The sequence below is a fragment of the Sorex araneus genome, chromosome 5 (assembly GCF_027595985.1).
Source record: "Sorex araneus isolate mSorAra2 chromosome 5, mSorAra2.pri, whole genome shotgun sequence".
Taxonomy (NCBI): Eukaryota; Metazoa; Chordata; class Mammalia; order Eulipotyphla; family Soricidae; genus Sorex; species Sorex araneus.
The window spans coordinates 52,642,895-52,784,333 of NC_073306.1; the positions used below are offsets into that span (position 1 = coordinate 52,642,895).

General features: G+C 51.2%; 2 protein-coding genes across 11 annotated transcripts in view; both read left to right on the forward strand.

Annotated features, from left to right (window-relative positions):
• Nucleotides 1–18,378: 18,378 nt before the first annotated feature.
• On the forward strand, nt 18,379–87,245 carry USP48 (ubiquitin specific peptidase 48). 4 transcript variants are annotated; one of them, XM_055138743.1, is made up of 27 exons: nt 18,379–18,735; nt 33,003–33,123; nt 34,686–34,842; nt 37,553–37,680; nt 38,311–38,435; nt 40,117–40,225; nt 40,646–40,779; nt 41,364–41,446; nt 46,744–46,923; nt 49,940–50,068; nt 52,316–52,465; nt 56,687–56,884; nt 58,218–58,332; nt 59,948–60,078; nt 61,824–61,895; nt 64,655–64,779; nt 64,893–65,015; nt 65,290–65,351; nt 65,573–65,683; nt 66,046–66,176; nt 66,950–67,056; nt 69,808–69,912; nt 75,553–75,708; nt 79,313–79,438; nt 83,114–83,162; nt 85,500–85,526; nt 86,689–87,245. In XM_055138743.1, the coding sequence occupies exons 1-27, from the start codon at nt 18,602–18,604 to the stop codon at nt 86,709–86,711; spliced, it is 3,111 nt and encodes a 1,036-aa protein (XP_054994718.1). In that variant the 5' UTR covers nt 18,379–18,601; the 3' UTR covers nt 86,712–87,245. The 4 variants fall into 4 exon arrangements, with proteins under 4 accessions (XP_054994718.1, XP_054994719.1, XP_054994721.1 ...); XM_055138744.1 differs by having other exon boundaries at nt 49,943–50,068; XM_055138746.1 differs by lacking the exon at nt 18,379–18,735 and having other exon boundaries at nt 33,000–33,123; nt 34,647–34,842.
• A 9,335-nt stretch (nt 87,246–96,580) lies between these two features.
• The window catches only part of RAP1GAP (RAP1 GTPase activating protein), a 68,818-nt gene continuing 23,959 nt past the window's right edge, over nt 96,581–141,439 (forward strand). For 2 of the 7 annotated variants that reach the window (XR_008630176.1, XR_008630177.1), the window contains exons 1-3: nt 112,587–112,603; nt 114,984–115,019; nt 137,798–137,891. The gene's annotated coding sequence lies outside the window, so the exon portion shown is untranslated. Of the gene's footprint in view, nt 96,715–112,586; nt 112,604–114,983; nt 115,020–137,797; nt 137,892–141,439 lie in introns of those variants that run through there. The other 5 variants (XR_008630179.1, XM_055138098.1, XM_055138099.1 and 2 more) reach the window with 5 other exon arrangements.

Here is a 141,439-nt window from a genome sequence, read left to right on the forward strand (position 1 = left end):
TTGGCCATAGCTGGTTAGAACTGGTTATAGTGTCAGTTGGAGTCTGGTGCTTTGAATATCTTCACTCCAAAGGCCCTGAGGCCTATAAATCTGTCATAGAGGATGAAGCCAAAGTTCAGAGAGATTGGGGGACTTGTTCAAAATAGCCCAGAAAGGGGCCGGAGTGATAGCACAGCGGGTAGGGCGTTTGCTTTGCACGCGGCCAACCTGGGTTCAATCCCCGGCATCCCATATGGTCCCCCAAGCACTGCCAAAGTCAGGAATAACCCCTGAGCATCGCTGGGTGTGACCCAAAAAGCAAAAAAAAAAAAAAAAATAGCCCAGAAAACTGGAGACAGAGTTAGGACTGCCCAGAGGAGCGATGGCAACCATGGGTCTGTGGGGCCCCAGACCCTTTCCTTTTCCTATGGCTTACCGTAGTAAGGGGAATTCTGAACTCTGAGTCAGGGAACAGGGAAATTCAGGGTTGTGGAAGCAGAGAGCAGGGGACCCAGCTCCTCTAGCAGAGAAGCCAGTGGAAAACCAGACCAACAAGCATTATCTGAGCCCCCTGAATATTACTTGGGAGCCCACTCTCCCAAACAGAAACAGATCCTTCCTTCACCAGCAGACACCACCAGATCAGGAGCTAGTACCTTGTTAACGGCAGTTCAGCCCCTCCCAAAGGAAGTCCTGAAGCTGTGGGGTAGGGAGTCTCACAGCAACTCTCTTCCCCTAAGGCAGGAGCTTCCCCCCAGAAAGTTCTTTCCTTTACCTGAATTAACCTCCTAGTATCACCCTCTTCCACCTAACAGAAACATTGCGTCTTGTTCCTGCGAGGCCCTTTAATGATCTAGGTGGAATAGCATGCTACTCGTGGAAAAATAAAGCCAATTAGATCTTCATGTTTGCTGGGTTGAATTTGGTCTTTAACAAGGGCAGCATTTTACATAAATATGTATATAATTTTGTGTATATATAAATGATGTATATAATTACATATATGATTTATGTTACATAGTGCTATATAACACATAAGTGTGTTATATAGCACTGTAGCACTGTAGTCCCATTGTTCATCGATTTGCTCGAGCGGCACTAGTAACGTCTCCATTGTGAGATTTGTTGTTACTGTTTTTGGCATATCGAATATGCAACAGGTAGCTTGCCAGGCTCTGCCATGCGGGCAGGATACTCTCGGTAGCTTGCTGGGCTCTCTGAGAGGGACGGAGGACTCAAACCCAGGTCAGCCTCGTGCAAGGCAAACACCCTACCTGCTGTGCTATCGCTCCAGTCCATTTTGCTTTTTGGGTCACACCCGGCGATGCACAGGGGTTACTCCTGGTTCATGCTCTCAGGAATTACTCCTGGCAGTTCTTGGGGGACCTTATAGGATGCTGGGAATCAAACGTGGGTCGGCCGCGTGCAAGGCAAATGCCCTACCCACTGTGCTATCGCTCCAGCCCCAATTGTGTGTATATAAATATAATATTTTGTTTGGGGGTCATACCTGTTGGTGCTCAGGGTCTACTCCCAGGGCATTTAGGGGCCATGTAGTGCCAGACTGCATGCAAAGCATAAGCTTAGTCCATTGCTCTTTGTCTGGCCCTCTCTACAAATTTATTTTTGTCGTGTTCAGGATTCAGCCCAGATCCCATGCATATAAGACCTGCGCTTGACCTCAGAGTCACATGTAGATATATTTCTAGGTATCAAACCCAGCCCCATGAGTGTGGTATAGAGAGGACGTCTGGCCAGGGATACCCATGTGGTGTGTGTGATGCAGTCCCTGGGCCCGGTCAGCTCAGTGTGGGAGAGACGCTACTGTCTGGAGTGCACTTGCCTTGCATAAGGCTGATTCGGATTCAAAGCCCAGCACCCCATTTGGTTCCCTGAGCACTGCCAGGAGTAATTCCTGAGTGTAGAGCCAGGAGTAACCCTTGAGCATTGCTAGGTATGGTGTTAAAAAAAAAAAAGCCTCACATGCATCCTCTGGAGCCAGAGTCTGGCCTCTTTATTCTGTACATTATCTGTACAGAGGAGGACTGGGCTTGAGTGGGTCAAGAAAGAGAAGATAAGGGGCTGGAGCGATAGCACAGCAGGTAGGCCATTTGCCTTGCACGCGGCTGACCCGGGTTTGATCCCCGGCATCCCATATGGTCCCCCAAGCACCGCCAGGAGTAACTCTTGAGTGCAAAGCCAGGAGTAACCCCTGAGCATCGCTGGGTGTGACCCAAAAAAGAAAAAAAAAGAAAGAAAGAGAAGATAAAATTGCCTTGGAAAGGGCCGGAGCAATAATACCGGGCAGGGCATTTGCCTTGCACACAGCTGACATGAGTTCAATTCCCAGCATCCCATATGGTCCTCTGAGCACCACCAGGAGTAACTCCTGAGTGCAGAGCCAGGAGTAACCCCTGAGCATCGCTGGGTGTGACCCAAAAAGAAAAAAAAACTGCCTTGGAAAGTTCTGGAAGGACATAGCCTGTTCAACCCAGCCTGTTAGGATGTGAATGATTATGGAGAGGTATTTGGGGGCTGGGGTGGTTTGGAATGAGAGTGAGAACATGTTTTAGATCTATAAAGTGTAACACAGCTATTACACACAGGAAAATGTCAAGGATGCAGCAAGAAAGAGAAAAGTTGGTATTTTGGGAGCAAGGTCAGGTTTGGAGATAGGGATTCACGAGTCCGCAGCAGACAGCTCTTGCGTTTCTATTTCTGTGGTTGTGAGAATCAAGCCCCGCGTTCACGTCAGGCAAGTGTTTTACTGATGAGTAACACCCCTGGCTTCTATATGCTGGCCTCCCTTTGAGGGGGTTTGTGCCATACCTCAGGGCTACTCTTGGCTCTGCTCAGAAGTCACTTCTGGCAGTGCTCAAGGGATCATACACCATGGATCAAACTCGAGTTGGCTCCATGCAAGCCAAGTGTCTTCCCTCATGTACTATCTCTCTGGCCCTCTTTATTTATTATTGATAAAATTTTCTTTTTCTGGGGCTGGATAGTACAGCAGCTAGGGTGCTTGCCCTACATATTGGCTGACCCAGGTTCGATCCCCAACATTCCATATGGTCCCCCGAGCACCACCAGAGGTAATTCCTGAGCACAGAGCCAGGAGAATTCCTGAGCATCGCTGGGCAGTTGTGACCCAAAAAGCAAAATAATAATAATAATAGTAATAATAATAATAAAATTCTATGTTCTATTTATTTGTTTTGGGCACCACAGTGGGGATCTGGATTACTCCCAGGGCTGCTGGTGGGGCTGGAATTGTGTTTATTAGCTTGGGGACCACATCCAGCAGTATTCAGGCACTACCCCTGACTCTGTATTTAGGGTCACCCTTGGCAATGTTAGGGGGCCATACGTACATGGGGATTGAAAGTAGGCTGCACTGGAGTGATAGTACAGCAGGTAGGGAATTTGCCTTGCATTCAGCCAACCCGGGTTCTAATCCCAGCATCCCATATGGTCCCCTGAGCACCGCCAGGAGTAATTCCTGAGTGCATGAGCCAGGAGTAACCCCTGTGCATCGCCGGGTGTGACCCAAAAAGAAAAAAAGAAAGAAAGAAAGAAAGTAGGCTGCAAGCAAGGCAAACACCTTAATCCTTGTACTATCTCTCTAGTCCACCACTAATTGTATTCAAAAGATCCATCACCTAAAGATATGAACTATTTTTTGTTTGTTTTGGGTCACACCCGGCCATGATCAGGAATTACTCCTGGCTCTGCACTCAGGTATTACTCCTGGCAGTGCTCAGGGACCTTGTGGGATGCCTGCAATCAAACCCAGTTCCTGGGCTGCATGCAAGAAAAGCACCTACCAACTGGACAAGCTTTATAGCCCCCAAGGTCAATTCTTTATCTCAATTTTAAGAGAGTAGAGATTGAATCAGCCAAGGATATTGAAGACTAGCCAGGCATGGGACATAGCCTGAAGAATTTAAAGTCAAAGAGCATGCTTGGGGTCAATCCTGGCACTGTCTGGTCCCCGGAGCACCTCCAAGAGTGACTCCTGAACAGCGTGAGATGTGTCTCAAACCCTCATACCAATCCCCCCACGCCCCCACTGAACAAGGCTGGGTAGGTTGGTCAACAGGCTGGGGCACATACTGAGCATGCAGGAAGCTGGCTCAATCCCTAGCACCAGAGACCCCCAGGCAATGCTGAGCATGACCCCAAACTTAGAGCTGGGACGTAGCCCCTAAGCACTATGAGGTATGGGGCAAAAACAGAGAAAGAAGGAAATGGGGAGGGGGCAAAGAGATGATACGGGGGCTTTTGTCCTTCACATGGCTGACTGGAGAGTGTGTGTGGGGGGGTTGATCCCTTGAGTGTTATACAGTCCTATGAGCCCACCAGGAGTGATTCCTAAGTGCAAAGCCAGGATGAAACCCTGAGCATTGTTGGGTGTGCCCCTCTATCAAAGAGAGAGAGAGAGAGAGAAGAAAAGAAAGGAAAGAAAAAGAGAGAAAGCCAAGCCAATCAGACCAGAGTGATGGGGAGACCAGGAGCATGTAATCCTCAAGGCAGAGAGAAGAAATAGTCTCCAAGAGGAGGGAGTGGGCCATCTGGTTCACAAGCTGCTGCGCGTGGGGTGGGGTGGGGTGGAAGTGGAGAGTGCTGGGAACTAAGGGAATTGCCTAGTCCTGGAGAAGTAGCCCAGATATGGAGGCTGTGGCTCTCTGAAATGCAAATATGGGGCCAGAACAATCATACAGCTAGTAGGGTGTTAGCCTTGCACGGGGCCAACCCTGTTGGATCCGGGCATCCCAGATGGTCCCCTGAGCACCCCCAGGAGAAATAGTAATTCATGAGTGCAGAGCCAGGAATAATCCCTCTGAGTATCTTTCTTTCTTCTTTATTTCTGTTTGTGGCTTTCTGTTTCTGTTTGTGGCATTAGACATCGTTCTCATAACGCCAAACATTAGCCAAGCAGCACAAATGCTGGCCGACTTCAACCACGAGTGTGGAAAGGTCGGATTGCAGCTGAATCTCAACAAGATGATGCTCATGAAAAACGAACTAGTCCCTGATGCTCCATTTGCTCTCAATGGAATGAACATCTCTGAATGCAGCAGCTATGTGTACCTGGGTCGAGAACTCAACATGAGGAACAACTTGGCACCAGAACTGCGCAGGAGGAAGAGAGCAGCGTGGAATGCCTTCAAGAGCGTCAAAGAAATGGTTAAGAGGACGAAAAACCTCCGACTCCGGGCACATCTTTTCGATTCCACCGTTCTTTCTGCACTAACATATGCCTCAGAGACCTGGGCTCTATGCAAACAGGATGAGAACGCTATTCGGGTATCCCAAAGAGGAATTGAAAGAGCTATGCTAGGAGTATCACATCTCACTTGAGAGAAGGAATCGGAGTTCTGACCTCCGTCAACAGTTAAGAATCAGGGACACTATCTCGTTTGCCAAGGCATCAAAAATCAGATGGCCCGGTCATGTAATACGATTCAGAGACGACTGCTGGACTAGAGCTGTTACGGACTAGATTCCACAGAAGGTCAGAAGACCGCGTGGCCGCCCACCAACTAGATGGTCAGATTTCTTTGTCAAATCCCTGAATGAACGATTTGAGGCTCTTCCTGTTCCTGGAGCAAGCAGATATCATTAGGCTGCACTAGCACACAACAGGGACAAATGGCGACATTACTGGCGCCCGCTCGAGCAAATCAAAGATCAACGGGACGACAAGTGATACAAGTGATTCTTTATTTCTATCTTTATTTTCTCTCTCATTCTCATATTCTCATTCTCATTCTCATTCTCTCTCTCTCTTTCTCTCTCTCTCTCTCTCTTCCTCTCTCTCTCTCTCTCTCTCTCTCTCTCTTTCTCTCTCTCTCTCTCTCTCTCTCTCTCTCATTGTTGGAGGGGCACACCCAACAATGCTCAGGAATTCTTCCTGCAAAAAAGAAGAAAATACTGAGCTCTTGGGAGATGCAGAAAATGAGACTCCACCCAAATGCAGAAACTGCTGGCACCACCCTGAGAAAGGTGGACCCTCAGAAAAGGAGAAGCTGCAAGATAATCTAAAGATCCTGATAAGAGAGCTGGAGCGATAGCACAGCAGGTAGGGCATTTGCCTTGCACGCAGCTGACCCGGGTTCGGATTCCCAGTATCCCATATGGTCCCCCAAGACCCACCAGGAGTTATTCCTGATTGCATGAGCCACGAGTAACCCTCGTGCATCACCTTGTGTGACCCAAAAAGGAAACAAAAAGAAAAGATCCTGATAAGAATCTTAATAAAAAAGGTAAACTGGAGAGATAAGATAGTACAGAAATCATGTGCTTGCCTTGCCCTCCAATTCCATGTTTTTGTCTTTTTCTTTTTGAGTCATACCCAGTGAAGCTCAGGGGTTACTCCTGACTGCACTCAGGAATCGTTCCTGGCAGTGCTGGGGGACCATATGGGATGCCGGGGTTCGAACCCGGGTCGACCTCCTACAAGGCTAACGCCCTGCCTGCTGTACTCTCACTCTGGTCCCTTCAATCCCAGATTTAATCCCAAACACCACTATCGGTTCCCCAGCACTCTCAGGAGTGATCGCTGAGCACAGAGCCCAAAGTAACCCCCCACTACGGTCAGGTGTGGCCCCAAAACAGAATACGAAAAAGATCATCACAGGGCTAGAGCAAATAGTACAATGAGTAGGGCATTTGCCTTACATGCAGCTGACTGGAGTTTGATCCCTGGACCCCATATTGGTCCCTTGAGCCCAGCTAGGAGTGATCCCTGAGTGCAGAGCCTAGAGTCAGCCCAGAGTACCACACCCAGTACCACACTGTCACTGTCACTGTCATCCCATTGCTCATCGATTTGTTCAAGCGGGCACCAGTAACGTCTCTCATTGAGAGACTTATTGTTACTGTTTTTGGCATATCCAGTACGCACAGGTAGCTTGCCAGGCTCTGCCGTGCTGGCTCCATACTCTCGGTAGCTTGCCGGGCTCTCAGAGAGGGGCGGAAGAAGAAAGGCTAAACCGCTGTGCTATCCCTCCAGCCAGAGTACCACCCCCAAACAAACAAAAGCGCCAAAGCGTGTAAACACAAAAAAAGGGCAAAAAAAAAAAAGGGGGGGGGCTGGAATGATAGCATAGCGGGTAGGGCGTTTGCCTTGCACGCATCCGACCCGGGTTCAAATCCCAGCATCCCATATGGTCCCCTGAGCACCGCCAGGAGTGGTTCCTGAGTGCAGAGCCAGGAATAACCCCTGTGCATCACCAGGTGTGACCCAAAAACCAAAAAAAAAAAAAAAAAAAAAAAAAAAAGGGCAGCTGCACTCTATCTCTCCCGCCACCGCTGCCGCCCGCCTGTGTGAGTTTGGTAGTCTCACACAGCTTCCCCCACCCCGGGGAGGTTGATGGCGATGGGCAGGCTGGTCGGTCTCAGTTGCAGTTTATTCTATTCCCATCTCCATTCTCCTCTGATTCTCCTCCTGCTTCTTCCTCCCCCATGCTACTTCATTCTCCTCCCTCTGGATCTGGATCTGGATCCCCCGGATCTTTTTTTTTTTTTTTTGCTTTTTGGGTCACACCTGGCTCTGCACTCAGGAATTACCCCTGGCGGTGCTCAGGGGACCATATGGGACCACATGGGACCATATGGGACCATATGGGATGCTGGGAATCGAACCCGGGTCGGCCGTGTGCAAGCCCCGATCCCCCGAATCTTGATCCCCCAGCCCACTCTTACAGCCTAGTTAAATCCCCCAGCGTGAGGAGTTGGGGCTTACACATAGGTGTGGTCACAATCAATAGGGTTAAAGTTCTTCCCTCAGGGGAAACTGCTTCTAAGACGATTCTCTTATAGCAAGATGACTCGCCTAAGGGCGAAATACCATCTAGGGGTGCCTTTCTCCTCTCCTTAGTCCAACAAGCATACATTTATAATATTAGTAATTTTGTATGGACACAGTAAGAAATACATTAAACTTACAGAATTGCTCTCCTGGGGCCATCTCGATCTCAGACTACAGTGCTCAGGCCAGATTAGTCTTTCCTATCCCTAGCAGGGTCCTAGTCTTATTGTTACTTTTATTTATTTATTTATTTATTTATTTATTTATTTTTGCTTTTTGGGTCACACCCAGCGATGCTCAGGGGTTACTCCTGGCTTTGCACTCAGGAATTACTCCTGGCGGTGCTTGGAGGACCATATGGGATGCCGGGGATTGAACCTGGGTCGGCCGCATGCAAGGCAAGCGCCCTACCCGCTGTGCTATTTCTCCGGCCCTTTATTGTTACTTTTAGATCATGACAGCATTTGTCCATGATCAAGCTCTTAACTTATAATTAAGAATCGGGCGCTTTGGGGGCTGGAGTGATAGCACAGTGGGTAAAGGGCATTTGCCTTGCACGCAGCCAACCCGGGTTCGATTCCCAGCATCCCACATGGTCCCCTGAGCATTGCCAGGAGTAATTCCTGAGTGCATGAGCCAGGAGTAACCCCTGTGCATCACCAGGTGTGACCCAAAAAAACAAAAAAAAAAAAAAGAATTGGGCGCTTTGGCCTGGCCCATATCGATGCCAGAATAGCTCACAGCTTGCCCTGTGTCCTTTCAGTCCCTCCTCGGGACCTTGCTTTTGGGGTGCTAGGAACTAAGGCCAACTCAGGCTTAAGTTAAGAAAGCAGATAAAAAAAAAGGGGGGGCTGGAGTGATAGCACAGCGGGTAGGGCATTTGCCTTGCACGTGACCGACCCAGGTTTGAACCCGGCATCCCATATGGGCATCCCATATGGTCCCCCAATCACGGCCAGGAGTAATTCCTGAGTGCAGAGCCAGGAGTAACCTCTGAACATCGCTGGGTGTGACCCAAAAAGCAAAAAAAAAAAAAAAAAAAAAAAAAGAAAGAAAGAAAGAAAGAAAGCAAATGCCCAGGAGGGAATATTATTCAAAGCCAATTAAATCCCAAGTTATAAAACCATAATATTAACTGTCTTGCTGTGTCTATACTGTTAGGGTTCGGTGTCGATAATAAACTTCCCCCTCTCTGAATGAGCACAGAGTTCAGCCAGCAATGTAATACACAAGCAAAGGGTTTTTTTTTTTTTTTTTTGGGGTCACACCCGGCAATGCACAGGGGTCACCACTCCTGGCTCTTCACTCAGGAATTACCCCCAGCGGTGCTCAGCAGACCATATGGGATGCTGGGAATCAAACCCGGGTCGGCCGCGTGCAAGGCAAACACCCTACACTCTGTGCTATCACTCCAGCCCCCACAAGCGAAGTTTATTAAGTCAGCTAGCTGGGGCCAAGCTTCTAGGCATGCAGGCCCAAGCAAGACCCTGAGCAAGGGAAAAGCTGCTAGTTTCATAGTTCTTGCTTACATCATAGCCCACGCTTACAAATTCAAACAAAAACGTAAGCAAAAATGGCAAGTCTCATTCCTCATCTCCAACAGTACAAACAGGCAGTTACAGACGGGTCACTATGACGTGCTTCAGGCCACTCTGGCCGTTGTTTGTCCTGCCTGCGTCTGGGTGGCTTCTGTAGATAGCAGCTAGCGGTTATGAAACTATTCACCAAGGCCGAGTTTCCAGCCCAGTTGTCCTTCCCTCACAGATGGCCAGGGGGGAGAATGGGGTTTTAAGAAAAACAAAAAGGTTTAAGTAAAACAAAATGTGAAGCAGGAACCAGGCATGATGGAGTCGCTCCTGCCCCACTCCGTGTCCAACAATACAGAAAGGACATTGCTTTAAAGTAAACTATCCCAAAGACATAAAGAGAAGAGAAAGGCAGTATTTCACTCATACATATAAAAATCATAGATTTCTTTTTTTTTTTGGGGGGGGTCACATCCGGCGATGCACAGGGGTTATTCCTGGCTCATGCACTCAGGAATTACTCCTGGCAGTACTCGGGGAACCATAATGGGATGCTGGGGATCGAACCCAGGTCAGCTGTGTGCAAGGTAAATGCTCTACCCACTGTGCTATCACTCCAGCCCATAAAAATCATAGATTTCTGAGGAATCTGACCTTACAAGTTAACAGAGTCTGATTAGGGGAAAATGGTGATAGACCTTAGACCGGTTGGGGAAGAAAGCACAGAGAAGAGGTTATAGATAAACAAAGGAATGGGAGTGACTTGGGAGCACTGTGATGGGTGTAACCCGATAAACCTAAACTCCTGTGGCAAGAGAGAAAGGACAAAGCAATGTCATCCTACACCAAAGACCTTCAAGATTCCAAGGCTCTTTTCCTAGACAATGCTCTAGCAAGAGACCAACCCAGGTGGGCACAGTTAGCGAAACCCACTCTGAAACCGAACTTAGCTTGGTTTTGACAAGGCTCAAGGTGATGTCAGTGGGCCCTGTGGTTGGCTTATGTGTGTTGGGGAGGAGAGAGATGTCACTTTCTCCAGATCCACCTCTGACACCCAAGACCCACCTGGGATGGCAGGGACTGATCAAGTCTGGGATGAGCTCCTGCTTGGCACGGGCCAGAGCCCCGACAGCCCCACAGGTTGGCCGTCAAGTCACACCTGACATCCACTTGGTCTTCTTGGCATAAGTGCTGATCCCTGCCACCCGATTTCTCGGGGAGCCATGGACTCAGGTTGGAGGTAGAAATTGCTCTTTGCAGGAAAAGGAAAGTCCGTCCCAGACCTTACCCAGGGTGGCCAGGTTCTTGTCTCACCTCGCAGAAAAGAATTTCAGGAGTAGACGAGCAGTGAAGCAAAACAGATTTTACTTGGAGGGTTTTGAAGGTGAGGAGGAAAGGAAAGTGCGAGTAACGTGCTCAGGGGAAAACGTGAATTCTCCCAGGGCGGAGAGAGCTCCTACACACACACCCTCGTTAGACATGAAAATACCAAAGTGCACATCGGACGACACCTGTGCTCAGGCTCCATATGTGCTTGGACACGTGGGCAGAAGCAGCACATGGGTTTGGGCAGCATATGCGAACCCTCCCTTTGTTCAAGGTGGCTTTGATAGGGTGTTCCCAAGTAGCCCCCAAGTGGGGCTTCCTAGCTAGAGTCCATTGTTAGGGTTGTTGCTAAGTGGGTAGAGTTCAGAGTGGTCTTCTTTGAAATTACTTTTCTTTCTTCTTTTTCTTCTTCTTCTTCTTTTTTTTTTTTTTTTTTGGGTCATACCCCGTGATGCTCAGGGATTACTCCTGGCTTTGCACTCAGGAATTACTGCTGGCGGCGCTTGGGGGACCATATGGGATGCTGGGAATCAAACCCAGGTCAGCAAGGTGAACGCCCTATCAGCTGTGCTATCACTCCAGCCCCTGAAATTCCTTTTCTTGACCTTTGCTCCTGCTGGATCTTCCCTTGGAGGGTGGGTTCAACTTTCTCTGCTCTGGACTAGTTGAAGGTTGACTGGATTAAAGGAAGGCATCAAGGGCCCTTTCAGTAGGGAGGGGTCCAGTCTCCTCTGGATCTGCTGGAGATCTTATCAGGTCTTGCTTTCTGTAGCTACAAGGTGGGTCAGACTTAGGACTGGTGGCTTTATTAATTCCCAGAAATTTCATTGCCATCATGTGCTGGGGGCCTTCCAGTGGATAAGCCACATGCACGCAAGTGCCCTGCGTGTGTACAATCCCCAAACTATGTTCAGTCTTTTTTGGAGGGGGCCATACTGGATGGTGCTCAGAGGTCACTCCTGGCTCTGAACTCAGGCTTGGGGACCACACAGGATGCCAGGGAATCAAACCCTAGGTTAGCTTCTTGCAAGACAGGTGCCTTACCCTCAGCACTATCTCTCCAGGCAGTAAATTTAGCCTCAAAAGCTCTCAATTTGAGCCAGATGAGAGCTAATCAGGGTCAATAGAATACAATGGGGAGAAGTAACCCTCCAAAATAGAAGCCTCAGACACATGCACATCTGTTTTAGCTTTGCCCCAGAATCCTTCTTAGCTTACTGGGAAAGAGAAGGGATGCAGTTGAAAAAAACAAAGGCCCTCCAAACCTTGACCGTCACAAGGCCTTTGTCCCTATACTGTACTATCTCCCCATCCACTTTAAGAAATTTTAAATGGGGGCTGGAGCGATAGTACAGCGGGTAGGGCGTTTACCTTGCACGTGGCCGACCAGGGTTCGAGGAGTCCCAGGATCCCACATGGTCCCCTAGCACTGCCAGGAGGAATTCCTGAGTGTATGAGCCAGGAGTAACCCCTGTGCAGTGCCGGTGTGATCCAAAAAGCAAAAATTAAAAAAAAAAAAAAGAAAATTTAAATGATGGTAAATTTGAATGCTGAGAATGCTCCAGTAGCTTGAAACATTTGTGATGCAGAAGCAATGCATGCCTGAGATGCAGGTTCCTTTCTCTGTCCTTGTTTGGATATTCCTGATGCACTGAAAATACAGTGAAAACTGACATCGCCTCTCTTGTCTGTGCTCTGGGGTCTGGGATTGAAGCCAGGACTTCACACTCATGCAGCAGGTACTCTGCCACAGAGCCCCCTCCTGGCCTCGCTGCCTTCAGAATCTGCCTTCTGTAGTTCCTGCTTCACTGGGGGGATACTCGACCATTTTTGAAACTGGTGGAAAGAAATGAAGCAGTGCAAACTCCTAGGCAAGGGCACTGCTCCTTGCTTTACTCTAGCCCAGGAATGGTCTAAAGTTCTTAGGATAAGAACAATCTTTATCACTTTGACCTCCTGCCAAGCTCTAACCAACCCTAACCTGACCTTAATTTAAATTTGCAGATGAAACAGAGCCTGCCCCAGAGGACCAGCCCCTGAGGGAATTTTGTTTTTTGGATCTCACCCAGAGAGTACATCAGAGCTACTCCTTTTTCCTAAACGGTCACGCCTACTGGTTCTCAGGGACTGTGTGGTACCAGGAACCAAACCCAGGCTCCCTGCATGCAAGGCCTGCGCTCCAGCCTGCTGAGCTGTCACTCCCATGGGGGTTATATTTATTCTGATCAACTGCTCACTGGTCTGCAACCTGCTCTTTCTAAAAACTTTCCTCATTGGGGTCGGAGCGGTAGCACAGCGGGTCAGGCTGACTGGGTTTAATAGCCAGCATCCCATATAGTCCCCTGAGCACCACCCGGAGTAATCTCTGAGTGCAGAGCCAGGAGTAACTCCTGAACATCACCAGGTTCGACCCAAAAAGCCATTAAATAAATAAATAAATAAATAAATAAATAAATAAAAACTCTCCTCTTTTTTTCCCCCTCTACTATAACCACTTGGGGCTAGAGTGGGCAGGGCGTTTGCCTTGCACGCAGCCGACCCAGGTTCGATTCCTCTGTCCCTCTTGGAGATCCCGGCAAGCTACCAAGAGTATCCCGCCAGCACGGCGCAGCCTCGCAAGCTACCCGTTGAGTATTTGATAATGCCAAAAACAGTAACAAGTCTCACAATGGAGATGTTACTGGTGCCCGCTCAAGCAAATCGATGAACAACGGGATGACTGACAGTGAAAAGTAAGCAGACAGAATTAAAATAAACAAGATTGTGGACCATGTGGGACAATCGAACCCAGATAACCTGCATGCAAGGTAAACACCCTACTTGCTGTACTCTTTCCAACCATATTTTTATTTATTTATTTATTTATTTATTTTTGCTTTTTTTTTTTTTTGCTTTTTGGGTCACACCCAGCGATGCTCAGGGGTTACTCCTGGCTTTGCACTCAGGAATTACTCCTGGCGGTGCTTGGGGGACCATATGGGATGCCGGGGATCGAACCCGGGTTGGCCGCGTGCAAGGCAAACGCCCTACCCGCTGTGCTATCGCTCCGGCCCCCCTATTTTATTTTTGCTTCTTGGGTCACAGTTAGAGATCTCAGGTATGACTCCTGGCTCTGTGCACAGAGATCATTCCTGGCAAGGTGCGGGGACCATATAGAGTGCTGAGATAGAGTCCCAGTCAGCATGGTGAGCACCTTATACCATTACTTGCTGTACCCTCTTTGGCTCTCCTTTCATACACACATATACCGATAAATTACATATATATTGTTTTGGGACCACACCTGGCAATGCTCAGGGGCTACTCTAGGCTCTGCTCTCAGGAATCTCTCCTGGCGGTATTTGGGGGACCATATGGGATGTTGGGTTTGGATCCATGGTGGCTTGGTGGAAGGCAAGTCCTAGCCCAATACTACCAGCATTATCCCTCCAGCACCTCCCTTTATTCTAGTCTAGATCTTTAGAATTGCCTGCAGCTTCTCCTTTTCCAGGGGGTCCACCCACCTCTGGGTGGTGCTTCAGTTTCTGCATCTCCAAAGAGCTCAGGGTTTGCATCTCAAAAAGATTTTGGCCTCAGGCCTTTGGGCTACTTCAAACCAATTTCTTAGTTTTCTTTTTTCCTAAAAAGCTCTTTGCAGCCCCCCTCCCCCAATCTGCCAGTTTGCAGGAGTTACATATACATTCTATATACTCATTTACATTTTATTTATATTTTGGTGGGCCACACCTGGCAGTGCTCTAGAGCCATATGGGATGCCAGAAATTGAACTTGGGGTTCCCTTGTGCAAGACAAGCACCTTCCCCATATTTATTAAATTCTTTTTAAAAAAAAATTTTTTTTTTTGGGCTGGAGTGATAGCACAGCGGGTAGGGCGTTTGCCTTGCATGCAGCCGACCCGGGTTCGAATCCCAGCATCCCATATGGTCCCCTGAGCACCGCCAAGAGTAATTCCTGAGTGCAGAGCCAGGAGTAACCCCTGTGCATCGCCAGGCGTGACCCAAAAAGCAAAAAAAAAAAAAAAAAATTTTTTTTTTTGTCCCTGGGCCATACCTGGCAATGCTCAGGGGTTACTCCTGGCTCTGCACTCAGGAATCACTCTTGGGAGGGTGCTCAGGGATTGTACAGGATGCTGGGATCGAACTGGGGTCCATAGCATGGAAGGCAAGTGCCTTAACTGCTGTACTATCTTTCCAGACCTTATTTAAAAAAAAAAACAACAAACCTTTTATTGAATCACTATGAGACACAGTTACAAAGTTGTCCTGGACTTGAGTTTCAGTGATAGAATGTTACAATACCCTGTTGTAACATTTCACCACCGATGTCCAGTTTTCCTTCACCACACCTAAGCCCCCACATCACCACGTGTGTACGCAGGCAACTTTCTTCTTTCTCTTTCTTCCTCTTTGTTTCTGGGCATTATGGTTTGCAATACAGGTACCGAGAAATGATCTTGTATATACCCTTACCTACTTTCAGGACTCAGTTCTTGTCCAGCATGATCATTTCCAACTATCATGGTCACGGCGGTCCCTTCTCTATCCTAACTGCCCTCCACTTGTGGTAAGCTTCCATCAGTGGGCAGGTCCTCCTGGCCCTTGTTCCTACTATCCATGGGTTTGTGTCATATTACATATATATATATATGTATATATATACATATATACACACACACACACACACACACATATATATATATATATGAATGCAGTCATTCTGTGCCTCTCTCCTTTTGACTCATTTCACTCAGCATGATACTCTCAATGTCCATTCATTTATAAGCATATTTCATGACTTTATTTTTCCTGGATCTCTGGCAACACCCTCCACCCCACCTTTTTTTGGCCACACCCAGTGATACTCAGGGATTACTCCTGGCTCTGCACTCAGGAATTACTCTTGGCATGCACGGGAGACCATGAGGGATATATGGGATGGTGGGGATCAAACCCAGGCAGGCCCCATGCAAGGCAGATGCCCTCCCTGTTGTACTATCACTTTAGCCCTTCTTCAGCCCCTTCTAAAAAATATTTATATTTTAAATTTACTGCATGTTTACATATTTTGTACATAAGCATATAACATCTATGCTAAACACTGCATTACAGCCACATATAGGTATTTTATATATGATAAATGTATATTTTAATAAATATACTCAGAGGTAGGGATCAAACAATAGTCTTATATCAGGTGGGTAGATAGGGTAAGCCCCATGGAAATGTCTTCTTGGAAAGTAATAAAACCAATATAGAACTTAAAGAGTTACTCTAGCTTTGAAGGATCACTAGCCCTACAATGTAGCAAGACATGACATGGCTGGACCCACAATGGAATTGGGATCTAATGAGATTCTAACTGGTGCCAGCATAGGCCCAGAGTAGGCTGGCTCCCATCACGAGAGAAACTCCAGCAGGATCAAAGTGTTGTGATAAGGACATGAAGAGCTAGTTTCAAGCTCTTCCCTTTGACAATGCCATAGCATTGCGCTCTTCTCTAGGTAGAAGCCCAAGTCGGGGGGCAGCTTTGGAGATAACCAATAAAATCAATTCTACAAAGGCAAGCAGCATGCCTCCCCACTCTGGGGGTGGCCTGCATCTCCACTAAGATGTGCACTCTTGAGCCTCCCTGCCTCGGGAGAAGCTCTCTCTCTCTCTCCTTCCTTCTTCATAATCTCTCTCTCTCTCTCTGTATATATTTTTCTTTTTGGGTCATACCCAGCAATGCTCAGGGATTACTCCTGGCTCTGCACTCAGGAATTACTCCTGGTGGTGCTTGGGGGACCACATGGGAGCCTGAGGACCCAACCCAGGTGGGTCGTGTGCAAGACAAATGCCCTACCCACTGTACTATCACTCCGGCCCCGAAATAAAATTGTTTTTACTTCACTAATTGTCTCTTCCTGAAGTTCTTTTCTTGATGTGGTAGGGCCATGGACCTGGAAAGCTTGGGTAAGAATGTAGAACTTTTCTTTCCTACAAAGAGCAACGCCTCGCGCCAGTCTGGGCTCTACAGCTCCCCAAGCAATTGGGTGGTAGGGCTCATTTCCCACACAGATCAGAACAAGTAGAACCCAGGTGCGGTTTGACAGCAGCCTCCTGTAGCTTCTGAGCCATAAATTCTGCGTGCTGCAGGTGCTAACAGAAGACTCATCAGTCCTAGATTTCCCCAGGCACTTCCACTGGTGACCCAGGTGGATATCAGAAGAGGAAGACACCCTTCTTTTTTTTTTTTTCTTTTTGGGTCACACCCAGCAATGCACAGGGGTTACTCCTGGCTCATGCACTCAGGAATTACTCCTGGCGGTGTTTGGGGGACCATATGGGATGCTGAGAATCCAACTCGGGTTGGCCACCTGCAAGGCAAACGCCCTACCCGCTGTGCTATCACTCCAGCCCCCCAAGACGCCCTTCTTAAGGCTGCAGCCTCCTGCCTATTTCACGAGTCACCTGCAGCAGTCTCACATTTGCTGGGCAAGTTCTCTACTCACTAGCTCCAGAATGTCTCAGTTAAAGGCAAAACCTTTGCCTGCTTTTCAAAATTTTGCCTCTCATCTCTTCTAGTTTCAGAATTTGTGGCCGCGAAGGAAGATTATTTTTTTTCTGTGTTTTTTCTTCTGTGGTTCTTTGGTGTGGAGTTACTACTCTACGAAGCCATACCCGAAGCCTTCCTAACATTCCCAGGTGGAGAGGGACTTTATAGCACACGTTCAGCATCCAGCCCGGGGCTAAGCGTTGGCAAATTCAGAAATGAATGCCGAGGATCAGAAGGATGGTAAGGAGGGTAAGGCACTTGCCTTTAATGCTCCTGACCCGGGGCAGATCCCCAGCATCCCCAGATAGTCCCTCAAGCAGAGCCAGGAATAAGCCCTTAGCACTGCAGGCGTGGCCCAAACACCATTAAAAAATGAAAATTCGTCCTAAGAGTCCCTTCCCCATGGCTTTCAAAAGTGAATCCTCGCTCTAATCGTGCCCTTTATAGTTTTCAAAATATTTTAATGAGGTTAATATTTAACATCCTGGAGCATGCGTTGCAAAGAAGGAAATGTTCTTAAATCGTCGCAGTTGAGAGGAGCTTCTGGAAAGAACTAAAGAACTATCCAAGAATTCTGTGGATGGCCAGCGAGTTGCAAGGAGGACTCTGCCCGCCAGGGAAGTCCGCCCGGCACGCGCCAGCACCGCCCACCACGAGGACTACAAGTCCCAGCATGCCCCGCACCCAGGGAGAGGCAGCATGTAGTGCATGCCGGGACACGTAGTCTGGTCCCGATTCGGGAAGTCCAGAGCGGCCCCCCAGACTTCTGGAGGGCTCGGGAAAGGAGTCGGAAGCGAGTCAGGCTTAAGTTCAGCCTCCTCCAGAGACCCGACCTTTGTTTCTGGGGCGCTCCTGTTCCAGACCCCACCCCGTAGCCCAGCAGACCTATGGTGTGCGTTGAGTAGCCTCTCGCGCGAATTGTTCACGGTTAAAGGGAAAGTGTCGGAGGGGGGGCGTGAGGAGACGGCTTTCGACACGCCGGCTAGCGCAGGGCCACGCAGGACGCTGCCCGAGACAGGAGCTGCGAGGCCGCGCCCCCGCAGGAGCGGTGAGCAGGCGGCCGCCTCCTCCGCCCGTCGGGCCGGAGGCGCAGGGGCGGGGATGGGGGGGCGCAAAGGCTGCTGGGAGCGCGCATGCGCGCGGCGCTGCGGGGTGGCTGCCTTCAACGTCCGCGGGCGCGGGGGCTGCCGGGAGCCGACGGCGGTGCTTTGCGGCCGGTCGTGCGGGCCGGGCGCGGGCGGGCGGGCGCGGCGCGGCGGCTGTGGCGCGCACAGGTGATTGACTGGCCGGCTGGCTCAGGCGGCGCCCGGTCCTCCTCGCTGGCAGGTGGCGGAGCCCGTTTGGGCGGCGGCGGCAGCGGCAGCGGCAGCAGCAGCAGCAGCAGCGGGGGCTCGGCTCGGGAGGCGCGCCTGGGGCCAAGGCCATGGCCCCGCGGCTGCAGCTGGAGAAGGCGGCCTGGCGCTGGGCGGAGACGGTGCGGCCCGAGGAGGTGTCGCAGGAGCACATCGAGACCGCCTACCGCATCTGGCTGGAGCCCTGCATCCGCGGCGTGTGCAGGTGAGGCCGAGCGGGGCCTGGGCGGCGTGCCACGGAGCCGGCGTGGGGGCGGAGGCCGCGGGAGGCGCTTCCTCCCCGCCGCCGGCCCGGAGAGCCCGGAGGCGTCGCTGGGCCGGCGCCCTGCGCGGCGCCGATGCCGCCCGCGGCCCTGCGGGGAGCGTTCTGGGTTCTGTTCTTAGAAGATGGCGGGGGAGGTGGTCGGGCCAGGGGCTTCGCAAACGCCGGCTGCGGCGGCCGCTTGGACTCGGCTCGGCACTTCAGTTGTCGTGTGTTTTTTTTCCCTCCCCCTCCCCTCCTCCGCCCCCCCCCCCCCCACTCCCGACACGCACACACCCCGGGTTATGCTCAAGGCTTACTCGCATTATTCCTGCCGGTGCTCAGGGAACCTGGGGGTCGAACCCAGGCAAGGCAAAGGCCCTGCCCGCAGTTTTAGCTCCTGGCCCTTGAGTTTGTGAAAAGGGAACTTGCATCAGTTTACCCTGCGTTAGTGTTGACGCAGTTCGAAAGCGTGTGGTTAGCTTGCGTCATAGGTATCCTTCACCCCACAGTTGCCCCCCTACCACTCGCTTGCTAATCTAATTTCGAGTCTCCGCCCTGGTCCTTTTTTTTTTTTTTTCACTCCCGCTTAGTGGCTTTTTTTGGGTCACACCCGGCGATGCTCAGCGGGGTTTCTCCTGGCTCTGCACTCAGGAATTATTTCTGGCTGTTCAGGGGACCATATGGGATGCCGGTGTTCGAACCCGGGTGGGCCGCGTGCAAGGCAAACTCCCTCCCCGCTCCAGCCCCATTCCCTGGTCCTTGTGACTCTACCCAGTTTGAGCCCTGGAGGTGCTGACCTTCACTCCCGCTTAGTCCTTGAACCTTGCCTTGACTTTAAATCCTTAGGCATCCTGCTCCACAACACCTTTTAACGCGGGAACGATAGTTTTTGTATCACAGTGAATTGATTGGACCCACCGGACATACTGAGTGGTAGCTTTTCAGCAGGCATCAGTCAGGGCTCCCCGAATTCCCACTTTGAGAGGACGATGGGATAGGGATGACTGTCCACATCCCACCATTGGAGGTTTGGAAATAAAGCTTGTTTTCCTTTCTTCTGGGTTTGGAAATGAAGCAGGCTAGGGAGTTTCTGCAAAACACCCAGCAAATAATTACAACCTCTGAATTTACTACTCATGAATGTGGCTTCAGCACTAAATAGTAGAATTTTTTTTCTTTGTTTTTGGGTCACACCGGATGATGCTCAGGTGTTACTTTTGGTTCTGCACTCAGGAATTAGTGCAGTGGTGGTGTGGTGCTTGGGACCATGTGGGGTGCCAAGGGTCAAACCCAGGTTGGCCAGGTGCAAGGCTAGCGTGCTGCCTGGCAAACTGTTTGTCCAGCCTCAGTAATAATGTATTAAAGCAGATTCTCAACATAAGTAGGTCCCAGGGTAACCAAAAAATATTTTACGCAGTTTTTGTAATTTTGGTTTTCGTTGTTTTTTGAGGGGTCACACTCTGGAAAGCTGGGGGACTACTCTGAGTTGAATGTGGTTTCAAATCATAGGAGGGGGTGACCTGCAGTCACATCTTGATACTCCATGTGCAAAGCGTTTGCTCTAGCCCTTAGGGCACCCCCCTGGGCTAATACTTCTGGTTTGATTTTTTTTTTTGGGATATACCCAGCTGTACTCAGTACTTTAGGCTCTGCTCAGGGATCACTCCTGGTGGGGCTGCTGGATCAATGGGATCATCATAGGGATTCGGGGTGGGGTGGGGTGGGGTAGATCAAACTCCGTTTGGCCACATGCAAGGCAAATATCCTACCCACTGTGCTATCCCTCTGACCTCTATAGGTGGTTTTAAGCCATTGCAAGCCTTTTATCCAAGCAATTTGTATTATGTTTGTTTTGATTTTGGGGCCGCACCCTCTCATGCTCATACCCTCAGGAATCACTTCTGGCCATGCTCAAAGCACCCTGTGTCGTGTGTCCAGCATAGATCCTGGGTGGAGTGCAAGGCAAGAGCCTTAGCCACTATATTTTTTCTTTTTTTTTTCTTTTTGGGTCACACCCAGCGATGCACAGGGCCACACCTGGCTCTGCACTCAGGAATTAGCCCTGGCAGTGTTCAGGGGACCATATAGGATGCTGGGATTCGAACCGGGTCGGCCACATGTAAGGCAAACGCCCTTCCCGCTGTGTTATCACTCCAGCCCCGCCACTATTTTTTCTTGAGTCTAGTATTTTGTGTGTGGGTGCATGGAGTGGGGGACAGAAGGGATGTTTCAGTGCTCACCTGGTGGTTCTTGGTGCAGGCTGTTCTCACACCTAGTGGTGGTGGTGGGGGTTGTGCTCTGCATTCTTCTGGGGTCGTCCCTGACAGTGCTCTGGGGATCACGTGATGTTGAGGATCAAATTACTTTCATTAACTGTACTACCAGTCCTTGCCCCAGTAATTATTTTTTAACTAATTTGGGAGGGGGTGACTTGGGCCACACCTGGCAGTGCTCAGTGCTTCTGGCTCTGCTCAGGGATCACACCTGTTGGGGCTCTGGAATCAGTGGCAGGGCAGTCCAGGACCCAAACTGGGACTAAGCCTCCCCACCCACCTCTCCAGCCCCCAGGCTTAGACTTAAAACTGTTTTCAAAATAGGGACCACACCCATCCATACAGGTGGGGCCTGGGGCTGTTCCTGGTGCAGTGAGGAAGGGCTTCTTGCCCCACTAGGGATTGTTTTACAAGTGCAAAATTACCTCCCTAGCCCCTACTTTGCAAGTGAGTGAGTTTTTTTTTTTTTGGCCTCACCCAGTGAAGCTCAGGGGTAATTCTGATTCTGGTCTGTGGTCACCTCTGGTGGTGCTGGGGATCAACTTCAGTTGGCTTCAGGCAAGGCAAAAGCCCTACCTGCTGTACTGTCACTCTGGCCTCTAGCTTGCAAGTTTTCAAAGGTTAATTGATTCTGTAGGATGTGTCACCACTTAGTCCCTTTTTATTGCTGCCTAATTGTTCTTGTGTGGATATGCATCCTACCATTAATTTGTACACCTGTTGGTGGACTTAAAGGTTTTTTTTGTCTCCCTTCAGGTCAGTGGTAAGGCTTGTGTAGAAGGCCCTGGTTCATTCTTTGGCATCAAAAACTTGTTCAACTTCAGGGTCTGAGGTAGTACTGTGGTTAGAGTGCTTGCCTTATAAGTGACCCACCGGGGTCAGTCTCCAGCATCGAACATGGTTCCCCAAGTGCTGCCAAGAGTAAGCCCTGAGCCACGAAAACAAACAAACATTGCCCAACTTTGGCTTTTTTTTTCTTACCACACCTGGTGATGCTTGGAGGCCCCTCCTGTCCTGATGTTGGAGTGGGGGGTGCTTCCTGCCAGTGCTGAAAAGGCCCTTGTGCTGACTGAGCTCAGGCATCATTGTTGGCAGGGCTGGGGCGGAGGGCCATATGGGGTGCCCAGGGTAACCCAGGGCCGCTGTGTGTAAGACAGATCCCTACCCATTGAGCTATCCAGCTCCCCATTGAATATACGTAAAACGCAACAAAGCTTTGTACACATGTTGGAAGGATAACAAGATCAAGGTAATTAATGCGTGTCACCTTTGTCACCTTACATTGTTAACCTGACAGGCCAAGGAATTTTGTTTTGCATCTTTTGGCTGTTGTGAGCACCTGTGTTCAAGTTTTTCTTAGACTTCTGTTTTATTTCTTTTCTTTTTTTTTTTTTTTTTGAGCGGGGGCACACCCAGCGCTTGGTGATGCACAGGGATTACTCCTGGCTCTGCACTCAGGAGTTAGCCCTAGTGCTGCTCAGGGGACCGTTGGGATGCCGGAAATCGAACCTGGGTCAGCCGTGTGCAAGGCAAATGCCCTACCTGCTGTGCTATCTCTTCAGCCCCAAGACTCCTCTTTTCAATTTCTTATTGATATAAGTAGGAGTGTTCTGCCGGCACCTCCTCTGCTGTCCTCGCTTGGCCTCGTTCCCGCCCCCCCCCCCCCTTGCCACTCCTTAGGACTTTGGGCATACCCATTGCTGCTCAGGGGTTACTCCTGGCTCTGCTCAGGAATTACACCTGGGAGTGCTTGGGGGATCATATGAGATGCCAGGGATTGAACCAGACAAGATAAGAACTCTATCATGGAGTTACATCCTTGTTCCTCATCAGTTTAATCCTTGGCCACAACAGACTTAGGGGATGCCTGAACTGAATTGGTGGGGAGAGGTATTCAGAAACTAGCTGATTCCGAAGTAGCTAAGACAATCACAGGGTGAAACTATATACTGGGCCCCCCTCCCCGACAATTCTCTGGATACAATTCTGGGTACAAAAAAGCATTCTTTTCTTTTCTTTTCTTTTCTTTTCTTTTCTTTTCTTTTCTTTTCTTTTCTTTTCTTTTTCTTTTCTTTTCTTTTCTTGTCACAGCCGGTGATGCACAGGGGTTACTCCTGGCTCCATTCAGGGGTACTCCTGGCGGTGCTCAGGGGACCATATGGGATGCTGGGAATTGAACCCAGGTCAGCTGCGTGCAAGGCAGACGCCCTACCCGCTGTGCCCTACCTGCTGTGCTATCGCTCCGGCCCCTGAGACCAGTTTTGATGAGATCAGGTGATAGATAGAATAAGTGCCTGAATTCAAAACTCAAGTTACTGCATCTGCTACTCAATTCTGAGTCATTGTCATTGTGACAAGAGGGTCAGTGTGGGCCAGAGCAGTAGTACAGCAGATAAGGCACTGGCCTTACATGAGACCAGCCCAGCTCGTCCCTGGCACTCCGTATGGTCTCCTGAGCCCCACCAGATTGTTTTCTGAGTGTCTCCAGGTGTGGCACAAAAAAGAGTTTGCATTTGGAGTTTCAGAGAAACAATTTACAAGGTTTTTTATTTTTATTTTTATTTATTTATTTATTTTTATTTTTTGTTTAAAAAAATTTTTGTTTTTGGTTTTTGGGTCACACCTGGCGATGCACAGGGGTTACTCCTGGCTCTGCACTCAGGAGTCACCCCTGGCGGTGCTCAGGGGACCATATGGGATGCTGGGAATTGAACCCGGGTCGGCCGCGTGCAGGCAAACGCCCTACCCGCTGTGCTATTGCTCCAGCCCTTATTTTGTTTTTTGGATCATACCTGGCAACGATCAGGGGTTATTCTTGGCTCTGAACTCAAGAGTCACTCCTGGTAGTGCTTAGGGGACCATATGGGATGCCTGGGATTGAACCCAGATCTGGCTGCCTGCAAAACAATCAGTCACCTTACCTGTTGTACTAACTCTCAGGCCCTGACAGTTTGCATTAGAAAAAATTAGGGGGGATGGGAATCCACACCCAGCCATACTCAGGGGTTATTCTGGCTCAGCACTTGAATCACTCCTGGTAGGCTCTGGGGATGATATAGAGGGACAATATGGGATCCCAGGGAGTTTGGGTCATTTGCAAGGCAAGTGTCCTCCCCACTTTACTATCACTTTCACTGCTTTAAAGGACTATTGAGGCTAATAGCTCATTGAGAGGAATGGTTAAGCTTGAAACTATTTCATTGGTTAAATGTTTCAGTTTGGGTTTGGTTTTATTTGTTTTAGTTTGGGACCTTGGAGTTCTGAGGGCTGTTCTCAGATCAGCTGTGGGTGACTCCTGGTGGACCTGGGGACACAGGATATGGTGTGGAGATTGAACTGGGGTCAGCTGCATATTGAACTGGGGTCAGCTGCATACAAGGCAGGAACCTTAACTCTTCTGCTGTCCATCTGAGCCCTGAGTTACTTTTTTTTTTTTTTGCTTCTTTTGGGGTCACACCTGGTAATGCACAGGGGTTACTCCTGGCTCATGCACAAAGGAATAACTCCTGGCAGTGCTCAGAGGACCATACGGGATGCTGGGAATCGAACCCGGGTCGGCTGTGTGCAAGGCAAACACTCTACCCGCTGTGCTATGGCTCCAGCCCCGCCCTCAGTTACTTTTAAGCCATAAATTATGACTAGGTACTTATCTTTTTTTGGGGGGGTACTTCATATAAATCTGTAGACTTTACCTAGACAACTCAACTAGCTGACGTTGGTGCTAATTCTTTTTTTTTTTTTTTTTTTTGCTTTTTGAGTCACATCCAGAGATGCTAAGGGGTTACTCCTGGCTTTGCACTCAGGAATTACTCCTGGTAGTGCTTGGGGGATTATATGGGATGCCGGGGATCGAACCCAGGTCAGCCGCGTGCAAGGCAAACGCCCTAACCGCTGTGCCGACCCCGATTGTTGCAAATTCTTGTAGCTCAACTCTTGAGTGGGAAGCAGCAGGAGTCCCAGTTGAGGATGTAATGACCCTCCATAGTGAACTTGAGACCCAAAGGATCCCCAAACCAAAGGGATTTGTTGGAAAGGAGATGACCAGTGAACACGGCACTGGCCGCTCCATCAACCTCTGGCTAATAGTCAATCAAATATTTAAATACTGCAGGAAAGAAGCCCTAGTTTGAGCTATGAGTCATGGGTTTATATATTAGTGGGGAGCTTTATTTTTTTTGCCCCCCAAGTTGAGGCCACACTGGTGCTCGGGGTTTCCTCCTGGCTCCTTTTTCGGGGTCACTCCTGGCATGGCTGTGGGGAACTGCAGGGACCCAGTATGGGTTGGGCATCATCTGCAAGGCAGGCATCCTACATGCTGTGCTATATCGTCCAGCAGGAGTTTATTCTTCTGTGAAACGAGGTCGTTTTTACTGAGTGAGACTAAGAAGAGTGTGAGGAGTGGAGGAGGAGTGTGTGCTCGAGAACACAGGTGTTTCCGAGTGGAAGCAGGCAAGCAGAGAGGGGCTGGAGCGATAGCATAGTGGGTAGGGCATTTGCCTTGCACGCGGCTGACCCAGGTTCGATTCCCAGCATCCCATATGGTCCCCTCAGCACCGCCAGGAGTGATTCCTGAGTACAGAGCCAGGAGTAACCCCTGTGCATTGCCAGGTGTGACCCAAAAAGCAAGCAAGCAGAGAGACATGGAGACAGGCAGACACGTGCTCCCGGGAGAACACAGACTGGGAGAGCAAGCCCAGAGTTTTTCTCTTCCAGCTGTTGGGCCACACCCTGCCGTGGTCACGGGTAACTCCTTGGCTCTGCTCCAAGAATTACTTCTTTCTAGTGGTGCTCAGGGGACCATGTAGGATGCCAGGGATTGATTAGATCAGCTGTGTGCAAGGCCAGCGCCCTACCTGCTGTACTATGTCTCAGACCCATGGGTTTATTTTGCTCTTTCTAGTGCCGGGGAACCTGGGGATGACCTCAGCATGTTTGGCCCATTTGTGCTGGCCTGACAGGAGGTACGGTATAGAGACTCCATTTCTCCGAGCTGTCTGCCCCACTCTGTTAGTGTTATTTTGGGGAGCTCCAAAGGAGTGCTTGGGGGCCTGCAGGTATTCTTGGACATGCAGTCATGTGTTTGAGTGCTGCTGCCCAAGTATGGTGCTCCTCAGCTCCCCAGTGCCAGAGATCACGAGGGCCACCGCGGATAAACCCAGTTCTGTCCCTGATAACACATGGTCCCCCTGAGCATCACCAGGGGTCACTATAGCACAGAGCAAATACAGTCCCTGAGCACCGCTTGATGTGCTGCCCCCACCCCTGCCACCCCACACAAAATACATATATAGAAAAGGCCCAGCGATGTAGTTCAGGTCGAGTGTGCCCTGCCATGTGTGAGGTTTGGTGTTTGATCCTTGGCACCACAAAATTCATACTAAAAATCATATCGGGTCCAGAGTGATAGTACAGAGGTAGGGCCCTTTGTCTTGCACCATTAACCTGGGTTCAATTCTTGCATCCTATATGGTCCTCTGAGCACCACCAGGAATGATTTCTGAGTGCAGAGCCAGGAGTAAGCCCTGAGCATCTCTGGGTGTGGCCTCAAACCTCCCCGCTCCCACACCTCCCACTTCAATCCGAGAGAGAGCTCAAGAGGCTGGGTGTACGCTTTACCTGCTAGAGGCCCTGTTCAGTTCCCAGCACTGCGGTGTTCCCCCGAGTTGCCGTCAGCATGCCTGGTGTGGTCGCCAAAGGCCCAGAAAGACCTCCAGTCTTATTTTCAGATTCATTACACATTTCAGGAACACTGATCAAATGTTGATTTTGTTTATTTTCTGGGAGCGGGCCCTGGGGCTACTCACTGGTGCTCAGCGGGCACTCACAGTTCTGTCCTCCGGGTGCTTGGTGGATACTCGTGTGCTTTGGGGTAGAACAGGGCTTCCCGCATGTGCACCCAGTCTCCAGCGCCCGTCACTGTCATCCCGTTGCTCATCGATTTGCTCGAGTGGGCACCCGTAACATCTCCATTGTGAGACTTGGATAGCCCCAGTAGTTTACTTTTTATGGTAGTTCACAGGTAGCAGGTACCAAAAGAAGATTATGAACCTCCGTGATAGTTTGAGTTTGGGCTTGTGTGACCTAGTAAAACGATGTTAAATGAGCAATTCAGGGGCTGCAGAGATGGGTGAGAACTCACCTGGCTTTGCATGGAGGAGGCCTGGGATTGATCCCAGACATACTATACAGTCTGTTAGCTCGCTTGGTGTGGCACAAAGACAATACATTTATTTATTTATTTATTTTTGGTTTTTGGGTCACACCCGGCGATGCACAGGGGTTACTCCTGACTCTTCACTCAGGAATTACCCCTGGCGGTGCTCAGGGGACCATATGGGATGCTGGGATTAGAACCCGGGTCGGCCGCGTGCAAGGCAAACGCCCTACTTGCTGTGCTATCGCTACAGCCCCCAGACAGTAAATTTATTGGACTCAGGGGATAGTTCCAAGGGTTGGAGCAACTGCTGGGCATGCAGAAACTATGAGCTGCAGGGAGAAGTCCGAGACACCCTGAGCAATGCTTAGGAGCCTGCCTTCCACCCCCTCCCACCCCCCCACCACCACCCCCCATACTTAATTTATTGCAGGAATGCCCTGCTGAACACTTTGAATATTTAAAACATCTGGCCTGGAGCTATAGTACTGCAGTTAGGGTACTTGCCTTGCACCTGGCCAACCTGGGTTCAACCCCCCACATCTATATGATCCACCGAGCCCTGCCAGGGATGACCCCTGAGTGTGGAGCCAGGAATAAGCCCTGGATCACCATTGGGTTTAACACCCCCACCCACTCTGCTCAGGGATCACTCCTTGACAGTGTTGGGGATCAAATCCAGGTAGAGGGGTTGGAACAATAGCACAGTGGGTAGGGCGTTTGCCTAGCACATGGCCGACCCGGGTTCGATTCCCAGCATCCCATATGGTCCCCTGAGCACCGCCAGGGGTAATTCCTGAGTGCAGAGCCAGGAGTAACCCCTGTGCATTGCTTGGTGTGACCCAAAAACCAAAACAACAACAACAACAACAACCCAGGTAGACTGTGTGCAAGGCAGGCACCCTGCTCACTGTGTTAACACTCAGGCCCTGGGTGAGCTTTTTATTGTTGTCCAGCCCTGTTTGGGGGAGGTTTGTTCTGTTTTGTTTGGGGCCACATCCGGTTGTGCTTAGGGTTACTCCAGGTGGTGCCCCGTGAACCATATGTAGTGCCGGGGTTGAACTGGGGTTGGCTGAGTGGAAGGTCATCCTCTCACGTGTATTGTCTCTCCAGTCCTGTTTTGTTTTGGTTTGGGTCTACAGCTGGCATTGCTCAGGAGCTACTTTGGGTTCTGCTTTGGAATCACTTCTGTTGGTGGTTGAGGAACCAAGCATGTTGCATCAGGAATCGAACCCAGGCCTCCTGCAGGCTAAGCCTGTGCTCAGCTGTTGAGCTACCTCTATGGCCCCTATCACAAAATTTTTTTGGTTGGGGGGGTCCCCAGTGGGTGATAACAGGTGCTAGTCCTAACTGCTGGGGATTGCTTCTGGTGGTGCTCTGAAAACTGAATGGTAGTGCCAGGGATCAAATCCAGGCTTTCTGCTTGCAAAAACTTGTGCTCCAATGTTTTGAGCTATTTCTCTGCCCCAGGACTTTGTTGGTTTTGGGGCCACACTCAGTAATGCTCAGGGATTACTCTGGGCTGTGTTCAGGGGCCATATGGGATGCTAAGCACTGATAAACAGGTTGACCATGTGCAAGGCAAATGCCCTACCTGATGTACTATCACACTGGCACCCCAAAACTTCTTTTGCGGATAAGGGGCTGGAGCGATAGCACAGCGGGTAGGGTGCTTGCCTTGCACGCGCCCGACCCGGGTTCAAATCCCAGCATCCCATATGGTCCCCTGAGCACTGCCAGGAGTAATTCCTGAGTGTAGAGCCAGGAGTAACCCCTGTGCATCGCCAGGTGTGACCCCCCAAAAAAGAGCAAAAAATAAAGTGTTCTAAAATTAAAAAAAAAAAAAAACTTCTTTTGCGGGTGGTGGGAGTGATTTGGACCACAGCTGGCAATACTCAGGGGCTATTCCCAGCTCTGTCCTCAGAGGTCACTTCAGACCATATGAGGTTCTGGGGATTGAACCTGCATTGGCTTTATGCAAGGCAAGCACCCACCCCATGCACTGTGCTCTCTCCACAACACACACATATTTAAATTCCTGGTTAAGTATTTATTTTGGGGTTAGAGAGATAGTATAGTGGGTTAGGTGCTTGTCTTGCATGTAGCCAAGCCAGGTTCGATCCCCACACCTCATATAGTCCTGAGATCCACCAGGTGTGGCCCCCCAAAATAAAAATGTATTTGAATGTATTTGGAGTGCTTGGGGAGATAGCTCAACGGGTTGAGGACATGCTTTGCAAACCGGAGGCCCCAGAAACTGCCATCACGTGGTAAGTGCAGGGAAAAATCCCTGATGACCGAGCCAGGAGCCATCCCAGAGCATTGCTGGGGAGGCCCAACCCTCCACACAGCACGAGTGTATTGAGAATTGGGGATTGAGTGATAGATAGCATAGCGGGTAGGGTGTTTGCTTTGCGCATGGCCGACCTGGGTTTGACTCCTGGCATCCCATATGGTCCCCGGAGCATCGCTGGTGTGACCAAAAAGGAAAAAAAAAAAGTATTGAGAATCTTGGTGTTGGGCAAGCCCGGGGGTTACTGCTGGGCTCAGTGTTGGGGGCCCAGCTCTGCTAGGGGATCCTTAGGTGGCGGCAGTGAGGCATCCTTCAGCTTGTGTGGGGAGAGAAAAGTACAAGTCATGAGATGAAAATTCATCCCAAGATACTTTGTTAGAGCTGAAAGGCCCTGTAAGTAAGCTTGTGTCTCCTACTGACCTCTCAGCTAAGAGGTTAGAAGCAATTAGGTGGGAACTCATCTCTTGGGCTGTTTTTTAGTCAGAAGTTCCCCGTTTGTCTTTATCCATGACTGAAAGAAAAGGCCTTCTTGAAATTTTACCTTCCGGTCAAATTTTATTACACAGAAAATTTTCTGAGACCTGTGGGAAGGGAGTCAGGGTAGTTAGAAGAAGCAGAAATATGTACTGCAAGGAAATAGGCATAACCATGATGATAGGGTATTTTTCACCTGTGCCCGCTCTCCTAGTGGGTGGAAATGGATATGGTACCAGAGGTTGAGTGTGAGGGTTGCTTGTGCAGGGGAGGCCCAGCTTGCTCTGTGGTGCTGTTTGGGTTGGCTTGTAAATAATGCCTTACAATTACTTTTTTCTTTTTAAATGCTTCATTTTTTTGGTAGGGGCTTTCTGCAGTGGTGCTGGGGACCACCAGTGCTCCACTCAGTGATGCTAGGAAGACCATGTGGTGTTGAGGATGAAACTGGGGCCCTGTGCATGTCAGGCTTGCTCCCCAGCCTCTGAGCAAGCACCTTAGCTCAATTATTTATTTTTTTGCTTTTTGGGTCACCCAGCAATGTTCAGGGGTTACTCCTGGCTCTTCCCTGGTAATGCTCAGGGGACCATATGGGATGCTGGGGATGGACCCTGGGTCCGCCACGTGCAAGGCAAAATGCCCTACCCTGTACTGTCACTCTGGCCCAGCTTAATTTTTTAAGTTTTGCATCACTTTTTCAAGGAAAAAAAGCACCAGGGCTCTTCCAACCTCCTCCCTCAATTTATTGCCCCGTCTTCCACGTCTTGGTTCCCACCTGAAGTGTAGTTTGTTAGTTTGCTACAACAGGAATTAAGAAGCCTTAGAGTTTGCTTGGGAGGAGTTGTGCTTTTTCTTTTTCTGTTTTGGGGCCACTCCAGGACACACCTGGGCCTCACTCCTGGCTCTGCTCAGGGGTCACAGCTGGTGGATCCCTTTAATTAATACTGGCATTCTAGAGCCAAGTAATGCACATTGCTCCCATAACATCTTTGAGAAGCCTCCTAAAAATCAAATTTGTCTTGCTCTATTTCTTTCTGTTCATAGTAAGTGTCATTTGCTTTAGTGTAAAGGAGCAGTGCTTGCTCAATAAAGATTTGAGACGATGAAAGTAGAAAATAGCAACAAAATTGTACACCATCCTGAACGAACACACACACACACACACACAGACACATACACACACACGAAGTCAAGCTTATTGGTGGCTGCTGGGGAGATTCTTTGACCGGCTGGAGTGAATGCTTATAGTGTGAGTCTGGAGTTGATCCCAGCACACCCAGGAATGGTCTCAGGGCACCCTGCACTGCTCACAGATAGTTATGTCCCCCAAATGTTAAATCTGTTGCACGGTTTTCTTGTTTTGACAGACACCTGGTGCTAAACTCCCAGCAAGATGCTTAGGGAGGATCCTTCATGGGCACACACATCTCCCTGGCCACATTGTCATTTTTAGGCTATAACTGCCTGTTACTTATTTTTTGGTAAGGGTCACATCCTAAGGTGCTGTGTTTGTGTATATTTTGTGAGTGTGTGGTGGGGGGAGGGCGGGAAATGTGTGTACAGTGCGTGCACTCCTTTTCACTCCATGACCACTGGGGGTCATGAGATGCTTGGAATTGAGCTCCGGGCAGGGACTCATCCCCTCATTCTCCAGAACGCCTGTTTCCTCTCTGAATACAACTTTGGAGCCAGTTGAATGCACGTTTCTTTCCTTTTGTTGTGGGGAGGGGTTTGGGCCATACCCAGGGGTACTCAGTCAGGGACCACTCCTGGCCGTGCTGGGGGTGGGACCATATATGCCAGGGATTGATCCCAGGTGAGCCATGTGCAAGGCAAGCACCCTCTGCTGTACTGGCATCTCTCCAGCCCCACGAAGCAGACACAAAGCTGACAAGACTATTTCCGCATGTCAGGGATCAAACCCAGGGCAACACATGCATAGCTACTAGTGACCTGCTGATGATCCTTGACCTCATCAAAACTGTTCTAAAGCTGACCAAACTTGTTTCCTATTGGTGAAAGCCAGAAAGATATTGGACCACACCCAATAGTGCTTAGGGCTTACTCCTTCCTCTGTGCTGGGGGTCAGTGGGACCAGGATCTACCACATGCTGGGCAAGCTGGACTCTCTGGTCCCAGACACATGTATTTTATTTCCTTCCTTCCCTGTCTTTCCAAAAATAAAGCATGCTGGAGATTATCTTTTGTCCATTTTTGTTTTATATTTGCATAACGTTGCAACCTGTGGATGACACCATATGTCTTTTAGAGTTTGGATTATTTCAAATTAGTTTTAAATATTTTTAATGCCCCCCCTGCCCGTCCTTTTGTTGTTGTTACAGTGATGGGTGTTGTATGGTGCTTTCACATTTATTTAGGTTTTTGAAACATGCCTGGCAGTGCTCAGGGGTTAGTCTTGGCTTTGTGCTTGGGGGGGACACTCTTAGCTGTGCTGCGGGACTGTGTGTTACTGAGAATCGAACCCTGGTGTCACGCCTAAAGCATGCACTCAGCTGTGGAGCGCTCTTCGCCCATCACAAATGATTTGTAATTATATACAGTGCAGTAAAAAATAGCCCACCTCAACAACATTTGAGATGTACCTGTGGAGAGGATTTATAGAAATGAAATTACTAGGTTTAAAGATATATTTAATTTTATTGGAGATTGCAAAAAATTTTCCCTGTGGAAATCTCTACCAATTAGAATTCCAATCAGTAGTGTATGATTGCCTGTCCCCACAAGTTTACAGGAAGTATGGTGAAAAATAGGTGAGATAGACAAAAAATGATTAGTAGAATTTCAGTTTGCATATTAGCTTGGGACTATAGTAGCTTAAAAATGAGCCTTGGGGCTGGGTGTTAGTACAGCAGGTGGGGCATTTGCTTTGGATGCAGCCCTCTCAGGTCCAATCCCGGGCATTATCTGTGGTCCCCTGCGCACCACCAAGCCTGAGTGTTGAACCAGGACTAAGCCCTGAGCCTCCCCAAACAAAAAGCAAAACAAACAAAAAAATTAAGCTGTCTTTTTCTTACAGGCGAAACTGCAAAGGAAATCCAAATTGCTTGGTTGGGATTGGTGAGCATATTTGGTTGGGAGAAATAGATGAAAATAGTTTCCATAACATCGATGATCCCAACTGTGAGAGAAGAAAAAAGGTAAGCAGTATTTGTTAACTAATGGCTATGTGATATTTCAGTGTTTGTGTTTTGTGCTTATGGTCAGAAGCTGATTAATACTGATTTCGGGTAACCTTTGCACCTTTTGGGGGGCTGGGATGGGATTTTGGGCCACACCCAGCTGTGCTCAGGATTGATTCCTGGTTCTGCTCACTCGTGTTGGTGTTCAGGGACCATGTGTGGTGCTTGGGTTAGAACAAGAATCTGTCAAGAGGCTCCCCACTCTCCCTGCCCCCGACCTGGCAGCTTTCTTTTTTTTTGCTTTTTGGGTCACACCTGGCAATGCACAGGGGTTATTTCTGACTCAGGAATTATCTCCTGGCGCTGCTCAGGGGACCATGTGGGAAGCTGGGAATCAAACCTGGGTCGGCCGAGTGCAGGGCAAATGCCCTACGGGCTGTGCTATCGCTCCAGCCCCACCAGCCTGGCAACTTTAAGGAGTGAAATTTAAAACGTTGCTGCTTAAACTGAAACAGTTCTTAATGGTATATTCTAAAGTTATGTTTAATATAGTAAGCCCTTAATTACTCATGCTGTTTTTGCCTTAACTTTTTGTCTTTCGTTTTGAATTTTTCTGAAAAGTCACTTTAAATCCTGGGAACAAGCTCCCACGATACTACTTAGCTTTCTTTTTTTCTTCTTTTTTTCTAATGTGCTGTGAGTTTCAATATTCATGATAGGGTTTCATGCATGCACATTTCCCAGCACCCTCCCCTCCCCCAGAATGTCACGTTCCACCACCATTGCATTATCCTGCCCATCTCCTGCCCGGGACTTGGGAAATACAGTTTGCTTTGCTTTCTTGGGCTTGTATTTTTATTTGATTTTTGGCTTTTGGTCACAGCCCGCAATGCTCAAGGGTTACTTCTTGGCTCTGTGCTCAGAACTTACTCCTGGTAGGGCTCTGGGGACCTTGTGAGATGCCAGGGGTGCGAATCTGGATTGGCTACTTGCAAGACAAATGCCTCACTCACTGTACTGTTGCTCTGGCCCCAGATCTTCAGATTAAGGGAATTTTTTTGTTAGTAACTCAGCAATTTAGAAACGGTCACTAAACCTGTGTACACAGATCTAATACTGGTCTTACTAGGACTCGCCGCTCTTTTTGTTTGATTTTTGGCACGCTTGGTAGGCTTCAGGGCTTTCTCCTGGCTCTGTGCTCAGGGATCACTCCTGGCGGGGTTTGGGAGACCATAGATGGTGCTGACATTGAAGCTGGGCCTGCCGTTGCACAGCCAGCACCTGCCACGGTGATGATGCTCCATCTAAGCCACCATTCTGCAGCCAGATTGAGGTGTCTGGAGAAGACTGGCGAGGATCAGGGGATAGAAAATTGCTGTAGACCGTCTTTACTGCTCCATATTCAGCCCCACTTGGGGCTTTTGTTCAAACCAAGGACACATGTTCTGGTTACGCAGTGTTGGTTGAGACCATTTAGAAGATAATTTGAGCGATTATTTAAAAAAAAAAAACCCTTTCATACTTTCATTTTTTGTTTAAAGGTGAATTGACTTACAGCTGTAAATTTTGCACTTCTATAGAACTCCTTTGTCGGCTTGACCAATCTTGGAGCTACTTGTTATGTCAACACATTCCTTCAAGTGTGGTTTCTCAATCTGGAGCTGCGGCAGGCTCTGTACCTGTGTCCCAGCACCTGTGGTGACTACATGATGGGCGACGGTATCCGGGAAGAGAAGGGTGAGTGGAGCTGTAGGTGCTGGCTGCTCACCTCGGAGCCACTTAGGTCACTTTGTAGCCAGTGGGCTAGAACTAACTTGGACTGCACTTGATGTGCCTGTCCTGGGCGGGGAGAGGGGGGGCTTTTATTTATTCATTTATTTATTTATTTATTTTTCTTTTTGGGTCACATCCGGCGATGCACAGGGGTTACTCCTGGCTCATGCACTCAGGAATTACTCCTGGCAGTGCTTGGGGGACCATATGGGATACTGGGAATCGAACCCGGGTAGGTTGTATGCAAGCAAATGCCCTACCCTCCATGCTAACGCTTCAGCCCTGGGAGTGCTTTTATTAACCTGCTCGGGATTCCAGAGTTTTTCTTTGACCCCTCTCACGTACATTGTCATGCATCACAGTGTCCAGTACTCAGTTGAGGAATATTATTTCAGAATCTCAGCCCAGCTTTCCCTGGGAGGTGGGGGTTAGAGGACAGCCATGGTGCTGAGCACTCTGTACGTCTCCACGATCTCCATCCCCAAGGGACTTCAGTTCCCAGTTCAAGTATGTTCATTTTGCCCTTAGAAAACCCAGTTTATGGCTTAGTAAGTTACAGTTCTAGTTAGACACTTTGCTTTATTTTGTTTTGGGGCCACACCCTGCAGTGCTTAGGGATCACTCTTGGAGGTGCTCACTTGGAAGACCTTGTGCATTGTTAGAGGAAACCTGGCTTGGCAGCATTCACAGCCAGCTCTGTAACCCCTGTTCTTTGCTCTGGCCCTTGTTTTGTCTGTTTGGCCACACTTACCCATGCTGGACCTATGTGGTGACCCTGTCAGCCCTGGGCCTTGCACACCTAAAGCCTGCACTCAGTGCCTCGAACTCTCCAGTTACCTTCGGATGACCCCCACAACTTCCTCTCCTGCCATGAGATTTTAAATCTATGTTACAAATGAAATACTGGCTTTCTGAGACTCACAGTATTAAAATAGATAAACCATTGAGTATTAAGTGGACAAGCCATAGAATGTCGAATTTGGAGGCAGAAACCACCCGATATTTTGAACAAAGAATTACCAGGAAATTGAAGAAATGAGTGTGAGTGGGCTAGTATGAATAAAAGAGGCTCTTTTTTGTTTGTTTGGGCCACAGTGGTGGTGCTCAGGGACGGCCAGGGGAGCCCTGTGGGATGGCGGCCACATGCAAGAGAAGTGCCCCACCTACTGTGCTACTGCACCAGCCCCTGAGTTAGAGAGACTGGGAGGGTACAGGAGATCAGGGAGCACCCCTGCCCAGGCCCAGGGAGCTCAGCTGTGGCCCCAGGGTCAACAGCTGGAGGGGACGGAGCTCCGTTCCCTGCCACCACCCACAGTGAGTGCCTGCTGGAAACTGCCTGCTGAGGGGAGGTCTCTGGGGGTCCCCTGAGTCAGCTGAGGGGGCTTCCAGCATTGGGTAGGAAAGAGGGGTTCCTCTTCAGAAGCTCGCTCCTCTCCCTCCCTGTGTCCCTCCCTCATTCCTCCTTCCCTCCCTCCCTCTCCTCTAAATAAAACTTTCACTTCCCGAACAACCTGCACTCTGGTGCCCTCTACTGGTTAGCTATGGCCTTGCCTTTAGCTGGCTGAGAAATGATTTTAAAATTTACCTGTGCAGCTCAGCTGGCAGAAATTTTGGTCTTAACCCACGTAGCATAATTTATCTTTCCGCAAATCATTAAAGCTTGAAATCTGGAGAATTGGCTTAGGACCCCCCCCCCCACACACACCCACACACTCACACCCACCCACCCCCTCCCGTGGCCTCTTATCCCCCTGCCCCCTGAGTTTTTGCTTTATTTTGCCACACAGTGGTGCTCAGAGACCATTCTTGCCTTTGCTCAAGACTGACCTCGGCTGGATTGGTAGCACAGCGGGTAGGGCATTTGCCTTGCCCGCGGCCGACCCGGGTTTGATTCCCAGCATCCCATATGGTCCCTTGAGCACCCCCAGGAGTAATTCCTGAGTGCAGAGCCAGGAATAACCCCTGTGCATTGCCAGGTGTGACCCAAAAAGAAAAAAAAATCAGAAAAAAAAGACTGACTCAGTCTGTGTTCAGGTAACCATAAGTGGTACCATATGTAGAACCTGAACCAGGGTAAGCCACATGCAAGGCAGTGCCTTAGCTCCTGAACTCTATCTCTGGCCCAGTATTTTAGTTTTTAAGACTGTGATAGATAGTATATGATATAATTTAACATTTTAAAAGCAATTATTGTTATATATATATAGAGAGAGAGCATTTCTCTTTAGCCTCTTGATAAGTGTAAGTGTGTGTGTGTGCGTGTGTGCGTGCACGCATGTGATGCTTGGAGGTGTCAGAGATGAAACCAGGTATAATGCGAAGCTAGTGTGCCTTAACCCCTGTATTATTTCATCCCGGTTGTATTTTAACCATGTAGAATTACATTAAAGCACTTAACATAGTATGAATTTTATTATGTTCTAAATGTGAAGGCGAAGTACATTAAAAAATTAGTGGGATTTGGGCTGGAGAGTTACTACAGAGGGTTAGGACACTTGCCTTGGAAGGGGACTGGCCAGGGTTCGACCCCCAGCATCACATGGTTCACTAGCCCTGCCAGGAGCAAGCCCCAAGCTCAGCCAGGATCGAGTCCTAAGCACCCATTATAAAACCCCAAAAGTGAAAAATTAGCAGGCTTTTAAAAGCAAATATGTGTATATGTTTTTTTAAACAGATTATGAGCCTCAGACCATTTGTGAACATCTCCAATATTTGTTTGCCTTGTTACAAAACAGTAATCGGCGATACATTGATCCATCAGGCTTTGTTAAGGCCTTAGGCTTAGACACAGGTCAACAGCAGGTAAGATCCTTTCACCTACTTCCCCCCCTTCCTTTGGGTCACACCTTAACGATACTCAGGAGTTACTCCTGGCTCTGCACTCAGGAGTTACTCCTGGTGGTGCTCAGGGACCATATGGGATGCTGGGAATCAAACCTGGGCCTACCGCATGGAAGGCAAATGCCATGCCCGCTGTGCTATAGCTCCAGCCCCCTCTTTACTTACTTTCATTTATTTATTTTGCTTTTTGGGTCACACCTGCCGTTGCACAGGGTTTACTCCTGGCTTTGTACTCAGCAATTACTCTTAGGGGTGCTCAGGGGACCATAGTGGGATGCTGGGAATCAAATTTGGGTCAGCCATGTGCAAGGCAAAAGCCCTACCCACTGTGCTATCGCTCCAGCCCCTACCTACTTTTAAAATATTAAAAAATGTGAAATCTTTTCTTACGGATGCTTATATTGTAGAGCACTTAAATGTCTAGTATATCATATCATACTTGATTCAGTTTCTGAATATGTGGGCACAGACTTCGAACTAGTGGTAATCCTTGTTTGAAAGTACGAAGTATAAACTATAAATTCGGAAATACTTATTAATATTCATGTTAGATGTTGAGACAGAAGATATTAACCCAGATTTGTGTTGTAGGATGCCCAAGAATTTTCAAAGCTCTTTATGTCACTATTGGAAGATACTTTGTCTAAGCAAAAGAATCCAGATGTCCGGAATATTGTCCAGCAACAGTTCTGTGGGGAGTATGCTTATGTCACTGTGTAAGTGTGTGTGCTTTGGCATTTTATGGTACTTTTCTTTTAAAATCAGGTCAGACTTTGTTGATAACATACACAGAGACTAGGAATAATATTTTCACTATATTTCCAAAAGCCAGAATGAAGGGTTCTGTCTGGGTGTTGTTTTTTTTTTTTTTTGGGTCACACCTGGCAATGCACAGGGGTTACTCCTGGCTTTGCACTCAGGAATTACCCCTGGTGGTGCTCAGGGGACCATATGGGATCCTGGGAATTGAACCTGGGTTGGCCGAGTGCAAGGCAAATGCCCTACCCGATGTGCTATTGCTCCTGCCCCCTTCTATGGTACATTTTATTCTTAGACAGCTGCTTACTCTGGTTCTGAGTTATACCTTCAATGGATTATCATGGGACATGAAGCAGCACTGTATGTAGCACTGTTGTCCTGTTGTTCATCGATTTGCTCAAGTGGGCACCATTAACGTCTCCATTGTGAGACTTGTTACTGTTTTTTGGCATATCGAATACACCACAGGTACTTGCCAGGCTCTGCCTTGTGGATGGGATACTTTTGGTAGCTTGCCAGGCTCTCTGAGAGGGACGGAGTAATCGAACCCAGATTGGCTTCGTGCAAGGCAAACGCCCTATCAGCTGTGCTATTGCTCCAGTCCGGGACATGAAGTATTTATAGCAATGCTTTTCCTGGGAGCATGTAACCAGCTGACACATGGGTGCTAAGAAACCGGCCAAGTGAGCTCTGCCACTTGTTTTACAGTTGTGTAAGTTTAGAGCTCACTTGAGAATGATTGTAAAGTACTAAGAATGAATGTAAAATACCTCTTAAACTTTCCTAACCATCAAATACATGGTCTTATCAATATGTATTTTTTCATTTTAGGTTTTGGGTCACATGCCCTTTATTGTAACGCTTAAAATACCTACTTCTGGCTTTTTGTTTTGGATTTGGGGCCACACCCAGCAGTCCCTCAGGGATTACTCCTGGCTCTGTGCTTAGGGGTCACTCCTGGTGGGGCCGAGGGACTATAGGGGGTGCTGGAGATGGAACCAAGGTTGGGTACAATCCTGGAAAGACCCTTATCTGCTGGGTGATCCCTGCAGCCCCTTCACCAGTCATCTTTCAGAGTTTTTGTGTAATGAGTAGGCGGCCTCCTCGCTGAGGCCCACCCAGAGGTGTGGGCCTCCTCGCTGAGGCCCACCCAGAGGTGTGGGCCTGAAGTTCTGGTTTGCAGTGAGTGCTGCTGGGACCAGTGTTGCCAGGGGCCTGAAGGCTACAGCCAGAGTGAGACCAGGTATTGAGTGAAGGCCTGCAACCAGCCATTCACTCTAGCCCTCTGAGCTCTTTCCCCATTTTGGGGTGTGTTTTTTGTTTTGTTTTTGTTCTTTTAGTTTTTTTGCCATTCCAACATTGCTCAAGGGTTACTCCTCTCTTAGCACTCAAGGATCATTCCTGGTGGGGTTTGGGGGACCATAATTGGTGCTGGGGATTAAACCCAGGTTGGCCACGTACAAGGCAAGCATCCTACCTGCTGTACTGTTGCTTGCATCCCTCCCCTGTTCCTCAGTGTCATTAATTTCAGTCAGTGGCTTAGTCATGTTTTTTGTATTTCCATTATGAAATATAGTAGATGTTTTTAATTGCAATTTTCCTCCCTTTCATCTTAATTATCACCCTGTTTTATTACAGTTGCAACCAGTGTGGCAGAGAGTCTAAACTTTCATCCAAATTTTATGAACTGGAGTTAAATATTCAAGGCCACAAACAGTTAACAGATTGTATCTCAGAATTTTTGAAGGTATTTGAACTTTGGCTTATTTTTCTGCTAATTAATGTTTACATATTAGTCTGGTAACAATTTAATGAGTATGTTGTGTTGTTTTTTTTTCGGGTCTTTGTGTGAAGCAAGGAAGGTTTTATTGAAACTGTGCTGGGAGTCAAACCCTAGCCTTCTGCATGCAGTGTGCCCTCCAGCCCACTGAGTTCACTCTCAATCTAAAAGGCATTTTTTTTGGTGGGGTGTGGCTTTTGGGTCATACCCAGCAGTGCCCAGGGCTTACTCCTGGCTCTGCTCAGGGATCACCCAGGGCCAACTTGAGGACCTTGTGGTGTGCTGGGGATGGAACCCAGGTTAGCCCAGTGCAGGGCAAGCACCCTACCTGCAGTATTATTACTCTGGCCCTATTCTGATTTTAAATTCCTTTGTCTTACTCATCAGGAAGAGAAATTGGAAGGAGACAATCGATACTTTTGTGAAAACTGTCAAAGCAAACAGAATGCAACAAGGAAGATCCGGCTTCTTAGCCTGCCCTGTACTCTGAACCTACAGCTAATGCGCTTTGTCTTTGATCGGTAATTAAACGGGCACACGAGTGTCAGCTGCTCAGGCTGTGGAAATTTTACTTGATGCACTTGTGGGTGAAAATTAAGAGTCGGAAGCTATCATTTTGAAGTGCCATTATTTTATTGTTTTATCACCGGTTTCTTAAGGAGAACCTTAAAAGTAGGAAATAATGAACTATTTATTAAGAAACGACTTTAAACTTAAAAGGAAAATGAGCATTTAAGTAGGAGCGGGATTTAACTTGACATGTGTTATTTCAAAGATAGGACTACAGAAATTAGAAAACTAAACTTAGAGAATGAATGAGGGCAAATTTCTCCTTACTGCAGTGCTTCCTAGTTGATATTTCTTAATAAAATCAAGGTGCTATTTGGTGCGTGTGCGTGTGTGTGTGTACCAGAAAGTTGGAGCATCTATGGGGTGGGAGTGTTATATTCGCACAGTTCTGGATCAGCAAGTGCTACTTCTCACCAGGCAAGTCTGGGAGCAATATTATGGAGTGAAATGACCAAGTTACTCTTAAGCTTATTGAAACAGTAGACCTGATATTTTATAATTGTTTTGAAATATAATCAACTTTTCTCTTGTTTAGGCAAACTGGACATAAGAAAAAATTGAATACGTACATTGGCTTCTCAGAAATTTTGGATATGGAGCCTTATGTGGAACACAAAGGTCATTTTTATTGAGTGGTGATAATTATTTATAATATTTGAGACAGTAACATGCTCCAAAATTACTTTTCTGATCTCTCCCTGGAAATGAAGACTTGGTTTTTGGGCCATACCTGGTGCTGCTGAGGGTTTACTCCTGTTTCTGTGCTCAAAGGTCACTCCTGGTGGGGCATAGGGGGTCACAGGGGTACTGGGGGTTGAACTACCTATAAGGCAGGTTTCATACCCGCTGTACTATTGCTCTCACCCTCTAATACAGTCTTGATCTGAATTGGAACACTCAGTCCATTTATGCTTGATGTAATTACTAATCAACTAACTCAAATCTGCATTCAGTTCCCTGTTACTTGCACGTATTAGCAGGCTCTTGAGCACAGAACGTTTGACTAACCCATGATGAACAGTATTGTTGAAGTTTAGTTCTGCTACCTGCCTTGGTTCTTTTACTATTTCTGTTTTCTTCTATATCCAGCTGTCTCTTTTGGTGGGGGGCACGCCCAACAGTGCTCAGGGCTTACTCCTGGCTCTGTGCTCAGAGATCACTCCTGGCAGGCTCAGGGGACCATATGAGGTGCCAGGTATCGAACTCCGGTTGGCAACTTGCAGGGCTCCCTGCTGTCATATCTCTCTGGCTCCAGTTACCTTTGACTGCGTGATTATTGCATATGGGAAAGTACTTGTTGGGATTTTCTTAGGCTGGGATGATGTCACCACCAGAGAGATTAGTTTAATCTTTTAATCACATGAGCCCTTTTCTAATCAGGTATCATCATAAACCTGGCCTATTGCTTAAATTCCATTGTTCGACTACACTCTTCAGAATCCTAGTCTCATCACTCCTTTGTATTCTTTTCTGTTGCTCCGGGAGAAGTATGGCATTTTCTTGATTCCCTGGTTGGCCTCTACCACGTGGTGTGTAGAAAGAGTAGTTAATGGATAAGTTTAGGTGAACCGGGACTTGTGGATTGTGAAGTGACCACCGGGTGGATGTAACTTACAATTAAAAGAAAATCGCTGGTGTTGGAGCTATATACTGGGTAAGGCACTTGCCTTGCATGTGTTGGCCAAGGTTCTTTGTTTTGTTTTGGACCCCACCCAGCAGTGCTCAAGACTCACTCCTGACTCTGCACTCTTGGTGGTGCTGGAGTGTTGCTGTAGTCCCCAGGCCCCAGGTGGTCTCCCTAGGCCGCCAGGTTAGCCATGAGCAAGGCAGGTGCCTTACTCACTCTACTATCTGTGACCCCTGGGTTTTACTTTTTTGTTTTTGTTTGGGGACCACACCCCCAAGTTTAGGTGTTTTTTTTCTTTTTTTTGGGGGGGGTCACACCTGGCTATGCACAGGGGTTACTCCTGGCTCTACACTCAGGAATCACTCCTGGCGGTGCTCAGGGGACCATATGGGATGCTGGGAACCGAACCTGGGTCGGCCGCGTGCAAGGCAAACGCCCTACCCGCTGTGCTATGGCTACAGCCCCTAGGGTTTATTTCTGTCTGCTACCAGGCAAGCTCCTTATCTACTGTACTGTGGCTTTGGTCCCTCTTTTGGTGAATGTTAAAGTCCTTTTAGTGGACTTTATTCTTTTCTATCCCAGGTGAAATCGAGGGCATCACAGATGATGACAAGAGCTCTAGTACTGAGCTACATCTCTGGTCCTCCCTTGAGGCTACTCTGGAAGTTTGAATTCTAGGTAGAAGTACTCCGAGGACTAGCTTGTTAAGAACTTAAAGTGGTGGGTCCAGAGAGTTAGTACAAAGGTAGAGCGCTTCTCTTGTATTCGGCTGACCCGGGTTCAATCCCCAGCATCCCATGTGGTCCCCGAGCACGCCTAGGAGTTTCCTGAGTGTAGAATGAGGGTTATTTTCTGAGCATCACTGAGTATGGCTCAAAAACAAAACCAGCCCCCTCAGAAAGAGATGGCTTCAGGGGCTGGAGCACATGCTTTTTCATTGGGGAGCCCCTGTTTTGAGTACTGCTTCATTCCCGAGCTCTATGCAGGAAATTAGCCAGAGCAGCAATGCAGTGTGGCCCCTAAAAGTGTAGCTTGTAGAAATGTATTATATGTATTATATACAGAAGATAGTTTGTTTCTTCCTGCTATTCCCTGTGCCAGACAGGCGTCTTTCTCCTTCCCAACTTTGGACTGGGAGTTCCTTGCTATACTCTCATTTTTCTGGGATATAGCTTTTCTTCTAGTCTCTCAATCCTCATAAATATTTACTGTATCACCGTCTTCCATTGCTCATTGATTTGCTCAAGCGGGCACCAGTAACGTCTCCATTGTGAGACTTGTTACTGTTTTTGGCATATTGAATATGCCACGTGTAGCTTGCTGTGTGGGTGGCATACTCTCGGTAGCTTGTCGGGCTCTCCGAGAGGGGTGGAGCAATCAAAAGCGGGTCGTTCACATGCAAGGGGAACGCCCTACCTGCTGCGCTATCACTCCTGCCCCCTCATAAGTATGAAAAAGAAAAATTTAAGAAGGTTTTTCGAAACTCTAAGAAGGAAATTGCTTTCATTTTCCTTACCTCACTAGCTTCCTGCTTTCACATGGTATTTGACGTAAAAGAATTCTGTTATTTAAATACTTTTCATTTAAAATAAGAATACTTTCATTTTATCCAATGTTTTAAATTGTTTCCAGCTGCTGTGGATTAGGTGGGTTTTGGTCCAGACATTATTCTGCGTTATTGGCGCGTCCCATTGAATTTCAGGAATGTAAACTTCATTCTCCTCGAAGTTCATCATTGTCTTTGGGACCTTAAGCTTAGAATATGCATTGAATGTTGGGATCATTGAATGACGCTGTGATGATGTTTTTTGGGGGAAAAGAGGAGCACCCACGAGTCTTTGGGAGTTGTTTCTGGCTCTGTGCTCAGCGACCCATATTGGTGCTGGGGGTTCAAACCAGTGTGAGGATAAGAGTTGATGAAAAGTGTATTGAATGTTGAATAAGTGATTGGTTAGACTCCTTGCGCTTTTGAGGCTATCATAGTTAGGAAATGGTCAAAGTTCGGGGAAAAATTTAAACTACAAAGAAAGTTGTTACAAATGTCATTTGATTTTGCCAGCTTCAGTCTCCTTCTTTGGGAGTACTTCAGTGTATTTTGCTACGTTACATAGCCACTACTTCATTGAAATTCATTAACTTTGACTTTGGGGCTACATTCTTGTGGTGCCCAGGGACTGCTCTCTGCTCCGTGTCGGGTTTGCTGGTTGTGGGTGGGAACAGTGAAACTATATGGTGCCAGAGATTGTAAAGCAAGTGCCACAGCTTTGAGAACCTTCTCCCAAAGCCCATTCTTTATAAATAATTTTTTGGGGAATATATGATGATGTGGAAATGATACTGTATTTTTTTTTTGTCAGAGGAATCAAAAAAATTTTTTTTTCTTTTTGGGTCAAACCCGGCGATGCATAGGGGTTGCTCCTGGCTCTGCACTCAGGAATTACCCCTGGTGGTGCTCAGGGGACCATATGGGATGCTGGGAATCGAACCCGGGTCGGCCGCGTGCAAGGCAAACGCCCTACCCGCTGTACTATTGCTCCAGCCCCCAGAGGAATCAAATTTTAATGAAACTACCCCTTGAATACAAATGGACCTAAAACTAAAGATAGCCCCAAATTTTTCCTCGTTAGCAGCCAATATAGTTAAAAAAAAAAAAAAAGACTCCAGATAGTTTGAGTTTAGAGTTTCTGACACTAGCAAAAGTTCAGGCTGATCCAGACACTAGAAAATTAACAGTAAATAACTATTGTGTTATCCTTTCACATGCTGAGCCTGTGGCTGACCTGGGTTTGACCCCAACACCACATCACGATCTTGAGCCCAACCTGAGCAGAAAACCAGGAGAGGCTTGAGCACTACTTGGTGTGACCGTAAAACAAGTGTGTGGGGGGAAACCCTTTAGGCTTCATCACCAATAATGTCCATCTGTTTTGTTATATTTGATTTTTTTTCGGTTTTCCTTTTCTTCCGTTGTTTTGGGGCCGCACGCTGCAGTCCTTTGGAGTTACTTCCGAGTGGCTCCTGGCAGTGCATTGAGAACATACAGCACCTGGGACTGGTCCTGGGGCTCCTTCAATCTGAACGCTGCTCAGGAGCCCGTTGGCCTCCCGGGATGCCCTCTTCCATTTTTAAGTCCCACATAAAAGTGGCCTTTCCCGCATGTGCATTGCTTTCATTGCACCCCTAAGATACATCCCTAATTTATAATCTTTTTCTTCTTTCCCTCTTCTGTTTTTCTTTGAGTGGGGCAGCACCTGGCAATGCTCTGGGATTATACCTGTCTCTATGCTCCGGGATCACTCCTGGTGGGTTCCTGGAACCCTGTGGGATGCCAGGATTGAACCAGATTGGCCACCTGCAAGGCAAGCACCCTACCCACTGTATTATTTCTTGGCCCCCCTCTTCAAATTTTAAATTGTGGGGCTGGAGCCATAGCGCAGCGGGTAGGGTGTTTGCCTTGCACAGGGCTGACCCGGGATCAATTCCCAGTATCCCATAAGGTCCCCAAACACCGCCAGGAGTAACCCCTGTGCAACGCCAGGTGTGACCCAAAAAGACATTTTAAATTGTACATTTTAATTTGTTTGCTGTCATTTGTTTGCTGATAATTTGTTATAAGTAAAACCTTTTCCAGGACTGGAGAAATGTATTTCTGTAGTGGGCCTTTTGGATATTTATACCATTTGCAGGCGGGGGCGCTGTGGGCGTCTGATGAGAAGCATCTGTCATGTCACGTACCAGGACCAGAACCCGATATTTCTCTAGCCTTATGTGGCCCGTGTGCCGACTTTCCCCCCACCCTTGGCACAAACCATGTGTGTCACAATACATGTAGCACTGTTGCCCCGTTGTTCTTCCAATTTGCTCGAGCAGACACCAGTAATGTCTCCATTGTGACACTTGCTGTTACTGGTTTTGGCATATCGAATATGCTACGGGGAGCTTGCCAGGTGGTTTCTGATTCATATGTGTCATCAAATGGAGTAGGATCAGGAAGAAATCTGAGTGCAGGATCATTTCAGATTTTGTTTTTGTTTAGTAATGTTTTCCATTTTATACCATGCATAAATTACTATAATCACAATTTAGGCTCAGGATAAGTGAGAAGAAATAGTTTTATCTAAAATATAATTTCCTGGGGCTGGAGGGATAATGCAGTGGGTATGGGGCTTGCTTTGTACACGGCTGACCCGGGTATGATCCACCAGGAGTAATCTCTGAGCATTGCAGGGGGTGGGCCAAAATCCAAAAACAAAGTTGAAACATAATGTGTTTTCCTCTCTCTTTCCAGGCGGGGCACATGTGTATGAGCTCAGTGCCGTGCTCATCCACAGAGGCGTGAGCGCCTACTCAGGCCACTACATTGCCCATGTGAAAGACCCGCAGTCAGGTGAATGGTACAAGTTTAATGATGAAGATATCGAGAAGATGGAGGGGAAGAAATTGCAACTAGGGATTGAGGAAGATCTAGGTAAAACCTTTAAGTTGTGAGTGCCCTTTTAAAATACAAATTTTTTATTGGAATTATTTGTGATAAACTACTAATTTCTAATAAACTGGAATGTTTGCATTGTTTGAACACACATAAAATCTCTAAATTAGTAACACCCAAGTTCTAAAAATATCTAGTTTTTCTTTTCTTTTTTTTTTCTTTTTTTCCCCTGCTCCTGAGGTGGGTTTCATGTCATGTTTGTCTTCAGTGCAGTTGAAGGCGGACAATAGATTGAAACCGAGGGGTTAGGGTTGAGGGTGTGTCCAGCTGTGTAGAGCACATGCCTGCCACGTGTGGGGCCCCGGCGTTCCTCCTTAACAGCACAAAGTAAACGAATGGTAAGGAGCCTGATTACTTACGGCAAGGCGGGCATGATTGGTGTTAAGCCCAAAGAATAAAGTAGCCGACTGAATGCAGGAGAAGTCATTCTTCCCCTGGCTCAGGACGAGTAGTGTTGGGAGACAAGCATTGCGGGCCCCTCTGCTCCTCGCCGGCCGACACCTATCCCCTCAGTGTGTGGACAGTGCCTGTGCCGGGGCAGAGGCTGCTTGTCGGTTGGTAGTAGAGAGGTCTGCCACAGTCTTGGAATGCACTGGCCGAGTGTGAAGCTCACGCCTGCCCAGTGTTCTGCGCCCAACCAACCCGTTTTACTCCCCAAGTGAGTCAGCAGGTTTTCCCTTTCCAAGTACATGCACTCTCTCACCTTTCCCTCCTCCTCTCTCTCCTGCCTCTCTAATCCACTCCTGCTCTCCGTGTCCTGTGTCCAGACTGTAAACTTTGGTTGGGTGTTAAGCTAGGGGGTCTGCAGGGAGAGAAGGGACAGGAGTAGGCGTGTGTCCTGCTGCCGGCCTACTTCTCTGCAGTAGGAGAGAGTGAGGGCTGCCGCGGCCCTCAGGTGCACTTTGGAAGCACTGGGCAGTTTTCCTGCAGCTGTGTGTGTGGGAACTATGGTCTTGACATTTGGAAACACATTTTGTTTTTAAAATTACCTTTAGATGTTCCTAGATATTCATCAGGTTTTATCCCACTCTATAATTTGTATACATATATATGCATATATTTGTTTTCTGTTTAAATCCAGAGCATTGTGGGCCCTGGGCATCTCCAACATAATGAATTATGTATGTGCTCTGTATTTACCTGTTTCTTCAATCACCTTGATTGATTTTACTAGACCAGAAAAAAGAGGTAGATTAATTTTTTTTTTATAACAATGCCTTAGTGATTTTGCTAGTCTGTCTGAGATTTACTCGAACGGTCTTCATTTCATCAAACAAATGTAAGACTGAGGTATTTATTACTGCCCACGTAGTTTTTTTGGGGGGGGCATTCTTGGGTGCTTGGGTGCCATGTAGTGCTGAGTATCGAATCTGAGGCACCTGTATGTATGCAAAGTAGTCTGGTAATTCTAGACTTGAACGCTTAGATCACAATTTGGGTGTCCAAAATTGAACTTGCTTCAGCTATGTGCAAGGCAAGTGCCCTCCTAGATCATCTATACTATTGCTCTGGACTCCTAATTCGTAATTTTTGACTAAGTATAAATTTGGAATTTAGAGGCCAGGGTGATAGTACAGTTGGTGGGCATTTACTTTGCTGACTAACTCGGGTTTAATCCCTAGAACCCCATTATGGTTCCCAAGCCTGCCAGGAGTGATCCTTGAGCATAGAGCCAAGAATAAGCCCTGAGTACCACCATTAATCCTAGACTTGAGCCCCAGATCACTCTTGAGGTGCTAGGGGACTGTGGCACACTGGGATCAAATCTAGGTCAGCTGAGTGCAAGGCAGGTGCCCTACAAGCTGAACTATCTGACCCACAAAGCACCTTTGTTTTGTTTTGGGGCTACATCCAGCTATGCTCTGGGGTTAAGTAAAGGGGTGCTCACAGGACCAGGCGGTAGCAAATATGAAGCATGAACTGCAGCCCCTTATACAATCTATCTGGCTCTGCCAGCGTGTGTTTAGGATGTGGGTGCGGGTTTTTTGGCCCTTGATTGGGAGGTAAATCTTTATTTGGTATTGTGAGCAAGAAGGACTGAAAAGAGAGAGGGTGACTTTGAGGGTGAGATGATTTTGAGGACCTTGATTGTTTTTTAAAGAAATAAACTTTATTAATGACTTCTAATTCATTCTACTTAGAATGTTAGAAGTTCTGAGACCCAACAATTTGAAGACTTTTTCCACACCAAGCAATACTAACGGGTTACTTACTCCTAACACTGCACTCAGGAAAAACTCCTGGCTGTGCTAAGGGAACCATAAGGAATGCCAGAGTCTGACCCCAGGTCATCCTTGAACAAAGCTAGCACCCTACTCTCTGAACTATCTGGTCCCCAATGTAAAGATTGTTGATAATCTCAGCTCATTAAAATTTTACATTTTGAATGTGCCATTTTCATTGAATAGCTTGTTTCTTATTTTATTTATTTATTTATTTATTTATTTATTTTGCTTTTTGGGTCACACCCAGCAATGCTCAGGGGTTATTCCTGGCTTTGCACTCAGGAATTACTCCTGACGGTGCTTGGGGGACCATATGGGACGCCGAGGATCGAACCCGGGTCGGCCGCGTGCAAGGCAAACGCCCTACCCGCTGTGCTATCACTCCGGCCCCACTTAATTTTTTATAAGTTAATGTGAATAGTAAAATGAAGTAGTTATGTCATTTTCTTCCGTATTTGTCACTTTTCTTTTTGGGGGGAGGTCACACCCGGCAATGCACAGGGTTACTCTTGGCTCATGCACTCAGGAATTACTCCTGGTGGCTCTTGGGACCATAAGGGATGCTGGGAATCAAACCTGGGTCGGCTGCGTGCAGGGCAAACGCCCTACCCGCTGTGCTTTTCTTCCAGCCCCATACTTTCCATTTATAAAAATGTAAATGTGGTGGGGCTGGAGCAATAGCCCCACCCTTTCTCTTTTCCTTTTCCTGAAACACAATGAATAGTAAACTCTAGGTATGCTGATCTAGTCATTTTATTTCTGTACTTCAGCAGAACCTTCTAAATCCCAGACACGAAAACCCAAGTGCGGCAAAGGATCACACTGCTCGCGAAACGCGTACATGTTGGTCTACAGACTACAGTCTCGAGAGAAAATCAGCACGACTGTGCAGGTACCAGGTGAGCAGTTTTCCAGCCTTACAGATGACACGGGTCTAGCACAGTGGGTAAGGCGTTTGCCTTACATGAGGCCGACCCAGGTTCGATTCCTCTGTCCCTCTCGAGGAGCCCGGCAAGCTGCCAAGAGTGTCCCGTCCCCACGGCAGAGCCTGTCAAGCTCCCCGTGGTGTATTCGATATTGCCAAAAACAGTAACAAAAAGTCTCACAATGGAGACGTTACTGGTGCCCGCTCGAGCAAATCAGTGAACAACAGGACAACAGTGCTACTTTTCTTTGAAATTTTATTTCTATAAGGTTGCTTGTATTTCAACACCAATCCCACCACCATTATACCTTCCCACCACCGTTATTGTGAATTTTCCCATAGCATTCAAGCCTGCTTGCCAGGGACAGACTCTAGCTAGGTAATTTATTTTCTATTGCTTATTATGAATATCATGAGAGGTTGCATGGCTGCAAATGTGGAATTTTAAAATTGTGGCTGGGGTCCAGAGACATCTCTGTAGGGAGCTAATCTGTTTTGAGATTCATTTGGGAATCTCTGGATCAAGGCCTTGGATGCTCTGAGATGGTGCCAGAGGCAGACCTTGAGCGTGACAGCCAGGACCCCAAGTTGGCGGGGAGATGGGAAGGGTTGGCCTGTTTCTGCTGCCACCATGTGACTGGAGTCTTAGTCCCTGAACCTCTGTACCTGGATTCTGCTTCTGGAAGCTCGTGGCTATTGGGCTTTCATCTGGAGCTGGCAGAGCTGGGACACCCACTCCACCTGAGGTGCCCCAGTGGAATTGGCTCGGTATAGGGTCTGGAGAGATCTCTGGTGAGCTGGTCTCCTCCAAGATTCACTGCTGTGTCTCTCAAAGACAAGAATTTTAAAATAGCATACTCTCAATGGTCATTTGTAGGAACAAACTAATTTATTGTGATAGACCTTTTACATACCATTAACATTAAAGTACTTTTTTTGTGTGTTTTTGTTTTGTTTTGTTTTTGTTTTTTTGTTTCGTTCTTGGGTCACACCCGGTGATGCACAGGGGTTACTCATGGCTCATGCACTCAGGAATCACTCCTGGCGGTGCTCAGGGGACCATATGGGATGCTGGGATTAGAACCCGGCTCGACCTCGTGCAAGGCAAACGCCCTACTCGCTATTGCTCCAGCCCCTAAAGTACTTTTTAATACTAAGTTTGTTTTAAGTTTTTGTTTTTATTTTTGTTTTTGGTGGGGCGTGGTATTACTGGTTGGTGCTCAAGGCTTACTTCCACCTCTGTGACTCAGAAATCAGTCCTGGCGCAGCTCAGGGCTCCGTACATGGTGCTGGGGGGTGAACTGGTACGGGCTGCACACAAGGCAAGCACCTTAATGCCTATACTATCTTGCCAGCCCACATCTGAAATTTTTTTTATTTTTTATTTTTATTTTTATTTATTTAATTTTTTTTGCTTTTTGGGTCACACCCGGCGATGCACAGGGGTTACTCCTGGCTCTGCACTCAGGAATCACTCCTGGCAGTGCTCAGGGGACCATATGGGATGCTGGGAATCGAACCCGGGTCGGCCGCGTGCAAATGCAAACTCCCTACCCACTGTGCTATTGCTCCAGCCCCTGCTTATTTTTTTAAGGGAACAAAGCTTTGTGCCGTTCTACTGCTCAGAACTATTCGGTTTTATGATTAACTTGTAAAGCGTTGATTGGCTTTAGCCAGTTATTTACATGAGTGTACTGGGGACCACATCCACCAGTGCTTAGAATCTGCTCCCGGCTCTGAGTTTTGGGGCTGCTCAGGCTCTACCCTCAGGACCATATGGTTCCAGGGATTGAACCCTGTACGCGTCTGCATCTCGCTCGCCCCCTATGGGTCTTTTATTGCGGATGAAAGGGAACACTCTGCAACCTGCTTTGAGTCTGTTTTTAACGAAGAAAGTACCATTTACCCTGTACCACCCCAGTTAATAAAATAGATGTTTTAGGCCACACCTGCTGGTGCTTAGCCATTTGGTGGCTCCATTTAGCTGCCGCCTTGGAGATCCCTGGGAGGGGGGGTGTTGTAGAAATGTTGTATTTATTATTTCAGTGACTTTCTTTAGTTTTTCTTCTGTTTTTGGTTGGAGATACTGAACAACCTAAAGGGAGGGAAACCACAGGAGGGAGTTGCCACCAAAATCTCAGCTAGTATTTAGATAGTAATTAGTGTGGGTGGCTTTTTTCTTTGAAACATACAACAGGCCTTTGTCTTTCTATTTCAATAGCTTTTCTTCAAGAGCTGGTGGACCGAGATAATTCTAAATTTGAAGAGTGGTGTATTGAAATGGCCGAGATGCGAAAGCAGAGCGTGGATAAAGGGAAAGCAAAGCACGAAGAGGTTAAGGAGCTGTACCAAAGGTTACCTGCTGGAGCTGGTCTGTAAGACATTCTGGGACAGCACTGTTGTGTTCAGTGCCTTGTGGCTTTAGTGTTCAGACATGCACAGCCTTTCCCTGCCATTCTCTCAGCCTACTGATGGCGGCCTGTGCACTATAAAAGCCTAAATCAGCAATAATTTGATGTGTAGCGTTCCATGCTGTTATATTTTATGTACTTTTAAAAATCAGGAGGCCATAAATGATAGTTTGGCTTGCACTCTGATTTTTTTTTTTTTTTTTGGTGGTGGTGGCGGGAGGGGTGGTGGGTTTCATACCTGGCAGTGCTCCGGGGTTACTGCTGGTGGGGCTCGGGGCACCATATGGGATGCCAGGGATTAAACCTGGGTTGGCCATGTGCAAGGCAAGTGCCTTGCCTATTGTAGTGTTGCTCTGCCCCTGGGTTGGTCTTTTGGGGTGGGTTTTTTTGTGTGTGTGCGTGTGTTTCATTGTTGTTTGGTTTTGGTTTTGCATCACATTTGGTTATGCTCAGGGTTTATTTCCTGGTGGATTTGTGGGTGCGAGATCAAAACCCCTGTTATCAGCCTTGTGCAAAGAAGCACCTTACCTGCTGTGCTTTCTCTCTGATCTTAGTATTCTGAAGATACTAACCCTCTAAAACGGGTTTGTTCACCTAAAATAAGCCTCCTTGGGAATATGAAGCTTTTGACCCACTTAATTCAAATTGCAATAGATTATCTCTAAGTAATCTGAATTATCTCAAGGTAAAATGTTTCAAATATTGTTCTGGTCTTTTTAGACTTCCGAAAGAAAATTCCTGTGATTAAAATACAGGCTTAGGGGCTGGAGCGATAGCACAGTGGTAGGGCGTTTGCCTTGTATGCGGCCGACCTGGGTTCTACACCCAGCATCCCATATGGTCCCCTGAGCACGGCCAAGTGTAATTCCTGGGTGCAGAGCCAGGAGTAACCCCTGTGCATTGCTGGGTATGACCCAAAAAGCCAAAAAAAAAAGTACAGGCTTTTGGGGGCCGGAGTGATGATCCAGTGGCTTGGGCGTTTGGTTTGCACACAGCTGACTCAGGTTCAAAACCCATCATCCCATATGGTCCCCTGAGCACTGCCGGGAGTAATTTCTGAGTTCAGAGCCAGGAGTAATCTCTTGAGCATCACCAGGTGTGACCCAAAAAGAAATAAACCCAAACCCCAGGCATTTAAACCATTAAAATTTTGAATCAAAATGTACTCTTGCCCATGGTGTCAATACAATTGCTGTTCTAGTTTGTCAGATGCTGAATTTTCTTCTCCCCTTTGTTGATGTAGTGAGTATGCTCACTCCATGTGAGCACCTATGCTTTTTGTGAGCCCCATTGCAGTAATGCTTTGGTTCATGAGCAGTAGGCAGCGTGTTTGAGAACCAGTCTGACTCTCTGGCTGTAGAACTTGGCATAATGGGCACAGTTTGCTACCAGTGTAAACAGTTTTAACAATTGAGATTTGTGCCTGATGTTCTTAAGGAAGCTCTTCGTGTAACTATACTTAGATGAGATTAAGAATGGAAAGAGATCTCTGATCACTTGTTGATCTTTGACCCATGAATCTTGCACTCCAAAATTGACACCCCCAAACTGGAAAACTGAGTGAGTTGCTAATGGGATTAGGAACCTGGTATGTCTGCTCTCTTAGGACTAATCATATATATTCTTACTATAAAGTCTTTTTTGGTATTTTTATATCTTTATATTGAAATGCTGTTGATACTTAAAACCAGTAAGCTTCTTTAGGGAGTTTGGATTGGCACTCCGGGTGGGAACTAGAAACTCTTCTCTTGATCTGATTGCTGTGGAGTCAGCTTTTGTATGGGTCTGCATTACAGAAACGAATGGACTGGGCATTTCTCAACTCCTTGGGGCCTTTCCTTTGAAGAGTCAGAATTCTTCAGATTATTCTTTTTTTTTTTTTTTTTTTCTTGTTTTGGGGGGGTCACATCCAGCGATTCTCAGGGGTCACTCCTGGCTCTGCACTCAGGAATTACCCCTGGCCATGCTCAGGGGACCATGTGGGATGCTGGGAATTGAACCCGGGTCCGGCCGCGTGCAAGGCAAACACCCTACCTGCTGTGCTACCACTCCAGCCCCCAGATTTTTCTTTCAGTTACCATTAACAGATACAAAACTCTCTTCAGTTCTTTCAGATATTCTGCCTCTGTAGACTATCTGTTGAATGATCCTTGGTTATTTTGTGTAAAAATCTCCCCTGTAGATTTTTCCAAATGACTAAAAAGTATCTTTTTGGTGCCACACCTGATGGTGCTATTGCTTACTCCTGGCTCTGCTCAGGGATCACTCCTGGTGTGCTCAAAGGACCATTTGGGATGCAGAGGATTGAACCCTGATAGGATGTGTGCAACGCAAACATCCTATCTAGTGTACTATTATTCTGACCCAATCAAATTACTAAGAATTTTAACTTGTTAGATTTTCTGAAAAAGATTACGTATGCCAAGGCTGTTACTTTGTTCTGTAGAGATACTTGCACTCTTTCTGTTTTGCTTTTGGGCCATACCCAGCATATACTCCTAGCTCTGTGAGACCAGAGGATTAAACCTAGGTCAGCCAGTATAGTGTCTCTTTAGCCTGATTTTTGCCACTGCCTCCTCCCTTCTCTAAGTCCTCCTCCTTCCTGAGGAAGGAAAAGGAACAAAGGAATAGAATCCCCTAGCAGCAGGGGATTCAGTTCCTGATCTTTGTCCTTGGTAAATTTAACTCAATAAATAACAGTAGAAAGTAATGACATTTTTTTCTGTGTCATGCTGCAACCAAGTTCCCTTACCAAATATCTTACGTAAGAAATATATAAATTTTCCCCTTTTATATATTGCGTGAATGTCTTGATTAACTGTTCTATATTTCTTTTCTTCCAAAAAGCTCAAAATGCTTCATATATTTTTTATTTTTTATATTCAGCAACATCCCCTTGTGGTCGGTAGGAGGCCAGTGTTACTACCTTCATTTTAAAATAAAAGAATGAAGCAAAGCAAGTTTGAGCAACTTGCTCAAGTTCAGTTTCTTTGTTGCAGAACTTTTATTATTACATCTTGGTTTCAAGTGCATTAGGCCGACCAGTCAGAATGCTTTCAGTTAATGATATATACAGTTACTGTTATAACAAGAATTTTATCATTAGAAAGTTTGTTCCTGTGAAATTTGAAAACTTTAGAGTTAGTATTCTAGACTTGTAACTCTCGGGGCAGTATAAAATTTGTCAAGCTGGACTATGATTTGAATTATCTGTCCTTCAGATCTAGAAGAAAAACTTTAAACAAATACATAAATTGAACCTCTATGTTTTCTTCTATGTTTTATGCTGGGACTTTCTGGAAATCTTTGTAAGTAATTAAAGCTGGCCCTTTGTCTTTAATTGTGACTTTTAAGGACTCCGGCTGTTTTTACAAATTAAGTCATTATAACATGTTTGGATCGCTGCATCTTCAAAATTGATAATAATTCAGTTCAGTGTACTTTAAATAATAGCTTTCTCAAAATACATGTGTGATGGATTTATGTGTGGAAGTTAAATACCCTTTAATTGATCACTGTTTTGTTTTGGGGCCATACCCAGCAGTGCTCGGGCTTCCTCCTGGCTCTATGCTCAGGAATCACTCCTGAGGCTCTGGGCACAGCTGAAGTGACTGGGATAAAATCTGGTCAGCTGCGTGCAGTGCAGATGCCCTACCTGCTATTCTGTTGCTCTGGCCTCCAACTGGTAGCACGTTTATCTTAATGGAAGCAAAGCTTGGCGCAGATAGGTTTGTGAAAGTGCAGCTGAATTAATTTCTTAGAATCCAGTCTGGCTTTCATTGCCATTTTTGGTTTCGTCACATACAGCGGGAGTGTGTCTGAGAATTATTTGCGAAATAAATGTAGTAGGGGATGAAGTTGTCTGGCGTGATTAGAGCTCTGTTGTGCTTTCAAGCAAGAAACTGGTCTCTGGATAGCCCTTCAGTAGGCTGGTTGATGTGCCAGCCTGCCTCTTGGGCACACTGCAGGCTGGTCCCCATTGCGTGCAGCCTCTTGCCAGCAGCGCCGGCAGTGAGTCTTTGTGTTAGACTCAGGAGAAGATCTGCCTTGGACAGTGCTGCTTCTGTTTCTTTTAACTGTGGACAACCGCTCTATTGTCTTTTAAGGAAAATAATTATATTACCTCATCATAAACTGTGAAAATACATAAATACATGCATTCTTTTCCTTGCTTTCTTCAGAGCCCTACGAGTTTGTTTCCCTGGAATGGCTCCAAAAGTGGTTGGATGAGTCTACGCCGACCAAGCCAATTGATAATCATGCTTGCCTGTGTTCCCACGACAAGCTTCATCCTGATAAAATATCTATTATGAAGAGAATATCTGAGTATGCAGCTGATATTTTCTACAGTAGATACGGAGGTGGACCAAGACTAACTGGTAAGTGTGAGGTGTCAGCTTTGAAAGGCTTCATCCTTTACACCCTCAGTTCTCAGATCCCTTGTCATTATTTGACTCAGATTTGCTGAATCAAGTCTTTTTTCTGCAGAAATAATTTGTTAAATGACCAATTTAAGTAGCGGTATGCATATTTATAGTATTAGCTTAGGACCAATTACCTCATTAAGTCTTATTTTTGTTTTTCTTTAGTTCTCTTTTGAGAACTGTATTTTTTTTTTTCTTTTTGGGTCACACCCGGCAATGCACAGGGGTCACTCCTGGCTCTGCACTCAGGAATTACCCTTGGCTGAGCTCAGACCATATGGGATGCTGGGACTCGAACCCAGGTCAGCCGCGTGCAAGGCAAACGCCCTACCCACTGAGCTATCTTTTGAGAACTGTATTTTGTAATTTTGAAACACAGGCTTTAAATAAATAATAAATATATATTTATTTTATGGCTGTAAAAAATATTTTGCTACCACTGGAGCTTCCCTCCAGCCTCTGTGTATCCTCTTCAATTCTTTGTGGCCACTTGATAATGCTCAGTGCGTAACCCTAAGATCTGGGAAATGTTACTTACTTTTGAATAAATGGAAGCCACTTGATCTTGTCTTGAATATTAGAGCGATCTATGTCTAGACAGTATCATAGTATTGTCAGAGTATTGTGTTCTGGAGCATATGGATAATATCTATAGTTTATTGTCTTTGAAGAAGTTTGCTTGTTAATGAAGTATCTGTGAATGAGTATTACTCAATTATGACCTACAACCACATTGCTTTTTCCCCTAAATTAACTATTTTTTGAATATGTGCAGGTTTCTGCATAAAGCCAACATTTAATTGATTTAGAACTTTTCTTTGTGGAAATTCAGCAGTAAGATGTTAGACTCACACTTCAAATGATTCCTAGATTGAATTTAAGTTATTCCCTTAATTATTGTTTCCCCCATATATTTCTGTGTTTTGAAGTGTTCCAATATATAATACCTACCTGAGGCTCTTGAGTAATTAACAATACTGTTTTTACTATAGTCATCAGTCACATCATTCATTTCCCACTGCCGTCAGTAGATTATGGTCTTAGAAATTTGCACCTAAACCTTGTAGAATATCTAATTTATCGAAGAGACACTTTGATCATATTGAAACTTTATCTCAGCATTCCTTATACACTTATCAGTGTTGCTGTCTTGACATAATTTAGACCGTACACCAATTAGCTGTTTTTGGACTTTGGTTTAGAACTCTGTGTTTTGGCAGTGTTTTTCTCCATTCAGGAAATTAATGGTGAATGAAGCGTATACCCTTCTGTTCTCCCCTTCCTCTAGTGAAAGCCCTGTGCAAGGAATGTGTAGTAGAGCGTTGTCGTTTGTTGCGGCTGAAGAACCAACTAAATGAAGATTATAAAACTGTCAATAATCTGTTAAAAACAACAGTAAAGGGGTATGTTACAGTGTTCATTGTGAAAAATTCTTAAACAACAAAGCAGCTAATTTATAGATAAGGAGATTTGGTTTGTAAAAGAAACTTTAGCAAATGATATAAGCAAATTAAATTTTTCATGTTTTCACTGAAATCTGAATGTCTGCAACACACATGCATCCAACTTTGTGACAATTTTTCATCTCCAATAATAATACAAGATCAGAATTTAAACTAAGCCTAGGCAGGATATGGGCTTGTTGATGGCAAGGAATTTTATAAAACTTTTGTTATAAAACCTTTATAGCAGTATGTTAACAAATGGCAAATACTGTTCCTGCTTGTCAGAAACTTATCCAGGACATTTGGGGTGTTTCCAAACCCTTTCCATGGCGAATTTCTGGGCTCAAGGAGCAATATGATTAGTTAATTGTTGGTTATTAGTATATCATGTGTTTATGTTGTGTTCTTTCCAAGTAAATATTAAACCAGTTCACTATATTTGGTCATTCCACAACTTACTGAGTTGCAGAGTGTGTGTGTGTGTGTGTGTGTGTGTGTGAGAGTGTGTGTGTGTGTGTGTGTGTGTAAGTATGGATTGTCTTTATGTGTAGAATCTTGTTTCACTGTATGTAGTTCTGAACAGTGAACAAGGGGACAACATTGCCTTCGGTATGACCATCATTATTGTAAAGGAGGGTTAAGAGAAGCAGGAAATGATTTGAGATGGCAACAAAGTATTTGAAACCTCAGTTCAGTAAGGAATAGAGGATATTGCCAAAAATAAATAGTTGGTTTTGGGGGGTATGGTTGAGGGGGTTGGGCCACACCCGGTGGTGGTCAGGTGGTGGTTTTGGCTCTCAGGAATTACTGTTAATGTAGCTGGGGGACCATATGCCGCCCTAGTGATCAAACCCTGATTGGCCACGTGCGCAGCAGGCACCTTACTTAACTCTTGCCATACCTCTCTGAACACTGGAAAGTAAATTTTCATTCTTACTTGGTTTGGGGCTATACTCAGTTGTGCTCATGGTTTACTGTGGGTTCCGCACACAGGAATCATTCCTGGCAGAATTTGGTACTGTAGGTGGTGCTGGGAATACAAACCTTATCTTCTGTATTATCCCTCTGGTCCAGGGAATAAGCTTCCTTTTTTTAAAAAAGAAAATTGTTCTTGTTCTATGGGCTACTCCCAGCGTTGCTTAGTGCTTCCTTTGGCTCTGCACAAAGGGATTGCTCCTGGCAGGGCTTGGGGGACTGAATGGGGTTCCAGGGATTTAACCCAGGTTAGCCACATACGTATAAGACAAGTCCCCTATCCTCTGTACCATCATTCTGGCTCCAGAAAGTTTTTAAACATGATTAGTGCAACAGTTTTATTCTTTTTTTTTTTTTTCTTTTTTGGTCACACCTGGCAATGCACAGGGGTTACTCCTGGCTCTGCACTCAGGAATTACTCTTGGCGGTGCTCAGGGTACCATATGGGATGCTGGGATTTGAACCTGAGTTGGCCATGTGCAAGGCAAATGCCCTACCCGCTGTGCTATTGCTCCAGCCCCTGATTCATTTTTATTAGGGAAGTGGGGTAATAATTCAGGAATATTACATACATGGTTTAACGTTCTCTGTCCCACAGCAATGACGGATTCTGGGTGGGAAAATCCTCCTTGAGGAGTTGGCGCCAACTCGCTCTGGAGCAGCTCGATGAGCAAGACAGTGAAGCCGACCAAAACAACGGAAAGATGAACGGTGACTCCTTGGGTAAAGGTACTGTTCAACCTGTGTGCAGCAGTGACTTCAGGATTTCTAGCCATGTGTTTTCGCAGGCAATTTCTATTAAGCCTAAAAGTTTAGAAATGTCTCAGAATTAATATATTTTTGAATTTTAAAAATGACACCAAGAGCTCGCCAACTGTCACTGTACCACTGTCATCCTGTTGATCATCAATTTGTTCTAGCGGGCCCAGTAACATCTCCATTCGCCGTAGCCCTGAGACTTTAGTAGCCTCTCCTTACTCGTCCTTCCCAATGGTGCTGCATTGGAGGCTCTTTCAGGTTCTGGGGAATGAGGCCCATCATTGTTACTGGTTTTGGCATATGAATACACCACAAGGAGCTTGTCAGGCTCTCCCGTGCGGGCAGAAAACTCTCAGTAGTTTTCCAGGTTCTCCAAGAGGGAGAACTAGGCTATAAGAGTTTGTGCGGCTGCATTTTGCGGTTCTGGGAGCTTGGTTTTATAGTCGCTGGGTCTTGGCCATTGATGGGATTACACGGCATGGGGGGGGGCAGTTTGTGGGTGTAGTTGCCAAGCGACTGGAAAATGGGGGATTTGGGTGGAGGAGGCCCAGTCCCGATCGGTTACTAATTTAAAAAAAAAAACCCACTGCTGGTGAACATGGAAAAAGAAGCCCTGAACACATAGCGAGTGGGAAGGAACCTGATTTCCCCACTGGAGAGTATGGTGGTTCTTCAAGAAGGCCAAGTGGATTATCATATTACCTGGTAATTTTCTCCTAAAAAGTGAAAAGTGGGTTCTCAAAACAGGTGATCCTCATTAGCGACAGATTTGGCGTTTGTGAGTTTGAATTTACTCATGAGCACTGAAATGATGCTCCTGGTCTTTAGCAGATGTGACTGGGATATATCAGACTCATCTGAAACACAGACCCACAGGAAGGGCGGGCAAGAGACATAGCTGTGCCTGCTGGCTGGGTGCAGATAGCGAGCAAGAGTCCTCCTGGGGGTTCTTCAGCACTTGTTCTGCCTTTGCATTTTTGGCCTTCATGTCTATTGTTAATCATACCCAAAAGGGAAGTTGAGACATTGAATTTTCAATTATTTCTTTGGAGCACATCTGGCAGTACTCAGGGATTACTCCTGCGTCTGTGCTCAGGGATCATTGTTAGAAATACTGGGAGGATGGTAAGTAATGCCAGGGACTCTGCAGGGTCAGTCTCATGCATGACAGGCGTCTTACCCACTGTTTATTATTCAGTTGCAGTACACACAACTAAATTATAGTACTACAGTGAGAAAGTAGGAAAAGCAGATTTGAAATGAGAAATAGGAACGGGAAAGTAAGTTCTTATATGCTTGATATTGAAGGTTGGGTGAGCCCTTATTAACTTCTCAAACTTTCCGTTCAGCTCCTAATCGACTAGGTAAATGAAGGTGCCAAGACATGCAGATGATTAACTGGGTTTATGACATGGTATTCTGGATACCTTGACTAGAATTAATGGGACAATTTGAAATTACTTAATTTTTAATATGGCACATTGTCTTGCGTAACTTAGATCTTTGAGAAGTTAATTTGCGGTTCAGATATTTTACTTTCCTTTTAAGGATAAGAAATATGACACATCATACCTGAACTGTGGAGGAATCACTTGTGTCTTAATTTTAGAATACTTTAGAGTGTTCTTAGTTCAAAATTGTGCAGAGTAGTATCTATTAGTTTGAACTTTAATACAGCATTCTGAGCAGTTATTACCTGGGTTATTTTTGATTAGATGAATCAAAGGAAGAAAGAAAAGAAGAGGAGGAAGAGCTAAATTTTAATGAAGACATTCTGTGTCCGCATGGTAAGCATAAGTCTTAAATTGGCAGTCTGAATTAATGGTATCCTAGATAAGTTGCTCATTTGCTTGCTTTGATTAGATTCTGCCCTACTATGGCACCACCATTAGGTAGTCGGTTCCCAAACTGACTGCTTTTTGTTGGGTAGTTTGGGTTCTTGGTGGCGCCCTGTTGCCTGGGGTCAAGCACTGGAGTTCAGCATGCAAAGCCACCCCGGCTCCGTATATAGTGGTTTTGCTGTGTTCGTTGTCGTTATTACTACTGGACTACCCAGTGAAGGGCCTCCCATATGCCTAGTATGCACTCCGCAGTGGGAACTGAACTCTTCGGTGGGGTCATGGGGCCCTCAGTAGGGATGGAGCACTGTTGGAGCAGAGCATTTGATGGCCGTGCACTTTTGTGTGCTTGTATTATTGCTGGGTGCTGGGGCTGTGCCACACCCACTAGTGCTCCGCCCTCCCTCCGGGTCTGTGCTAGTCCCGGGAGACCTTGTAGCGGTGTCCGGGAGGAGCTTGGTCTTTGCCCGTCACACAGGCTCCTGGCCCACTGAGCTCCCTTTGCAGCGAGCAGCTCTCACTGGGTGGCAGGAGAAACGGCACGCGCCGGGCAACACCAGAGAAAACTCTGTTTTGTATTTTGTTTGAGGGAGCCATACCTGGCGGTGCATAGGGCTTACTCCGGGTTTTGTGCTCAGAGATCACTTCCAGCTGGCTTGGGGCAGTATCATGGGGTGCCAGAGATAAGCCTGGGTCGGCAGGTTCCTGTGCAAGCACCTTGACTGTGCTCTGGCCCATTTGGTAGGGAAGGGGGCGTACCCAGTGGTGCTTGGAATTTAACCCTGGCTCAGCACTGGTGGGTTTGGGGGATATAGATGGGGTGCTGGGGATCCTTCCTGGGTCAGATTCTTACAAGGTAAGCACATAACTGTACTATCTCGCCGGTCTTTTTTTTTTTTTTTTTTTTTTTTTTTGGTTTTTGGGTCACACCTGCAATGCACAGGGGTTACTCCTGGCTCTGCACTCAGGAATTACTCCTGGCAGTGCTCAGGGGACCATATGGGATGCTGGGATTTGAACCTGGGTCGGCCGAGTGCAAGGCAAACGCCCTACCCGCTATGCTATCACTCCAGTGCCCCCCCCTTTTCTTTTTAACAGATATTTAGGGTCAGTAGTTAAGTTAGCTCAATGGTAGAGTATACATTTCACATAGTCTTGGGTTCCACTCCCAGCACTGCAAAAAGAAATCACTGAGTTTATGTTGCACACATTTCTTGAAGAGTGTCCTTTTTTTTCCCTTTTTGGATCACACACGGTGACATACAGGGATTACTCCTGGCTTTGCATTCAGGAGTTCGTCCTGGTGGTGCTTGGCACCATACGGAATGCTGGGAATCAAGCCCAGGTCAGCCGCGTGCAGGGCAAACCTACCGTTCAGCCCCACCCGCTGAACTATCACTCCAGCCCTGCTTAAGAGTTACAAAATGTCTCACAGTTAACCTTCGTGTACATTAGGAGGTAAAGTGTGCAAGAAGATGATTTGAAGTATTAAGAATTAGAACATTTTAATAGGTTTGGGACTTTGGGGGAGTTGGGGCATACCCAGTGCTGTTTAGGCGGTGCCTCTGGCTCTGCTCAGAGATCATTCCTGGCTTTATCGCTATAAATTAGTTCAGATGAGAGAGAAGCTTAGGACCCATCCCAACCTCAGTATTCACAAGGTGAATTTTGTTTATCATTTAATGATAACTAAATGATAACTCAACAACTGGGCATCCTTGGCTTTGTTACACCTTGGGTCCAGCTGGAGCAATAGTGCAGCGGGTAAGGAGCTTGCCTTCCACACTTCTCACCCGGATTTGATCCCTGGCATTCCATATGTCCCCCTGAGCACCACCAGGAGTGATTCCTACGTGCAGAGCATGTGGTCCTAGGGATGGAACCCAGGTCAGCCACATGCAAGGGCAAGTTCCCTACCTCCTGTCCTATGGCTCTGGCCCCAGATTCCTGGTTTTCAAATCACATACATAGATTGAGGATGTAAAGGAATGTTTAGTTCCTTTTTTTTTTTCTTTTTTTTGGGTCACACCCGGCGATGCACAGTGGTCACTCCTGGCTCTGCACTCAGGAATTACCCCTGGCGGTGCTCAGGGGACCATATGGGATGCTGGGAATCGAACCCGGGTCGGCCGCGTGCAAGGCAAACGCCCTACCTGCTGTGCTATCGCTCCAGCCCCAGGAATGTTTAGTTCCTTTAGATGTAGTTGAAAATTTTAGAGTTCTTTGTAGCTTAGGTAGAATCACAATATTTCAATTTGAAAAAGAGCACAAATGTTATTTACATTTATGACATAGGGTCGAGGGAAATCCCTGGAAGGACCTGGGTGCTTGCTTTGCATGCAGGAACCCATGTTCAAGCCCAAGGTTTGATCCTAGCTGCACCCCAGTGGGTGTACCCCCACCCCCACCTTGAGCCCCCCTCCCCCGCCCACCCTCCGACCACATTCACCTCTCGTACCCTAGCACTGACCTGGCAGTAGCTCCTGATCACTGGCAGACATGTTCAAGAAATTTTTTAAAGTTTGAGATGAATTTTGGGAGATTATTGGCCCTTCTAACACTTTATCTACATTGTTTTATTGATGAAGGTTCTCTGATTTCCAGTACTGTTAGCGATGGTTTCCCATATACAGTCCACACCCACTACCAGTTACCCACCTCACTCCTCCAAGTAACACTTTTTAAAAAAATAATGTTTCATTAAACAGGAGAGTTATGCATATCTGAAAATGAAAGGCGGCTTGTTTCCCAGGAAGCGTGGAGCAAGCTGCAGCAGTACTTCCCCAAGGCGCCCGAGTTTCCGAGTCACAGAGAGTGCTGCTCGCAGTGCAAGGTACGGCCTGCATCCGCGCCCCGGGAGAGTCCACGTTGTATGTTCAGTGGCGGTGTGGGAGGAGGCATGTGCCACGCTGTCAGCAGAAGATGTTGATTGCTCCACTCTTTCAGATTCTAGAAAGAGAAGGGGAAGAAAATGAAGCCTTACATAAGATGATTGCGAATGAGCAAAAAACGTCGCTACCGAATTTATTCCAGGACAAAAACAGACCATGTCTCAGCAACTGGCCAGAGGTACAGTGATTTCTACAGAAGGTGTCGTTTATCTTACCTCTTAAACGTCCTTGCCGAAATACCTGGTGGAGTATTAGAAGGACCCAGAACTTTCATTTAACTTCCTAATTTGGACTGTCGCTTCTTTGCAGATGGGAAATGCTTCAATTTTTTGTTAATTAAATTTGAAAAGAAAACCACAATATATGGACAGACTTTTCCTAGAGGATGTAATTTAAGAAAGCAGAGAAATAAAAGAATGAATGATGATTTTTGTGTGATTTTTCTCTCCTAGGATACTGATGTCCTGTACATCGTCTCACAGTTCTTTGTAGAAGAATGGAGGAAGTTTGTTAGGTATAAACCAAAGTTCTCTTTTCCCATTTATGTTTCTTTTGGTATTATTGAGAATTTATGGATCCTTGTTTTCGTATCTTTGATAAGACTTTGACTGTCTGATCCTGAGTATGCATTACTGATGCCCTTTTTAATTTTATTTTCCTTTTAAAATACCTTAGGCGTTTTTTCAGACAGGCAGAAGTACAGTTAACTCACTGATCGCCTTCTCTCTTGGCCAGGAAACCCACGCGCTGCAGCCCCGTGTCAGCCGTGGGGAACAGTGCTCTCCTGTGTCCCCACGGTGGCCTCATGTTCACTTTCACTTCCATGACCAAAGAAGACTCCAAACTGTGAGTTTCCCTTCCTGTGGATTTTCTATATCCAAGAAGTAAGCTGCTTAGGAATTTCCTCAGGTGTTATAAAAGTCTGTTAGGAAAATTCCTTTCCCCTTCTCTTTGCTTTTACCAGACGGAGCACTATAGGGGGAGCGGCTGCCCGGGCCCGCTTTGCTTTTCTTCCTCTCTGTAGATGTAACTCTGTTCCTGTTAAGTGCCTTTGTGGCCTTCCATTCTATGAGAAAGCGCTTCTTTATCCATGATGTAGCTCCCTTTTCCTCTAACTTTATATTACATGATTGATTTTGATGATGTTGATTAGATTACGCTCTCTGAGTTTCTGCATATCTTAATGCATGTTTTGTTTTTTTGCACAGTATAGCTCTCATATGGCCCACTGAGTGGCAAATGATTCAAAAGCTCTTCGTCGTTGATCATATAATTAAAATCACCCGGACTACAGTTGGAGACATGAATCCTTCAGAGACCCAGTATATTTCTGAGCCTAGTAAGTATTCATGTTGCTCTTGAATTGTGTAGTTAGGATCAGTATACATATATATTTAAAAAAAATTTTAATGCTTTGGGGCAGTCTGGAGTGATAACACAGCCGGTAGGGCGTTTGCCTTGCTCTTGGCCGACCCGGGTTCAATTCCTTTGTCCCTCTCAGAGAGCCCAGCAAGTTATCAGGAGTATTTGATATGACAAAAACAGTAACAACTCTCACAATGGAGACGTTACTGGTGCCTGTTCGAGCAAATCAATAAACAACAGGACGACAGTGCTACAGTGCTATGCTTTGGGGCCATATCCAGCAGTACTCAAGGGTAACTCCTGACTCTGCACTTAGGAATTTCTCCTGGAAGTGCTCAAGGGACCGTATGGGATGCCAGGTGGCCTGTGTACAAGGCAAGCACTCTCCACTGTCCTATCACTCTGGCCCAAAATTTTATACTTTAGGGGGAAAGTACGCTCTGTTTTATGGCTTTCCAAATGAGTTCTTCAAAGCCAGTTACTGATCGATAATCTGGAAATTGTGCTGGGCCTGTGGCTCATACTTTGCCTGTAGCAGCCCCAAGTTTGGTTTCTGACATCACATGGTCCAGTCCCTGACGGGGGGCACCCAAAGAACAAAAGTAAAATAATCACCTTCGGTATGTCTATTTGCTAAAATTAATTTTTTTCATACAATAGTTGGCAAAGTGGTTGATATGCTTCTAGATACTTGATTCTGACAGCTGTTCCTCAGGCACTTCTGTTTCCCTTTTTTTTTTTCTTAAGAACTCTGTCCAGAATGCAGAGAAGGCTTATTGTGTCAGCAACAGAGGGACCTCCGCGAATACACTCAAGCCACCATCTATGTCCACAAAGTGGTAGATAATAAAAAGGTACTAATCCCTGTTGTGGCCAAGACAAGGAGTATTGAAACTTGCCTTTGTTGTTCCTATGGGGGCCATGCCTGCTGCTGCTTGCCAGCCTCCACTTATCCCTGGTGGGTGGATTGGGGCATTTGCTTCCTGGGATGCAGCCCAGGGCTTTGCGCATGAATTGTGAATATCCTGTGACTGCAGCACACCTCTGGGCCCCTGAAGTGTGTTGAACAATTGGACATGAATCGTTAACATCTTTGGGGATTTGTTCAGTTGCTGATTTCATACAGAAGTCTTTATTGAAGGGTAGTGTGTGAGAACGTGATGCTGGTTCCATAATATGACTATAGAATAGTTCCTGCCCTGAGGGCCAGAAAGATGGTCCTGAGGGCAGGGCACATGCCATGCCTTGGTACCGTTGACCTGAGTTTGATCCCTAGCACCCCCATAAAACCCCTGTAAGCGCCAGGAGTGACCCTAAGCTCTGCTGGGTGTGGCCCAGTGAAAACACCATGATAATCCATAAACTGACTTTTGAACTTCACACAGGAAGTCGTGGTTTGGTGTGCTTTTAGTTTGCGCCGTATCTGGCAGTGCTGAAGGACGGTATCGTGCTGCATAGTGAACCTGTGTTTCTCTCACTGCCCGCTCAGCTTCTCTCCGCACCCGTAAGGGGAGTGTTCACACATAGTAGGGGAAAGTGAAAAAGAGAATTGGGAACAGTTAGTGAAGAAAGGGGACAGGCTTTGGTTCCCAGTCCAGGTCGGAAGCATACAGGCTCCCCCACCAAGCAGTTCTTAGGCAGGATGCCTGAGAATCAGCCCAGGCTGACAGTGTCAGGGTTCAGCAAGCAAGTGCTTGGACCCCAGGCTGTCGACTTGATTTGTGACCAGCAGATTATAGGAGTTTCCCACAAAGCCCTTCTCACACCTGGTGCAAGTCCCAAACAGTTCATTCTGTGTTCTAACCACTGCCCATAAGCCACAGGTTCTCATCACACAGTGCTGATTTGATCAGTTCCTGGAAGGGCTCAAAGGAAACCTGTGAGTTTACCACCAGTTTATTACAAAGGATATAATCTGAACTACGAAATGTAAGAGATGCATAGGACAGTATGGGGAAAGGTGGGAGTGTCCTTGCCACACCACAGGTGTGCCATTCTGCACAGATTTGTACATGCAAATCTGTGCAGAAATAGAACACATGCTTACCAGATGACACGCTCTTTGAAAGCTCTTTCAGACATTTGCGAGTTTGTAGTTTTGCAGGTTATCAATGAAACTCAATTTCCAGCCTCCCTTTTTTTTTTGCTTGCTTTTTGGGTCACACCTGGTGATGCTCAGGGGTCAGGGGTTACTCCTGACTTTGCACTCAGGAATCATTCCTGGTGGTGCTCAGGGGACTATATGGGATGCTGGGAATCGAACCCGGGTCAGCTGCAAGCAAGGCAAACGCCGTACCCGCTATGCTATTTCTCCAGCTCCCTAGCCTCTTTGAGGAGAAGCAGGGAGTGGGCCTGATCCAGCCTCTGGGTTAATTACTTGCTAACTTGCTATAAAGGTCATATTAGTATAACTGAACATACCTTTCTGATTTGGGGACAACACCTGCTGGTCCTCCGGGTTTCTACCAGCTCTGTGCTCAGTGCTCAGTCCTCTTGTACTGGTAAGCTTGGGGAAACATGGGGTGCTGGGGGTGAAACCTGATGCCCAAGCAAGGTTTCATCCCCACCGTACTCTCTCTCCAGCCTCTTTTGACTTGGACCATTTTCAAGCTGTTGATCCAGGAATCAGATTAGCACCAAATAGAAGAAATAACCAAAATTTTGTTGACAACTAAGCATGAGAAATACATTCTGGTCATCCAGATGACTATATGTCTTTGCATGTACTTTGTGTAGGTTACAATAGCCAGGTTTGGTGAGAGGTGATTCTTACCTGATATTTCACGGTAAAGGCCAGGGATAATCCTGATAATTAGCTCGGGCCCTTTAGTAAATCTTGAAGAAAGGCTGGGAGCAACTGTGCCACACCAGAGGTGTGCCTTTCTGCCCAGATCACACACGTTCACCATAAGGCATGTGACATGTCATTACTTCATCGTTTTGGGTGTGGGAGGGTGTGTGTGAAATTCTTTTCCCTAACATTTCCCATTAATATCTACTAAAAGCATATATTACTTGGTAGCTAGGCCTTAGGTGTGAAAGCTGTGGAAACCATTGCTCTAGACATCTAGCTGCTTTCCCTGTTGATTTAAAGTCTCATTTTAGCTTTTTCTGTTGTTTTTTTTTCCCCCCACACTTGGTGGTGCTTAGGGGTTACTCCAGGCTCTGCTCTCAGGAATCTTCCCTGGGTGCTTGGGGTATTTTATTGGATGCGTGCAAGGCAAGTGTCCTACCTGCTGTATTATCTCTCAGTCCCATTGCTTCATCATTTTGGGTGAGGAGGGCAATATGTGTGTGTGTGTATTATTTCCCTAAAAGTTTCCAATAAATATCTACTAAAAACATGTATAAACTGGTATCCAGTTATCTAGTACATTGCCAGGTGTGGCTCAAACCCCACGCGCCCCCCCCCCCCAGGTAAAAATAGTTAGACTAACACAGAACCCCTATGTCTTGATTTCTGTCTGACTGTCCTTCCACTGTTGACTCGGTTTCTCCCCTCTTGATACAGGTCAGCAGCCATGCCCTCCACTCTCCCTCCATAGCATGCCTTTCTAATTTTTCCTAGGGCTCGACCTACTTCTCTCTTTTCCTAATATATTCAGGTCATGAAAGATGCTGCTCCCGAGTTGAACGTGAGCAGTTCCGAAACAGAGGAGGATAAAGAAGAAACTAAACCAGATGGAGAGAAGGATCCAGATTTTAATCAGGTAGATGTTGGAGATGTTCTTTGTTTCCATTCTTTCGGTTTTGGATCATGCTCACCCGGCGGTGCTTGGGGCGCTGCAGTGCCAGGGATTGATTCGTGGCTCTAGCATGCAATTTTTTTGGGGGGTAGGGGGGGGTCACTCCCGGCAATGCACAGGGGTTACTCCTGGCTCTGCACTCAGGAATTAGTCCTGGTGGTGCTCAGGGAACCATATGAGATACTGGGAATCGAATTCGGGTTGGCCACGTGCAAGGCAGACGTCCTACCCGCTGTGCTATAACTCCAGCCCTAGCATGCAATTTTTGAACTGCCTCCCTGGCCCACCTTGAAACATCCATCTCTGGATCTTTTAAGTATAAACAAATTCAGCTTCCTTCCAAAGTATCACCCTGGGACCAGAGCAGTAGTACAGCAGGTAAGGCATTTCCCTTGAGTAACCCCAGCATCCCACATCGTCACTCCGAGCACCACTTGGAGTAATCCTAAGTGCAGAGCCAGGAGTAACCCCTGAGCATCGCCAGAAATGACCAAAAAAGCCAGAAACAAAAAACAAGAACAAAACAACAAAAACACCCAAACCAAATAAGCATTACCCATTAATGTCTTTATTAAAGATTTTTAGGTTTTTAATTATGATGTTAAATGACCAGATCAGTAGTGTCTTATTTTCAGTTGCCATCAATTTAAAATTCTTCCATGCCTGTTTATGTATTCTGTTAGGTTATTATTCTACCTCTTGTATGAATTTGATTGCGTGATCCTATGAATTCATAGTGGTGGGAAGAAAAGTCTTAGAACAGGAAATTGATATTACAATGTTTCTTTGATGTATGGTGTATTTGTCTTAGTGTCTCAGAAAGTCTGAACACTGTGTTCCAGGACACTCTATTTAGATACTTAAATTTATGGAATTCTTGCTTAAATTAAAGTTTACTTTTAGTCTTCTGAAATGCTGTGTATTCATATTATGGTTAGAATTCTCCCTGAAGTAGTTTGTTACAGTGCCCATATGCTGTTACAGGCAGATACTGGCTTGTTGGCCTGTCTGTATGCAACGATACTATTTTCAACAACGGTTAAGAAAGCCTGAAAAAAAAAAAAGCCCTCTTGAATTTTGTTCTCCATGAGCTGGATGTTACGTGTACTTTCCCCAGCTGGTACAATTTTGTCAGCATGTTTTCCGTGGCTTGTTGGATCTTGTGTCGTGTTAGCTGTAAAAAGGCCTGAAAGGGGCTGGGGCTATAACAGTGGGCGTGGCCTGGCCCTACAGGCAGCCAGCCTTGGTTCTGTCTCCAGCACCATGTATCTCTCCCTGAGTAGAGTCAAGAGAAATCTCTGAGCATGGCCAGGTGTGGCCCCATTATCAAGCCAAAAAAAAAAAAAAATAGCTGAAAGAGGACCAAGGGTGACCCCAGTGGTGGAGCAAATGCCTGGTATGGATGAGGCCTCAGGATTTGATCCTTGCTGCGTGGCCCTGTAGCACTGCCATAAGTGTGCTCTATAAAATTAAAAATGAAAGGCAAGTAGTTGAAAAAGAGGGGCTGGAGGAATACCACAGCGGGTAGGGCGTTTGCCTTGCACACGGCCGACCCAGGTTCGAATCCCAGCATCCCATCTGGTCCCCTGAGCACCGCCAGGGGTGATTCCTGAGTGCAGAGCCAGGAGTAACCCCTGTGCATCGCCAGGTGTGACCCAAAAAGAAAACACACACACACACACACACACACACACACACACAGTTGAAAAAGAGCTTACCAGAGAAGAAATACTTTTCTGCCCCACCCTCGTGGCAGTGATCACCCCACTTTGGATGAAATTTATATTTGTATTAATTTTTTTCCCGTTTCTTAGGCCACACGGCAATGCTCAGGGGTTACTCCTGGCTCTGTCCTCAGAGTTTTCTCGGGACCATATGGCATGGCGGGAATTGAAGCTGGGTTGTCCACAGGCGAAGCAAGCACCCTACCTATTGTACTATTTCTCAGGACCTTATTTTTTGGTGGGGAGGGAAGGTAGAACCGTTTATTGGAAAGCAGAAGAGAAAGGAAAAGGAATTTCCCATGTGGGAGGAACATAGTGTAGGAATGAGTTTGAAGTTTATGTTTTAGTAAGCAGTGCAGGTCTCCTTAGCTCCTCTGTGTTGTGTAGGAGTGCATTCTGTTTGAGGAGAGGCTCTCCCTTATAAATGCTGCCTCCCTTTATATCTGTGTCCTGCTTATTGGAATGAATTTTGCCTCCTAATTTGTTGTCAGTTCTTTTCCATGACCTTCTCTCTTTGTACATTAGATCTTCCAAGGCAGAGATCTATAAACCATTTGTGGGTGACTGTCACAAATAGATGTATTCGTGGGTAATACCCATTCTGATTTATGTCTCTTCTGCGCTATGATGACAGTACTGTATTTTATAAATTATCTTTCGGTGGTGCTACTTAAGAATCAGTTGTAATCCCTTAGTCTTCTGGTAAACTTTCTAATTCAAATATGTTTTTTTTATGTCTGCCTTTTCAAGCTTTACTTTCCAGCCAGCCTATGAGTTAAGTGGAGTATTCTTTACATTTTGAAATGATTTTGATTTAGGGGAAAAACTAACTTTTCTGAATATCTACTTTTATGCTTTGTGGTTGTAACCACAGCATTTTTTCAGAGTGGACATGGAATTTCTTGGTTGCGGATGACAACAAATTTCATATTTACAAAAATAATAGGGAATGTTGGAAAGTACTACTTCTCTGCTGTAATTTTTTTATACTTTGTAACTTCTTTCCTTCCTTGTTTGGATGTTACAGTACCCTAGAGTGTTCTAAATATTTTTGTCCAAAAACAAAAAAGTCAAAGGAGCCTCTTCATTTAAATCTTTCTTTTGGGACCTCTTAGTGAAAAGTGGGTAGTCCCAAAAGATGACAATCTTTTTCAGAATGTTAGCCTTCTCCAATCTTTCTTTGTAATGTTTATCTTAAGACCTAGCTTCTGTAATTGCTGCTGTGTGACGATAATAAAAAGTTATGTATTTCCAATTTGTCCTTAATGGAGATAAACAAATCTCTTTCCTCTGAACTAGCTCAGCCCAGTTCCTTTGACTTTGACCTTATGTACCATTTAGGTTAATAATGTACCCTGTGTTGGACATCACTTAGGTAAATTGAAAGCTTTCTAAAACCAGCTCACTGTTTTGTACAATAAGTTGGATTTAAATTTTATGGATATTTTTGAAAATATAATTCTGGGAAAAGCTTTTACATCCATTTTTTTAAAAAATCAATCATTAAGGGGCTGGAGCGATAGCACAGTGGGTAAGGTGTTTGCAATGCACATGGCCGACCTGGGTTCGATTTTCAGCATCCCATATGGTCCTCTGAGCACCACCAGGAGTAATTCCTGAGTGCAGAGCCAGGAGTAACCCCTGTGCATTGCCAGGTGTGACCCAAAAAGAAAAAAAAAATCAGTCATTAAATACGTGTCTTGCTTAATGATGAGAGCTTTGCTTATTGGTTGTTTCTGCTTCTGCAGCAAATTATTATGTTTCGGTTGATTTTTTTTTTTCTTTAGTCTTTATTTTCCTCAGCCCCTATCGGAGAGCCTGGCAAGATACTGAGATTATCTCACCCCCACTGCAGAGCCTCACAAGCTCCCCGTGGCATATTCGATATGCCAAAAACAGTAACAATGAGTCTCACAATGAGAGACGTTACTGGTGCCCGCTCAACAAATCGATGAGCAACGGGATGAGACAGTGACAGTGAATCTTTATTTTGGAATTACTTGTCTCTAAACCATTTCCACTTTTGAGCTAGAGGAAAGTACTCTGTCAGTCCTTCAGGAAGCTTTGTGTCCACTTTACCTGTGAATCTTGATGACCTCGGCTCCACTTCTAATGTGTGTGTGCGCCATCCACTGGCGTCCACCTCGGCCCCTGGACACTGGTCTCTGTACAGTGACTCCGGGACCCCACAGCTAAGACCTTGGGGTCTCCTCACCTAGGTTATTATTGGTTTGTGGATGTTCCTTTTTTCTTTGGAGTACCCTGGCAGTGCTGGTGTTGGTGGGCTACTCCGTGGTCCTGTGCACAAGGAGCATTATGGTTCCAGGGAACACACCCATTTGCATCTGGTGGCTGCGTAAGGGCCGCTCTGCTGAGACTGGGGCTGTCACTTGAACCCGGGCCTTCTGCATGCAGCCTCTCCTCTCCTGCTGCATCACCTCTCTGGCCTTACAGAATTTTTTCTTACTAAGGACTAACCAAGTCATACTCTGCACACCTGCCTGCCCGTACTTCTCATACCTGCCAGTGCCCAGGGGCTATTCCTGACTGTACTCAGGACTGACACCTTGTGGTGCTCTCGGGACCATCCGTGGGGTCTGGAGATTTGACCCAGGGCTAGTGGGATTCATGGCAAATGCCTTGACCCCTGTACTGTTTCACAGGCCTCCTCTTGCCTGTACATCTCTTGCTGAACCAGCCCTAGGTGTATTGTCATCATGACATCTCATTGCAAATATTTAAACTAGTACTTAAGTAAAGACAGTATCTGCTTGAGTCTCCGGTTTCTCCAGAAATCCCAAATATGTCTTGAGCAATCAGTTTTCCCCTCAAAGCAGTGTGTAATCAAAGTGTGGATTGTTTAATGCCTTAGATCCGTATCTTGAAGTGTCAGTTTATCTTCTTCCTCTTCCTCCCCACTTTCTTTCTCTCTTTGACATCAACTTAGAAACCAGTTTGTTTTCTTGATTCTTCCACACTTGCCTTCAGCTAATTGCCTCCTTGTGCTCTTTTTAAATTTATTTATGTCCACCTGTATTTCCTCTAAATTGGGTATTGGGTTCGATTGTTTGATTAGACTGAGATTAAATGTTTTTTGGTCAGAAAATTTGGTAGGCAAAGCTGTGTGTTGTATGATAGTGTTAGAGGCACGCTATTCAGTGCTATTTTTAGTTAATCTGAGCTTGATGTGCTTAAGGTACTAATTTTTCTTAAATTTCTCAGCAGTTTATTCTTAGTTTTCTAATTTCTGTTTCTCAGAGAACTAATGTCAATTATAGTTCCAGATATTATATTTAATACTCTTTTTATTTTGTTTCTCACGTGATTTTTCTGACATATCAAGCCTATTTTGCTGTTAAATATTCATGTGCTCTTTTGTTTTTTTGTTTTTTGAGCCACCCCCAGTAGTAGTCAGGGCTCACTCCCGGCTCTGCGAGCAGGGATCGCTCCTGACGTGAGTCTGGGGACCAAATGTGGTGCCAGGGATTGAACCCAGTTGGTCGCCTGCCAGGCAGAGCCTTTACTCTGTATCCTACGTCTCTGCCCCAGGTGTGTTCTTTTCCCTGAGGGGTGTACTCCTTGCAGTGCTCACAGACAGTTCCTAGAAGTCATCCTAATGTTCCTGGGGGTGACCATATATGGTGTCAGAGATCAGAAACTTGGTTTCAGGGAAGTGGCCTTACCTCCTGTAGTATCTCTCTGACCACTGAATGCCCTTTTTCATGTGGCCTGGACAGGTTTCCACTCATTATTCACAGTGAATTACAAATGGTTGTGGGACAATAATAAATAGACTACTTTTAGTTTGCCTGATGAAATTTCATGAGCACAGTTCACGCACCGGGTAATTTCAATTCTTTGTTTTGGATGTTCTTTATAGAGCAATGGCGGAACAAAGCGGCAAAAAATATCCCATCAAAATTACATAGCCTATCAAAAGCAAGTTATTCGGCGAAGTATGCGACATAGAAAAGTTCGCGGTGAGAAAGCACTTCTTGTTTCTGCTAATCAAACCTTAAAAGAACTGAAAATTCAGGTGAGGAAAAGTATGTTAGACCTCGGAACTGTGAATTTTTTGCTTTCTGCCTGTTTATAATGTTTTAATAGAGCTTGCTTCTAAAAGGTGTTCAGAATTGTTGATCTTTCTGTGAAGATGTTTTTTGATGTAATGTATTTTCCAGTTATAAAGTATTATGAACCGTCCTTTCATTTTGCTTGGTCACATATTGAGGTAGTGAGGATGGTAGCCGTTTACTTGCCTTGCACTTGGCCGGCCCCACCCTGGTTTGCATCCCAAGTGGTGCCCAGAGCACTGCCAGGAGTGATTCCCAAGTACAGACCAGAGTGTACTCCCTGAGCATCACTAGGTGAGGCACCAGAACAAAAAACAATTATGTTGTTTCAGGATAGTTGTTCTTTCTTTTTGTATAAATTTGTTTGGGGACCGTACTTTGCATGGCGTCACGCCCTGCTCCTTCCTGAGAAGGATCATGAGTCTAATGCAAAACATACCAAACCAAATGCAAAATATGTCATTAAGCTGTATCTTTGTCCTTTTAATAGGTATTTGAGTCAATTACCAGGATCTCCTGCAAAATTTAAATTCAATTTAAGTTCTTGGCTAGAAACTGAATGAAGTAGAAATTGTCTCTTCTCCCTTCTCTCTGCTCACACACCCAGCAGTGCTTGGAGGTTCCCAGGCTCTGTGCTGGGCTGGGGAGAGTCCTGAAGGGCAGTGTTGCCTGGGCTGGCCTAGGGGACGCAATGCTTTCACCCCTGTCCTCTCTGGTTCTTCTTTTTATTACAGTGTGTTGATGTCTCGAGTAGGTTATCTGATAGATATAGGGTTACTCCTGGCGCGTTTGGGACATCAATGCGGTGCCAAGGGTTAAACCCAGGTGACATGTGCCAGACAGGAGACTACCTGCTGTGCTGTCTTTGCACCCCTGTTTGATAGAATCTTTAAGTTGCGTTTATCTTTTCATATAATGATGTTTTTCACATTCTTTTGCTGGTGCTGGGGGTCCCCATGCAGCACTGTGGGTCAGTGCATGCACTAACCCCCTGAGCTGCCTCTCTGGCCCCCTCCAGATTCTTTCATCTCCTCCCCACAATCCCCACTGTCCATCTATGGTTTGCTGTGCTGATCAGTTCAGTGAATAGAATGTAAACATCATGATTTTCTCTTTGCTTCAGAAATTTGTTATCAATACTAATAAACTATAAATAGATAGTCCGTTGTTGTATCTCAAAACATAGGCAGAATGATGAATTCAAGATGTCCATGGAAAAAAGCCGTCCCCTAATTTGTTTGAATCACTGTTACATATCCAAAACATTGACCAGAGTTTCCCTCCTTGCCACTTTATTGTGGCATATTTTACTGGTTGTGCATTTTTTTCTTGATACTGATAGTTATCATTGTAATTGAGGCAAAAGTACAGGCTTTCTTTGAGGGTGTTATGTGTTCCAGATTGTCTTGAGAGCAGTGTTTCCCTTGGTTGAACCCGTGGCTCTGAAAATAAATGTGTTGGCATATCTTTACTCTGTTATTGTACCTTTTACATCTGAGAAATCTTGTTTCTGTCACTGGCTTTTCTGCCTGTCAGTGGTAAACCTCGAACATTCAAAACTTTTAAATTACAAAAATTCCCTGTGGATAAAGATATTTTAAAAGTCAATGCTGAATTTATTGTGGACTACCTACCAATTTTGAAGAATAAATCAAAAGTCAGCAGAAATAACTTCTAGGAACATGTTACCTGCCTGAATTAGCTGTTGAACACAGCAGGTTTTGTAATGATATTCTCTCATCTATACTCTCCTCCAATCATGTTTTTTTGTGTGTTTTTTGGGGGGGGGGGTGGTCATAACCAGCAGGGCTCAAGGATTATTCCTGGCTCTGCACTCAGGAATCATTCCTGGTGTTCTTGCATTTTTTCTCCTCCTCTTCTTGTGTCTTATCTTTGCAGAATCCTTTCTCCTGTCTCCCACTCTTGCTTTAAGGACCACTGTGGTCCAGAAAGCTGTCTCCCCCCTCACTGTTCACCGGGGTGCCTTTTGAATGCCTCCCCCTACCTGACCTTTTTGCCTAGCACCCTGGATAACCCTGGAGTCTGTGATGGGCTTGTGATCCTTGGTAGGTGGTGGTGGGAGGATTCGTTTAGACAGAACATAAAGCGTTTTTATATTCTTTAGGGTTACTTCATTTCCAAGTTAACAGGATTGAAAACCTTTGCAAAACTATAAATGTTTTGTGCTAGCTAAATGCCCACTTACAGTGCTTGAAATCACAGGAAACATTTTTCCAATTAATTCATCTACCTAAAGTGTACAAATGAAGGATTTATTCATCTCCTTTGTAAGAAGATGCTCAGTGTTTAATCATATTTCATTTTTCCATAGATAGATATTGAGTGGGTGGTATTTTCTGCCATAGAAAGGAAAAAAGTTTTTGCATAGAACTTAAATAGTTGGCAACTGAAACCTTGCTGTGCTTGTTTTACTCCTATCCATTTCATCATGGAATCACCCATTTTTTTGGACTAGAATGACCTTTGTTTGTGCTTTTTCTTCCATAGATCAGGAATGCCTTGTCCACGTGTTAAACATACCTGTGTAATGCAATCATTACGTTCTCCTGCCCTTGATGGGTATCAGTTATGTTCCCAGACCTCCATGTCTCTGGTTGATTCCTTCACTCTGAATTATCTCCTCCTCATTCACAGTACCATGTCCATGTAACCTGATAGCTCCTACATGCTTTATTAGTGTTATGTAAATTGATATTTAAATATTCTCATCTGCACTTTGAAAGTGCTAAGTGCGTGCATTATCCCCTCAGTGATAGTAGAACTTATGTTTAGAACTGTTTGTTCAGTCTTGAAGGATGATGCATCATTTTGGGGTGTGCATGGTTGCTATTAAGTAGTTTGACATTGCTCCTGTGGGGCTGGCTGCAGTCACCTCCCCTGGAATGACTTTCTTCTTTGCAATCTCCATTTAGTAACCCCATTTGGGAGCCTCCTCCCCATGCTTGTGTGTTAATCTGGTCTCGCCTTGTTGATGGTTTTCACAGATCACTGTTGTCATTGCGCTTTGTTTTATTCTAAGTAAAGCAATTTTATTTGGAACATAAAGGGAGGGAAGTAGAGGGGGAGAGATATGCTCAAGAGAGAACATGGCCTCTCCAGAGAGGAATAGCTGGTCAGTGTACTTTGTTTTTTTAATGATTTTTTTAAAAATTAGTTGGGAGTTTTTTGTTTTGGGGTCCACACCTGTTGATGCTTAGAGGCTACTTCTGGATCTGCACTCAGGAATCACTCCTGAGCTCAGTGGACTACAGGGGGTGCCAGGGATTAAACCCAGGTTGGCCATGTGCAAAGCAAGCACTCTACCCAGTATACAATGTCAGAAAAGTGGATCTCTGGGTATCATCGTTTCTGCGTCTGGCAAGGCCTCCCAAGAGCATTGCCTGCAGGACTGGTGGTATGGCTCTGGCCGGTCGGTATGTAGTAAGTAGGCTGACTGTAGACGGTATCATCGCATGCGCAGTTTTCCTCTGCTAATTTATGTAAACAGATAGGGTCTATATGTCAGTACTTTGCATTATACAAACTGTTTCTTTTATATACACACAGATCATGCATGCATTTTCAGTTGCTCCCTTTGATCAGAACCTGTCAATCGATGGAAAGATTTTGAGTGATGATTGTGCCACCCTTGGCACCCTTGGCGTCATTCCGGAGTCTGTCATTTTATTAAAGGTATGTAATGGTTTCTTGCCTGAGCAGTCCCAAACTACATGCTGTGCAGCATGTATGAACCGTATACATTGTGGTCTAGTTCCCCTCATGACTCATCTGTGAAGGATCCCCCACTGTACTACTACAGAATTTTTTTTTTTAAGTTTTTACTTTTTTTTTTTTTTTTTTTAATGGGCTGGAGCGATAGCACAGTGGGTAGGGCATTTGCCTTGTTCATGGCTGACCCGGGTTTGATTCCCAGCATCCCATTTGGTCCCCTGAGCACCACCAGGAGTAATTCCTGAGTGCATGAGCTAGTAGTAACCCCTGTGCATTGCTGGGTGTGGCCCTAAAATAAAATAAACACTGATTGTTTTTAAAAAATATTTACATATATATCCAAACACCACTCCCACCACCATATTTCGGATGTTTCCATCCCGAACCCCAGCCCCTGCCCCAAAGCAGTACCAAAATAATTTATTTTGTAGTGTTTGTTCTGAAAAATTGCTAAAAATGCTCCAACAAAGTTTCCTTAGAGGGAGGAGTATGAAGATAGTTGTATTTCACCCAGGGGCCATTAAGCCCTTCTGTAAAAGATCTGTAACATGTTGTTAAAGGTTGAGCCTTGTGAGTTTATATGTACATATATATGTGTATATAGATATGTATCTGTAAAAATATATATATTTCCTCTAAGATTGGTTGCCTCCTACTTTAAACCCCATCAAATGTGGTGCGGTACTCTTTGGAGTATGGGTGATGTGAGGTTTGAGTTGTTGCGTGGCCACAAATGCAGTTGCGTGGTCCAGAAATACATTAACCTGTGGGTAAGGCTCAGCCCAAGAATGTGGAGAGCAGCCAGGAGCCTGGTGGCCGTTGAGTTCTGGAGGTTTTCAGCTGCTGGGGCTGGGTCCCTTGAGGCAGAGAGGGGCCTCACCTACCTTCCTCCAGGGAACCCTAGTGAAACAGCCTGGTGTGGGGTCCAGAGGCACAGTTATAGTGTGTGTCGTGTTATGCTACCTTCCTAGAGATAAGGACATGTGACTCTGGTTTGTGGCCAATGACTAAATTATCTGGTGCCAGCAGAGTATTATAGAATTCTTTGCTAGATTATTTGTTTGGGTTCAGAACTGTGAAATATTTTATTATTGTCTTAGGGTAGTCTTCCCAACATGGCAGTACTGTCAACCTGGGCTATTTTGGTGGTATTAGGAATAACTTTCGTAGTTGGGACAATAACTTAAACCTTGAAGTAGATATTGGGGGGTGAAGAGACAAATAAGTTTAGACCTTTCACCTTTTACCCTTCACCCATTCTTTGTTTAAAATTTGGCTTTTCTTGGAACTGTTACTTCTTTTGGAATTTCTTAGGAAGACCTTTTTTTTTTCCTTTTTAAAAACAGGTTTTACTTGGAAGTTCAGGGGTGAAGGCAGGGAGGGGGAGAGAGAGGTATGCACTTAAGAACGAATATGGCCTTTTCAGGGTGGCGAGAGAGCCCAAGTACCCATCAGTGTATGAAAGTACACATCCCAAGAGGGGAGATGCAGGCAACACGTATGTCAAGACAGCACCTGTACCTTATTTGGGAACCCTTCTGATTGGCTGAATTGTAGGGGTTAACCTTCAGAACCAGCCTGTATTGGTCACGAGATTCTCTCCAGAATGATAACCTGGAGTCTTCATGGGACTTGCATTTTTTTTTTCCCCCTGCCATTTAATCCCATTTAAAAAATTCAGTGCTGACATCTGACCTTTGTGACCCCAGAGAGTACTGGCAGGGCTAACCCTGGGTTCACCCATGGATATTGGTCTTTGTGAGTTTGTGGCCACGTAGTGGTATATCCTGGGCATGACATCTGTGTTATCTCAATAGGCTCCTCCTCCTGCCTTCGTTTTCCTGGCTTTCCTTTCTTTTCTCTTTTGTTTGCTTGTTTTTTATAAAGTAGTTCACAATATCTGATTACACTCAGTATTCGGACACCAGTCCCACAACCATTACACCTCCCCACCAGCGTATTTCGGGAGTTTCCATCTCGAACCCCAACCCCTGCCTCAAAGCAGACCCAAAATAATTTGTTTGTTATAAAAAAAAACCGCTGAAAATGATCCAAAAAGTTTCCTTAGAGGAAAGAGTGAAGATTGTTGTATTTCCCCCAGGGGTGTGGGTGTGTGTATATCGGTAAAGATGTATGTCTAAGATTGGTTCCTTTTGGGGCCGGAGCGATAGCACAGCAGGTAGGGCGTTTACCTTGCACGCGGCCAACCCGAGTTCGATCCCTGGCATCCCATATGGTCCCCCAAGCACCGCCAGGAGTAATTCCTGAGTGCAAAGCCAGGAATAACCCCTGAGCATCGATGGTTCCTTTTACCGTAACCCCCATCAGACGTGGTGCACTACTCTTGGAATATTAGTGATGTCAGGTATGACGTTGTGCGCTACAAATGCAGCTGCACGGTTCTGGAGGTTTTCGGCAGCCAGATCTGGGTCTTTGGCGAAGAGAGGTGGGAGGGACTCACCCGTGGGGCACCCCCATCCCCGTGTTACCCCAAATAAAACAGCCTGGCGTGGGGTCCGGCAGCATGGCAATGGCAAGCTCTTTTCTGAGAGATTTATAGTGAGTCTCTGGACCATGGCCATTGATGAGATTATCTGGCGCCAGCCAGAGGCAGTTTATGTCCGTGACTGCCAGTCAAGGGAGATGGGGAGACACCTGTTCCTCGTTCCGTTGAACCCAGAGTTTTCAGTCACAAGTCCTGAATACCTGGGTTTTCTGTGGAGTCACTCATGGGCAAGGCTGGCCCGAGTTGTGGAGATGGCCATTAGTATGGCAGTGGTTGAGTCTGCTGGTTTTGGCTGCTGGGGGCTGGGTCCTGAGCAGGGGAGGGGGACTCTTCCGCCGCCCTCTGGCCCGCCCTGAATGAGAACAGCCTGGCACGGGGTCCAGTGGCATGGCTATGGTGAGTCGTGTGCTCTCTTCCAAGAGATTTTTTTTTTTAATTTTTTGATTGAATCACCATGAAAAAAGTTACAAAGCTTTCAGGTTTAAGTCTCAGTCATATACAATGATCAAATCCCCATCCCTTCACCAGTGCACATGTTCCACCACCAATAACCCCCGTATACCTCCCATCCCACCTCCCCCACCTTTGTGGCTAATGATCTTCACTTTATTCTCTCTGTACTTTGAATATATTTAATACTTCAACAGAGAACTCACTATTATTATTTGGAATTTCCCCCCAACAATCAAACCTGCTGAAAAGGCATCATTTGATCATTTGTTTTCCATTGCTGAGAATGAAGATTATATGAGCTCGCGCGGTCGCTGTCATTTTTGGATTTCTGATATTTTAGTAATTAAGTCCAGAAAGATTTCTGCCAGAAGTCACGTCACTGCAAGCTTGTACCTCTGGTTAGTGGGCTCTATAAGATGGCGGTCGCCACGTGGCCACCGCCACCGCTGCAGAAAAAGGCCAAGAGAGAGAAACCTTTCCCCTCCTGGGGAAGCATGGGGTCGTAGCTCAGTTCACAGTCTAGATGCATTTCTGTAAGAAGCCGCTGGGTGCCAAAAGTGGCTAGTGGGCCTCCGGGATCATAGTCTTTTAGGAGCAGAGGAGCCGTTTCGTGTGCGGGTGCTCCGGATCTCGTCTGCCCAAGAGGTTTATAATGAATCTCTTCCTTTGTTTTCCAGGCTGATGAGCCAATTGCCGATTATGCTGCAATGGACGATGTCATGCAAGGTAAAGACAAAGTTGTTATGGGAATTTGTGGTTTAGAAATCGGTTAGGGAATAGAAATAATAGATACTGGAAGCTCCAATGGACAGTGCTCTCAAGTGTGTTGTGTTCTCTGGACCAACCCAGGGAGGCGTGAGCTCTCCCACTGAGCTATCCTCAGTCACTGCATTTACTTTTGTCCCTGAGGAAGGTAGGTCACAGAGAGGGCTCAAAGGGCTGGCACGTACGTTTTGCATGTGAAAGTCCCGTGTTCCAAGTACTCCGTTGGAAGTGACCCTCTGAGCACTACACTAGTGAGTATTAGCGGTATTCATCTTGCAAGATACATAGAAAGCTATCTGTAAAAGATATCTACGTTTAGATATCTCTTATAAAGAATATTTGTGAGCCTGAATGAAGTTTATATAACTGATTTAGCAAAACTATTTCAGATTGCAGAATCAGAGGCAGGCAAGCAGGAATCATTGCCTCTGGAAATATGAGTGAGGTCGGAACCGAGAGCGGGGGAATTGGGTAAAAGTCTCACTGCAGAACCCAGGCCACTCCTTATCCCACCAGCTCTTTTCCACCCCGTGCACACAGGCCACCATCTCTTCCACTAAAGGGAGAGGATAGTCCTTTCAGGGGAAACATCCTTGAGCCTACAGATAGCAAAAGGGAGATGCGGGGGATGGTTTCCCTCACGGGTATGTGTCAGCTGGAAGTAGTTGTATAGGCATCTGGGTAGCTGAAGCTTACTATTCAGTCCAGGAGTGAGAGCATGGAATCAAAGAGGTTGAAAAAAGGAACTTAGGGAATTGGGCATTGCTGGAAGCATAAGAAAGTTGGCAGAGAGAAAGCAAACATTCATCGAGCCCACATGAAAGGAACATTTAGAATATAAAAACAATTATGTGTATAAAAGTGACCGCATTAAGCATCGATACAGTAAGTGAAACATAGGTTCCTTACAGTCTGTATGTGAGATGTGGGAAACACGGTGAAGTACTAGGTAGACTTGGTTACTTAGAGCAGTACTCTTAACCTTTCTGCATCTGTGTACTGGCACCAGCTCATGAAGTGGTGGTTGAAGACCACTGACTTAAAACACATTGACGTTCTCAGAATATCTCATGTGCCAGTCCCCAAGGGGACATGTGGTGCCAGGAATAGTACCTTGGTTGGCTGAGGGCAAGGCAAGTGCCTTACTTGCTGTACTATCTCTCTAGCTCTTGGTTTATCTTTTCTTTGGAAAATAATTGTATTTTGTTGAAGTTAGATATTATCTAAAATTATGAAATAGCAGTATAATCCTGTTAAGAGATGAAATGCTTGAGCAGATGGCTCCAGGCTCTTAAGAATCCCTCCTAGGGTATAAGGTAGGGGGCGGCCTATGTGAAACATTGCTTTGTTTTCCCAGGGCCTGCCCTGGAGCCATGCAAAGCATCGTCCCAGTTTCCACCAGTGTCACTCCGTGTGGCTGTGGTACAAATGAAAACAATACAAATATTGTCTCTGATTAACATTATCCATAACTTGACAATTTGTCATTATAGTAAGGTAATTAAAACTTTAGTGCAGTCTCCCTGCCTACTCCAGATGGAATCCTAGTGACCAAGAGCTTCCACAAGTAGGGCCCTCGGTATTCAGGTTTTAGGACTAAATCTCCAGGCCACATGGTGGCAGAGGACCCTGGATGTCCCTCCCTGGGTCCCCGCCTGCCCAGCAGACTGGCTGTCATGCCCACAATTTGCCTCTGGGCGCCATCTTAGCGCACCAACAACCCTAGCCAGGGACTCCCAATTGAATCCCAAAATGGATTAGTGCCATACAGAAATGTCTCTGGAACCCAACCATTTACAATGTAGAAATTCACATTTATAATCGCGGCTGCACAAGCTTTTATGATATTCAAAATAAGTAACGGAAAATAAATTATCTAGTGTCTCTCCCTGGTAGGTAGACTTTAATGGTGGTGGGGAAATTCGAGCAAAACGTAATTCCTAAAATGAAAGAAAATTGGGGAAATTGTCTGCCATAGAGGCAGGATGAGGACTGGGATTGTGAGGGTGGAAACTTGGGATATTGCTGGTGGAAAATGCGCACTGGAGGGATGGGTGTTCCATCATTGTGGCTGAATCTCAAACATGAAAGCTTTGTAACTATCTCATGGTGATACAATAAAATGAAGTATGTGGAGTTCATGCCCAATTCAGTCAGCTTAATCAATGGCTGAACAAATAGTACTACTACATTATTATTTTTTAATATTTTTAAAGTTATTTTAAACTCAGGGCATGGAAACTGTCTTTTAACTCTCATGAAAATATATTAAATTCGGGATTATTTTTCTTCCCCCAGTGTGTATGCCAGAAGAAGGATTTAAAGGTAAGTTACATTTGTCATGTGTTGTTCATGAATGTCAGAGTCATGCTGTAGTTTTTCATTAGAATGAAGGCTTTAATTTGATTTTAAAGTTTAATTCAGTCAGAGTCTCGTGACTATAATTAATTTTGGTTAAATGCATTTTTTCATCCAGCCTTCTTCATTTTTCAGCTCTTTGGCCTCGACTCAGGGCAGCCTGCAATTGTATCTGCCACCAATCTCTCTTGTCCTTATTATTTTGGTGGGAGGCAGACAGGAGGTTGTGAGATTAGCTGGTGGCATTTTGAGATGTGATAGGAATTGGTTCAGCGATCTGTTTCCGATTAAGGAATTTCCGGACCTTTGCTGTAGCTGGAGACAGCAGGGCCCTGTGCAGTGTCGCAGCCGCCACGGCTGCGTGGGCCTTCGCTCATACAGCGGAGCCTGTTGCTTACCCTTCGTCCAGGACGGTGTAGAACCCCTCGTCTGATAGCCTTCATCGGTCCAGCCAGGGCAAGAGATCTTTGACACTTACTGATGGAGTTTTGCTATTTTTATTCTTTCTGGCCTGCTCTAAAATCTGCCGCAGATAGTGATTTTACCAAAGGATGAGTTTGCATCAAGCACGAGTGGTTTTCTGCTAAATCACGCATCGGGTGAAGCTACTGGCCTGAGCACGCCGTTCCTGCAGGGTTGCTTTGTTCACACGGCACCACTGCAAAGAACCCCAGTGTGACTTCACCTGAACAGGTTTTAGGAATTTTAATAGAAAATACAGCAGATAGGGAAATGCACCCGGCCGGCCTGGTTTCAGTCCCTGACATCCTGTTTGGTTCCCCCCAGCACTGCGAGGGGTAATTCCTGAGTGCAGAGCCTGGAGTAACCCCTGAGCATAGCTGAGTGTGACCCAAAATGCAAAAGAAGAAAGAAAATGATCATCAAACAGAAGCATCAGTAAAGTCTAATTGTGTCAGGATGTACATAGGGAACTCAGGGCTTTCGCCAGAAGTGTGGATTAGTTGGAAGCCTGGACTCAGTAGGCTTTTGTCTTATTCCTCAACATCAGGGGGCTGTGTGATGCTCGTTTATTTAATTGGATATTCTCTGTTGATGAGTCTTGGCAATTGGGTGCAGAACCTCCTGATTTTTAGTTCACAACTCCTCTTCTGTGTGTTTCTTTTCCCAGGTACTGGCCTACTGGGACATTAATCTTTGAACACTTGCTGATTGCTGACTGCTGAGAAATGACCACAAGGGAAGAGGAGTTTAACATGTTTTAGGGCATTAAAGAAAAGGTGGATTTAAGAAGTAAACCGTTCGTGACTCTTCCAAAAGGCAGAGAAAAAAAACATTCGAAATCGACTGTCCCAAATGCCTTATGTCAAATAAAGCAGATTGCACTGAAGGACGTCAGACTTGAAGGAAAATGTTTCAGATTTTATATTTAAATGTCGGTTAGGGTTGGTGGTCGGGAGGGGGCCAATGGAGACTGAACAAGTTTAATAGCGCAATGGTAAATCATGTTTACATGAGATTTATAGTTGTGGGAGGGAATAAAGTTCTGTTCAATTTCCTCGCTGAGTTTCATGCCAGATGCATTGGACCATAAAGGGTTTGTGTCACAACAGATGGGACGGTTCCCTGCTCTGAACCCAGTCGCTCTTTAGAGATATAACCTGCTTACCAGTACCTGTCTTTGATTCATATTTTACTTTCAATAAAGCATGGAAGTGAAGAACTTGCCATGATTGTGGAAAGTGTCTTCAGCTTCGACCTCTTAACTTCTCCAGCACCCCAGAGGGATGGTCTGCGTGCAGTGCTGCTTCTTGAGGGGCTGTATTCTTATGCAGCTTCTGAAGCCTGGGGTTTTTTGTTTTTAGAAAGGTTGTGTAGTGTTTATGACATGTGATAGCCTCTTCATCCAGGTTTGTGGGGGTGGAATGCTCCAAGTGGTGCTCAGGGCGTACTCCTAGCCAACTCGTGACCCCAGGGATCCAATGGCACAGCCTGTGCGCTTTACATTTCTTCCCTCCCCAGCCTGTGATTCTCTTTTGTTTCTATTTATTTATTTATTTATTTATTTATTTCATTTTTTGGGTCACACCCGGCATTGCACAGGGGCTACTCCTGGCTCATGCACTCAGGAATTACTCCTGGCGGTGCTCAGGGGACCATATGGGATGCTGGGAATCAAACCTGGGTCAGCCGCGTGCAAGGCAAACGCCCTACCCGCTGTGCTATTGCTCCAGCCCCTCTCTTTTGTTTTAAATACGATCTATGATGGAGTCTCAGGGAGCTCATCCCGTTGCTCATCGATTTGTTTGAGCGGGCACCAGTAACGTCTCTCACTGAGAGACTTATTGTTACTGTTTTTGGCATATCCAATACACACAGCTTGCCAGGCTCTGCCGTGCGGGCTCGATACTCTCGGTAGCTTGCTGGGCTCTCCTAGAGGGGCGGAGGAATCGAACTCAGGTCGGCCGCATGAAAGACGAATGCCCAACCGCTGTGCTATCGCTCCAGCCCCTATGATGGAGTGCATTTATTTATTTATTTGTTTGTTTGTTTATTTTTTATTTGGTCTGTCTGGAGCATACCAGCTGTGTGCAGGGCTTAAACACTTATCAGTGGATTTTGGGCTTTAATTTCAGACAACTCCAAAGTGAGCTTCTCTTGAGTGCATGTCTAGGTCTTAGGTACGTGCCCTGACCACCGCTCATTCCCTCTTTCACAAACTCTCATCACATAATGGACAAGGAGGCAGTTTTCTGTGTGGGGACCAGTAACCTTGGCAGCAGCATCCCTTTTAAATAGCTCTTTGTATCAGACTAACTATGGCTGGTTGGTGAAGTTACGACCTCTTGCTTGTGTTTGCCCTGTCGAGGTGGCGCGTGTTCTGTAGGCCAGTGCGGGCGGGGAGAGCTGCATGGAGGACCTGAGAAGCAGCAGCTCGCAGCTTCCGGTGGGTGCAGGGAAAAGAGCTCCACATGAGGCCAGGCAGCTAATCCTGGCTCCGAAATCAGCCTCTCGTTCCACTGCAGAGCCAGGGAGGCTGGAGTGGAGAAGCATGGCCGCCCCTCGGTACTTGGTGCAGCTCCTTCTCTTTCCCTGAGGAGGCTGTTTAGCCAGAGCAGCGCCTTTGGGGTTTGTACAGGCGTGTCTTTATTCCCTGGCCGTCTGATCTATTCCCATCATACTATTAGTGGTCTCTCTTTTTTCTTCTTGGGTCACACCTGGCGATACTCCTGGGGTAACTCCAGGGGTTACTCCTGGCTCGTGCACTCAGGAATTACCCCTGGCGTTGCTCAGGGGACCATATGGGATGCTGGGAATCGAACCCGGGTCGGCCGCGTGCAAAGCAAACACCCCACCCGCTGTCCCTCTCCTCCTATCTTCGTAGAAGCTGAGAAGCCATGATCTGTGCCTCGTCCCGCCCAACATAGGCAGAGTCGAATGTATGCCTGTTAGTGGGTCCTGTGTTGCCACCCTCGCCACTTTGTGCTGGAGGAAAGGTGCGAGGAGAGGGCTCGGGCAGCAGCTGGTCACCGGCATCACTTCGTTCCACAACACCGTTAGTGGTCATTTCTAAGCACCGAACCAGGAAAAACCAAGAAGCATTGTGGTCAGCAGCAGCACCAGCACCCCACTGCCAAACAATGTATAATTTAAAACTCAGTTGTCACTTTATATTTGCGCACACTTGTGTGTATGTGTGTTGGGGGGCGGGGCTTTGCTGGTTCTGCCACACTGAATGGCTGTGGTAACTGCATCTGGTGTCGGGATGTGTGTGCATGCATTTTTATACTAGATCAGTCTTTCAGAGAAATATTTGGATACTTGAGGCTTTGCCCCCTTACATTTCCCACTAATTCTTTGTTTTTGGTGCCACTTAGAATTTTGGGCATTGTTCCTGGCAGTGCTTAAGACAGCATTTTGTGCCAGGGTTCAAATCTGGTCCTTTGTTTGACATGTCAGATACCGCTTCATCTCACTGAGCTATCTCTCCAGCCCCTGTGGCTAGTTCTTATTCCCAAATTTAGGTATGTCGCGTATCTCGATACAAAACCGTGGCCATGGCCTGAAATATGTTTACAATTGGACATCTTCAGTCTCTGGGGAATAACTATGTGTGCATTAATGATCTTTGTTTATCTGTTTCAAAAATTCCAGGCTCCTTCTGTGGAAAAACAGCCCAGAGTGAATTTGGGTACTTTGCTACCCAAATGGCTGATTGTGTAGTGATGGATCTGTTAATCAGAACTGGTTAATATTTGAAGCTAATGCAGGGAGTGAAGGACCTGTTCTAAAGACCTCGGGGTAATTTATCTTTGTCTAAACAAACCGGCAGAGTGAAATAAGCTTTAAAGCCTGTCTTTCCTGTTACCGATTTTTCACATCCCTTCTCTTTGGCATTTTAGTATTCAGCTTGTTCAATGTCAACAGGGGACTGTGAACAAAGTTCAGTTTGCGGAGAAGCCAGCATTTTCATTGTAAAGAGATTCTTACCCATGCCCACAACCCTCCACCTCACCCCTCTCCCCTCCACCGAGTGTAGGCTAGTGTTCCCTGCTGCCTTGCTCATTCTGTGTCTAGCACCCCTTACCCCAGGCGCTGTAGGAACCCCAGCATGAATGTTGATAATTCAGCTATCAACATTGTTGGGATATTTGTGCTGGGTTTGATCCACAGCAAGCCCCGTGAACAGTGATTCCTGGCCCCAAAACAACAAACAGAAGAGGGGGGCTTGAGCCATTGTACAGTGTTACCGGGCAGGGCTTTTGCCTTGCGGGCAGCCAACTAGGGTTCAGTCCCCGCATCCCATGTGTCACACTGTGCACCACTGGGAGTAATTTCTGAGTGCAGAGCCAGGAGTAACCTCTGGGCATTACCGCGTGTAGCCCAAAACCAAAAAAGGAGATGGAGGAAAAAACCCATCTCAGACATCTCCACCTGCTAGCTGCGCCTGGAGCCCCATGTGTAGGCGGGTGTTGAAAGAGCGAGTTTCAGCATCTGTTCACCTGTGTTCCAGATACTTCCACCTTTTACCTTGTAACAAAAATCCTTAGCTTTGATGTCTTAGTTCTCCTTATCTTTTAAAACGGCCCTATTTAGTTCCTTTGCCACAATGGGGTGAAAGACTGCCTTTGCCTGTTTTTGATTATGCTGAGGAGAGATGTCACCTCTGTGAGGAAATGCCATGGAATGTTCTACCAGTCTTCAAAAAGAGGTCTGCTGACTGCATGGCTGTGTGGAGCCCCCTCCTGAGAACTTGGGAACAAAACTAAATGGAAGCTAAATTGATGATTGAACAAGTGTTCGATCATCCTGCCGTTTTCTTCCCCTTGGCCCGTGAGCAGAACAAAGCTAATGGCCAAGCAGTAAGCCTGCTTGATTCTCTGCTTATTTGCAGGGTCATGCTGAAAGATATTGAAACATGTTTCGAATGTGTATTGAGGGTTTATATTATTATGATGGGCAGTTTCTGTTCCGGAGGAGTCAGCAGTTCGTCATTGCCAAGATCACCAGGAATAGGTCCGTGATTCTTGGGACACTCTCTAGGCACCAGAGCATGACAAAGCCAGGCGAATCCAGAGCTTAGAGGCTATTTCCCAAGTTGGAGACTGTCCACTACCACTTACCTTTTGGGGTCTAGTCAGTAATGCTCAGAAACAGTACTGGAGGGGCCAGAGAGAGAGTTTGAGGTCAAACGCATGCTTCATTTTTTTAATTTTTTGCTTTTTGGATCACACCCAGCTGTGCACAGGGGTTAATCCTGGCTTTGCACTCAGGAATTACTCCTGGCAGTGCTCGGGCGACCATATGGGAATCAAACCTGGGTCTGCCGCATGCAAGACAAACGCCCTACCCGCTGTGCTATCCTCGAGCCCCATACACATGCTTTATATGAAGGGGAAGCGCAGGGGTTTGGGATTCTTGTGCTGAAGGGGTGGGAACACCACATGGTACCCCAAGCATGGCTAAAATGCACTTGGGGTTTATTTAGAAGTGCCTCAGCAAATCACCAGAGCAATTTTATCAAATATACCAATGGGAGAGGAACTAGTACTTGCTAATACATTATCGGCACAAGGGTGTCATCCTTCATACAGTATTTTTGAAACCTGGTCTTTCTGGGGAAGGAGTGTGTAGAGCTCGTTCTGCTGCACCGTGGCGGAGGGACATGGTCAGCATTAGGATTAGAACTCCCAGGTTCCCACCTGAATTGAGCCGCTTCTGTGTCCTTGCCCAGGGAGTCAAGAGCACTGTCCCTGCAGCAGTGACTGCCCTGCCAAGTGACAAGCACCCCACAGGCACTGCCCACCCTCTGGCTCCTGCCCTGTGTTTTGCACTCCATGATCCTGTCGAATCCCTGCTGAAGTTAGTCCTAACAATGTACACAACATAATTCCTGTATTGATCTCAAGTGGAGGACCTCATCTGTTCCCTTGACATGCTTAAAGGAAACCACCAGCCCTACTTCCCGGGGCTTGGCTGCGGCTGCTGAGGCCAGTGCCCTTTGAAGAGCAGCTGCTGTCTTTCAGATTTGCATTAGTGCCGCCTGCAAGGCCAGCCCTGCAGCTCGGGACCTGGGGGCTCTCGGGGAAGCTAGCAGGCAGGGGAGGCAGTCGCTTCCTGGGTTAAAACCCTCTAACCTTTGGGCTGGAGTGATAGCACTGCAGGGTCGGGAACCCAACCTGGGTTCGATTCCCAGCATCCTATATGGCCCCCGAGCACCGCCTGGAGTAATTCCTGAGCACCGCCAGGTGTGACCCGAAAAGCAAAACAAACCAAAAAAACCCTCTAGCCTGCTACCTTGTGCTCTTGTGTGTTGGTTGCCCAGCCTGCTAGGTTTCTCTGCTTGTCAAGAGGGCATTATAAGCTGCCCACTTGGACCCCGGCAGCGACACACTCTCCCCTTCTTTGAGGAAGCTCCTGGGGACAAACATGGGAAATATAAGGACTTACTGCTTAACAGTCTGTTCATCTCTTTACGCCTACACTTCTCCCTCTCCCTCCTTGGTTTTGTTTTGCTTTGGGGGCCACACCTGGAGGGAAGTTCCCAGGGGCAGTTAGTCTTGGCACTGAGCTCGGGAAATAACTCCTGCCGGTTCTCAGGGTACCATAAGGGATGCTAGGGATCCCCGGTCAGTTTTGTGCAATGCAAATGCCCTACGCTTTAGCGTTAGCTCCAGCCCAGACTGCAGGTTTTATGGCATTCTTACTCCCATTTGTAACATGTCAGAAATTAATCTGGATAGAAAGCTGTCAAGAATTACAGAAGTGAGGGGCTGGAGAGATAGCACAGCGGGTAGGGCGTTTGCCTTGCACGCGGTCGACCCGGGTTCAAATCCCAGCATCCCATATGGTCCCCTGAGCACAGCCAGGGGTAATTCCTGAGTGCAGAGCCAGGAGTAATCCCTGTGCATTGCCAGGTGTGACCCAAAAAGCAAAAAAAAAGAATTACAGAAGTGAGGGCAGGGAGGTAGTGCAATGGGTCTGGTTTATGGCAGGCCCAAGTTGGATCCCTGGCACCTCAGGAGTCATCCCTGAGCACCTCCAGACTTGACACCTTCATCCCCCCTCTGAAAGGATAAAAGCTCCAGAAGTATGAGCGTGTGAGCTCAAGAGATAGTTCAAAGGGGCTGGAGTGATAGCACAGCGGGTAGGGCGTTTGCCTTGCACGCGGCCGACCCGGGTTCGATTCCCAGCATCCCATATGGTCCCCTGAGCACCGCCAGGAGTGATTCCTGAGTGCAGAGCCAGGAGTAACCCCTGTGCATCACCAGGTGTGACACAAAAAGCAAAAAAAAAAAAAAAAAAGAGATAGTTCAAAGGTTAAGATGTTTGCATGTGGCTGCCACAATGCAAGAGGAACATGTTAGGTTCCCCCTAACACTGGCAGGCAAAGCCCAAATCCATGCCCCCCCATGCCAAAAATAATAATTTGTGGGGGGAAGAATATTTTAGTTACTGGGAGCCAGGGTTAGTGCTGGTTCTTGATCTGCACTTGAAACAGCTCTGATACCATGAGGCTCTGCCCCTGACGAGGGGCCCTGGCCATCTCGTGCCACCCCCAGTGTACCCTTCGTGTCCTCAGAAAGGCTGCACTTGGGCTCCCACAGCGGCTCTGTGACCAGAGCCCTGGAGGGAGCTTTCTCTTGGCACGGTCCCCCCGCCCCTCCTTTGAGCTGGTCTCCATTGTCCTCAAAACATACTTCCTGGCTGTGTTCATAAGGACCTTTGTAACCCCACAGTGCCTACCCCAGGACGCCTCCTCTGCAGTCTCCCACTCAGCCTGAGACTCACAGCTGTGCCCCGGGACAGACCACTCCTCCTCTTCCCACCAGCCGCCTTTCCAGGCCTCTCCTGCCGCCCCGGCCCCAGCACCCCCCTCCTTGACCTTGCACACTGCTCCTGGTGGGGGGAAAACACTTGGGCTGACAGTTCTGAGCTTTCTTCCCCTGCCTCTTCTGGTGCTTGGCCTCTGTCCCCGTTCCTCTCCGCTTTGATCTGGCTTGGGAAGGGTGGGCAGAAAAGCCCAAGAGCCGTCCATGCCATTTTTCCAGTTCCTTGTCCCGTCTCCCATCCCCATAACCGTGCATTACTCTGCGTTTACTGCTGCTGCTCCTCCCACATTTTCATTGCCCAACTTTCTCAGATGTCAGAGTCTTTCAAGCCAGCTTTCATTTCCCTGCAGTTGGGAGGGCGGGAGGAGCTCATGTATTCTGTGTTTGGAAGGGAAGGCCTGTGCCCAGGGGCGGCCATGCATGAGCGGTCAGTCCTGAGTGGTTTGGATTGAAATAGGGCAGGGAAGGCAAAGCTCTGGGCCCTTTGTCCGGTCTTGCCTTCAGTTGCCCAGGCTCTGCGCCCAGGCCCTCGGGCACACAGCCTTCTCCCCAGGGACCCAGATCCCAGAGTGGTGGCCCCTAGGACGCCCTGGAGGTGATAAGCATGGGAGGGGGTTTTCTAGTAAGGAGGAAATGCTTTCACTGAAAAGCTCGGTAATAAAGAGCCAGAAAGGTCTGGCACAGAACATCCTTCGGTCCTACTCTGCCAGAGTCTGGCTCATTCAGGTCCTGGGGTCCCTGGCGTGCAGGGGGTGGGGACGCAGCAGTCCCTCGGCAGTGCCGTTCCGCACCAGCCCTGCCAACGGATTCTGGGACGCCTTCAGTCCCCGTGCCACGTGCCGCTGTGCCAGCCTCGGGGCCGTACTGGCCACCAGGTGTCTGCCACACCGAGTGGCGGGCTCTCTGGCGGGGAGGGAGTGTTGGGAGCAGCTGTGTCCCCGGGCTTGAGGTCACGATTGTTCCATGCGGCCCAGTGTGTGGAACAGCAAAGGCTGCGTGCAGAGATGCTGTGGGGAGCTCGGGTTTGAGTGTCTTCCCTGCTGTGCGCGCCCTGCAGTGGAGAAGTGGGCCGTGTGCGGAAGGTGGGCCGGCATTCAGCTGGCCTTTTCCAAGGAAGATTTTCTCTCACCAGCCTCCTCCCGTGGCGAGTGCCCTGCCTGGGGTTATCCATATACTTGGAAAATTCCTCCTGTGCCACCCCCCTCCCCGCACGAACCCCCCCCCCCCGAGACGCCTGGGCTCGATCTGTTCAACCTCTTCTTCTTTTTTTTTTTTTTTTTGCTTTTTGGGTCACACCCGGCGATGCTCAGGGGTTACTCCTGGCCCTGCACTCAGGAATTACCCCTGGCGGTGCTCGGAGGACCATATGGGATGCTGGGAATCGAACCCGGGTCAGCTGCGTGCAAGGCAAACGCCCTACCCGCTGTGCTATTGCTCCAGCCCCTGTTCAACCTCTTCTAAGCACAGTTTTGAGCCGACCATCCCACTTGGGTGCATCCTGAGAAGGACCCAGACCGTGACCTGATGCTCAGCCCTCGGGAGTGGGTGACCCGGAGTGAGCAGGCGTCTGTGCTGAAACCCAACTGTCTTTTCCTCCCTCTGTCCTGGCGCCTCCTGGGCTGGTTCTGCCGGCACCACTCAGACGTCCTTGCAGCCGCGGGGCCAAGCTCTGCTGGACGCTCTGCCTGGACACACCGAACAGGGGCCTGTTCCCACAGAGCTACCTTCATTCTGGTCACATGCTTCGGTTGGGTTTTTGTGTCCAGGAGATGGTGCGGTGTAGGGACCGAGCCCAGGACTGCCACCTGCAAAGAAGTGCCCTTCCCGAGCACCTCCAGCAGTGCTCCGGGGTGACTCCTAACTGTGCTTTCCGGAGGTCCACTCCTGGTGGCCTTGGGGACCATATGGGGTGGCAGGGATGGAACCTGGCTCACCACACGCGAGGCTGCCCTCTGTGCTGTCTGATCCCACGGGCTGAGAGTCTTGACGGGGAAACATGACATGGTCCCAGGAGCCACAGGGCTGAAGACGGGCTTGTGTGTCTCCCGTGGCCAGGAGGCTGATGTAAGGGTTGCTGAAGGCCCTGGGTAGTTTCCTTAATGAACGCGTCGCGGCTGCGGGAGTGGAGGGGGAGGTGGAAGCGAGTCACTGTTAAGGACACAGCAGGTGTTCATACATCTGCCTGATCCCGACGTGGCTCTAAGTCCCATCTGAAGTGTCCACGAGGCCAGGTGCGCACGCTTCTCGGGGGGTTCAAGGGGAGGAGATGCAGCGGCCTCAACGCTCCCCACCAACGGGAATGTTCTGTGACTGGGGTGCCGGGCGCTCCCCCACCGTCCCCACCCCCACTCCGCGCTGGCTCTGCAGACCCTGCTCTCCTGCTCCATCTGGGGCCGCCTCCCCTTGAAGGGGGCAACTGGCCGTTGTGTGGCGCTCCCCGCGCTGGGCGGTGGGTCCCAGGATGGGGGTGGGGGTGTGCTACCCACTTACCTGCGACCTTGGGCCCCAGGGTGCCAGTCCAGACCCCACGATGTCTGCGCTCCCCTCCCGCCTGGGTCTCACTGACACTGACCCCGCCTTCCTCCCGTCTCCGCTCGCCTCCCCGCACCCCTTCCCGGGGTAGGTGGGGAGTTGCCGGGGGGGCATCCCCGCCAGCCCCTGCGGACCCGCGGAGCCCCGCCGAGCCGGTCCTCCCGGAGCGCCGGCCCCGCACCTGGGAAGGGGGTGGCGGGCGCGGGGGGCGGCGCGGCGCGGGCGCGCGCGGTCACGTGACGCCCCTCCCGAACTGCGGCGGCGGCGGCGGAGCCGCGTCCCAGCCGAGCTGCAGCCGAGCAGGCGCCGAGCCGCAGCGCCCGAGGCCCGCGGTGAGTCCGGGGAGGGCCGGGGGCGCCGCCACCCGCCGCGTGGGTGGGCAGTCACGTTTTCTGCTCCACGGGAGGGAGGAGGGGGTCGCCGACAAGCGAGACCCCCGGCCCCAGCCCCGGGGAGGAGGCGCCTCGGCGGCGCGCAGACCCGGGAAGTGGGGTGCATGGGGACCACCGGCCCTCCTGCGCCCAGGGCGCGGCGATGTCGTTGCCCCCCACCCGCCCGGCCTGCCACGGGGCCCTGCTCGCGCGTCACGCCGCGCGCGCCCCTCGGGCCCTCCGGGAGCTCCGCAGGGCCGGGGGCTGCGGGAGCCCCCTGGGGTCCCCTTCCTGATGCCCGCCCTGTGGCTCAGGGGCACTCGCACACGCTCACGCATCACCTTCTCTTCGTGCTAGTTGCATCCGACCGGTGCGTGACCCCGGAGTCCTTGGAGGGGTCATCCCGCAGGTCTGGGCGGGAGTGAAGGACACCCCAGCGTCAGGCCTGGCACCTCGGTCCGCGTGCCCGTGCCTCCCGCCTCCGCCCCTGCCCACCCCCCACTCCGTCCTGCGCCCAAGGCCGCCAGAGAAGCTGGATCTGGACGGAAGCGGGAGAGATGGGCAAAAACATCCCCTCGTCTAGGAAGCGGGGTACGGGGGGCCAGGCCCCTAGTGTCCCCTGCAGTGTCCTCCTTCCCCCCGTGGAGCGCTGCTTCCTTTCCGAGGAAATCTGCCAGAAGGGGGAGGGCGAGCCCCACATTTCTGAGCTAACAGGGAAACCGCAGAGGACCCCAGGAGCATGTGGGCTGGCAGCGGCTGGCTGAGGAGTGGAGGTGCTGGTCTACAGGCTGGCCCTGGGGACGTGCATTCTCCTAGGACCTTTGAGGTGCTTTCTGGGGCCTGGGAAGAATCCTCAGGTGGAAGGAGCCCTGGCCACAGTCGTGTTGACAGATGAGGAAACTGAGGCTCTGGGGACCAGATCACCCGTCCAAGGTCACAGAGTCATCTGCCGAGTCAGAGTCCATTTTCTGGCTCTGGATCCAGGGGCAGCGACTAGATGGAGTGACCCAGGGTGCTGTCCCCCCTTTGCTGTCCAGGGGTGCTGTGGGCACCCCGCACAGGGCAGGGGAAGTGGGGTCCTGTTCCCTCTCTCTCAGGGGCCCGAACCCAGGCCTCCTCCTGCTTCTCCGGGCCCCCACGGCCCCTCAGCCCTTCCCCAGCCTGCAGCCGTCCTTGAGCGACGCCCTCTCCCCTCTGTCCACACTGGGGGCTGCCTCGCTGAGCTCTCCCCTGGCTTCATCGGCTCCACCCGCAGAAAGGAAGATGGGATCCTCCCTCCAGCCTCTTGAAGTGCAAAGGGTCTCCTCTGCGTGCAACACCCAAGCGGGGTCTACACAGGTGCCCTGGGACCCTGCTCTCACCGCCCCCTTACCTACCCAGGCGGGTTTGGGGGGTTTCCAGGCCCAGAGAACAGGGAAGACCCCTTGGGCATGTCTGTCTGTCTTCCCTGCCACCTGTCTGTCTCAGAAGGCCTTTGTCCTGCTTGTCAGGCTGCTGAGTGGCTGCACATACGCACACATGTATACACACTGACTCACACTAACATGCACCTACTAACACACAGGCAAACAGAAACACATGCACAAACACACGCACACATTGACACACAGTCTCAAGCACACGTTAACACACACTAACACTCACCTTCATGCATATATGGACGCACATACTAACACATGCACACATACGTGTGTGCACACATGCGCACACACACATACACAGACCCCACAGACAGTCTAGCCACACACCCTTCCAGATGCAGACATGGTTGGATTAGAAAAGACTCGCAGCCCAGACTGAGGCACCTGCCCGCACACCCCGCCCCGGCCCCAGCCCTGCTCTCAGCTCTGCCCACCGCGTCCACAGGGTGCGGACTGCGGCCACCTGCAGCTGGCAGCGCTCGTCTGCCGGAAGAGCCCCAGAAACCGTCCCCCACGCCCAGGCCCCAGGCCCCAGGGCCTTTCCATAGCTTCCTACTCGCATGCACGCGGGACCTCCACCCCTTGGGAGGGGCAAAGAGACCCCCCCCCCAAGTCCGGCTTTCTTCCCTCTTTTGCTTCCCACAAACTGAGCTGGGTCCCCCTCTTGTCTGGTGTTTCCCCCTCAGAGACCCCCAGCCCCCCTCCACACACCCCTGCCAGGTGGCCCTTCCGCCTCTCTTTCCCTCTGCTGCGCAGGCTCTCTCAGGGCTAGACAGTGACCCAGCCTCGGCTCCAGGCCACCCTGGGGCTCCCTTTCCTTTGCCGCCTGTGCCAGGAGCTCTTGCCAAATCCTGGATTCTGCTCTGTCCTTCCAGGGAATCCGCTGTGCTCTCCTCTGCTCACCTCTGCCTGGCAGAGGCTCTGGCCCCTGGCCGAGCCCTGGAGAGGCCCAGATGGCAGCACAGCTGCCCAGAGCCACTCCTGGTTGGGGTCAGAATCCCTAGGGCAGACCGACGGGGCTGCGGGGGGGGGGGGGCTCTGGGCTTTGCCCCCTCCCCTGGGCGCTTGCCCTGGTATACGCCAGCATCTGGTTCCGAGTCCCTCCTCTCTGCTGGCTGTGTGGCCCGGGCACGTGTCTCCCGTCTCTGGGCCAGTCTGCAGCCCTGGAGGCGGCTCTGCCTGGCTGGGGAGTGTGAGGTGTGAGGAGGCACCTGCGCTCGTGCAGACGGGGCGTCTGGCTGTGCCGGGAGCAGCGGGCCAGAGAGAGCCCCTGGCTGAGGACGTCCTGGAAATCAGAATTTCTGGTGCTCGGGGCCAGAGAGCACAGTGGGTAGGGCACTGGCCGTGCACGGTGCTCACCCACGCTTGATCCCCGGCACCCCATATGGTCCCCCCAGGATTGGTTTCTGGGTACAGAGCCAGGAGTAAGCCCTGAGCATCTCCAGATGTGCCTCCCTCCCACAGAGAGACAGACAGACAGAGAGACAGACAGAGAGAAGAAATTCTGGGTGTACAGTAGATCAAGTGGGGGTGGGCAGAGAGGGACCTGAGGACAGGGGCTGCCATCAGAGTTTACATCTGCAGAATTTTCCTCCTCCCCTCCCCCTTCTGGTCTGGCTGGTTTGAAGGCTCAGGCCTGACATTTCCAGGCGGTGATGCAGAGTGCCGGGAGAGGAGGCCAGAGGTCACCTGGGGCACCAGCCCTCACATTCACCCAACAATGTCCCTGCCGTGCCGGCTGGGGGCAGAGGCCCTGTGTGGGGGCCTGCTGGCACTCACTGAGCCTGCGGTATGTCCTGGGTCCTGATGGGCTCGGGGCATGGGTGGGGACGGGGCGTCCAGCGAGAAGGTGAGGCTCAGAGTGCTCCAGTGTGCCCCCTGGCCCTCACCCCACCTGTGGAAGAACTCCTGAGCATCAGTTCTATATGTTTGGGGGGGCCACACCTAGCCGTGCGGGGAGGCCACTCCCAACAGTGTTCAGTGGACCATGGCGTGTTAGGGGATAGAACCCGGATCTCCCGCACGCAAAGCATGTGTACTTACCCTTGGAGGTCCTCCCCTGCTCCTTAAATTTGTTTTGTTTTGTTGCCACACCCAGCGATGCTCAGGCTCATAACTCATAGCTCTGCTTTCAGGAGTCACTCCTGGCGGTGCTCAGGGGACCGTGTGGGATGACAACCGTGGGGCTTGAACCCAGGTTGACCGTGTGCAAGGCAAACACCCTACCTGCTGTGCTATTGCTCCAGCCCCTAATCCCTAAATTCTGTTTTAGGTTTTTGTTGTTGTTTTTGTTTGTTTGCTCGCTTGCTTTTTGGGTGACACACGGCAATGCTCAGGGGTTACTCCTGGCTCTGCACTCAGGAATTACTCCTGGTGTTGCTCGGGGACCATATGGGATGCTGGGGATCAAACCCAGGTCAGGTGTGTGCAAGACAGATTATCACTCAAGAGCTGTACTGTTGCCCTGGCTCCTGTTTTTTTCTTTTTTTTTGGGGGGGGGTGCCACACCCAATAATACTCAGGAGTTCCTCCCAGCTCTGCACTCAGGATTTACTCCTGGTGGTGTTGGGGGAACATAGGGGATGCCGGGGATTAAATCCAGGCTCAGCCGCAGGGAAGGCAAATGCCCTCCCCAACTGTACTGTTGCACCGGCCCCATTCCCTAAATTCTGACTCAGCCGCATGACCCGGCAAATTCCTCCCACTCTCTGAGCCTGTCCTTCCTCTGTGAAGGTGTCAGGGACCCACTGCGCGTTGGCAGAGGGGAAAGACAGTGTAGGCCAGTACTCAGAGCCGTGCCTGGCGCGTCATGGGCACTGGTTGCAGAGCAAGGGAGCGTGGGCCGGAAGTCGTCTGGGTGTCTGAGCCCTGTCTCTGCTGTATGGCTTTGGCCGAGTGTACCTCCTCCTGCTCCTCCTCTTCCTCCTCCTCCTCCTCCTCCTCCTCCTCCTCCTCCTCCTCCTCCTCCTCCTCCTCCTCTGGGGTCAGACGCTGCTGCCCGAGCACCCGAGTGTTGTTTGTGTGAAGTCGACACAGTGGCGGGCACTGCTTCATGGCGTGCAGAAGGAACAACCACCACCGGGCAGCTCTGTCTGGACACAACTCTCTTCAAACAGCAAATATTTCAGGCCGGGGCCAGAGGCTTGAGTCGGGGGGTAGCACGTGAGCCTCCCGTGTCTGGGGTCCTGGGTTCCATCTCCGGCACTGCCAGAGGAACTTTGTTTCTTGGGTATTTGGGCCAGTGGGAGTTTCTCCCATGCCTTCCCCTCCCCCAGATACGGGTGCTGCTGCCCTCGCTGGGGAAGGGGGTTCCCCTTGGGGACCCCGTGTCCGGCGTGTTGGAGGGTGTCTGTGATAGTCAGGGTGCCTTCATGGGACGGGGTAGGAATGCAGGGTCTGGTGGCGGGGGTGCTGTGGGCCAGGCCGCCGGGCTCGGGGTAAGGTTTGGCATCAGTGGATGGACTGTCCAGGGAAGAGTTGGGGTCAGGTTTTCTGCTTCTTTGGGTTTGGGGGGCCACATCCGCCCAGCTTCATGCTTGGGGGATGCTCCTGGCAGTGCTCAGGGGACCAGGCAGTGCTGGGGGTAGGGGCTTCACGTGCAGGTTGGGGGCTCGCATTTTCCTGCACCCCCCTGACGAGGAATCTGGCCTGGGTAGGGCCCCCGCGGCAGGGCGCTGGCGTGGCACCCTCTCTGTGTTCCCTGGGCCCAGCACCTGCGGCCGGGTGAGGGGGGCTGTCAGCTGTGCTGCCCTCAGGCTGCGGGTCCCCTCCCCGCCAGCCCAGCCCAGGCCATGTTTGGAGGGGACGCGTGAGCTCTGTGTGTCTGGTGGCTTGGGGCAGTTCCTGGCAGCTACTTGCTCCCCTGGGGACAGGGGACAGGGTGCCGGCAGCCTCCCCAGCTTCTCAAGGCTGCAGGTGCCACGTGTCTGCGCAGTCAGGCTGCGGCAGGAACTGGGGGTGCAGCCTGCTCCGAGGGCTGGGCCCCCCGTCCTGGAGGGACCCCCACCCCCACCCGTTCCCCAGCTCCAAGGACCCGTCCTTGTCCTCCGAGTTGGGGCTCGTGCTCGCCAGAGGTGGCCGAGGGAGGGTGACCTTGGGAACTTCTCTCTGCACTGCAGCTCCGCGCCTGCCTCCTGGGGCATCCCGCGCCTCCCTTCTCAGAAGTGGGGCACCCAGCTAGCTGCAGGCGGGGGGCTGCCCCCACAAGCAGTAGGAGCTAACCTCTCCTCTGCTGCCCCTTTCTAACTCGGGGTCCAGAGAGAGGCCGTGCCCAGGCCCCCTGCCCCCTCCCCATCTGGCGGCTGTCTCGGGACTGAAGGGTCTGGGCCGTGAGCTCTCATTCATTCCCCTCCTGTCTGCCAGGGGCGCCGGGACACCTTCCAGCCCTCCCCCAGGGCCTCCTGCCCCCGGAAACAGGCTGGATCAAACCCCTTGGCTGGACACGCAGTGACCAGGAGGGCTCCCAGTCTTTTCTCGCTGGAGAGTCAGCACTTTACAGGGGCTGTGCCCAGCCCCCCACCTCGACCCCCTCTGACCACCAGGGTCCAACTGGCTCACATGTGCCAGGGAGCAAGATAGAATGTGGGCGGGGGCACGGGGGCAGGCGTAGCTGTCCACGGGTCCTCAGGGGCTCAGGGTGGTTCAGTGACCTGCCCCAAGCCTCCCAGCTTGTGTGTGGCTGACTGAGATTTTATCCTGGGGGACGTTTGTTTTTATTTGGGCTTGGGGAGCCGCCCACCAGTGCTCCGGGTGATCACAGTCCTGGAGTGAGCCCAAGCTCGGACACACAAAGCGCACGCTCGGGTCCTGGAGCCAGCTCCCTGGCCTCTGGAACTCAGTTCTTTGTGGTTTTGTTTTGTTTGACGGCCCCGTGGGGGCCACACCTAGCCATGCTTGGGGCTTACTCCTGGCTCCGTGCTCCTGGTACAGCAAGCACCATGCCTGCCGACCATCTCTGTGGCCTGGAGTTCAGATTTGATGAAGGGCTCTCTGCCTCCACTTTTTGTTTGTTTGTTTGTGGGCCACACCCAGATGTGCTCAGGGCTTACTCCTGACTCTGCACTCAGGGATCATTCCTGGCAGTGCTCAGGGGGACTGTATGGGGTGACAGGGATCAAACTAGTTTAGCCATGGGAAAGGCAAGCTCCCTACCTGCTGTCCTACCTCTCCGATCCCCCTGCCACCACTATGAGCCTTCTCTGGGGAACTGCATGCAGCATTAGAAGGTGAGGGGGGGTGGCACTGAGAGGGACGGCATGTGCTGTGGCGAGCTTGGCAGTTCTGGGATGAGACAGAGGGGAATCGGGCATGAGGATGCAGATCCCAGACTCTCCGGTCCCGAACCCCCAGCATCTGCTCCCGACACCCCATCAACAACCTGGGCTGGGCTGGAAGACGAGTGACAGGAGGTTCCCAGGGATCCTGGGTCCTCGCGGCCCCCTTTGTCTTCGCGAATGCCCAGCTGGGAAACCCTCAGCGTCAGCGCTGGAGAAGGACCACGGAGATCAGCTGATCCACCCCCTCGCGCTCCACAGATTATAATTATGATGATTACACTCAGTGGTAGCAATTCACAAAGGACACTCACATCTGGGATGCTCTGAGGGTGCCGGAGCCCCAGGGGCTGCTGGAACTCCTGGAACGGCTGTTTTTATCCTTGCTCTGGGGCGGAGGAAGCAGAGGTTCAGAAAGGGGAAGCGGTGTGCCTGGGGGCTCACAGCTGGGACCCCGGAACTCGCGCTTTCTTTATTCGTCTTCCCAGCCCCGAGGCCTGCGGCCCATGTGCCCTGGTTCTGCGCCAGCAGCTGGCGGTCCTGGGAAGTGGGCAGCCCTCCCTGCCTCCCTGAAGAGCTTGACTGACTGTCCTCTACAGGTCCCTGTGCCCACCCCCCCCCCCCGCCCCTGTGCCCGTGAGCGTCAGGCCAGCCGGGACCCTCTGAGAGCTCGAAGGACACAGAGAGGCAGGGCACCACCGAGTGGAGCTTGTGACAGCCAGGCCCCTGACTCTCAGCTTGTGACTGGACTAACTGAACAGTGTCCAGTGACAGCATCAGAGACAGGCCCCATTCACTGGAACTTCCTCAGAACACCAAGAACACCCTAGGGAGTAGGCACTATTATGTGTCTATTGGTTTAGGGCGCCCAGCAGCACTCCGGGACCATGGGGTGTTGGGGATCAGGTCCAGGTCCCCTGCATGCAAAACCTGTGCTGCAGCCCTCTCTCCAACAGGAAAAACTGTCTGCCGCTCCCTGCTTTCTGAGGAAGGAGCAGAGGCTTCAAGGGGGTTATGAAAATGATCCAGTCACATGTCACATTGTGACAGAGACAAGGAGTCAAACACTAAGCCCCACCCCTAGGCCCCCTGCCCGTCCCCCAGGTACCTACCCCATGCCCATGTCAGCCCCTGTGTGTATTGTGATGGGAATGAAGTTGATTTTTTTTCTTTTTTGTTTTTGGGTCACGCCCAGCAATACTCCTGCCTCTGCACTCAGGAATTACTCCTGGCAGTGCTCGGGGGACCATATGTGATGTCCGGGATCAAACTCGGGTGGGCTGAATGTAAGGCAAGTGCCCTGCCCGCTGTCCTATCACTCTGCCCACCCCCCATCTGTCTTCTGCCATGTAGTCCTTGGGACCCAGTCTAGTCACCACGTGGACACGTATGCAGTGCCTGCTCTGCCCGTGCTGGATCGAGCCCAGCTCCTTCCATGTGGCAGGTCTGCCTTCAGAGGCACCATGCGGCCATTCGCTCAGCCCCTGTCTCCCATTTTCACTGTCACCTGGCTGATCCTTGGGGAAATGGGGGCTTCATCGGGGGCTTTTGGTCTTTGTCCACACTCTCCTCTGCAGTGACCAGAGCACCCGGCCTTGAACTAACTTTTTTTTTTTTCCGGCTTTTTTGGTCACACCCAGTGATGCTCAGGGGTTACTCCTGGCGCATGCACTCGAGAATTACTCCTGGCATTGCTCGGGATGCCATATGGGATGCCAGGGATCAAATCCGGCTCAGCCATATGCAAGGCAGACACCCTCCCCATTGTACCATCGCTCCGACCCCAACCTGAGCTAGCTACCTCCTTTGCTGAGAGCTCGTGTGTTTCCTTCCTCTGAGAGAAAACTGAGTCTTCGAGGCACTTGGCTCTGTCCAGTGCTCATGCCTATGTCCTGACTCCCAGCTCATTCTGCCCTGCTGGGCATCCAGGCTCTGTGCCCAGGCCTTGTGTTTATGCATTGAAAACTCTGGTTCCTGGAAGGCAGGATTTCAGACCAACATCAAGCATTAAGTGAGCACCTTCTGTGTGCCTTGGGGAGAGGCTTTGTGAGGCCAAAGCTTCACAAAGAAAATGGGGAGATAGGAGTTCCTTGGGGAGACTGGTGGGGCCCCATGCAATTGTCAGGCTTTCAGGCCCTCAGTTATCGGAGCACCCTTTGTTGCCTGGGTCTTGGGTCAGACCCAGCGGACCATAGGGGCCAGGAAGCAAATCTGAGGCTCCGCATGCAAGGCATAAGCTCAGCCCCCGCAGTTCTCCCACCCCCCAGTCCAGGATTGCCGAATGACTTTCATCTTCCCAAGAACATCCCTGAGAGCACTTCAGAGCAGAGCTGAGGGACCAGAGCCGTACCCCAATGGGCTGAGCACATGCGGTGCATGTAGGCGACCCAGGTTCAATCCTCAGCACCACGTGGTTCCCCCCAAGCACCATCAGGAGCAATCCCTGAGCACTAATTCTAGAGTAGCTCCTGAGCACTGCCAAGTGTGTCACCCCTCCCCCCCCAAAAAAAAACAGCAGTACAGTTAAGACCTTAGATGCCTTTCTTTTTTTTTTTTTTCGGTTTTTGGGTCACACCCAGCGATGCACAGGGGTTACTCCTGGCTCTTCACTCAGGAATTACCCCTGGCGGTGCTCAGGGGACCATATGGGATGCTGGGATTAGAACCCGGGTCGGCCGCGTGCAAGGCAAACGCCCTACCCGCTGTGCTATCACTCCAGCCCCAACCTTAGATGCCTTTCACTGGAAACTTCTAGTTTCACTAGCCCTAGACAAGCTGCCAAGTCCCCAGGGCCCTGGACATGTCACTAGTTTATGATAGCAGTCAATCCACAAGGTTCCTTGGCGCTACGATCATAGGTGTGCGTAGCTCAGGACCACCTGTGACAGCAGGTGGAGGTGTGAGGGGGCGGAGGTCTGGGAGGGACAGAGGGACAGCCAAACTGCGTGGATCTGCTTTGTGCGCGCCTCGCTCCCCATCAGCCATGGCTGCCGCCAGCCTTGCATGCTCCGCCTTCCCGGGCTGTTGCCGGGATCACAGGTCCCAGGGCATGTGAGTGCAGTTCTGTGTTCTGCACGCAGGAGAGCAGGGCGGGTGTCGGGGTAAAGGGGGCGGCAGGAACACAGTGGGCGGAGGCACGGTGCTGCCATTGTGGGGTGCAGGTGTACCATTGTGGGTCTGGGAGAAGGGAGAGGGCATGCCCCAGGGGTGGTGCGGGAGTACCGCGGGGAGGGGGGCCAGGAAGGAATGCCTGGCAGTTCCTCTAGAAGCGCTCCCTGGGCGCTGTCCCTGGTCCTGGAGTCCACCAGGTCCTCCGACTGCAGTTCCTATGGTGGCCAGTTGAGGGCGCCTGGAACCACACAAATTCCTCAACCGGGTTTCAGAATTCATTTTAAAGGTCATTTTTTTTTCTTTTTCTTTCTCTTTTTGGGTCACACCCGGCGATGCACAGGGGTTAACTCCTGGCTCTGCACTCAGGAATAACTCCTGGCGGTGCTCGGGGGACCATAAGGGATGCTGGGGATCAAACCCGGGTCAGCCGCGTGCAAGGCAAACACCCTACCCACTGTGCTATCGCTCCAACTCCTTAAAGGTCATTATTTTACTCTAATGACAGGCCTGGATAATAAACCTAGCTAAGCAACTGCCATCAGAAACAATACAATATATTTCCCTAAGAGAATGTAAAACTCTATTTCTATAGACAGTCTGGGCAGGACCACAAAACCCAATGAAATTGACGCTTGCAATCTGTTATATTCAAACAAACCCCTTAGATTTTGAGATACGTCCTTTGGTGCTCAGGGGCATGACTCAGCACAGGGCTGCTATATAGGGTGCTTGAGGGAGCGTGCGTAGTCGGGGATCCAACTGTGGTCGCCTGCATGCAGGACACTCCGTAGCTCTTGGAGCTCCCTCCCTGCCCCCAGTGTCACCTACAGACAGATCTGACTTCTAAGGTGAAATGGCTGTAGTAGTTTGGTGGTTGTATACCTGGAAGACTATGTCAGTATTAAGTATAAGTATAACTATTAACACAGTGGGCGGAGGCACGGTGCTGCCATTGTGGGGTGCATGTGTACCATGGTGGGTCTGGCAGAAGGGAGAGGGCATGCCCCAGGGGTGGTGCGGGGGTACCGCGGGGAGGGGGCCGGGAAGGAATGCCTGGCAGTTCAAATATACAAGTAGTATACTTAATACCCAAAAGACGGGTACGTTGAACCAAAAAGGTTCTGGGACATTTTCTGCATATAAGTCTGTGCACAAGAATTCCTGGGTGTGGAGGGGGAGGCGTGCCGTGGCAGAGCCTTCCTGCCCCAGCCATTGAATGACCGACCGTGCTACTCTCTAGTTATTTCTGAGACCGGCAGCACCCGCACCTATTCCCCTCACGCCCTCTAGGGGGCAGAGGCATCCTGGTTTAGAACCACCACCAAGGAGGCATGAAGAGGGGCATCGCTGGCGGCATCTCAGACTGGCGTGGGAGAGTGGCACGTGCACGGTCGTTAGGGCATCTCAACCCATCCCCCCGTGTTACAATGTTACAAGTGGGCAGCAAAGGCTCCAGCTGGGAAGGCAGCTTGTGGGAGGAAACAAGACAGGTGCCCACAGCTGAGGGAGTGGCACACCCAGGTCAGGTCAGCCTAGCTGCTGCCCTGGGCGGGTTCTGGGCATCCGCAGACGCCCGGCTTAGCGCACTGCCCCTGCGGCATGTTTAGCAGTGCAGGCTGGCCTGACTGCAGCCTAGAACCGTGGGAGCAAGCCTCGGCCTCCCTCTCCTTGAGGATGCACTGGCTGCTCCGTGTCAGGCTGGAGAGATCGTAAGCAGACAGGGGCTTGCCTGGCCTGTGGCTGACCGTGGTTCAGTTCCTGACACCACACTGCCCCGTGAGCGGCACCCCTCTCCCTTCAGCTCCCAAGTACCAGTATGGCCCAGCCCCGGGCATTTGCTGCTGTGCAGGTTTGCACCGCGGGGGCCGTTGTTCAGGAGAGAGAATCCCCCGTGCGCTGGAGCCCCAGCTGGCCTCTGTAAACACACGTGACCTGTCTCTGCATGCACTAGCAGGGTCGGTGGCCACGTCGTGGGGAAAGTGTGCAGGGATGCATGCAGGGCAGCTGGACCTGCTGTGTCCTGGCCGTCCTCTGCCCCTGGAGTTGAAACAGTGTCAGCACCTGGCGCTGCCCAGGGCTTCCCCCTGGCTTCGTGCTCAGAGATCGCTCCTGGCAGGGCCCTGGGATCCACCGAGCCCAGGTCAGCCCCATGCGAGGCCGGTGTCCTTCCTGCTACGTTATCCCTCCGCCCGCTGTTCGTGCTGTCTCCAGAGTCTGGGTGGCGGCATGCACACGGGAGTGCTCCCTGCGGATTCGAAGGGTGAGGGAAGGTAGGCAGATGTGTCCCAGGGGTCTCCAGAGGGGTTTGCTCTCAGGAGCTCGGAGACCCCTGTCCTCGTGGCAGCCTCGTGGGGCGGGGGCCTATCCTGACCATTCTGGGAGGACTGTCCTGGGGCTGATGGCGGTCACCGAGGAGGTAGGGGTTCCCAGGAGTGCGTGAGTGCAGCAGGGGGCTCAGACCCGGGCAGCACCTCACCGGGCAGGCAGCTGAGCCACACTGCCTCCTGCTTCCCTCCGCCAGGATTTCACCCAGGTGCTCGGCGTCTCTAGAGTTTTGGGTTTGGGTGGGCGCACCTCGGTGGGGGGAGGCAGTGGGCTCCGATAAAGGTGCTGCGAGTAAACACATTTCCCCATTGTTCCCTCTCTAACCCGGCAAAGGGAGAGTAGGCGGGGAGCAGACGAGCAGCCTGCAGCTCTGGGGAGGGCGGCTGGCTGAGGTGCATGGGGGCTGCTCGGCTGTCGGGAAGGCCAGGACCCCTGGGTGCTGCCCGTGCGCCCCTCCCATGGGCAGATGTCCCCCAGGGGGAGCGAGTGGGGTGGGGGAGGCCAGCGACCAGCCCCTTCCGCCCACTGGACCTGAGCTCCTCCTAGGAGCTCTGCCCGACCCCTGCCCTGACGTGGCACTGCAGGTGGGTGGATGCCCCGAGTTCAACCCAGGGTGAGCTTGGATAAGGGAACGTGCCTCCAGCCACCCCACTTCCTTCATCCTCCACTCGGCCTGGTGCTGATTCAAACAACCTGGGCACAAGAAAACCCAGAAGGGGCGGCTCCCTCCTAGAGGGGCCCCAGCCCTGCAGGGCAGCTGGCTCAGGCTCCAGGCTGGAGAGAGAGGAGGCGGGGAAGCGGGGTACGGTCCCCCAGAAGGAAATGCCTTCCGACTGACTGCTGGGCAGAGCGGTGAGTGCCTGCCTGGAAGTGTCTGTGCCCTCCCTGCACTGTCTGTGCGTCTGTCTCTCCACGTGCTCACACACAGACATCCGCCCCGTCTCTCCAAGGGCTCTGCCTGGTACAAGAGAACCTTCACTGACTCCTCCAGATGGCCGCCAGTTGGCCTTAGATAAAGCATTTTTGCTCGCTCTGCAAACGTGGTGGTTTCGTGGCGCCCCTCCCGAGACACACGATATAGCAGCACACGGTTCATTGGATGTCACTTGGGTTTGGGGGCCACACTGAACAGGGCTGGCTCCTGGCTCTGCGCTCACTCCTGAGGGTACTGGGGGGTGTTGGGGGGGACCCCGAACCTAGGTTGGCCGCATGCCAGGCAAATGCCCTCCCCGCTGTGCTATCACTCTGGCCCCCAGTGTTACACTGTAGCTAACAAGAACTCGCAACAGGTGCTTCCGATACCGTCCCCTTCTTCACCCCAGCAAACCCTCCTCACGGTACTGTCACCACCAACCTACTTGCAGATGAACAGCCTCAGAAAGATGACATGGCTTGCCAGGGTCACCCCACTGACTAGAGGCGCTGACCCTGGGGCTTCCCGGGTCCGGGGTGTTGAGAGACGGCGTCCTTGGATGTGCCTGTGCAGGATCCGAAGCCCCATGTCGTGTCGCGTCGTGCAGCTGTGACTGCAGGCCGGGAGTGGGCCAGGGCGTGTCCTGTGCATCCCTGGCCGAGGGAGCAGGGTGCCCCACCCCCACCCCGCCCCCGGCTCTTGCTTGGGGGAGGCAGCTGCAGCTGGTCCGAGCCCAAGAGGCTGGAGTCCACACTGAACTCTTTGTCTCTGCTGGGAACCCTGCAGTCCCACAGCCCCTCTCAAGGGCCCACTGTCCCGGCTGGGAAACTTGGCGTGTGGAAGGCCTCTTGGTCACCCTGCCAAGCGGACACGCAGAGCTCACGTAGGAATCATGGCCACGAGCAGCAGGACCGCGGCACTGAGGGACCCGTCCGAGGGGCCACAGCCTGGAAGGGCCTGGAGCCTGGGTCCCAGCCCTGGTGCCGGGCAGAACCTCGCCACGGCCCCTGTCCGGCTCTCGGCCCCTCCCTCCGCCCAGTGCTCTGGGTGCCCCTGTTGGAAGAGGGCAGCCCCTGGGGGAAGTGGCCCCTCCTGCCCTGACTCAGCTCAGGGGCTGCCCTCCTGTGGCTCCCCGTGCCCTGTGGCGGGGCAGCAGCCCTGGAACCCGGGCCCTGACCTGGCTCCAGTGTGCTCAGGCTCTCTGCTCAGGGCCCAGCCCAGTCTGGCGGTTCCGGCCCTCTCACCAGCCTGCGGGGCTCTGCGGCCTGCACGGGGCTCCGCAGGATTCTTCCACCCACCAGAGTGTGTGAGGAGGGGACTGGGCCCCGTGCAGGTGGAGATGGAGGCGGGGGCCGGGGGGACACCCCTCAAGAGATGCTGTTGCCCTCCGGCCTCCATGTTGTGGTTTGGGACACACTTGGAGAGGGACCCCTGGGACTCCCCAGGAGAGCTGCAGGACTGCGCCAGACCCCGGCCTGGCCCAGCCAGGAGGAGCCTTCCCCAGAGGCATCCCTGCCCCCGCCCCCGCCCATCCGTTGTGTGTTCCCTGCTGCCCTTTGGACTGAAAGCCCCAAGTGAAACAGCAAGACTGGGGGCCAGAGCAGTGGGACGGTGGGTAGGGCATGTGACCAACCCAGGTTTGACCCCTGGGGAGCACTGTTAGGAGAGATCCTTGAGCACAGAGCCAGGAGTAACCCTGAGCATCACTGGGTATGGCCCACAGAAACAAGAAAACAGAAAAAAATTCATCAAGACCTGGGAAGAGGCTGCGGAGCTGGAGGAGGAGCTGGTGGCAGGGGTGTTTGTTTGTTTGTTTGTTTGTTTGGGGGCCACACCGGCAATGCTCAGGGCTGGCTCTGTGCTCAGGGATCACTCCTGGCTCTGTGCTCAGAGATCACTCCTGGCTCTGTGCTCAGGGATCACTCCTGGCTCTGTGCTCAGGGATCACTCCTGGCTCTGTGCTCAGGGATCACTCCAATCTCTGTGCACAGGAATCACTCCTGGCGGGCTTGGGACCCTATCGGATGCTGGAAATGGAACCCGGGCCAACTGCTTGCAAGGCCCTACCCCCCTTGCTTCAGCCCCATGGAGGAATTTTAAGAAGGTGGAGCCTCTCCACTTCTTCCCTCCATCCCTCTTTTCTCTGGGCACTGGGGGGCTTCTGGGAGAGGGGCAGCAGAAAGGCTAGTGGAGGGAGGGAGGCAGAGAAAGAGAGAGAGACTGAGCTCAATGGGCTGAGAACACGCTTTGATGGCCTGAGTTCCATCCTGGGCACTGTGGGGGTGCCCTGAGCACCCTGAGCACAAAAAGGCTAGTGGGATGATCCTTGCTTCTTTCTGATGACCCTCGGGAGAGGTTTCGACTCACAGCTCAGGCCACCAGATCAGTTTTACAAAAGTGAGAAATTGGAGGATGGGGAGGGCCTTGGAGTCCTGAGTGCTGATTCTCCCGACTGTGTCCAGCGGCTGGGGGCAAGTGGGGGGGGTTTGCAAGAGGGTCCCCCACCCCACTTGTCCGTGTCCACCTCCGGGCACCCGCCCCCACCACGCTCCGGCTCCCCAGCAAAGCCCCAGCCCAGCCCGCTGAGGGCGGCGCGAACAAGCAGCCCTTTCTGTGCTGCAGCCCGGCAGCTGGACCGTGGCCCGCGGGGGCGCGGACGATCCCGGGCTGGTGGCGGGGGGCGGGGCCGCCCGGGTTGCCAAGGTGACCCGGAGCAGGGACTGCGCCGGGCTCTGAGCGGCCGGCGGTGGCGGCGGCGGCACCATGAGCGGCCGCAAGCGCAGCTTCACCTTCGGGGCGTACGGAGGGTAGGTGCGCACGGAGGGGAGGGTCGGTCCGCACGGAGAGGAGGGTCGGTCCGCACGGAGGGGAGGGTCGGTCCGCACGGAGGGGAGGGTCGGGTCGGTCCGCACGGAGGGGAGGGTCGGTGCGCCTCGAGGGAAGTGTCGATGCTCACGGAGGGAAGCGTCGGTGCGCTCCGAGGGAAGGGTATGTCCGCACTGAGGGGAGGGTCGGTGCGCAGGGAGGGGAGGAGGGGAGTGGGCCTGCGGCACGTTCGTTTCAGCTGTGCTGCAGTGCTCAGGGGCGTCGCCTGCAGCGCATGGCAGCCTGCGGGTTCAGCGGCGTGTAGGTGAGCACCTGCGGGGGGTGTGTGCACACCTGGGCGCGCGCTTGGGTGTGTGGATGAGGTGGGCGGGTCAGTCGGAGCCCCTGGCCGCTGAAGCCGGGGAACTGTCCACACCGCGCGTCTTTGGACTGAGGGAACCGGAAACTCTTGTAGGCCCCCTCCCCATACATGGGAACCGTTCCCTGGGCTTGCGGGTTCAGGGAGGAAGGGGGCATCCAGTGGTGGTCGGAATTCCAGTGTCCCTGCTCACCCCGGATTCCCGCCTCAGCACGGTGCTTGTGAGGTGGGGGTCTGATTGCATTCCCAGAGATCTGGGAGGGCACCGATGGGGGCCTGAGTCCCTTCTCAGGCTTCCCAGTGCTTGGCTGAGTGCTGCTGTCTGTGAACAAGGGACCCCCGTTGGCGCCCATGCCCAGGGGTCTGCTGATGCAGAGGACACGCTCTCAGAACTGGGGTGCAGGTCAGGGGAGAGGCCACAGTGCAGGGATGCAAGGGCCCCGCTGAGCCCTGAGATTCTGGCCGGAGGACACCCCACCCCCCCACCCCCCGGGGTCCGGGAGGGGAGCTGGTTCTGCTGTGCGGCCTCGGGCCAGCCCTGGCTTCTGACTTCCCTTTTCCTGTTGCAGTTCACCTTCCACTCTGGCTGGTTCCTGGGAGCCTGCTCCCCACCCACTGGCATCCTGCAGCTGGTGGAGACCAGTTTGTGGCCCCTTCTCCTTTCTCCTTGGGCCAGGGTTGTTTGTTGTCCCAACAGCTGCCCCTGAGCTGGCCCCCACGGGGCGGACGGTGGCACCCTCTCCAGCCCACCCCACCCCAAGGTGCCCTCAGAAGGTGGGGAGTGGGGCAGCCTAGGGTTCACCCTCGCACTCGCTGAGGCTAAACAGGGAGCCAGATGGGGTACCCCTGAACTCCTGGGGCTTTCTCTACTCAGCCAAGAGGGGGTGTAGTGGGGTGGGGGAGGGGAGAGGAAGCTCCCGCAGATTTCCTGTTCCCAGCTCCCCAGGCCTTTGTCCCCTGGCAGGTGCGGGTTTGAATAAGCTGTGTAATATACATCTGTGCATCCCGCAGTTTCTCTAAGGGCCCATTGTATACATGCATATATGCATGAACACGCGTGTGCATTTATGTGTGCACACGTGTGTACACGCACGTGCTGTGCACATGTGTTTGTGCATGCCCCTCGCGTGCTGGTGTTTTGTGCGTGCCTGCATTAGCATGCACGTGTGTTTGTGTGTGTACATGTGTACACACTCAAGGGGGCCTCTCCTTTCTGCACACCAGAGGAAACCCTGAACAGCGGGGCACCCATCACCCTGTGTGGGAACAGTCGTGTCAGCCTCGCCTGCGCCCCAAATCCCTGCTCTTTTTTAAATTTTTTTTAATTGAATCACCGTGAGCTAGTTACAAAACTGTCATGTTTGAGTTTCAGTCATGCAGTGATGGAACACCTGTCCTTCCACCAGTGCACATTTCCCACCACCAGTGTCCCCAGCATCCCTGCTCTTGTCCCCTTGCCCCTGACCCACAGCCGTGCTCTCACCCTGTCACCTGACTTGGGCCTCCGTTCCCTTTCTGTGGTACCCACTCTGCCACTTTTCTGTGCGTGGGCACGTCCAGTGGTGCTTGGGACTCCTCCTGGCTCTGTACTCTGGGGTCATCGTGGCCGTGCTCGGGGAGCTGGTGGTCTGGGTGGGACCAGGACTCTGCAGGCAAAACACGTTGTGCATTTTATTCTCAGCCTGGGTCTCTTTCCTACCCTTCCCACCCTTCCTTCCATGTCCCTCCCCTGCCACAAGTGCCCCAGGACCCAACGGGTATGACACTTTGTCAGGTATTGGTTTTGCTTTGGGACCACAGCCAGCGGGACTCAGGGGCTGCCCCTGGTTCTGTGCTCGAGGACCTTGTGGTGCCGGGGGATAGACCCTGGACCTCGTGTGTGCGGTGCAGTGCCCGCCTGCCCTTTGAGCCATCCTTCTGGGTCCCCTGCAGGGCGGGCTGGGCTGGCCTGTGATGGGCAGAGGGGCTCCTCCTCATTCTCTGCCCCTTTTGCTGTGTTTCAGAGTGGACAAGACCTTCTCCCCTCGCCGGAGTGTGTGGTGAGTAGCGGGCATCTCAGGAGAGGCTGGGCTACTTGGCAGGCTGGTTTGGGAATCACACCCAGTAGTGCTCAGGGGTTACTGCTGGCTCTACACTCAGAAATCACTGCTGGTGGTGCTTGGGAGGGATCATATATGATGCTAGGCATCGAACCCGGGTTGGCTGTGTGCGATACAAGTGTCCTACGCACTGTCCTATCACTTCGGCCCCCTTCCCCTTCTTTTCCCCCTTCTTTTTCGTGATAGGTCTTGGAGTTTAGGGAGACCAGGTTCAGCCTCACTTCTGCTGCTGCCTGAGTTTGCCCTTCACTGATTCACAGACCTCTCTGAGCCTCAGTGTTCTCACCTGTGCAATGGGGAGTTACGTGCTTCTTCACAGAGTGTCAAACTGTCAGCCAGCAACTGAGTGACCCCAGTGGGGCCAGGATGCTTGGCACTTGGGAAAGCCTTTCCTTCCTCCTCTTCCCTTTCCCTTCCCTTCTTGTGGCTGGGCCTGGGAGGCTCCGGCCCCCAAACTCTCAGTGTCACCGTAAACTTGGCTTTTGCTCCCCCCCCCAACACACACACCTCCAGGGCAGTGCTCTCCTTAGGGTGGAGCCGGGAAGGCACGTGTGTCCTTGGCTTCCCCAGCCCCCAGCTGTGGCAAAGGTGTGGCCTCACCTAGGGTTTCCCGGGAGAGCTCCCATGACCCTGGCACCCGCTTCCGGCCCCTGTTGAGGGCTCTGCGGGGTTCCCAGGCCCTGGAGGTCCCCCTTCGCTGCTGGATAGCTTCATTCCGGCACCATTGCACTTCACCCTCCCCCACTGCCAGAGCCCCGTAGGGAGCCACACCCGGGGCAGCAGGCACATGGGGGCACCCAGGCTGAGCGCTCCCCACCCTGGGACTGCCTTTTCATCTTTCTTTGATGCTCCCTGTGCAATCAGGGCCAGTCACTCTCCCTCTCTGGGCTTTATCTCTGCTGCTATGCCCAGCTGGAATCTCTGCTATATGCGGAACCATGTGCCAAGCTCAGAGAAGGGGCAGGATGAGGCGGTGGGGGGGTGGGTGTGGGGGCACACACTCACCTTCAATACTAACAGCCCGGCAGCTACCTGCTGAGTCGGAACTCACACACACACACACACACACACACACACACACACACACACACACACACACACACACACACACACACACCACTCCACAGCAGAGTTAGGGATGGGAGATGACGAGATGACACAGTGATGACCCAGGGCATTCACAGGGTTCCCTGCTCCTCGGCAGTGTTGGGATTTGAACCTCCAGCTCCCAGACAGCAGAGCACAGAGTCTCAGCCACCCCGCCCTGGGGTCTCCAGGCCTCAGGGAGGGCCTAAGGGAAGGTTTGCTAATGAGGGGGGTGCCCCGAAAGCCCTCTCCAGGGAGCTGAGTCAGAGAGGAGGCCCGGGTCCCAGAGTGGCTGGCCGTGACTCTGGTCAGCCTCTCCACTGGGCTGGCTTCCCTCCAAGAGCCTACAATGTCCTTTCTGGCCTCTCAGGGGCCATTGCCCACAGGGCCTGCCCCAGGCCCTCCTGCTGGGGCTGCTGTCCAAGGTGCTAACCCCCGGTCCTCCCTTCCCGTTCCGAGGCCCCTTGCTGGACTTCAGCCCATGCCTGGCTTGTGGTTAGTTCATGTTCTGTGGGTGAGGGGTATCATAACCTTTATTTACTTTCTTTTGGGGTCACGCCCAGCGATGCTCAGGAGTTCCTCTGGCTCTGCACTCAGGAATTACTCCGGGTGGTGCTTGGGGGACCATATGGGATCTGGGGATCGAATCCAGGTTGGCGTGTGCAAGGCAAATCCCTACCCATTGTACTATCACTCTAGCCCATAACCTTTACTTTTAAGTTATTATTATCTGGGGAGCCATACCTGGCAGTGACCAGGGGTTACTCCTGTCTCTGCACTCGGGGATCACCCCAGGTGGGGCTCAGGGGATCCTATGTGGTGCTGGGGGTCGAACCTGTGTCTGCTGTATACAAGAAAAGTGCCTTCCCCACTGTTCTACTGCTCTGGTGCCTGATGTTTAGTTGTGGCTCCATGACTCAGGGGGAACTCCAACTCTGTTTCCAGCCTGGGACTCTCTCCTCCCAGCCCCTGCACTCCCGGCCCAGGGGGTCATCCCCCCAGACCCCAGAGCCCACCCATGGCCCCTTGTTGCGCGCTTGCTTTCCTGACTCCCTCCTCTCAGCCAGATGCCTCCCTTGCCGCTTGTCCATTCCTGGAGGGTGGGAAGCAGGCCCAGCTCTCATGGAGCCTTGGGAGGTGGACAGGTGTGGCCTTGACTCTGCCTCTGCCCTGTGCCAGTGGGGTGAGCATGGGCCAATCACTCCCTGCCCAGCCCCATTGATGCTGAGTAGCTGTGCGTTGGGCTGTGATTTCAGAAAGTGCACCTCCCCGCCCCCCCTGGAGAGAATGTGTCCACATAACACTGTGGCAGGAGGCAGGCTTTAAGTTCTTTGACACAGGGGCTGCTTTGATTTAGAACCTTTCTCGGGTGTGTGTTTGTGTGTGTGTGTGTGTGTGTGTGTGTGTTTGGGGACTTGGAATGGGAGAGGAAGGTGTTGGTCACACCCGCCAATGCTCAGAGCTTACTCCTGGCTCTGCACTTAAGAATTACTCTTGGTGGCGCATATGCTGCCTGAGCCCATGTACTGCTTGTGCCCACGTGGCCAAGCACATGTGGTGCCCGAGCACATGTGTCGCCCACATCTCCCCCCTTGAGATGTGTACTTTCATGCTTTTGTGTCCAGTGCTAGGATGTGTGTAGAGCTTCCTCCACCCTTGGAGAAGCCCGAGTTCTTTCTTGAGCGCGTTACTCCTACTGTTTTTTCTTTTCCACTTATCCCTTTCTCCTTCCCTCAGAAACCTCTAAATAAAATCTATTTACTTCAAAAAAAAAAAAAGAATTACTCTTGGCAGTGCTGGGGCAGGGGCCTTCCGGGGTGCTGGGGGTCCACCCTGGGCTGGCCAGGTGCGAGGCAAGTGCCTTCCCCGCTGTACTATTCTCTGCCCTCCTGCCTTGGATCCTTCCCAGCATGAAAAGTGGGCTGGGAGGCTGGAGCAATAGTACAGCGGGTAGGGTATTTGTTTGCCTTGCACGCGGCCGACCCGGGTTCAAGTCCCAGGATCCCATATGGTCCCCTGAGCAACGCCAGGAGTAATTCCTGAGTGCAGAGCCTGGAGTAACCTCTGTGCATCTCCAGGTGTGACCCAAAAAGCAAAAAAAAAAAAAAGTGGGCTATGCTTTTTCCCCTTCTCTACTCTCCATGTGGTTGTACATTGCTATCCAAACCATATAAACTCTTATCTGGTTACACGTGAAACTGAATCATGTATGTCGAGAGTGTGAAACACGTGAGACTTTTTAATGCAGACTGGAAGGACTTCCCGGGAAAGGTGTGGTTTGTTTTGTTTTGTTTCCTTTTGGTTCCCCTCTCCCTTTTTATTTGCATATTTATTTTTGGTTTGGAGGCCACACCCCACGGTGCTTAGGGGCTGCTCCCAGCTCTGTGCTCGGGGGACCATGCTGTGCTGTGGATGGTACCCGGGCCTCCTGCACGCAAGGCTGCCCTCAGCCCATTGAGCTACATCACCAGCCCGCGTCCATTGTGAAGTGGATGGAGAGGTTGGAACTCAGATCAGGGGACCCCTGGGGCCTGGTAGAGGTCCCATGTGACCATGGTGGGTTTTCCACCCCAGCCCTCAGCAGCAGGGGATGTGGGGTGGGGGCGGGGCTCAGAACAAGTGTAGAAAGGTACGCGGGGGAAAGGACTCGTGGGGGCTGAGCCAGGAGTTGATTCCGGACACTGCATGATCCCCTGTAGAGCTGCAGGAGAGACCTGCGAGCACTGCTCCCGGGCACCTTGGAGTGTGGCCCCCAATGAAAACCAAATTAAAGTAAAAGGGAGGGACCAGAGAGGTCGTACAATGGGGGAGTCGATTGCCTTGCACATGGCCAATCTATGTTCAATCCCCGGCACCCCATATGGTACCGTGAGCACGCCAGGTGTGATTCCTGAGCACAGAGCCAGGAGTAACCCTTGAGCACGGCCAGGTGTGACCCAACACTCCTCTCCCCAAATAAATAAAATAAGAGTCCGTGGGACAGAAGGTGCCTCCTCCTGCCATCCTGAGGGGCGGTGGCTGGAGAGTGCAGAGAGGAGTTGGGCGGTGTTGGCAGGTGGGGTTGTGCACAGAAGTGGGGCCTGGACACACCCCAGGCAGAGGGGTGAACTCTGACCTCTGGGCTGGAGCATGCGCACCAGGTTTCACTGTGTGTCAGACATCCACGGCATCTCCTCATCGCGACACTGGTCGGCGGGTCGGTCCTCGGGTCCCCATGTCAGAGACCACAACCAGGGCTGAGAACTGGGAAGCTCCGGGCCCAGTCACGTAGCTGGGGAAGGCTGGATTTGAATCCAGTTTTGGAGGGGACGGGAGGACCCTGGCTGCAGTCCGAGGGACCTGCCCAGCCCCGTGGGAATGTCCCACTGCGGGGTCCCATCTGGTCTGGGACAGCTCCTGTTTATTAGGGTGGGGGGGTGTGGGCAACACCCGGTGGTGCTCTGGGCTCAGGGATCACTCCTGCCAGTGCTCAGGGGGACCCTCTGGGGGTGCTAGGGGTAGAACCTGGGTCAGCTGTATGCAAGGCAGACGCCCTCCCCACCCTCCTATCACCGCAGCCCACATGAGAGATCATCCCCTGCCCCTTGGCAGTAATGCTGCCAGTGGCCCCCAGTTCGGAAGCATCCTGGGGTCCGGGCCTGGGCCAGCCCTTCACCTGGACCGCAAGGCCTCCCTCAGCTTGGAAAGCGGGGACAAGGACCCTCCGTGTCCTGTTTTATACAAGAGGAAACAGGCCAGCCAGGGGGCGCAGTGTGTGGGCGGTGGCCCAGCTGGCAGCTGGCTCTGCCCGAGCCCAGAGGCCTTTGGGAAGTGCCTGTGCTGGGCGGGGGGGCTGGGTGCGCAGCCCCTGTCCTCAGGTGGCTCCTCTCTGCGAGGCCCGGGGCAGGAGGTCGGCCTTATTAGGAGCTCTGAAATGCCAGGCAGGCACAGCCCGCTGGGCCTCCTCATCTATTATGCATGCGCTGGGCAGGCCCCCAGTGGGCAGCTGGCAGAGCACAGGACAGGGGAGTTAGCAGCTGCTTCCTGAGCCCGCACCTGCCACCCTACCTCTGGGCGGGGAGCCCCCACGGCAAATGCCAGGGGGCCCCACTGGGCACGGAAGCGTGGTTGTGGGTCCCCAGCCCCGGGGCCTGCTGATGCAGCAGCTGCTCCGCCCGTGGCTCCCCCGGGGTCATTTGGGATGAGGGTGGGCAGAGCTAGGCTGAAGCAGAATCTCAGGGGCTTGGGCTCAGGGCTGCACGGAGCCCCAGGCCCGCAGACGTGCGATTGTTCATGCAGCCATAGCTGAGCGCACACGTGTGCAGGCCCGCCCCAGGGATGCAGTCTGGATGTTGGAACAGGCCCTGCCCCTCACCTCTGGCTGGAGCCCGGAAGCAGCTCAGCATCTGTAAGGTCCTGGGTTTGACCCCTGGCACCACAGATTTTTATTTTTTATAGGAAGAGTGCTTGGATCACTCTTTTTCCTGTCAGAGAGATAATACGGTGGGTAGGGCACGTGACTTGCATGCAGTTGACCTGGGTTCGATCCTGGACACCCCATATGGTCGCCGGAGCTGCACCAGGAGTGATCCCTGAGCACAGGGCCAGGAGGAAGTTCTATCTACCTGACAGGAAGTGTGCTATCGCTTCGTCCCACAAATATTTCACTTCTTTGGGTCTCAGATTTCTCGTCAGACAGGGTGAAGGGGAAGCCAGATAAGAAAAAGCAAAGCTGTAAAGCTGTGGGGCTGGAGCGATAGCACAGTGGGTAGGGCGTCTGCCCTGCACAAGGCTGGCCTGGAGGACTCCCCGCATCCCATATGGCCTCCCAGCATATTCCTGAGTGCAGAACCAGGAGTAACCCCTGTGCATCGCTGGGTGTGACCCAAAAAGCAAAAAAAAAAAAAAAAGTGAAAAAAGAAGTAAAATGAAATGAAATGAAAAAGAGCATGTAAAATAAAATGTGCTGTAAGTTTAAAAAGAAAGAAAGAAAGGAGAGAAAAGCTGTGATGGTTGCACTAATTTTTAAATTTCTTTTTATTTGGGGGCAGGGGGGCATTGAGCCACATCCGGTCATATTCAGAGGTAGTACCCCGGCTTTGTGCTCAGGGGTTACAGGCGCCTCATCTCCAGATAGAGCTACTGTCCTGTTGCCTCTGGCCCCTATGCTAAATCTTTCTAGGGTCATACCTGGCGATGCTCAGGGCTTACTCTTGGCTCTGTGCTCAGGAATCACTCCTGGCGGTGCTCGGGGGACCATAAGTGGGGATCACACCCAGGTTGGCTGCACACAGGCCAAGTTCCCTACCCTCTGTACTGTCACTCTGGGCCCCCTGTGCTACATTTTAAAACAGGAATATGTGTTCTATGAGTATCGCTGGGTCCGAGCCTGCAAAGCTGAGCACCCCTGGGTGTGGCCCCTATAGGAACAAAGAGCGCGAGCCCACAGAGTGAGCCCAGTTAGAGCTCGTGCCCCCCTGGGCTGAGCCATAGTCCTCTCCATATCATAGTGGAGACCCCAGGGACTGGGTGGTGCTGTGACCTCCTATTTATGGCAGAGAGAACTGAGGCATGGGGGCCGGAGAGATAGCACAGTGGGGAAGGCATTTGCCTTGCACGTGGTCGTCCCAAGTTCGATCCCTGGCATCTTATATGGTTCCCAAGAACCATCAGAAGTCATTCCTGAATGTAGGGCCAGGAGAGAAAGCCCTGGGCACCACTGGGTGTGATCCAAAACTAGAAGCCTGAGAATTTGGACTTCCTAGAGTTGGAGGTAGAAGAGAGCTGTCCGGAGCCGTCCTACACCTCTTTACCAAGGAGCCCCTCCTTTGACGACTCATGTCCCCTCTGGGTCATGGCGGAAGCCTTTGGGGGCACCCGAGAAAATGGTACCTGCCCCTGAGCTTTCTGGGGCTTCCCCGTGGAGACCATCAGGACCCGCTGGCGAGCACTGCGGTGCTTGTGTCCCATGCCGGGGGGCACCCCCGCCCTCAGGAGTAGCGGTTCAGAGGAGGCACCTGGCTTCATTGTTCTTCCTGGCTCAGAACAAGCCCCCCAGCCTGTATACACACCCCCATTGTGGCTGAGGATGGTGGGGATCATAGCTCCAAGAGCTCGCTCTGGTCCAGCCATCACTCATCCTCGGCTCCCCACCTGTCCTTCCTGCCAGCACCTGGAGACAGCCCCCTCGCTCGCCCCTTGCTAGGTTCCTGTGAGTCATGTGATGCTTCCTGGGTGGGGCGTGCCTGAGGGGGGCCCCAAGAAAAGAGACCGTCTCTCTCAGGAGAGTGCTGTGGGATGGCGCAACTGGGGGCTTCAGGAGAAAAGAGAAACTTCTGGGTGAGTTTCCCTGAAAAATGAGCCTATTTCTGTGGAGTCTCCCCCTGAGACTGAGCTGAGCCCTCAGGGTTCAGGCAGCCCCGCGCGTGACAGCCTGCTCAGCCCTCAGGCCAGGGTGGGCCCTGGAGCACAGAAAGACTTGGATTCTGGTCTCAGGGGGGCCTGGGTTCATACACCAGTCTCCGCCGTGCTTGGTTGCTGCAGTGTAGCCTTGGCCAAGCCCCTCCCTCTCTGAGCTCAGATCATCCATAATGATGGGAACTGAATCAAGCTACCTGTCCACGGGAGAATTACACTGGCACTTGTCCACTGTGTCCTCTCTGAGCATTTGCATTTTTTCTCTTGTTTTTTTGGGCCACACCTGGCAGTGGCACCTACGTACACCCATTCTAGGTACCACTGCTGGATGTGCCTAGGATCATGGGGTACCTAGGACGGAACCCTGGCCTCTTGCAGTGCATCATGGGATACCTAGGACAGAACCCCTCCTGCAGAGCATCATGGGGTACCTAGGACAGAACGCAGGCCTTCTTAAGTGTATCATGGGATACCTAGGGCAGAAAACCTGGCCTCCTGCAGTGTATCATGGGATACTAGGACAGAACCCCTCCTGCAGAGCATCATGGGATACCTAGGACAGAACCCTGGCCTCCTGCAGAGCATCATGGGTACCTAGGATAGAGCCCCAGCCTTCTGCAGAGCATCATGGGTACCTAGGATGGAAGCCCAGCCCCCTGCAGTGCATCAATGGGGTACCTAGGATGGAAGCCCGGCCTCCTATAGTGCATCATGGGTACCTAGGACAGAACCCTGGCCTCCTGCAGAGCATCATGGGTACCTAGGATGGAAGCCCGACCTTCTGTAGTGCATCATGGGTACCTAGCATGGAACCCCAGCGCCCTGCAGTGCATCAGTGGGGTACCTAGGACAGAACCCTGGCCTCCTGCAGAGCATCTTGGGTACCTAGAATGGAGCCCCAGTGCCCTGCAGTGCATCAGTGGGGTACCTAGGATGGAAGCCCGGCCTCCTGTGCTCAACCTTTTGAGCCGGTCCCAGCACTTACATTTCAGTGGAAAAACTCTTCTCTTTTTTTTTTTTTTTTGCTTTTTGGGTCACACCTGGCGATGCTCAGGGGTTACTCCTGGCTCTGCACTCAGGAATTACTCCTGGCCGTGCTCAGGGGACCATATGGGATGCTGGGAATTGAACCCGGGTCGGCCGTGTGCAAGGCAAACGCCCTACCCGCTGTGCTGTCACTCCAGCCCGGAAAAACTCTTCTAATCATGGAGATTCACTGAGGTTCTGGTGCTAGAATTTGGGTCACTGTGGAAGTAGCCTGAGTAGTTAGGAAGGGGAACTTTTCATTTTTGGGGAGGGGGCACAGGGCTTACTCCTGGCTCCGTACTCAGGAATTACTCCTGCGAGCTCCGGAGCGGGGAGGGGAGTGGTTGGACCCAAATGGGATGCCAGGGATTGATCTGAGGTCGGCCAGTGTGCAAGGCAAATACCCTCTCTGTCTTCCGGCCTGAAGGGGGCTTTTTTTTTTTTTTTTTTTTGCGTCACACCCGGCGATGCACAGGGGTTGCTCCTGGTTCTACACTCAGGAATTACTCCTGGCGCTGCTCAGGGGACCATATGGGATGCTGGGATTCGAACCCGGGTCGGCCGCGTGCAAGGCAAACGCCCTACCCGCTGTGCTATCGCTCCAGCCCCTGAAGGGGGCTTTTCTAACTCAAATACCATGCAGTCTTTCTTTCTCTCAGGGCCTCTCCAGGACAGTCATTCATCTGCCCAGCAAAGCAGTCCAACAAGTATTTCACAAGTAGGCGTCCTCTGCGGGCCCGACTGACGCCTGCTGCAGGCACGGTCTCCCCCTTTCCTCTCTGCCTCTGGACTCCCCTACATGCGGCTTCGGGGTGCCTCAAATTTAGCCTTTCTGGATGGAGCCTCTGGATCAACCAAGTGATCCAAGCACCTCCCTGCATGCTGCTGTGGGCTCTAGGGGGCTTGCGTGTGTTGTGGCCTGAACCCAGGGCCAGGCCCAGCACAATGCCAGTGACTACCATTGTGATGTACATATTACATGTGCCCTGTGCAGGGGGCAGAACTGCTCCCGAGTTGGACTCTGCCCTCTGGAAGCTCACACCTGCCTCCCCCCACCCCCCATCTTCTCTCTCTCTCTCTCTCTCTCTCACTCACACACACACACACACACACACACAGACACACACACACAGATATACTCTGACCTTGACACCAGCCTTCAGAACACTGGCTGTGCCACCAGCCAAGTGTGAGTCCTGGCGGGTGCCCTTGCTGCGCCCTGAACACTCAGGTCTCACTCCTGGCTCTGCAGCCAGGAATTACTCCTGATGGGACTCAGGGGACCATACGGGATGCTGGGGATTGAACCCAGGTTGGCCGCGTGCAATGTAAGCGCCCTCCCCGCTGTACTATGGCTCCAGCCCTGAGCTCTCCCTGCAGGGCCTTCTGGTGCCCTGTCCCCAGCTCCCGGTGAGAGGAGGCGCTGCTGAAGGGTTACCCTGTTACCTCAACAGCACTCACGGCCTGTGGCACTCATTCTCTTGTCTCTGAGCTGGGAAGACCGTCTCAGAGCACTGTGCTGGGGGCACGGGGGGGGGGGGGGGGCTGACAGGCCGCTCACAGTCTGGAGCACGTACTAGAGTGTCTGCGTGTCAGAGGCCCAGGGTTGACCTCCGGCTCGACATGGGTCCCTGAGCATCTCACTGGGAATTACCCCTGAGCACCACTGGGTGTGGCCTAGAGATCCTCCCCCACCCCCCAAAACAAACAAAAAAATGACCAAGTGCTCTTATGTGTTGTGGCTCTTAATGAACTCAAGTGGCCCCTAATCTGGCCGGGTCTAACCACTTGCTCTGTGGCCTTGGGCTGGAGACTTCACCGCTCGGAACTTCAGTTTTGGTGCCTGAAACAACAGCAGTTCTCACATCACAGGGTTCTTTCAAAGCCTCCCTTCCCCGCTTGTTTGTTCAGAGGCTGTTTTCTCACGTTCCAGGTGGTGTGTAAGAATGGGGAGGCGGCAGGGAGCTGGACGGAGGTGCTTTCGGGCTTCTGCGTCAGCAGCGTTAGGGCGAACGGACAGAGACGCCACCTTAGGTGGGCAATGGGCAGAGTGACCGAGGACAGGGAGGAGCCGCCCCTGCCAGGGCATGAAGGAGGGACTCCCTGCAGCCCCGGAGAGAAGGAGCTGGCCCTGGGAAGGGCATTCCGGGAGAGGACAGAGTCAGGGCTAAGACCCAAGTCCTTCTGCCACACACATCTGGAATGTTCCCCATTATCCTGCAGAGCAGGGGAAGGGGGCTAAGAAGATGGGGTGGGTGCCCCCCTGTTTTCATGTGCAGCAGGAACCAAGCTGGCTGGAGAAGGGAAGGAACATTATGGGTTGGGGTGCAAGACCAGGGGTGGGCTGGACCTGGGTGACGGCGCATAAGTGAAAGGCTGGGCCTCTGAGCATAGCCTGGCCCCCACCCACTGGCCCCACTGCCCAAGGTGCCCTCCAGTCTACCACAGGGACCTGGGCTGGATTATCTTTTTTGTTGTCTTTGTTTTGGGGCCACACCTGGTGGTGTTTAGGGTTTATTCCTGACTTTGTGTTCAGGGATCACTCCTGGTGCCAGGGATCAAACCCCGGTTGGCCCCACTGGAGGCATGCCCTACCCGCTGTGCTATTGGATTATATTTGGGCTGGGTTATTTTAAAGAGCTCAGAAAAGAGGCAGGAGACCCATCACCTGCTTCCTCCCTCACCCTACCAGCCCTAGCCTCACCACAGGGCACCCATGGGGGGCAAAGGCTCTCTCCTCACTCTGCACGCACGCACGCGCGCGCGCGCGCGCGCGCGCACACACACACACACACACACACACACACACACATGCACACGCGCATGGCCATTCCCCTCTAGAACTCAGGGACTTGCCTCTTGCAGCTTCACCCCTGAACAGGCACTCATGGGTCCGAGTGGGCAGGGCCAGGTGCCAGGGCCAGCACAGACCTGGACTTCACACAGACATACACAAGCCAAGTTGTTTCATGTGCAGTGCCCAGGCCGGGCTGGCGGGGGAGTGCTTCACAGTGACAGGAGAAGCATGCCACACGTGAGGCGTGAGGGGGAGAGGGTGCAGGGCAAAGGCAGAGGCGGGGCAGACACACTGCACCGCACGGGCCACGTGAAGCAGCAGTTTCCAGCCCGCGAGCGGCGAGACGCCCCTGGGGGCTCTCCGGCAGGTGGGTGATGAGCGCTGCAAACAGGCTCACGTGTGAACCGCGCATGCCCCAGACACCAGCACTTTCTCTCCCACTCACCTTGCTGCCAGCCTCCCGTCTACACCCTCAGCCACAGAGTCACACACCCTCCCTCTGCACCGGGCGGGCTGCGGAAACTCTAGCAATGGCTCCCGGCAAAAGAATCAGACAGTTGCCTGCAAGGGGGGTGGGGGGTGCTTAAGGACTGTGAGGTGCTGAGATGGGGTTCAAGCCCCAGCACCTCGGGGTTCCCTGAGCACTGCCAGGAACAACCCCTAAACACCAATGGGTGTGTTCCCCCAGAGCAAACACAAACCTGAAAGATTCCGACAGTCCCTCACACCTGCTTGATTTTGTGGGGCGGCCCTCTGTTCCAGCGGCATTGACCTTTGCTCACTCGGCATTTGCATGGAAGGGCTGTGTGTGTGTGTGTGTGTGTGTGTGTGTGTGTGTGTGTGTGTAGGGACAGGAACAGGCGTGGAGCCCTCCCTGCACGTGGAAGGTGGAAGGATTTTCCAGCTATCTTACAGCTGAGGAAACTGAGGCGGAGAGAGGGCCGGTGCCTTGCCCCGGGCAACACAGCCAGAGCTGGCTGTGCTGAGATGTAGCTCGGTCCACCTGACCGCTCCATCTGTTCCCTGTCCCCCTCGGACACAGGCAGCTGTGCGCTTCACTGTTCCAGGTCCTCACTGAGAAGCTGGCCAGTGACCTTGAATGCCTGTCCTGCTAGAAACAGGATGACCAACAGAGTTACTTAGAGCTGCCACACGTGCCCACCTGCATGCTGACCCTGAGGCCACAGGGTAGTGTCAGGGATGGGGCTGGGTTACCTTCCAGCCCCGGGCAGTTCAGGGCACGGAGCTAGCCCGGACTCTAGAACCTGCCTTTGCATTTGCAAAAGAAGTGGCCAGCCCTGCCCCTGCACAGGCTGACCTCAGCCGCCCTGGTTCTTGGGACAGGATGGCTTGCGGGGATCCTAGGGCACAGCCCCGTGTCCAGATGCTTCTCTCTCTCCTGCCTCGTCTCTCCCTGGCCTTCAGAGCAGCTTGCTGAGCGCCTATGTTAGAGGGAACGTGTCTGTCAGAGGCAGTTAGTCCTGTGGCTGACAGCCCAGCCTTGTCACTTCTGACCAGGGAACTGGCCAGGGTGTTTCGCCTCCCCTGGCTGGGGCCAACTTCCACCTTGGAATAAGGAATTAAGAATACTTTCCTCTTGAGATGATTGAGAAAGGCCGAAGGGCCTCATACCCAGAGAGCTCACTGGTAGTAGGAAGGATGTATATTTATTTGTGTTTTTTATTATTATTATTTAAAAATTCCTCTTGGTGGGGGCTGGAGTGATAACACAGTGGGTAAGGCATTTGCCTTGCACGCGGCTGACCCGGGTTCGATTCCCAGCATCCCATATGGTCCCCTGAGCACCGCCAGGGGTAATTCCTAAGTGCATGGACCAGGAATGACCCATGTGCATCGCTGGGTGAGACCCAAAAAGGAAAAAAAAAATTCTTTTTGAGGACTGGAGCAATTGTGTAGCAAGTAGGGCACTTGACTTGTATACAGTTAACCCCAGTTCAATCCTGGCCTCCCATATATGTCCCCGAATCATACCAGGAGTGATCCCTGAGGACAGAGCCAGAAGTGACCTCTGTGTACCACTGGGTGTGGCCCCAAAAAATTATTTTGGTTCTGGGCAAAAGCAAAACTAAACAAAACAGTGGTACTTGGATCTCCGTTCGGTGCTCAGGAGTTGGTCCTAGGTCTGCCTGGGCAAACCATGTGGTGCTGGGGATCAGTCCCAGGCCCCCCACATGCCACACACATGCTCCACCCCTTGAAGCTTGTTCCCCACCCCCATAACCAGCCTGTTCCTAATGGACGCAGCTTCCTGGTGGCCGCCAGATTCCAGCAGTCGCAAACCCTGCTGAGATGAATGCTGATGTTTTTGTGCATCTGAGTATGTCTGGAGGACAAATGCCGGGTGGTGGGCTTGTCGGGCAGAGAGCGTGTACACTCTCGTCGTCAACAGGGGAGCCAGGCCCGCTGCAGAGGAGCGGGTCTCTGTGCGCCCCAGCAGAGCCAGGAGGGTCCACTTGCTCAGAATAATGGCTATTTGGCCACCGTCTCTGCCGGCCACCACAGGGGTCTGTGTTTAACTGTGTTTCTTTTTTTCTCTTTTAAAAATGTGGTGGGGGGGAGCTGGAGGGGGAAAATATCAGGGGAACCTCATGCAACAATGCTCAGGAGTGACTCCTGGCTCTGCACTCAGGGATCACTCCTGGCGGTGCTCAGGGGACCATATGGGATGCCAAGGATCAAACCTGGGTTGGCCGTGTGCAAGGCAAGTGCTCTATCTGCTGTTCTATCACTCCAGCCCCTGCATTCCCTGTTCTTCAAACATGGGAGGCATCTAGTTCAGACTCTGTGTTCCCTTTGCTCTGTGTTCCGACGGCCTGGAAACCCCCAAGTCCCGGGCTGGCAGGCGGCTCACCTGCTTTTGCTTGTGCTTGGCTGGGAGCTCAAGCCTCCCCCCACCGCCCCCTCGCCGCTGCTGGCTTCACTTCCAGGCAGCTCTAAGCTCCCATTCCCTGAGATTGAACTCAGTCCACCTTCTAGCAAGTTCCACTGGGAGTGCTGCCTCCGTGCACAGCTGCCCGCAGAGCAGGAAGAGAAGACAGAAAGGAGGAGAAGGGAAGGCCAGGAGCTGCGCACGGCTACTGTTTGTCCCGCACTCGACACGCGTGACTTCCTCAACCCACCGAGACGCCGAGAAGTGAAGTCACTAGCCCAGGGTCACACGGCAGCTCACGGGCAGGGCCAGACTCCAAGTCAAGTTAGCCCAGCCCTCTTTGCTGAGAGCCTGCTGACTCCTCAACTCCACGTGAGTCCGGTGAGATGTAGAGGCAATTCCTTCTCTGCAGTGGTGCCGCAGAGCTGGCACGACGGGCTCATTTTGCAGAGGAAGAAACTGAGGCCCCACAGCCGCTGGTGGGTGGATCAAGTGTTGGTCTCTGATGTTTCAGCCAGTGCCCACTCGGCTCCTGGTTCCTCACCCCTCCCTCAGGGGGACTGCGAGAAGCCCAGCTTAGCACCCTCTGTCCTGGGCCCTGGCACAGTTGCCTGGCAAGGGCCTGGCGACCCCCTCCTGGACTCACGCTTCTCCTTGCTGCCTCCGCTAGAAGACGGTGTGGCCTGTCTCCTGTGTGTGGGGTGAGGGGGTTCCTTGGCCCGGCCGGGGCTTCTACTCCTGGGGCCCTCGGAGGTGGCAGGTCTCTGGCGAGGGAGGGAGATGGATGGGGCGGAGCAGGCCTTGAGAGCATCTGGTGGGTGAGGCCCACCAAGCCCCTGCCGCAGATGGAGAGCAGCACGGGGGGCCCGTGGGCTTCTGGCGCGGCTTTGAGATGGGGGCCCTCGCGTTCCAGACCCCACGCCCAGCTCGGTCCTGGAACGTGGACCCTGAAAGCCAGACCGAGTGCAGGAATGAAGGGCGGGCGGGCGAGTGGGCAGATGCAGAGTGAGCGAGTTGAGGAATGCGCGGCGTTCCAGAGGGGGCACCCTTGGACTCCGAAAGGGGACGACAATGCAGCTGTGGGGGGTGCATGGGGGATCCGTGGGAGGCGGTAATTGCACATGTGCACATGAGGCCCAGCTGGTGGGTGTGGGGAGGTCCTTGCTCCCTGGGATGGGACGGGGGGCGGGGGGCGGTGGCTCATGCCAGGCCCACAGTGGGTCTTATGTTCCTAGCCCACATGGGACAGGATTTTGGGGGGCGGGGGTTTGCCCTTGCAGCTCGCACCCTCCTCCTGCAGCCCTCTTCCTGGGACCCTTCTCATTGCCTCGGGTTCCCTGGAGGCTGCAAGGACAGGTGTCACTGCTGCCCAAGAAGGAAGCTGCCCGGGGCTCGGCCATCTCTGTCACCCCTTCTTCCTGCCAGGGGAGGAGGGTCAGGCCACCTGGGCGGGGCGGTGCTGGCACACGCAGGTGGGCGGGAGGGAGGCCGGCCGGGCCCAGCTGCTGGGCTCCCAGTGGGGGCTGGTCCCATGACCTTCTTTCGGGGCTGCCAACCTGTTGTTTGCTCAGGAGGCCGCTGCCTGGCCGGGCTCCGGGATCCGGGTGTCTCGGCTTGCGGCCAGCGCGGGTCCCAGCCCTTGCCCCTGGGGGACTCTCCCAGCTCTGTCACAGGGAGGCTGTGGGACCTTAGGCCCATCTCACAGCCTCGAGGGTCCTCTGCTTCCTTCTCTGAAATGGGGGGATGATGGGTGCGGCCCTTGGCCTGCATTGTTGTGAGGGACCCGTGACGCCGTGGACCCTGGGGGGTCAGAGGTGCCCTGGCAGGAGAGCTGGGGGGAGCCCTTACCTGTGCACCCCTCCCCGTGGCCTTGGGAGGAGGGGCAGGCTCCCGGTCCGGCAGGGGACTTGCTCACCTGGCTGCACTGGCCACCGTCCCTGGCACCTGGGATGGGTGAGCTCCAGAGACAATGGGCCTCTGTGGCCCCCGGGGAGCTGCATTTCTCTGGTTTCACCTTGGTCACCTCAGACCCGATACCGTGTGTGTGTGTGGGGGGGGGGCTGGGCACACAGGTAGCTGGGGCCCCGTTTGCTTGCCTCCCAGCGGGTGAGGGTCTTCATCGAGGACCCTCCCACCCCCTTCTCACCGGAGGTCTGTCCTCGCCCCCCTGGGTGCGGGGTAGACCCCTGCAGTCACAGAGTCTGTGATTAGTTTTTGTTTTTACTTTTTGGGTCACACCTGAAAATGCTCAGGGGTTACTCCTGGCTCTGCACTCAGGAATTACTCCTGGCAGTGCTCAGGGGACCATATGGGATGCTGGGAATCGAACCCGGATCGTCCGAGTGCAAGGCAAACACCCTACCCGCTGTGCTATCGCTCCAGCCCCAGAGTCTGTGATTAGCTCTGGGCTGGCCGTACCCTTGAGTCGTCCCCACCCCCCCACCTCCACCCAGCCCCACGGGCCCCTGCTCAGGCCGCACCACCATCCCTGCTGTTTTCCCGACTCACCTGTGCCCCACCTGCACCTGCCCATTGGCCTCACGCCCGGGAAAGGTTCCCCAGACAGGTGGGAGCCCCCCGCTGGGGGAGCAGCAGATACAGAGGCTGGGCCAGGGGAGGCTTGTTTGGGACCTGCCTGGGGCAGCTCAGGGAGGGGGGACCAATGGGTGCCACATTCACTTGGGGACCTCCCGCCAGGCCAGTGGTCTCTGGGGGCCCGAGGGGGGCCCACAGCCTAGTCTGGGCACGCCTCTGGGGCCCTGGGAAGGGGGCTTCTCCAGGAGGCTAACCAACAGCAGTGTTCGGATTGTTTTTGTTTGTTTTGGGTCGTACCTGACAGTGCTCAGTGCTTAATCCCGCCTGTGTGCCCAGAGGTCACTCCTGGCAGGACCCGGGGGGACCATATGGAGTGCCAGGGAATGAACCTGGATTGGCCACGTGTGACAGTAATACTGACCAGATGCCCAGCTTCGCGCTGCCCCTCTGGCAGGGGAGGTGGGCTCCTTCTATCCGGACTCTGTTTCTCCTCCCTCCAGCTGTGGGCATCTGGTCACCTGTCCTCATCTCTTCCCCCTCTCCATACCTGGGTCTGACCCTCTGCTTGAACAGAATGTGGGACCCCCACGGTGCTGTGCACCCCAGTTGTGGCACCTGGAGCGCTGGGCAGTTGGGGGATGCAGAGTGTTTCACCCTGACCTGCTCCTGCCTGGCTGACTTTAGTGGCTTCACCTCTGCACAGCCTCGGTTTCCCCTCCTGGGACCGGGGAAGCCACGCGCCTGCTTTATCTCCCGCTGCAGTTCCGGTGCGGCTCCCAGGAGCGAGCAGATAAAGAGGGCTTTTGACAAGCACAGAGCACGGAGCTCACGACTGTGTGATTATTATTGTTACCTGATGTGGAGATAGGGGTGGGGAGAGGTGCCGTGACAGTTGCCAAGAAACCCGAGAGCTGTCAGCAGCAGCTTCCGGCCCGGCCCGCGGCACCCCTCACGCCCCTGCCGCACACTTTCCCAGGGAGGAGAGGGCTTCTCTGGGAGGGAGAGGGTTTCTTGGGGAGGGAGGGGGCCCGCCAGCTGGCTGGCGGCCACCCCCACCCTCTCGCCTGGCCCAGAGGTGACCCTTGGCTGTGCCTGGCCCCGCCTTCAGCCGGACCTTGGCCAAGTCACCTCTCCCGCTGCTGCTGCTTTTCCTGATATCCAGGTGTCCTGGACCTCTCGGCAGGTGTCCCGGGCTGGAGCTGCACCCGGGGAGGTGTGGGCGGTGACCGCAGGGCCAGGAGCTCCGGCTAGACAGCAGGCCCAGGGCGCAGCTTGAGAGCGGTGCACCGGCCCAGAGCCTGGCGCCCGGGTCAGCCCGGAGCTCTGGCCTCTCCCCGCTGGCACCTGGCTGCTGTCTTCTTGTTTGGAAAACAGGTTGATAATTGCCTAACCCAGCGAGACGAGGCCAAGGGCAAACTGTAGAGTGCCGAGTCTGGTCGAGGGGGACAGCGGGGGGGCAGGAGCACTCCCCGTTCCATTCCGGCCGACACCAGACGGCTCCAGGCTGCGGCGGCCGCGGGAGCTGGACGGTTGTACCGGAGGTTGTTTGGAGACAGGGCCAAGGGCAGACTTGGGGGCCCCCGGGGAGTGGGACGGTGGGCACCAGGGAGAATAGGAGGCAGAGGGGAGGGCCAGGAGGGTCAGCTTCGTGCAGGGAGGGGGTGGGGCGCAGTCCATGCTGGGGGTGTGATGGGGAAAGGGGAGGGGGCTAGGAGGAAGGCGACGTCAGAGAAGGCAGCGAGAGACTGCTTTGATTCACTCCTTCAGCTGTTTCACGCGTGAGGCATGACACGTGGGCCCCCCAGGTCGCCTGCTCACACGTGGCCCTGGACAAGTCTCTTCCCCGCCCTGCATCCTGGCCCCCCCGGAAGATGAGCTGAAATGGTGAATGCGCAGCAGTAATTGCTGGGCTGGGCTGACTGCCTCTCTGAGAGCATACACTGCCCCCCACCCCCCGGGCTGGACGCCCCTGCTGTGCAGTTCACATCTCGGGCTTGGGGATGACAAACTTGGGGTCAGGGGCTACTCTGCTTCCATGGCTGTGTGACTCCAGAGAAGTGAATGTGCCTCTCTGAGCTCAGGTTCCTCCCGTGTGAAAGCGGGTGGTTCCTCTGCCCCTGCAGCGTGGGGCATGGGGAGGATGGAGTGGGGGCAGGTTGGACATGGGTCGCTGGGCTGTCATATTGCTGTCCTGTCCCTTCAGGGTCAGGATGTTGGGGGCAGTGAGTCCCAGCTTTCCTGCTCTGTCCCCCGCACATAAGGGCCTGGGCAGTGGCTCTTGAGGGGTCTTCGCTGCAGGGGAGCGGGGCTGGGGGTATGCAGGGCTCTGGCCACCCAGGACCTGGCAGGCTGAGGGCCCAGGACAGGTGGCAGGTGCCGGGTGCCCAGACCTCCTCTTCGGAGACCCCCGAGTCCAGTGGCTCCATGAGCAGCCCCAAGGGAGATGGGCACCTACACACGGGGAAACGGAGGCAAAGAGGGTTCTAGAAGGGGAGCATGTTGGGTGTGGGAGTGGCCCCTGCCTGACCTCGCCACCCATGGGGTCAGGCCCGGCCTCCTGCTTCCTGCACAGCCTCCCCAGCCCTCTGGTTCGGCCTCGAGCTCTGGCTTGGGGGCCAGAGAGACAGCGCAATGGGGAGGGCGTTTGCCTCGCACGTGGCTGTCCCGGTTTGACCCCCTTCCCCATATGGCCCCTGAGCACAGAGCCAGGGATAAGCCCTCACCCCTGCCGGGTGGGCCCAAACCCTGCCCTCACCCCACCCCACCCTCCAAAAGACACCCGCAAGCCTTGGCTTTATAGATGGACTGCTTTTGGTTTGGGAGCCATGCCCAGCAGTGCTCAGGGACTGCCCCTGGCTCAGTGCTCAGCGGTCACTCCTCTCAATGCACAGGAGAACCATGTGGTACCGGGAACTGACCCTGCATTGCCCACAGGAAAGCGAGCATACCCTCAGTGTGCCGAGCCGCCTCCCCAAGCCCGGAGCACCGCCTTCCAATTCTCCTCCTCCTCCTGCTCCTCCTGCTCCTCCTCCTTCTCTTCTTCTTCCTCCTCCTTCTCCTCCTCCTCTTCTTCCTCCTCCTCCTCCTCTTCCTCCTCCTCCTCCTCCTCCTCCTCCTCCTCCTTCTCTTCTTCCTCCTCTTCCTCCTTCTCCTTCTCCTCCTCCTCTCCCTCTTCCTTTTCCTCTTCCTCCTCCTTCTTCTCCTCCTCCTTCTCTTCTTCGTCCTCCTTCTCTTCTTCCTCCTCCTCCTCTCCCTCCTCCTCTTCCTTCTTTTTCTCTTCCTCCTCCTCCTTCTCTTCTTCCTCCTTCTTCTCTTCTTCCTCCTCCTTTTCTCCTCGTCCTCCTCTTCTCTTTCGCCTCCTCCTCTTCCTCCTCCTTCTCTTCTTCCTTCTCCTTTTTTCCTCCTCCTCCTCCTTCTCTTCCTTCTTTTCTTCTCCTTCCTCCTCATCCTCTGTGCTCTGGATGTGCATACTCATGGCTCTGTGCTCAGGGATCACTCCTGGCAGGGTTCAGGGGGTCATATGGGTGCTGGGCATTGAACTGGGTCAGCCACGTGCAAGGCAAGTGCCTTACCCCGTTCTGTCTCTCTGGCCCTTTGACTCCAACACCTCATGGTCCCAATGCTAGGGCACTGCTGGGAGCAACTCCCAAGCACCCAGCCAGGACTGGCCCTCCGAGAACCACTGGGATCATCCCAAAAAACTAAACAAAAATCACTTCTGGTTCTCTCACCACTTGACAGGGAAGTAGGTTAATCTCTGTGGGCCTTGTTTTCTCCCGGTGTGGAAAAGGGGATAGATCGAACTGGGGAGATAGCTCAAAGGGCTGGAGTGCTTAGAGGTCCCCGGGTTCTATCCCCATCAACACATGGCCCCCTGACGAGTACTGCTGGTGTGACCCCAAAACAAAACAAAAAACCACCAAAACACAAAATAAAGAGTGGGTCTGAGTCGAGCAGGCCGGCAGGGTAGTCCTTGCAGAGTCCCAGGACAGCACCTTGAGCCCTGTGTCCAGCACCGTTTCAACTCTCTCTCTCTCTGTCCCTGTCTGACCCTCTCTGTCCCTCTCTCCCTGTCTCTATCCTCCAGTCTCTCCCACCCAAATAACCTGTGTTCAGGCCCTGCTTTTTTTCTCTCTTTTTGGGCCACACCTGGCGATGTACAGAGGTTACTCCTGGCTCTGCACTCAGGAGTCACTCCTAGCGGTGCTCAGGGAACCATATGGGATGCTGGGAATTGAACCCGGGTCGGCCATGTGCAAGGCAAACGCCCTACCCGCTGTGCTATCGCTCCAGCCCTGTTCAGGCCCTTCTGTTCACAGCTCTTTAACTCTTCCCTGCTGCCAACATTCACTCATTCACCCGTTCAATAAATACTGACCCTGACCCTAACCTGGGGCGGGGGCGGGCAGAGCTTACCCGGGACTAAGGCACACCAAAGAATGCCCCGAGTGATTGCCTCTTTGTTGGGAGAAGCATTATGGTCGGTTTTGGGGGAAAAACTGAGGCTGAGAGGGTCAGCATCAGCTCTTCGAGTTCTCGGGGCGGGTGAGTGCCTGGGACTCTCTCCCCCAGCCACCTCTGTCGTCCTGACTCTGGCACTACCCATAGCACCCCCTCTTTTCAGCTGCCAGCACCCTGGCCACGGGCCCCGCTGGTCCAGCGCTCTTAGATAGGTGCTTCCTCTGGGGTCACGGCTAGAGTGTCTGGGCCCTGAGAAGATGGGGTGGAGGGAGCTTCCTGGGCTGGGTTCCTGCAGGCCCTGTCCTTCGCGGGGTGTGGCAGGCCCAGCTGCACCTGACTCAAGCTCCGCGCATGGCAGAGGATTATCTGGCGGCCCCAGTGACTCACCCTTGCAGGACGGCCTTTGTGGATGTGTCGGGCAGGGGTGCGGCCACGTCAGGGTGGCCCTAGGCTGCGGGCGGAAGCCAGGCCTGCTGCACGCCCCCGAATCCCTGGCTCCCAGGAGCCACTGGGCGTTTCTTCTCCCTGACCCTAAAGATGGCCCCTCTGGTAGGCTTTCTGGGGAGATGTGACGAGCTGACTTCACCTCCTTTCTGCAGGAAGGGGCCAGGGAGCACACCCAGAGTTGGGGTCGGAGCGGTCAGGATCACCGCAGCTGGCCACAGCTGGCCTCTCACTTGTCGAGTGGGGATACCAGTGTGGTGGGAGGTCTGGGTGCTCATACCTAGGAAGGGGGGGTGGCTCACTGCGGGTATAGACCCAGTGAGTGCCAGTGTTTACTGTCTTTGAGTAGCAGTGTTGGGCTGGAGCAATAGCACAGCAGGTAGGGCGTTTGCCTTGCATGCGGCTGACCTGGGTTCGATTCCCAGCATCCCATATGGTCCCCTGAGCAGCGCCAGGAGTAATTCCCGAGTGCACGAGCCAGGTGTGCATTGCTGGGCGTGACCCAAAAAGAGTAGAAGTGTTGGTGGGGCCAGAGCCATAGCACAGTGGAGGAGTGCTTGCCTTGCATGCGGCCAACCCCAGTTCCATCCCTGGCACCTCAGATGGTCCCCTGAGAGCACAGAGCCAGGAGTAAGCCCTGGGCTGGAGAGATAGTTCAGAGGGTAGGGCATTGGCCTTACACACAACTGACTCAAGTTCAGTCCCCAGTTCCACACATGGTTCCCTGAGAGCAGGGGTAAGCCCTGAGCACAGCCCCGTGTGGCCTCCAAACCAGAGAATTATCAGAAAAGGCGGGTTTAGTGAGGCAGGAGCATGTTCGCAGCCAGAGGATAGAGACCAGCCCTCAACAGCAGCCCTCACTGCTCCTGCCTCACTCTACCTGTCCTCAGAATGGGCTGTGTGGACATCCCCTGAACTGGGGTATGTGTTTGAGGGAGTTCAAGGGGGCGCCTAGGGCGAGCCCCTAGCTCTGCTCTCTGGGGAAGGTGCCTGCTCAGGGAGCCCCTCTTCTATCTCCCGAGGAGCCCAGGACCCCCTGCTCCAGCCCAGGACTCGCCCTGACTCGCACCTTCTCTCTCCTAGGAGGAGTGATGGGCAGAGCCAGTGCTTCCCTCCGCCGCTAGACCTGCCACGGGTGGACTTCACCTCCTCCCACGCCGCTTCCCTGGGCCCCAAGGTAAGCCACGCCCCCCACCCAGACCCCTGCTGACCCAGGCTGGGCCCGCGGCAGTCCAAGGTGAACCAGAGTTGGGGGCGGGGCACCACCACAGGAGGTAAGTGGCCCCACAGCGGTCAGCAGGCCCCTGTGTCCTGCAGCCTCCGCCCCGCAGTCCAGTTGGGAATGTCCTTTTGGGCGCAGTGCTGCTGATGCGTCATTGTACACGTGCGATAGGGTGTCCGTGTAGTGTCCCACACGCCCTGTCTGGCACAGAGTAGGCGCCCCATAGTCGAGACCACTGTTATGATCGTCAGAATCAAATATTTGCCCAGCACCTGGTGGTGTCAAACGTGGTGCTGGGCCCTGAGGAGCTAGAAGGCAGCCTGCCGCAGGCCTGCTCCGAAGACGCCACAGGGCAGTTAGAAGACAAGTAAGTGGACAGTGTACGTTTGTCCCTGATGTCTCAAGAGGTGCTGCTGAGCCAGGTGGGTGGGTTGTTGGTTCTTTACCTGCTTGCAGCATCTCACTGCAGCCTCAGATGCTCAGTACTGTGGCAGCCACTATTGTCGGTCCCATTTTGCAGATGAGAAAACAGAGGCTGTGATGGGGCCAAGCGCAGACAGAGCTCAGGTTGTCTGACAGAGTGTCTAGGCTAATGATGTTCCTATGGCAGAGGGGAGTAAGCCCCCCACTTTCACAGTCCACTTCTCTGCCATAGGACGCGCGGGTGTCTGGGTGGCAGACCTTCTCCTGATGGGGCTCCCAGTGCTCAGAGAGGTGACATGCTTGCTCAGGGTCGCACAGCCAGCAAGCAGCATGGGCAGGCTCTGCCTGCTCCTCTCCCACCTAGGTCAGGAGGGCAGAGGCCAAGGACTGGCAACCTGGTGAAGGGACCACCACCCGCAAAGGGGTTCTAAGTTGGGGTGCCAGGACAGCATCAGGGGCTCCCTCTCCTGCTCGTCACATGCGGCTTGGCAGGAAGGGAGGGACCCATGGCATTGGGTTCAGGAGTGAGGCTTCTGTCATCTCCCCATCAGCACCGGGAGTGAGGCTTCCCCTCCCCGCCGTCAGCCTCCCCATCCGAGAACTAAGGGCTGGGGCAGGACAGCGCCCTGGCTCTCCCCGCGGCCTGCTCACATGGCCTGGGGCTGGCCTCGGACCTGCTCCAAGTCGCCGCCCCTCAGGCTTCCTGGCCTCTGCCCAGTCTGGCTCGAAATCTCTCTTTGTGCCAACGAAGCCCAGACGGCGGCTCCAACCACCCCACCCCAGCAGCACTCCCCCCCTCCCCCGCACCCCCCGGGATGGAGACAGTCTGTGGATCATCCTCCTTGACAGGGAGGAAACCGGGGCCCAGAGAGACGGGATCAGTCTGGATTCCTAGCAAACCTGCATCCCCACCTCTGCACATTTACAATGCTGAGGGACCCCTTTCAGGGGCAAGGGACCTACCCAGTTTACCCATTTGCCCCTGAGTGCTGGCCCTGAGAGCACTGAAAAGTGGACATCGGGAAGTAGCGCTATTATGTGGGCATATATCCATATTTCCATGTTCCTCAGGTTGAAACACACACACTCTCTCTCCTCTCTCTCTCCTCTCTCTTTCTCTCGTTCTCTGTCTCTCTGTCTCTGTCTCTGTCTCTGTCTCTGTCTCTCTCTCACACACACACACACACACACACACGCACTCACGTGCTTTCCAGGCCCCCCTACCCCTGGCTTTCTCCACTAGGTGATTAAGAAATTTGCATCTCACTGCAGCCACAGTGCACCCACACTCACCTGAGCAGCACAGAGATAAGCACACAGACCCACGCTCCTGTGTGCACATGCACATACGGACACACAGGTACACCACACCATTACACAGACCCAGGAAGCTGTGCACTGCCTCCTCTGGTCTCACATGCAAACTCTCACACATGCACTCACACACAGCTGCATCCATACACAGATTCTCATGCACAAACAGCTGTACCCACACTCTCACACAGCTGCGTGTGTACACACACACAGGCCACGTGCACACATAACTGTAAGCACAGATTCACACACAGAATCTCACACACATATAACTGTACACACACACAGACTTACATACATAGCTGCATGCAGACTCATACAAGCACACAACTATATGCGCATACACACACACTCATATATGCACAGATACACGTGCATGTGTGCACTCTGCTGGCACACACCCAGCTTGGATGGTCCGAGCAGGTTTGGCCTCCCGCAGGGCAAGTGTGGGAATGGATGTTTCTCTGGCTGCATTTCGATGGGTGCCCGGAAGCGCTCAGGCCTGGAAGTGCCTGCATAAATCAATATTTGCTGCCGTTAATTATTAAAAACAAGCTACACCGTGTCTGGAACACACATCTCCGGAGTTCCTGCCGGCTCTCTGGGCTCCAGCCTGACGCAGGGCCAAGTCTGGGGGAAAGGAAGGTGCAGGACCTTCCAGAACCCTGGATCCTGGGTAGAAGTGGCTGGTCCACTTCCTGCAGCAACATTAGGATTCTGAAGAGAGGGTGGGCACGCAGTTGGTGGGTAGCCTTGCCTTGGGTGGAAAGCAGCTGGCGCCGATGTGATGCCAGTTTTGGGGGGGGGGGGGGTGAGTGCTGTTCTCACTGTCCAGGCAGCCGGAAGAGCCCATCAAGGCCTTGGATGTCACCCGGGAGCCCCATATCTGTGCCAGACTCGCTCAGGTCCACTCAGTGAGTCAGGGCAAGGGCCAGACCCAAACCCACAGGCCCCAAAGTCAGCGCCATACTGTGGGGCCAAGGCCAGAGTCACCCAGGGACTGGCGCTGTCTCCTCTGGGGCCTGGGGCAGATGGGCACGGGGCACAAGAACATGCCCAATGTGGCTAGGTATCCGTGGGCCTTGCAAGGTGAGGAGGAGGGGAGGACAGGTCCCGCCTTTTCCTAGAAGTGCCCCCTTCGCTGGCTGTGTGGCCTGGAGCCCGGTGCTGGGCCTCGTGGGTTCGGCCCTCTCATCTGTAACGTGGGAGTGGCACATGGCCCCATGCCTCCTGTGTCACGCGGGGAGGATGGGGCTGGCAAAGGGCGCGCCACATTAAGTAGCTGCTCCCCAGAGCTGTTTTTCTTGGTAACCCCCTTTTCCTCCTACCCGGCTTCACAGCGGGTGCCTAAAGCACCGTCCCTGTAGCCCTGCGGCGGGGGTAGCCCGAGTCTGGAAAGACTGAGGTGGCGGGGTAAAGGCGGCGGGCGCGGCGCCCAAGGATTCCCGGGCGCGGGGGTGCGCCCTAAGCGGGCAGGGCGCAGGCGCGCAAGCGCGCACCCGGGGCCGGAGAGCCAGGCGGAGGGGGCGTGGCTTTAAGAGGCCCCGCCCCGGATCCCCGCGGCTCCGCCCAGCCCCGCTCGGCCCGGGGCCGGCGAGCCCGGCGGCGGGGGTGTGGCCTCCGGAGGCCCCGCCCCGGATCCCCGCGGCCCCGCCCAGCCCCGCGCGGTCCGTACCTGGCGCCCCGCCCCTCCGGTCCCGGCTGCCCGGCGAGCCCAGCGCAGCAACGCGCCGCCGGGAGCCGGGAGCCGGGAGCCGGGAGCGCGG

What these genes read in the sequence shown, in the direction of transcription:
- USP48 (XM_055138743.1), top strand. Translation starts at nt 18,602, where the DNA reads ATGGCCCCGCGGCTGCAGCTGGAGAAGGCGGCCTGGCGCTGGGCGGAG. An exon ending in ATGCGCTTTGTCTTTGATCG is followed by an intron (nt 40,780 to 41,363) that starts GTAATTAAACGG and finishes TCTCTTGTTTAG; the next exon opens with GCAAACTGGACATAAGAAAA. An exon ending in AATGGACGATGTCATGCAAG is followed by an intron (nt 83,163 to 85,499) that starts GTAAAGACAAAG and finishes TTCTTCCCCCAG; the next exon opens with TGTGTATGCCAGAAGAAGGA.